The 116,622-nt window shown below is 42.9% G+C and overlaps 2 protein-coding genes and 1 non-coding gene across 6 annotated transcripts; 2 read left to right on the top strand and 1 right to left on the bottom strand.

Annotated features, from left to right (window-relative positions):
- Positions 1–18,248: 18,248 nt before the first annotated feature.
- On the bottom strand, positions 18,249–18,310 carry LOC134374215 (U7 small nuclear RNA). The gene has a single exon (XR_010023084.1). It is a non-coding gene; the product is annotated as a U7 small nuclear RNA (small nuclear RNA).
- An 18,695-nt stretch (positions 18,311–37,005) lies between these two features.
- ZNF329 (zinc finger protein 329) lies at positions 37,006–53,431 on the top strand. Its single transcript, XM_063092051.1, has 2 exons — positions 37,006–37,030; positions 50,769–53,431. The coding sequence occupies exon 2, from the start codon at positions 50,837–50,839 to the stop codon at positions 52,403–52,405; it is 1,569 nt and encodes a 522-aa protein (XP_062948121.1). The 5' UTR covers positions 37,006–37,030; positions 50,769–50,836; the 3' UTR covers positions 52,406–53,431.
- Positions 53,432–74,794: 21,363 nt separating this feature from the next.
- On the top strand, positions 74,795–110,872 carry ZSCAN18 (zinc finger and SCAN domain containing 18). 4 transcript variants are annotated; one of them, XM_063092049.1, is made up of 7 exons: positions 74,795–74,815; positions 104,436–104,842; positions 105,307–105,456; positions 106,539–106,630; positions 107,023–107,125; positions 107,808–107,900; positions 109,089–110,872. In XM_063092049.1, the coding sequence occupies exons 2-7, from the start codon at positions 104,446–104,448 to the stop codon at positions 109,829–109,831; spliced, it is 1,578 nt and encodes a 525-aa protein (XP_062948119.1). In that variant the 5' UTR covers positions 74,795–74,815; positions 104,436–104,445; the 3' UTR covers positions 109,832–110,872. The 4 variants fall into 4 exon arrangements, with proteins under 4 accessions (XP_062948119.1, XP_062948116.1, XP_062948117.1 ...); XM_063092046.1 differs by lacking the exon at positions 74,795–74,815 and adding an exon at positions 74,865–74,961 and having other exon boundaries at positions 104,324–104,842; XM_063092047.1 differs by lacking the exon at positions 74,795–74,815 and adding an exon at positions 97,829–97,918 and having other exon boundaries at positions 104,324–104,842.
- Positions 110,873–116,622: the final 5,750 nt, after the last annotated feature.

The raw sequence follows: 116,622 nt of genomic DNA, 5'->3' as shown, positions 1-116,622 counted from the left end.
CTACCAAACTGTATAAAAAGTGCTCATGTTAAGAGCTTGGGGCTGCTTCTGTCCTGAAGACGGAGCGACCCCAGTATGCTGGAATAAAAAAACCTCTTGCTTGATTGCAGCGATCTCTGTCTCCTGGTCTTTGCGAGATGAGCCTTCCCAACAAGTAAGATTCGCGCTTTCGGGCTAGTCTTACATTTTGGTGCATTGGCCAGGAGGCGGCTCTCTCTCTGGGACCAGAGACTAGAGAATGGAGGATTGCTCGAGCAGGTACCGCGGTTGTCTGTCTGTCTGCTGTCTCTGTCTTTGTATGTTTGTTGTCTACTGTAATCTGGTTTTGGCTTTTCAGTGGCTCTGGGACGGAGTCATCGGTCTGGTTTCAGCTTTTCAGTGGCTCCGGGACGGAGTCATCGGTCTGGTTTCGGCTTTTCGGTGGCTCCGGGACGGAGTCATCGGTCTGGTTTCGGCTTTTCGGTGGCTCCGAGACGGAGTCACCGGTCTGTAGTGGTCATAGCGGCGGGTAGACGTACCAGCATGCCACGGCCACAGGAATGCTGGAGGATGCTCCAGATTCCTCTGTTGGAGATGAACAGGTTCGGCTCCACGGGAGATCTCTACGAAGGAGCCCCCTCCCGAGTTCTCTGATAATCAGGTTGTGGCTCCCGTGGCAGGGGAGCATCAGTGTTTTGGCTTTTGTTTGTCTGGTTGCGTGTGTGTTGGGACTGACGACTTTCTGGGGCGACATGGGGCAGACTGTTTCAACCCCTTTAAATCTGACTCTGAAATACTGGACTGACGTGAAGGCCAGAGCTCATAATCTGTCTGTACAGGTTAAAAAGAATAAATGGGTAACACTCCGTTCTTCGGAGTGGCCGACTTTCCAACTCGGGTGGCCCGCTGAAGGCTCTTTCTCTCCGCCACTGATCACGGCAGTAAAGAGAAAAATTTTTGGTCTCAATTCTAAAAGTCACCCAGACCAGGTTCCTTATATCATTGTCTGGGAAGATCTGGTCACGGACCTTCCTCCGTGTGTCCGTCCTTTTGTTCCCCTTGCAGGTCCATCGGCTGTGTTTGCTCTTCACGGGATGGAAAAGAAGCCAGAAGTCCTACCCTCCTGATGAAGAGGGCAACCAGCCCTTACAGTACTGGCCTTTCTCCTCTTCTGATCTTTACAATTGGAAATCTCAGAATCCCCCTTTCTCTGAAAACCCCCAGGGTCTCACTAACCTTGTAGAATCCCTTCTCTTTACTCATCAGCCCACCTGGGATGACTGCCAGCAGCTCCTCCAGGTCCTGTTCACCACCAAGGAGAAACAATGGATCCTCCTGGAGGCTCGAAAGAACATTCCAGGAGCCGACGGGCGACCTACCCTCCTCCCTGATGTCACAGATGCAGGATTCCCATTGACCAGACATAACTGGGATTTTAACTCGGCAGAAGTAGGGAGCACCTGAAAGTCTATCACCAGGCTCTAATGGCAGGTCTCCGAGGGGCAGCAAAACGCCCCACCAATTTGACTAAGGTAAGAGAGGTAATCCAGAGGCACAATGAGTCTCCGTCAGCATTTTTGGAGAGACTCATAGAGGCATTCCGTCAGTTTACCCCGTATGATCCTAGTAGTGAGGAGCACAAGGCTACAGTGACAGTTGCTTTTATTGACCAGTCTAGTAGAGACATCAGGAAGAAACTGCAGAAGCTTGAAGGGTTGCAAGATAAGTCATTGAGGGAGTTAGTGCAGGTGGCTGAAAAGGTTTATCGTAATAGAGAGTCAGAAGAAGAAAAGGAAGAGAGAAAGCAGAAAGAGCAGGAGGCTAAAGAAATAAAGAGAGAAAAGCGCCAAGAAAGAAATCTTCACAAAATTCTGGCAACTGTAGTCAGGGAAACTAGGGAACCTAGTAAGACCGTACCGGGCAACAGGAAGGAACCCCTAGCAAAGGATCAGTGTGCGTACTGCAAGAAGAAAGGACACTGGGCTCAAGAATGCGCCAAGAAAAAGAAAAAGCCTCAGGACCCCAAGGTCTTGGCCCTGCAGGAAGACAGTGATTAGAGGGGACAGAGTTCGGACCCCCTCCTCGAACCCACAGTAACCCTAACAGTGGAGGGGAAGCCTACTCAGTTCATGGTAAATATTGGAGCCAAACATGCAGTGTTGCAACAGGCAGATGGACCCCCTTCTCAAAAAGAAATTGTGGGTACAAGGGGCTACAGGGAACAGATAGTACCCACGGACTACCCGAAGAACAGTGGACCTAGGCGTGGGCCGGGTATCCCACTCGTTCATGGTCATTCCTGAGTGCCCCTACCCACTATTGGGAAGAGACCTCCTCACCAAAATGGGTGCTCAAATTCATTTTGACCCTGAGGGACCTCGGGTGTTAAACCAACAAGGAAAGCCTCTCCAGGTACTAACTCTCAGGTTGGAAGATGAATACCAATTGTTTGAAAAACAAGGGCGGGAGACCGGACAGATGGACTGGTGGTTAAAAAACTACCCCCAGGCATGGGCAGAAACTGCAGGGATAGGGAAGGCTAAGAACCGGCCCGCTGTCTACGTAGAGCTGAAGGCTCAAGCCAGTCCTATAGCTGTCCGACAATACCCAATGTCCCGAGAGGCACATGAAGGCATCCGACCTCACACTGCCCATTTGCTCCAGCTGGGGATCCTACAGAAGTGCCAATCAGCCTGGAACACACCCTTGCTACCGGTCCGAAAACCTGGGACTAATGACTACTGACTGGTCCAAGACCTCCGAGAGGTAAACAAGCGGGTGGCCAACCTCCACTCCACAACTCCTAACCCCTATAATCTTTTAAGCTCTTTACCCCCAGACAGGACCTGGTACTTGGTACTGGATCTCAAAGATGCCTTCTTCTGTTTACCGTTGGCTGTAAAAAGACAAGATTACTTTGCCTTCGAATGGAAAGATCCAGAAACTGGCCTAGCAGGGCAACTCACATGGACCTGCCTGCCTCAAGGATTCAAAAACTCGCCCACCATCTTTGACGAGGCCCTCCACCAAGACTTGGTTATGTTCCGGGCCTCTAACCCCCAGGTAACTCTGTTGCAGTATGTAGATGACCTCCTCCTAGCAGCAGCCAACAAAGAACTGTGGAAGGAACAAAGCGTCTCCTCACAGAGTTGGGGGAGCTGGGCTATCGAGCCTTCACCAAAAAGGCTCTGATCTGCAAGCAACAGGTCAGTTACCTGGGGTACCTCCTTAAAGACGGGAAAAGATGGTTATCTGAGGACAGGAAAGAGACAGTGTTTCACATTCCACCACCCGCTAATCCAAGACAAGTTAGGGAATTTCTAGGTACTGCCGGGTTCTGCCGCCTATGGATACCTGCTTTTGCTGAGATGGCAGCCCCGTTATATCCCCTCACTAAAAACAGTCAGCCCTTCAAGTGGGGAAAAGAGGAGCAACAGGCTTTTGACAACATCAAGACGGCCTTGATGTCCGCTCCGGCCCTAGGGCTCCCCGATGTAACCAAGCCCTTCCACTTGTATGTGGCAGAAAATAGGGGGGTTTCAAAGGGGGTCCTAACTCAAAAACTGGGCCTCTGGAAAAGGCCTGTAGCATATCTGTCTAAAAAATTAGACCCTGTAGCCTCGGGGTGGCCAGTTTCTCTAAGGATCATAGCGGCAGTTGCAGTTCTGGTAAAAGATGCTGACAAGTTGACTATAGGACAAAGTTTGGTAATTTCGGCACCTCATGCCTTAGAGAGTATTGTCCACCAGTCTCCCGACCGCTGGCTCACAAATGCTCGCACATCTATCAGACTCTGTTACTGAACTCAGACCGGGTTACTTTTGCTCCCCCAGCGAGCTTAAATCCAGCCACTTTGCTCCCAGACCCTGACCTTGACCCTCCTATCCATGACTGCCAACAAGTGCTTGCTGAGGCACATGGATGGCGGATAGACTCGTCAGATCAGCCTCTGACGGATGCCGAAGACACCTGGTTCACTGACGGCAGCAGTTTCCTGGAGGAAGGAGTATGAAAGGCAGGAGCCGCTATAGTAGATGGCCAGAACCTGATATGGGCACAGGCCTTACCTGCAGGAACGTCCGCTCAGAAGGCAGAACTCATTGCCATCACAAAAGCCCTTGAAGTAGGAGAGGGCAAAAGAATCAACATCTACACAGACAGCAGGTATGCCTTTGCCACTGCCCATGTGCACAGTGCTATCTATCAACAGCGGGGTCTGCTAACCTCTGGAGGAAAAGAAATCAAAAACAAGGCATAGATCGTAGCCCTGCTAGAGGCCCTTCACCGACCGCTAAAAGTGAGTACTATACACTGCCCGGGCCACCAGAAAGGGGATTCCCCCATCGTCAGGGGAAACAACTTGGCCGATTCTGAAGCAAGGGCAGCAGCCAACAGGTCCACTCCTCTTCTGCTAGTTAACATCCCAAAGCTAGAGGAGCCCAAGTTTAAGGACTCTGCTGAAGATGTAGCAGAGATCTCAAGGGACTCTAATAACCACTTCAATCAGGAAAAAGGGTGCTGGCATGCAGTGTCAGGCAAGCCTATCTTGTCACAAGAACAAGCACATGCCATGATTAAACAAATGCACCAATTGACTCATCTGGGAGTAAACAAATTGGTCCAGACTGCCCTAAGGACAAAATATCACATCATAGGGCTAAAACAATTAGCAGAACAGATAGTTTATAAGTGTGTGCCATGTCAAAAGGTAAATGCTTGTAAGAATACCACGGGACCTGGCAAAAGACCCAGGGGAAACAGACCTGGGGTATATTGGGAAGTAGACTTTACAGAGATCAAGCCAGGTAAATAGGGTTACAAATATCTCCTAGTTTTTGTAGACACCTTCTCTGGATGGGTAGAAGCATTCCCAACGAAACAGGAGACTGCCACCATCGTGGTCAAGAAAATCCTGGAAGAAATCTTCCCACGCTTTGGGGTGCCCAAGGTAATAGGGTCTGACAATGGGCCTGCCTTCGTTGCCAGGGTAAGCCAGGGAGTGGCCAGATACCTGGGGGTCAATTGGAAATTACATTGTATCTACAGACCCCAGAGTTCAGGACAGGTAGAAAGGATGAACAGAACTCTAAAAGAGACCCTGACTAAATTAACCATGGAGACTGGCATGGACTGGGTGGTGCTCCTTCCCTTGGCCCTGTTTAGAGCTAGGAACCCCCCCTCCCAGTTCAACCTGACCCCCCGTTGAAATTCTCTATGGTACCCCTGCCCCCTTGACTTTACTGGGGGACGCCTTTGAACCCACTTGCCACAGTAACAGTGACTTATATGCCAGGTTAAAAGGACTGTAAGCGGTGCAGAAGGAAGTCTGGATGCAGCTGGCAGCCGCCTATGAGCCTGGGACCCCCGAAGTTTCTCACCAGTTCCAGGTTGGTGACACAGTCTACGTAAGGCGACATTGCTCTCAGACTCTGGAATCCCGCTGGAAGGGACCTTACCTGGTGCTCCTGACAACACCAACGGCTGTGAAGGTAGACAGGATCTCTGCTTGGATCCATGCCTCGCACATAAAGCCTGCACCACCAGAGGACCAAGGATCAAAAGACACCGCCTGGAGAGCCCAAAGTTCCAAGGAACACCCCTTGAAGCTCAAAATCGTTCGGACTGGGGATTCATACACCTTAAATATTGTAAGACGAAAATTTTATTTTTTTCCCCTTCTGTACCTGACAGTCTTTCCCAGGAGCCTGAGAGCTTCCAGCCCGCATATCCCCCAAAAGTTAACTTGGTATGTTCTAAATGGGGTGGGAGATGAAATCTGGAACCTATCCAAGGTCACCACAGGAAAATGGTGGCCTGACCTGTTTCCTGATGTGTGCAAATTAGCCATGGGAGCCCCAGCCAACTGGGATTTAGAAGGATACTTTGATGCTCACAAACCCCCTTCTAACCCCTCCCCACCGGGGCACTTTGGGCTCGAACCGTGGGGGGGATGCTCTACTAAAGATCAGAGAAGTATGCTGAGTGCCCTCACCTTCTATGTGTGCCCTGGGTTCCACCGTGACAGAGCACTAAACTATCAGTATGGAGGCAAAGCAGATTATTTCTGTAAAGGCTGGGGCTGTGAGACCACGGGAGACACATATTGGAATCCCTTGTCCTCCTGGGACTATATAAAGGTAACTGCTAATTATACCCACCTCTCTCCCCCTGCTGCAGGGTGGGCAGGCCGATTGGGAAGCAGCCACTCTAAGTGGAAAGATAACCCTGCCTGCACGGGATGGTGCCACCCCCTCCAAGTATCCTTCACGGATGCAGGAAAAAAGGCCACTGGGTGGGAAAAAGGATTTATGTGGGGGGTAAGATTTTATAAAGAGAGGTATGATGATGGGCTGTTTACCATTAAGCTCAAAATAGAAACCCAGTATACTGCCATAGGCCCAAATAAATACCTAGTTCCAAGGGTCAAACCAAAGACTACCCTAGCACCCCCAGGTTCCCGACCAGAGTCCTCAGTCTCTACTGTAGGGTCAGAGGCTGCAGCACCAAAGAAAATAACTCAGCCCCCCGAGCCTAGGCCTCAAAAACAACCTGGGTTAGTCCGCTTAGTCTCTGAAGCTTTCAAGGTCTTAAATAGTACCAACCCCAATGCTACCCGCTCCTGCTGGCTTTATTATAATGTTGCACCCCCATATTATGAAGGAATAGCCTTCAGAAGTGAAATTAATACTAATATGCAAAACCCAACAGACTTACTAACTGCAACAATTAAGATGAACAATGCATAGAGTGAGAGTGATCCTCTCCACAGTAGCCATAAAAATTAACAGCCTCTGGCACAAGTTTAGCAGTTAGTGGACAGGACGACCAGGAGGCGGCACGGGGCTGCTGAGATCTTCCAAGAAACCCCAAGAAAGAGGAGAGTACACCAGGAGAGTACCCTGGGCCCGAGGAGCATGGGAGATCAGTGGGCCCTGAGCCCTAAGGAGGAGAGAACATCAGATCCCCTGGGTCCCAAAGAAGACAAGACTACACCAGGCCCTGGGACCCAAAGAAGATGAGAGTGTAAGACTGGCCCGAAAGCGCGAATCTTACTTGTTGGGAAGGCTCATCTCGCAAAGACCAGGAGACAGAGATCGCTGCAATCAAGCAAGAGGTTTTTTTATTCCAGCATGCTGGGGTTGCTCCGTCCTCAGGACAGAAGCGGCCCCGAGCTCTTAACATGAGCACTTTTTATACAGTTTGGTAGGCAGACTTTGGCAACAGGATGGGTTGTATACAGCTTATTGGTCACCTGAGGTGACTTTTAGTATTTACTCAGAGACCATGCAGATGTCTTTTATTCTAATAGTATTTCCTTGGATTCTTCTTGGCTATTGTAGACAGAACAACACCTCCACTGAATAAGTAATCTGGTCTCTCCCTTTTCTGTATTTCAGCTTTTAAAAAAATAGATGTTGTATAGTTCTGGCTAGTGTGACAGCACCACGTTAAATAGTCATTAACATGACTATTAAACAGTCATACTTGTTTGTTTTGGATGTGACTGGGGATGATTCATCTTCAATTTTGATGGTGGCTTTTAACATCTCAAGGAAGTCAGCCCCCTTGGAATGCCTTTTAATTGTTTCTTTCTGTTTATATAGTATAAGCTAAAAACATGATTTTCAGTTAAAAAATTGTTTTATTTATCTTTTCTTTTATTGTTGCAGAGATTTGGAATAAAAGGTGGTTTTAAATAAGTATATTATTGAAGATTGATTTATGAAAGCCATTTTAGTGCAACTTTTCATAATTGCATTAAATTTTATAATTGCATACTTTTTCCCATTTAGCAAGTTAAGCGTTTTATTTAATTTACTGTAATTTACTTCGTTTAAAAAGATTATTTCTGAACAAGTGTTAATTATTATACAGGTAAAATGTCAAAAATATTATGCATCCTTTTTGGATTTAGAAACAGATTTGAGGGTACTTCAAAAAGTTCACAGAAAGATTTGTATTATCTTTTTCTTTTTTTTTTAAGATGGCCAGTAAGGGGATCTTAACCCTTGACTAGGTGTTGTCAGCACCATGCTCTCCCAAGTGAGCTAAACAGCCATCCCTATATAGGGATCTGAACCCGTGGCCTTGGTGTTATCAGCACCACACTCTCCCAAGTGAGCCATGGGCTGGCCCTGTATTATCTTTCAATTATTTTTCCATGAACTTTCTGAGGTACTTCATTCAGTATACAATCATGTATTCAAAACCTTCAGGGCCATTAGTATTTTGGAATTCACAATCATTTGGATTTTAGTAGGATAGTAAGATGCATATATCATATAATATATAACATCCCCAACAGGTGTGAGGTAGTGCCTGGCCATCAAACATTTGAGTATATCTGTAGCAATACATGAAGATTCACATTAGGTTGAAGACAGACAAAGCATAAATAGCTTTGTTAGTTCACATACATTTTGCAGATTCATAACAGAAATAAATCTTGGAATTTTAAATCTCATAGAAGGCATTATGGATCATATATGAAAATTGCTGGATTAGCAATACTAGTTTCATTCAATTGCAAAGTTTAATTTTTACTTTTCCTTTCTTAATATACTCCAGATAAATACATTTATTAGGATACTGAGTTATGGAAATATATTAATATTCTTTCATAGATTAATCAGTGGTCCACTATTGATTTATGTTAAACAATATATGACCAGGAATAAAATATATGAAACTATAAACTGGCCCAAACCACTATGGCAGCTGGTAGCTTTCATCTGAGTCCTAAACCAATCATGGGACTGAATCATGGACCCGTGATTTGATTTCCACTCACCATTCTCTTTAATCACACAGAGCATCTCAAATTGTTCCAGGTGAAGGGGGACACATGTTTTAAAATCATTTTTAAAAAGCGGGCTGGCTGGTTAGCACAGTTGGTTAGAGCACAGCCTTCTTGCACCAAGGTCAAGGGTTCTGATCCCCATACTGGCCAGCTACCCAAAAAAGAGAAGAAAAATCTTTTCATCATTAAAATGTGAGCCTCCAGGACACCTCTTTGAACTCCTCAGTGCTTGAGAACTTCAGGTTGGAGAAGGATGGATAAACTAATTAATGTTTTACCTGTAAATTATTAGTATCACAGCTATTTTCCAGCAAAGAGACTCTTTGGTCTATTTATTATTACTAGTCACTTATTCTTTGCCTGTTTTCCCCAACATGAAAGATAAGGTCAACATCAAGATAATCCACACTGGACATTGCACCTGGGAAAAGGTGAAGAATCTGAGCTCTGAGCAGAGGCTGACGACAAACAGCCTGCAGAAAACAATCTGCCACAAAGAGGAATTCAGGAAGTCCACAGAGTGTAGGTTTGGAATAATCCAGGTTATACCTTTGCAACCTGTATCTGCTAGGATGTGTCTGGTTGTAAATGACTAAAAACCCAAATAACAAACACTGTTTTCTTGCAGAACAGAAAATCCACAGGTAGGTGGTTCCTCATGCTGGTTAAGCTGCACACAGATGTCACCCAGGATTGGGCTCCTTCTTTCCCTCTTGCTGTCCTCAATGTATGGGCATCCTGTCCTTTGGCCACTAGGATGTTAACAATGAACAAGCCAGCCACACACCTCCTTCTGGTCATGAACACAACCCATCTCAATGTTTCTCTCTGTCTGAGGAAGTCAATCTTTCCTCTGTGATGAAAATCGACTCCTGTCTTTCTTCTTGAGTCTCTTGTTTATTCACTCCTCTGTTCAACAACCGTGGATGGATGTACAAATCTAAAACAATCTTGATTTTTAAATTTCTGGATGTTCTTTTTACTATAAATAAGATATAGTGCTATAACTATTGGAAAAGGGCATTTATTAACAAATAACTTTAACATACTTTATAAACCTGATAGAAAATTTTAAAAATCAATGAGGTCTCAATAAATCAGGGAGAATAAGAAATGAAGAGGGCTAGCTGGTTAGCTAGGTTAGAGCATGGTGTTCTAACACCAAGGTCGAAGGTTTGGATCCCCGTACTGGCCAGCCACCAAAAACAAAAACTGAAAAAACCCACAAATCAACACACATATGTATGTACAAAATCTCTAAAACTTTAACAGATTGAAAAGAAGATTGTTTTCGGAGTAGAATCATAAAAACATAAAGTTTCTGAGATTAATTTGTTGGGAAATGCAGGGGACCTATGCGAAAAGTTTCTGGAAAGAACTACGAGTAAACTTACATAAATGAAAATGCTTATCATGTTCTAGGATGGGAAGGCCAATGTGTAAAGTGTCAGTTCGTTCAAATTCATGAAAGAGCAATAAAAGAGCAAATAAGATCATAGCAGAGCCTTTTTGGCTTGGCCCTTGGACTTTGTTTTGTTATTTTCCTCTTCCTCAACATGTGCGGGAAGGAACTGGATGCTATTCTTCACAAGAACACATTGGATTCAAACTCATCTTAAGATTAAGAAATGCCTGCTGAAATTGCTATACAGTTATAACAACTTTTTTGGGGGGTGGTGATGGTGGGGGAATCATTTTGTGGTTCAGCAAGTTGGCACAATTTATTTTGAACTGAGGTGTGTGGTTTGTTTTGAGCACCTTTTTCTCACCCAGAAAGGACTCGTGCCATCTGCTATGAAGAACAGGGAATGAGTGGGAAACCGTACTCACCTCTGCATGTGTAACTTGATGAATCAGTCATGTCCCAAGCTTGCTTTCAGATCATACCCTTGGACCTCTGGAATGTCTCCTTGCCATTTCTGTGATTCTTTGGCTGTGCCTCTGAGGCTGCAGCTGAGGCTACTGGGCCATTACTGCTGATCAGGGTCTCTGTTCTTCAGGAAGTATTTACCTCCCAAGGAGTGACTGTGAGTCAGATCAACAAGGATTAACCTGAGCCTGCAGATCTTGGTTATCTGTGATGGCTGCTTCTAGGAGTCCCCAGATTGTGTGGCTCACCATGACTAAGCAAGAGACTTGAGAACAGAAGCTGTCGGGGAGCAAGAAATGTTATCATGCAAGAAGTATTTTATGCCACCATTCATTATCTTAAATTGCATTGACTCCAGAGGTAAGAGCTTCCAGGGCTGATTCCTAGGCTCAACTATGACCTGTAGCCAGGCACTGTCCATCTTTTGGCTCAGCGCTCCCCATTGTATTGTCTTGGTTATTCCTAAGGCTTGGGTCCTCATGATCTCAAGGTGGTCATCATAATTTCAAGTATCACATGTATCTATGCAACATTTGGCTGAAGAAGTTGGCATCAGGGAGTGTATTCGTTCTCAATTGCTACTATAACAAATTACCAAAGCTTTGTGTCTTAAAATGATACAGATTTATTATCTCACAGCTCTGGAGGTCAGAAGTCCAAAATGGGTCTTTTAATGAATAATGATGAATAGTAGCGAATTTTTATATCCACAGACACCTATGTATCCATCACACAGGTCAAAGGCTAAAATCAAGGTGTCAATAGGGCTGCATTCCTTCTGGAGTGTCTAGGAGAGAATCTATTTCTTTGCTTTTTCCATCTTCTAGAGACCACTTACATTCCTTGGCTCATGGCCTCTTCCTTCATCTTCAAAGACAGCAGTGTAGCAACTTCAAATCTCTCTGACGTCTACTTCCATCATCGCATTGCCTTCTCTGACTCTGACCCCTACTTCCTGTTATACAAGGACTCTTTAATTACATTGGGCCCATCACAAGTAATCCATGCAATCTCCCCATCTCAAGATCCTTAATTACATCTGCAAAATCCCTTTTGCTATGCACAGGTTCTGGGGATTAAGACGTGGACACCCTTGGTGGGGGGAGGGCATTATTCTGTCTACCATAGGGAAGAACTAAAACATGTTCAGAAGCCCTCTTTGTTGTAGACTTGCTCAGACCCCATTAGCCAGGATTGACACATGCATCTATGTCCTGGCTGTGAGGAAAGCCAGAAAAGAGAATGGCTGGCATTTGGCATCTGTAGAGGGAGCCAGACTGCTGCAGTGAAGGAGTGTGGCACAGCCACAGTAGCTGGCACATAAGTCTGCTTGGCTAAAGCTTATCTGCCCCAGAGGCCTCTCCTTAAGTTGACTTATAAGGCCACAAGCCAGGTCTGAGGGCAACTGATGCTGGAAGTTTCTGGACTTGCTGCAAGCAGAGGTCTGGAACTAAATGAAGACTCAGCATTCAGGGAGCAGTTTGATGGAAGTGCTGGAAAAGAAAGGCGGCATTCCACTGAGTATAAGGGAGCAGTGTGAACTCTCCCTCGGGTTTAGGATGGAAACCAGTGTTTCAAAGGATCTTCATGCAGGGAGAGAGAGGAAGGTCTTAGGGTTTATCTGGGAGACATTTCCACTCATTCCTTCCCCAGAATGCTCCAGATACCTTTCTGGGCAGCTATAGGTGATGTTGTCTCTCAATCTCAGCTCCAGGGGACAGGCCTTAGTGGGCTGAAGCCACATGGCCTCATTCTATTGCCAGTAACACAGTGATTAGTCCAGGGACATGTAAGCCCTCTGGTCCAGTCCAGTCAGTGCAAGGCATCCTCCTGTCTGTGGTGATTGGGTCAAAAGAATGAACATAAGCTGAGAATGAAGCCCAGGATTTTGACTAAAGATTAGAAGAGTGTATAGGCTGAAAAATGGCCCTCAAAGATTTCAGGACCTAGTCCCTGGAACCTGTAAATGTCACCTTCTATAGAAACAATGTCTTTGCAGATTATTTAAATTGGAGATTTTGAGATGGGGAGATTATTTTGGATTATGCAAGCAACCATGTGTCTTTATAAGAGGGAGGCAGAGAGAGAGTTGACCACCCATACACTGAAGAAGAGAAGGTGATGTGACCACAAACGTAGAGATTGGAGTTATGCAGCTGCAAGCCAAGAAATGCTAGCAACCACCAGAAGATGGAAGAGGTAAGGAATGAATTCTCTCTTAGAAACCCCTAAGGGGAATGGAACCCTGCCAAGTCTTTTGTTCTGGCCCAGTGATACTGATTTCATACTTCTGGCCTCAAGAACTGTGAGAAAATAAATTTTTCTTGTTTTAAGACTTCTCGTCTCTTATTTTAAGATACTACGTTTGTAGTAATTTATTGCAGCAGCTATAGGAAAGTGATACAGAGAGCAAAGCTCAGTCTTTTAAAAAAAGAAAAAGAAAAAAAAGCTGTCTCTTGAGGGAAGCTGAGGAAGCATATTCATTCTCTGTTGGCAGCCGTATTGTTGTCAATGGGAACCAATTTCAGAATAACCAACATTGCAGAGAGGCAGCGGAAAGACTGAAGGAAACTGAGATTTGGAGACATTGTTGAACTGCTGGGTCATCAATCCTGAAGCTGCACTGGCTGTCTAACTCACCAGGCACGTGAGTGAAAAATTCTCTGATGGCCTTAGTTCGTTTGAGGTGGGTTTGTTGTTGTTAGCAACAGAAAGCACCTTGACCTTACAACAGCAGTGGCGGATCCATTTGTTTTGTGTTTGTTCTTGTTTTGAGACTGTTTAAAACTGCAGCATGGGTTCACTGTGTCCCATCACTGGCACATAGCTTTAAAAGTTTTTTAAATGAAGTATGATATATATACAATGACAGGCATAAATCCTGAACTTTACAGCTTGATGAATTTTTATACAGACATCTATATATCCATCACACAAGTCAAGGGAAAATATATTTCCAAAACTCCATACCACTTCCTGGCCAATATCACCTCCCAGAGGTGACCACTATCTTGATTATCACCATCAACAAGTTTTTCCTGTTCTCAAACTTTATATAAATGGAATCATACAGTCAATAGTTTTCTGTCTCTGGCTTCTTTCACTCATCATAATGTTTTTGAGATTCATCCAAGTTGCTGTGTTTATCAGTAGTTCACTCTTTTTAAAATTGCTGAGTAGTACAGCATCTGGGAAATGCAAATCAAAACTACACTGAGATACCATCTCACCCCAGTTAGGATGGCTAAAATCCAAAAGACTCTGAACAATAAATGCTGGCGAGGTTGCGGAGAAAAAGGAACTCTCATACATTGTTGGTGGGACTGCAAAATGGTGCAGCCTCTATGGAAAATGGTATGGAGGTTCCTCAAACAATTTCAGATACATCTACCATATGACCCAGCTATCCCACTGCTGGGAATATACCCAGAGGAATGGAAATCATCAAGTCAAAGATATACCTGTTCCCCAATGTTCATCGCAGCACTCTTTACAATAGCCAAGAGTTGGAACCAGCCCAAATGTCCATCATTGAATGAGTGGATACAGAAAATGTGGTATATCTACACAATGGAATACTACTCAGCTATAAAAACGAATGAAATACTGCCATTTGCAACAACATGGATGGACCTTGAGAGAATTATATTAAGTGAACCAAGTCAGGCACAGAAAGAGAAATACTACATGTTCTCACTTATTGGTGGGAGCTAAAAATAAATAAATAAATTCACACACACACAAAAACCGGGGGGTGGGGGAAGAAGACATAACAACTACAATTCCTTGAAGTGGATACAACAAGCAAACAGAAAGGACATTGTTGGGTGGGAGGGGGGAGAGGGAGGAGGGAGGGAGGTTTCGGTGATGGGCCACAATAATCAACCACATTGTATATCGACAAAATAAAATTTAAAAAATTAAAAAAAAAATTGCTGAGTAGTATTCTACTCTGTGGACGTACCACATTTTGTCCATTTTATTGTTGATGGACTGCTGGGCTATGTCTAGTTTTCTGTTCTTATGACTAAAGCTTTTGCATGTCTTTTGGAGATATGGCTTATCCTTATGTTGTGAGTGATTACTATCATGTTCTCTTGGGGAATTTTTCTAGAAAGAGTACAGTTTTTGAATGCTTACAAGTCTGAAAATGCTTACTTTTCCTTCATGCCTGAGATATTTTTGTTGAGCATAAAATTATAAAATCAGAGTCCTTTTTTTTTCTGGAATCCTTATTTGTCTTCTAGCATCCAGAGTTTCAGAGGAAAAAGCCAGTACTGCTTAGACTCTGTTCTTGTAAGGGATTTTCATTAAAGCTTGTGAGATTTGCATCATCCTTGGGGTACAACACTTCACGAGGGTGTGGTATGTTTTTAATCCTGCCTGTACACTGGGTATACTCTTAGAAGTGTGAAGATGCACACAACTCTTTATGACAACCTCTTTTTAAGTTAATAGAATGTCTTTGGCAAAACATTGGTAAGTTAGTATTAACATCTCTAATTTGTTTGAAGTGACACTTGGATTATGCAGGGAAAACATGGATGGTATATCCTTCATTCCTCTTCTATAAATATCATAAAATTATACATATATTGATCCCCATGATGCTAAAAGATGTGTGATCTCTGCATGACTCTTCAAGGTTGGTGGTTCCCTGATTCATATATGATATAGAAAGACAGATATGCTGTTATCATTGATAACATTTACGTTTGGTTATCTATGATAATTGTTTCTATGAGACACTGTCCGTTAGACCTAGACCCTGAGTCCATAAAATGGTGTTTCTATGGCAAATTAAGGGCATATGTAGAGTAGAACTGCTTATATGTGCTCATCTGTGATGGCAGGGACCCACGAACACAGTCTTATTCAATACAGGTACTTGTTAATGGGTTAAAAATAACCTGTGGCTTTTGTCTCCTTTATGGTTTATCTCTGATGTCAAACAAAATGGAATTTCAACTTACAGCTTTTCTATTTTGATTATGTTCAATGAGCTTCTCTAATCCGTATAAATTTCCTGGTGTCAAATAAGGTAAAAATCATGGTTCAAAGCTTGGCAATGATGATTCCATTCACAGTGTTTTCTAGAATGAATCCTCTTATGTTGATTAAGGTGAGAACACCTCCTGAAGGTTCTTCCACAGTGATTACATGTAAAGGGTTCCCCTGCCTCCCCAGTATGAGTTCTCTGATGTTGCAACATAAGGGCTGAGCTATGTCTAAAGCCTTTCCCACAATGACTATATCTATCATTTTCCCCTCCAGTGTGCATTCTGTGATGTTGAGTAAGGGAGGAGCCAAGTGTGAAACTGTTCCCTGAATGATCACATTCACAGGGTTTCTCTCCTTCAGAGATTCTTAGATGTAGGGTAAAGTGGTCACTCCTTAAAAAGGATTTCCTAAATTCACTGCAAATATAGAGTTTTTCCAAGTATAAATGATCTTGTATTGAGTAAGGGATAATTTTTACCTATAGCCTTTTCCACAGTTTTGACATTATAGGATTTTTCTCTTGTATAAGTTCTGAAATGTGCTGAAAGGAATATTTCTTGGTAAAGACTGTCCCACTCTCAGTGCCTTTTAGATCTATCTCCTGAAAGAGTTTGCTCATAGTTCAAAAGGGGTGAGCTTTGTTCAAAGACTTCTCTACACTAGATTACATTTATATGATCGCTCTTCAGTATGACTTCTCTGATGTCAGAAGGCATATGCCACGAAGAGGGATTTCTCACATTCAGGACATCTGTAGGGTTTGTCACCTGTGTAAGTTCTCTTGGGCCAAAGATGAGAGGAGCTCTGAATAGACTTTCCTACATTCCTTACATTTAAATGCACTCTCTCCTACATGAATTCTCTTACCTCTACTGAGGTCTGTGCTACATTTAAAAGATTTACCACATACATTTAATTTATAAGGCTTTTCCACATTGAAATATTTGCAAGTCTAAGAAGTTGAGCGTTTTGACCAAAAACATTCTAACAATCATGATTTTTAGGGTTTTTTTTTCTCCTCTGCATTTATGGTAATTGATTAAATCTGAACATTGTTTTATGCTGCATCATGCATGTGGTGATGTTTGCTCATAGGAATATTATATCGTGGAAGCAGCCTTGAATTATAATTAACTTTCCTCCCAGATTCATTGTTCTTGCAGCCTCTGTCCTGATCAGTGTTTCCTCAAGTGTCATTTGTTCTACCCATCTCTCCTGGTCCATCTGCTGCTTCTCTAAGTGGACCTTACCGTCCTATGTCTTCCACATGTGGAGGGATAGAGTTCATTCCTTATGGATCTTTCCATTTTCAGGATAGCATATGGTTATAAGACAAATGCCTTGCTTTCTGTTTAACTCTTTGCTTTTGATTCTAGTTTCCCATCCTGAAAAAAACCGGATAATTTTAAATGTTTGGAGAGAAGATGCTGGAGAGAAAATAGTGAGATTAAAACTGAGAAGGATGTCTAAAGCATGTGGATTTGTTTTCAGATCTGCCTTGCAAGGAGTGATTGAGCTATGAAAAGAGAACACGAGCCTGATCTCTCGAAGTGGCTGACAGGAAGATAGATGAGTCTCTGCTACTTATCACTCCTCACTCTCCTTGTCAAGATAGTCTTCCAGACCCTAATTCTTTGGGGGCTGGTCCTGAGCCCTCTTCTCTCTCCTGCCAGTATGATCTCTTTCATTTCCCTGGATTCAAATACCATCTGAATGTTGATGAGTTGTGGTTTGTAGCTTCATCCCAGATTCTTTTCTGACCATGGATACATTCAACTGTCTACCTGGAATCTATATTCATTCTACAACAATATCCTGTCAAAATTGAATACTACCTGTTATTGTTTGGATATGGCTTGACCCCACCAAAGTTCATGTTGAAATTTGATTCCCAGTTTAGCAGCATTGGGAGGTGGAGCCTAGTGGGAGGTATTTGTGTAGTGGGGCAAATCCCTCATGAATAGATTAATGCCCTACCTCAGGGGTGAATGAGTTCTTGCTCTATTAGTTCCTGCAAGAGCTATGTTGAATAAGGTAAGAACATCTCCTGAAAGCTCAATGTTAATATGAGCCTGGTACTTCCTCTTCTCTCTCTTCCTCTCTTGCCATGTGATCTCCTTGCACATGCTGTCTCTCCTGCTTTCTACCAAGAGTAAAAGCAACCTGAGGCCCTTACCAGATGCAGTTGCCCAGTTATGGACTGTTCAGCCACCAGAATCTGAGCCAAGTAAACCTCTTTTTTTTTTTTTTTGGTGGCTGGCCGCATGGGGATCTGAACCCTTGACCTTGGTGTTATTTGCACCTCGATCTCCCAAGTGAACCACCGGCCATCCCCAAAACCTCTTTTCTTTATGAATTATTCAGTCTCAGGTATTCTGTTATAGCAGCACTAAATTGACTAAGACACCACTCCCACGCCCCCACCTGCTCTTCCCCTGCTTTTCCCTATCAGTGGATGGCATCACTATCACTATCGACCCAGTTGCTCCTGCCAGTAGCCAAGGACCCATCCACCTCCATTTTGAATCAATCACCAAATTCTGAGTCCACCTTAAATATACATACAGTTGGTCTTTTTTTTTTTTTCACCTTGCAGGGAAGGGAGTTCTGGTAAAGATCAGAAAACCTGCTACACTAATCCTAAAAGAGCTCTAACACTCTGGTCTCCTTTTCGTTTCCATTGTCCCATCCTAATCCAAGTCACTGCACTTTTCAGTTGAACTACTGCACTGGTGCTTTAACTACCATCCCCTCTTCTGTTCATACTCCTGTCCTGACACTCATCCAGAACAACCTTTCAAAAATGCAAACCACACCATGTCATTTTCCTGGTTAAATTCAACCAGTGGCTTCCCATTGCTCTTAAGTATTTATGCTTTTTTTGTAGAACATCCACATCCACTATGCTGATGGCTACATAAAGGCAGATACCATGTCTGTTTATCCCTTCACTCCCAGCACCTGGCATCGGATCACCATGAGATCACCATGACTATTTGTTGACCAATTGTCTGGGGTCACTTGAATCCTCACCACTTCTCTCTTGACTCATATAGATTACTTCCAAGTAATTTTCCAAAGCCTGGGACCAACTGCCTGCTGGAGATCTTTCCCATATAGCAGGCAGTGACCTTCTAATGATGCAAATCAGATCATGTTACTCCCCAGGCTAACCCCACCCCCAGTGGCTTCCCACTGTATTTAGAATGAAGCCCAAACTCTTAATCAGGGCCCATGAGGCCTGGAGTGTCTGAGCTACATTGCTCCTGACTCATACTCTTCTACTTTCTCCTCTTGCCCATCCATTGTGGCTTTACCACCTGCCATCAGTTCTTGATTGTACCAAATTCTTTCCACCTCCGAGCATTTGCTAATGCTCTCCTTCTGCCAAAATGTTCTTCCCCAGCTCACCATATGTTGGCTCCTTCTCCTACATGAGAGGTCAGATTAACGTTGACCTCCTCATAGAGGCCTTCTTGGACTGTGAAGTGGGCTCAAAAATAGCCCCTCAAAGATGTCCACATACTAATCCCTAGAACCTATGAATGTGTTACTTCACATGGCAAAAGGCATTTTACAGGTGCCATAAAATTAGGAATCTTGAGATAGAGAGATTATCCTGTATTATCTGGGTGGACTGAACATAATAACAAGTGTCCCTAAAAGTGGAAGAGGAAGGCAGAAGAGTCAGAATCAGAGGAATTTTGATGATGGAAGCAGAGGTCAGAGTGATTCGGGGCCATGAACCAAGCAACGTGAGGGGCCTTTAGAAGCTGGAAAATGCAAGGAGCGTATTCTCCCCTGGAGTCTCCAGAAGGAACATCAACCCATTTTAGACTTCTGACCTCCAAACCTATCAGATAATAAATTTGTGTTGTTTTATGTCACTAAATTCATGGTAATTTGTTACAGCTAGGGGTCAGCAAACTACAGCTGCCAGGCTAGTCCACTCTGCTGGTTTCTGTTGTTGTTTGGATGGTTCATGAACTAAGAATAGTTTTTACATTTTTAAGTGGTTGCAAAAACAAGAATTATATTTTGTGACATATGAAAATTATATGGAATTCAGATTTTGGTGTACATAAAGTTTAACTGGAACACAGCTATGCCATTCATTATGTATTGTCAGTGGCTGCTTTTGTGCTACAAAGGCAGGGTTGGGTTGTTGTAACAGAGACCATATGACCCCCCAAACCTAAAATACTTTCTATCTGGCTCTTTATAGAAAAAGTTGGTTTCCCCTGTTTTAAACTACTATGTTTTGAGGTAGTGGCTAGCTAATACAGAACATCTCCCTGTCTGTTGACTTGGGACTAAGACATGGGACTTTCTTTGGCAAACAGGATTTTAGCAATTGTGATGTAGGTAGATGCTTGGAATGTGCTAATGTGGCTGGACGTGCCCTTTTGCACTTCTGCCACTGCCATGACAAGAACATGACCTGGTTAACCCACTGGTCTGCGGAAGATGAGAAACAAGCAGAGCCAATCAGATCCCCACCTGAAGCCTGAAAGCCAGCCTACTAAGCCCAGCCATGACCAGCAGACCCCCAGCTGACCGGCAGACAAATGAACCAGAATAAATGACTATTTTTTTAAGCAACTGCATTTTGGGGTCAGTTTGTTGAACCGGCTCATTGTGGCAATAGATGACTGATACATATTCCCTGTATCAGTGTAAATAAGAACTTTTTCCTTTGGCTTATTGTCAGGACAGGGAATGGTGATTGTTTTCAATCTTTATATAATGTTATATGATAATAGAACAAGAAAAATTCTATACGGTCTGATCTTAATTAAGAGGAGAAACATGCACAAAGGGAGAAAAACTAGTAAAAGGAAATATGCTAAAATATGCAGAGAGATCATGGTCCAAATAAAGCTCTTTTAGTTGTCACTAATGATAAGTAGTTGAAGAAAAAATAGGATTTGTCCTGAAATCCAAGAAAACAGAAGAGCTTCACTACAGCAAAATCAGCTCCTGGCCTTCAACTGACAGAACTTACAGATGTTGGGAGGACGGCACTATCATTAATGAGTCCCAGTTTGTCTGCTAGTTTCCATGTTCCTAACTGCAGAGTCCTGGGGGAGGGCTTTCAATAGCCCAACTAAGGTCAGGTGCTCACATCTGCACTGTCAGCCAGAGCCAGAACACGGACTAGGCCATACTGTCATGGCAGCTTGTCAGACAGCCATGTAGGTGATGTGCTGGGGCTCAAGGTAGGAAAGGTAGGGCATTGCCCAACGAGGACAGTTAGTGTCCCTACAGGCCATTCTTAAGGAGTACCATGGGCCTCCTTTTCTCTTTTTACCAAATGTTTAAAAATGAGTTTTAATGAAGAGCATTAAGAAATTTAAACTGTATTTCTCATAGATAAGGTCTTTTAAAAGTTTAAATTCTGTAAGCCATTTATATGGTGCCAAAACAGTAAGACCATGTATACTCAGAGAAGTCTACCTTCCATCCTTGTCCTTTCCACCTTGGTCCCTCTACTACCTGTAGATAAATAATTTTTTATTAGTTTTTGGTGTATTCTTCCATTGTTCTTTAAATACATATTTATAAGTAAATATATAACTATATACACAAATGTAGACATATACTCGTATGTGCCTATGTATATGTATATCACACATATACACATACACACATATATGGGAGAGCCACAGGGAGGCCCTGCAAGTCACTAGCAATACATGGGGACATGTAATCCTCCTTCAGGGAGGGCAGTGAAAAATTGAGACCAACAATTCAAGTGACTGGTCTTCAGTCAATAACTATTCAGAAGTAGCTAGCATGTGCCAGGCACGGTTGCAGATGCCAGGTCAGCAGTGAACAAAACAGACACAAACCCCTGCCCTCCATTCTAATTGAGGAAAAGTAAAAACAAAACATATATATATATGTATGTATGTATGTATGTATGTATGTATGAGTAAAGACCTAAAGAAGTGAAGGAATGAGCTGGGCAGATATCTGGTGGAAGGATGTCTTGGGGAGGAGGAACAGCATATGCAAAGGCCCTGAGGTAGGAATATGTGTGCATGTAGGAAGACTAGAGAGAGGAATGGTGGGGCTGGAGCCAAGTGATGCCAGGGGAAAGGAGAGAAAGATGAGCTCAGAGAGGCAACAGGGTCTTGCAGGCTGTGGTGCAGATTTTGGCTTTTACATTTAGGAAAAAAGCCGGGAGCACTCGAAAATTTTGCACAAATGAGAGAGGTGCTGTGGGATCCATCTGGTTGTTGTGGGGAAATAGATTTGGAAACTAGGGTGAAAGCTTGGAGGCTGGTGACACAATCACTGCAAGAGATGCTGGCAGCTTAGTTGGGAGTGGTAGCCAGGCAGGCAGTGACAGCAGGCTGCATTCTGGGTAAGTTTGAGCATTATGCTGGCCAGACCTGCTGCCCAATCACATGTAGGATATGAATGAAGAAAGTTCAGACACTGGTGAAGTTTAGGCCCACACAAGAAGAAGAACAGAAATGCTGGTGACCAAGAAGGGCAAGGCTGTGAGAGGAGGAAGGATGGGAGGAGAGTGCACTGGACTTTGGTTTGGGGCATGTAAGACTCATTAAATCTTCAAGTGAAGTGTCAAGGAGGTCAGAAAAAAGTCTGGGCTGGGTTTAAACACTTGGGAGTCATCTGCAATAGAAAATCTGAGAAAAAGAGGTGCTGACCAGAAAAAGGGGTAGAGAGGAAAGTTCTACAAGCAGAGGAGTCCACTTATGGCAGAGAATCTAATGTAAGGTGAAGCACCACAGGGATAAAGTCTGACATTTTCCCTCAAGCCTGAGGTACTTTGCCCTTTGTGGGCTTCTTACTCTATCAAAAAACATTAAAAAATTATATTTTATGACTGCACTGGTATAAAGATAAATATAATCCAGGTTGGGTTGTATTTATTTTTCTCTTCTAACTTTAAAAGAAATGGTACCATTTTTGTGGACTCTTCAAAGTATTTTGGGCCCTCAGCACTGTTCCTTCTGTGCCTGTTGGAGAAGTCTAGGAATTGAGAGATCAGAGACCACACGCCAAAGAGCATGAACGTGATAGAGCTTAGGGGCAGGGGTCAGATTCAGCACGGCCTTGGAAACTGAGCAAACGATCTTATTTTTTAGTTAAGGATAATGCGTGTGCTCATAGAGGAGAAGCCTCGAAGGATAGATACTTGGTGTAGCTATTGCCCAAATCCCTCTTCAAGGAGGGACCTGCTTCCAGCTGTGGGCTCTTTTGGACAGCCAAGGTCACTCTCCTCTCCCAGTGGCCTCAGGCCACTAAGTGAGCAAAGAAGTGGTCAAAGGGCCTGGGTGTTTGCAACCAATGTGGGAGTACTCAATGGGCAGTCTTTGATCTGGAGTTTATTGCTCGGCAGCATTTTGGTACAACAGTGCTTCCTGTACAATCCTGCTTTCTCCCCCTTTTCATTCTTTTTCTTTCTTTTGCCAATGTTACTCCCCAATAAACCTTTTTACACTTCTAACTCTGTCTCAGTGTCTACTGACCCTGAACTGTGATACCTGGAAAAGCTAGACTAGAAAATCAGACGAAAAGGAGGCAAGGAAGCTGCTATACAAAAGTTCATGCAGTTGTGAGATAGACTCCAGCATAGAAACGGGCAAACAATACCAAGTGACCAGTCCCAAAAAAGATCGGGTAGCTAATGAATAGACAGACAGGAAATGTGAAAACTTGCTGGATATTAAAGATATGCAAGTTAAGTGAACAATAGATTTCAATTCCTGGATTGGATATTGTGGTAGACAGAATTCTAAGATGGCACCCATTCTAAGATGCCACCTTATAGTGCTTCCTTTGTTACACCATGATTAGGTTATATGGCAAAGCTGAGGGTTTTTGCAAATGTCCCGCATCAGTCAGTTGGAGGCCTTTAAAAGAGAGCTTAGTTAGAGACTTTCTCCTTCTGGTCTGGAAGAAGCAAGCTGCTGTGAGTTCTACAGCTGCAAGGAAATGGATTGAGCCCACAACCCGATTGAGCTCGGAAACAGATTCTTCCCCAGTCAAGTCTACAGATGACAACGTAACCCACCGACATGATGACTGCCACCCTTGGAGACCCTAAAACAGAGGATCCAGTTGAGCTATTCCCAATCTCTTGACCCACAAGAACTGTGAGATAATAAATGCATACTGTTTTAAGCTACTATAGCTTGTGGTAAGTTTTTCAACAGCAACAGAAAACAATAGAGACAGACAAAGCTTAAAGAATGTGAGTCCGTGCTGGTGAGTGTGGGTGGCAGTAGCCTTCTCCACTGTTGGTGGGAGGGATATAAAGGAAAATTTCATAATATATGACAAAAACTACTTAAAATGTTCATATCATTCTCTCTAGAATCTAGGAATTCCACTCTAGCAGTTCTTCCTAAACTTGCTTCAGTAGTAACAATAGCAAATTTGCACTGAGGGTTTACTGTGTGCAGAGCACAAAGGTATTAGACAATGCAGTCTTCACACAGCCCTCTATATTACATACTCCCCTCCGATTTTCAAATGACCGAGTTTTAGAGCGTTGAAGTCTTGATTCAGTTCATGGAAGTAGAAATCATTTGTGGTAATAGAAGCTGCGTGTGTTTGAATCCATAATCACTTTTAATCCGTTTGATTATCATCAAAATAAATCCAACAGTGGGCACATGGATAGTGATAAATCACATATTGTCAAATGTTAATTGTCTAATCTAGGGAATGGGGACATGGGGGTTCACACAATTCTTTTTTTTTTTAAAGATGACCAGTAAGGGGATCTTAACCTTTGACTTGGTGCTATCAGCACCACGCTCACCCAGTGAGCTAACCGGCCATCCCCATATGGGATCCGAACCCGGGGCCCTGGTGTTATCAGCACCGCACTCTACCGAGTGAGCCACGGGCTGGCCCATACACAATTCTTTTGGTGTTTGTATGTTTGAAAATGTTCTCAGTTGAATGTTGGGGAAAAGTAAATCCAGTAAATTTTTTTTGGAGTTCGTACCTCTTTGGCTGAGAAAATTACCTCTCAGTTATTTCTACACAAACTATCTCTAAGCCACTAGCTTTTCCCTGTATTTAAACAATACTCTGACAAGAATACCAAGGCGGCCGAAAATAAATTTTAACCACAGGATAAGTAGTTATCTATCGCCCCCTTGAGGCCGGGTTCGGTGCTCTGAGGGGTATTTTTGAATTGCAGGGAGAACTGCGATAGGTTTAAGGCTCTTTGTCTGCCTGTTTCCCGAATGTGAACACTGCGGGTGCTTTTTCCTTTCACCTGTGGGGTCACTTTAAAGCTGGTGGCCTCGGGATCCTCCCTGAGTACCTTGAAGATCTTGACATCCAGCATTCCAAGTCACCTCCCTTCGCTGCCGGTGGAGAACACCGCCGCCTCAGGTAATACGACCTGCGGAAGGAAGAGGCGGTGCACCGCTCCGCATGGCCTCCTGGAAGTTGTAGGCGATGGAAGCGCACGCTTGCGCAGCGAGGAGGAGGAGGAAAACACAGGGGTGGACGCACATGCGCAGTGGAGGGGAGGACGTCCGGTTTTGCCAGTGAGTGGCTGAGGAGAAGGCGGTGCAAATCGGTCTGTGGGTCAGCGGCGCAGCCAGGTGGTCCCCAGTCCTGGCTGACGGGCCCAGAATCGTGGCATCGGCTTCGCGGTGGGCGCTTGGGCGCCTCCTGTGACCGGACCCTCTCCGGCCTCGGTTCCTCATGTAGGGAACCCGGCTTGGGCTGCGGGCGGCTCGAATCGGGGTCAACGCCTACGGCTGGCAATTAGTGGGGTGTCGTTCCCAGATCCTGCTTTCGCTGCAGGGGCCTCCCTCGTTCCCGCTCTGACCCTGAGCCTGCAGTCCAAGGATCCTCCTCATCTTTTGCAACTTGCCGTGTCGGCCGCCCGAACCTGTCTGGTGGGCACCCTGGCTCCAGCCTCACTTCCGGGGCCGGGTCCCCCTTGGCAGTCGGCTTGACCCGCCCTCCGCCCCCGCTTGGGGGTCTACGAACCCTCTTCGCCTCCTGGAGCAGCTCCCGGGCTCAGGAGGCATGAAGGATAGGGACGGAGGCTCTTTCCGTTAGTCTGTCGGTGCTGTTGATTCAGGGGCTGTGGAATGTGAGCCCCGGGGAAATAAATGGAAGAGCAAGGACTGCGTGGCTCCGCTGGGACATCCGGGAATGCCACTTGGAAGAGGAGACCAAAAAGAAGGCAGGGCGTCGGATAGTTGGACAAGGGCCTAGAGGGCCTTTCTGGCAAAAGGATCGGGGTGAGCAAAAGTTGATGCGGCTCTTCATCTGTTGGCCTGATAGTGTTGAGCTGCTGCGAAAGGCCTTGAGTGCCCCATTAAGGAAACTACAGCTTAGTGTTCATAAAGGTGAAGAAGAATCACTGAGAGGCTTTAAGTATTTGATAGACCTGGTGATGAATTTATGTATTCCAAAATCAACATTCTCCCAGGGTATGCGGGATGGGTTAGAAAGGTAGGTGGCCACAGGCAAGGAGACCTGTGGAGAGTGAGCATGAACTGGGGCAGTAACTTCAAGTATGGAAGACACAGGTAATCTTTGTTAAAGAGAAAGAAGTGTCTTTATTGTCAGGTTGGATGTGTGGCCTGGGGTAAGGGTGTCCACTCTCAACAGCCTAGAGTACGACTTTCCATCCTTCCACTGTGCTCACATAATTATTAATTTGTACATAATCAAAATCTTTGGGTTTTGGTCATTTTTAAAAAAATCCCTTTCTCTGCAAATTACCAGTATATCATGGATGTATTTTCAGGCCAGGAGACATATCTATAACTCATTCTTTTAAATTGACTCTTGCATTCTTTTTATAGGTGTATCACAACATCCCATGTTTTTACAGTGTGTGGCTCCTAGTTTTTTGCCACTACAAACGGTACTGTAGTAAAGATCCTCGAGTGCACATCCTTTCACAGGATGGATTCTTACAGGTGGAGTGTCTGGGTCAGAGGATGTGTGTGTGTTTAGTTTTTAAAGATACTGCCAGATAACTTTCCAAGCCAACAAGTACCAATTCATCTTCCCATTAGTGGCCATGGCAGCTGTAGGTATTAGCTTTCCTTTTAATTTTGCCAGTCTGATAAGTAGGAAAATATTTCTTTTTATTACTTTAATTTGCATTTTCTTTATCACCAGTAGGCCTGATCAGCATTTCATATACTTAATAACTATTTGGATTTCTTTTTCCTTGAATTGCCCATTCAGAACCTTTGGATCCATTCTATTATCAATTTATAGAAGCTCCCTTTTTGTCTCTGTCATGTGTTAATGTGTTGCTGTTATGTGTTTATGTTTTCTTTATATTTTTTTCATGCAAGATTTTACAGTTATTAGACAAATATATCATTTCCTAAATGCCTGCTGGGACTCCTATCCTGATGTAGAAGGTCTCCTACTCCAAGATTAAACAGATAATACCTGAACAGGGATTGGCAAACAATGGCCTCTACGGACCTCCAATTTTTGTAAATAAAGTTTTATTGGAATACAGCCACACCCATTTGTTTAGTATTATCTATGGCTGTTCACTGGTAGAGTTGAGTAGTCATGACGGAGACCTTAGGGCCTGCAAAGTTGAAACTTTTTTATTGGCCTCTTTACAGAAAAAGTTTGCCAACCCCTGCCCTAGAAGAATATACCCTTGTGCCAGTACTACTTAGCACTAAGGGTATTCCTTTCCCACTGAACTGAAAAAAATACCCTTATTGTTAACTTTATGCTTTTTTTTTTTTTTTTTTTGACCGGTAAGGGGATCACGACTCTCGGCACAGTGTTGTCCGCACCACGCTCAGCCAGTGAGCGCACCAGCCATCCCTATATAGGATCCGAACCCGTGGCCTCGGCACTGCCAGCGCCACGCTCTGCTGAGTGAGCCACGGGGCCGGCCCAACTTTATGCTTTACTGTTAAATTTTTTACTAGAATATTAACTTTTACTCAACCCTTTTTTGATTTTCTTCTATTCCTTGGGTATTTTAATGTTGTATTGCCTATTTGAGACTGCTTTAAGTCCATCTGCTTAATATGGTACATTATAGTGTCTAATAAGGGGTCCCCCTACTGACCACCAGCCAAAAAAAAAAAAAGGTGGGGAGGGGCCTGACTATTCTTTTAACCACATATATTTAGACTTTTTTCCCCATATGATCTTTAAGGCATTTTATTCAGAGGTGGGGAGTGTCTTTGAATTGGAATTGCTATAAATTTATGTAGTAATTTTGTGTAGATTGATATTTTAATAAGATTTATATTTTAACTAAGACTTTTCATTCAAGAATAAGGATGCCTGTTAATAAGATTTTATATTTTCTTCATGAAGATCCTTTACTGCTTTTACTAATTCATTCCCAAGTTACTTCCACTATCACTATTTTGAATGATAGTTTTATCACTATTGTGATTAGAATATTTTTTCCAATTTCCATTTCAAAATTGTGAAGTATTTCAATCTGCAGAGAGGTTCAGAGGATAATATAATAATATATAAAAAATAAAGATGATACCCATTGTCTTACTCAGTTTTCTGCTACTTGTAACAATACCTGAAACTTGGTAATTTATAAAGAAATGAAATTTATTTCGTACAGATCTGGAGTTTTAGAAGCCCAAGGTCAAGGGGCCACATCTGGCGTGGGCCTTCTTAGTGCTGAGTCTCCCCAGAGTACCAAGGCAGTGCAGGGTATCAAATGGTGAGAGGGCAAGAGTGTGTTTATGTACTTCTTCCTTTCCTTATAAAACTACCAGTCTACTCCCATGATAATCCATTAATCCATTAATTAATGAGTGGATTAATTCATTCATGAGGGCATAGCCCTCATGATCCAATTACCTCTTAAAGCTCTACCTTTCAAATACCATAGTTGGATTTCCAACCCTCTTAATACTGTTACAAGGGGATTAAGTTTTAACATGAGCTTTAGAGGGGCCATTTAAACTATAGTACCCATGTATCATCACTGAGATTTTACCTGTGTTATTAACATGTAGTCAGATTTTCAGGTTTTGATTTTTTTTATATCAAGCATTACAGGTATAATTGGTGTCCCCTTTTTCCTTTTCCATATGTCTTTCCCTTCCTTCTCTTCAGGTGCCACTTTCTTGAGGTTGAAGGATACCTTTCTGGTCTGTGTTTCTGTTCTTTACTACCTATGTATCCATCTCTGTATAGCATATAGATTTTTTTTTTTTATTATTTCTCTGTAAATTGTATCATATTATGTGGCTAAGGATATAGTTTACTTTTTGCACTCAGTTTGCTGTTTGGAGAATTGTCCATCTTGTATGTAAGTTAGCCTTTTCATTTTAACTGCTTTATATTGCTCCTTTGTATAATATACCACAATTTCTTTCCTCCCCGTCACTAAATATTTAGGCTTCCTATTCTCCCATGCTAAAATTTAATAGTAACTACTGAAAAAACGAAAGTAGAATGTGTAATTTCCATTTTTAATTGGCTATTGCTATTATAGAGGAAATTTACTAGGCTTTGTTTACATTTCTCACAGCTAGTCATTTTAACAAACTCAGGCACCTCTCACTTAATGTGAGTAATCTGTTCCTGCTGTCATACATTCCAAGTGAAAATGCTAACCTAGAGTTTATTTCCCAACCAAACCCCACAGTCAGTTCCCTGCAACATATTAAGACACAATAAAATGCACCTAAAATACAGTAAAATCCCAATGTGTAAGGAATAAACTTTTTTTTTTTTTTTTTTTGGCAGCTGGGTTGCGTGGGGATCTGAACCCTTAACCTCGATGTTGTGACACCGTGCGTCCTCTAACCAACTGAGCTAACTGGCCAGTCCTGGAATAAACTTTGATATGAGTATATCAGACATATAAAGCATCACTTTGTTAACTGGTTTTTAACAAACAATTACAGTTGACACTTGAACAACATGGCTTTGAACTGCTCAGGTCCACTTATACTTGGATTTTTAAAAATAAATATATTGGAACAATTCCTTTTTTTCTTTTTCTTTTTGGCAGCTGCCTGGTTATTTTGGAAAATTTCATGTCATGAATGTATGACATACCTAACCAAACAGTTAAGAAGCTTACCTAAGGCTATTAGTAGGCTATAACTACTATTAAGTAAAGAAGTGGGGATTGGGGTGTACAGTGCTGCAGCCATGACCCCAGGGAAAACATGCAACATACTTAAATAGTAGTTAAGTAGTTAAGTTTTTTGGGAGTCAGAAGTTATACGTGGATTTTCAACTGCATGTGGGAGTGGGAATCGGGTTGGTGCCCCAACCCCGCATGTTGTTCAAGGGTCAGCTGTACTTTGAACGTTGTAACCTCTTCCATTGTAATTGCTTTTCTCACTTGCTTTGCTGCCTTCACAGTTTTCTTCAACTTTCTCAACTTTTTGGATACTCATTATTCAACATTAAGCAAAAGCAAGAACTAAACATAAAAAACACTGTGAAAATGTATTCAGACCAAGAATCTGTGGCACAGAATGGCTCATACTGAATATCATCCTGTCATCCAAGATACGTTTGTTGACACTTGCTCTACTCTTCAAAACACTTACACATCTTTTTTTTTTGGCAGATGGCCAGACATTTAAACTTCTGATGGTTCACTCAGTGCATCTGAAATGTAGCATAAGAGTTCCTGGCTTTCTTTTAAAAAGTGTTTGAATTTTAGAAACATGAATATAATATTTTTCTATACAAACATGGCAAAAATGCATCAAATTAAGAGAGACAGATGTTCGATAAAGTTAGTGTATTAAAAACCAAAGTGTATTGTAAGAGCTGAAAAAATAACTTTTTTGTTCATTGTTAACTTGTACATTTTTGCATTCATATTTTGCCTTTTTAATTCTTTAAGGAATAATCCTTTTTATTAATAGTCAAACATTCAATGTTTGGGTTTATTTCTCTTTTTTATTATGTTTATTCCAACTTGTTTATTTCAAGTTTGAATCTATATTAATTCGGTCATTGTTTTGTTCTGCTCTTTTACAAATGGCTTAGTACTTCATTTATTTTTAATCTTTCATCTTTACTAATAAAGATATTTAAAGCTGTGATTTTTTCCTTTGATAATTTCTTTTTAAAAATATTGTCAGGTAGTGTTGTCTTTTTAATACTTCTAGATAATTTCTGACTTTAGTTTTGAGTTCTTGTTTGATCCAGGGATTACTTAGGAAATGTTTGCTAATTTTCATGTAGTGTTTATTTCTATGTTGATTGGATTATGATCAGAATGAGGCCTGGAAAAGTTTACTTTTCTGAGATTAGGATTTTTGTGTGTGTGTGATTGAGGTTTTTTGGTGACTATTCCAAGGGCATTAAAAAACAATATATAGTCTCTATTTCTAGGCTGTAAGATTCTTTTTTCTTTTTTTTTTTTTAAAGATGACCGGTAAGGGGATCTAAACCCTTGATTTGGTGTTGTCACCGCCACGCTCTCCCAAGTGAGCCACGTGCTGGCCCTAGGCTATAAGATTCTTTATCAAAGTTGTCAATTGTCTCATTCAGATGCTCTCTGTCCTTGCTGCATGGGAAGGTACAGCATGCTGTAACAAGCCCTAAAAGTCCAGCTGCTGAGCACAATAGAAGTTTATGTAGGTGTTCCTTCCCGGGGCAACTTTTTTCCACACAGAAATTCAGAGATGAGCTCCTTTCATCTTACAACTCTGCTGTTCTCTAGGGTCTAATAGTTTCTGCATCCAGCTGGCAGAAGAAGAGACCTGGAACAGAGAAGGCACACGGCTTCCTAAAATCCCCAATCTGGAAAGGACCTACATCACTAACTCCCATTCCCTTTGTTCCTTGGTTGGTGAGAGCCAGTCACATGGCCATACCTAGGTATCAGGAGACCTGGGAACTATAGTCTCTGGCTGAGCAGCCACATCTCAGCAAGACCTTCACCTTCTGAAGAAGGAGCACCAGTGGCGGCAGACACCCTCTCGCCCCTGGGATATCTATACACATCTTTCTCTCCACACACACAGCACTCCCTTCCCCAAGGAACAACATAAGTCCCATCCATTGCGGTAGGCAAGGCAGCTCAGTTTCAGAAGATCCTCAGGATCTGCTAACCTCAAAGGCAAAGGACAAGTTATGAGTCCCACCTCCACTCCTAATATACAGCAGTGAGCAAAGACAGGATTCTCATAAGAAAGGGCAGACCTGAGTGTACAGCACTGATGAAATCCTGCTCTGACCTCAGGGGAGTTTCCTTGTTTAAACCCTGATTCTTCCCTCAGGAGAAGCTCCCTTGTCCAATGTCCTCTGGGATCCCTGACCTGGCTTCTGGGAGATTCTTTCTCCATTCTCCTGGTCCTGTTGGAAGTGGACATCATGATGTATGTTCTTCTTGGAAGTAATTGTACAGTTTTTGCAGCCTGGTGCATGTTTGGAGCCTGAAGGTTGTTTTACTTCAAGTCTTTGTAGGCCAGGCTCATGGTTTCTTTGAAAATACAGTTCCCTCAAAAATTGGTAGGTTTCTAGGCTTACCTGGTTAGCTCATTTGGTTAGAGCATGGTGCTGATTAACACCAAGGTCAAGGGGTTGGATCCCCATACTGGCCAGCTGCAAAAAAAAAAAAAAAAAAAAAAAGTTTCCTGCTCATTTTGTTTCCAGTAAGTTTTCTCACCAATAATCATACCCAAGTGTTTCTCAGAGACATAATGGTGCACTCTGCATTATTTGTTTACTTCCTCGCCTCTTTTCCCCATCCTCCCAGCTTAGTAGTGGCCACCTTGAAGCTATTTGGAACACTAAGCTTGGGTGGAAGTTTAAGACGCTTACACAGATCTTTGCCACAGTGTTCAGTCCCTTTTTTTAACTGTTAAGTTTTAATGGGCCTTGGTTGTTCAAAACCTTTTTCAGTTTCATCTCCTTCTGTTTGGGAATTGGTCACCATTCTCACCACTCACTCCCCTCAGAGCCCCAGCATGGAGTTGGCCTTCCAAGTTATTGCAGGCAGCAGTTTTGCTAAATATTTTGCTACCAGACAATGTGGATCTCTAGCTTTCTACTGCATGGTGTCTGTTTTCTCACTGCCTGCCCTTTAAGTCCATGCCATAGATTTTAGGTTTTTGTTGGAGCAATATTCTGCCTCACGGTGCCAAATTCCATTTTATCTGGAGTATTAGTTTTCTATTGCTGCTGTAACGAATTACCATAAACTTAGTGGCTTAACACAAATTTGTTATCTTATAGTTCTTAAGGTCAGATGTCCAACAAAGGTCTTACTGGGCTAAAATAATGATACAGGCAGGTCTGTATTCTTTTCTGAAGGCTCTAGATGAGAATTTGTTTCCTTGGTTGTTCAGGTTGTTGGCAGAGTTCAGTTCCTTGGGGTTATAAGATCCCCATTTTCTTGCTGGTTGTCATCTGAGAGCTTTTCCAAGATTCTGGAGGCTGCATGCATCACTTGGTTTTTGGCTTCACCCAGATGCAGTGGGGCTGGGAGATTGAGCCCTGGCTGAGCAGCTGCCTCCCAGTGGCAACTCCACACTAGGGAACTGGAGCAAGAATCCTGACAACCAGGTAGCCATCTTTGCCATACTTGTTTAACTTTTGTCTACAAATTACTGCATTCTGAAAACAGTGTATTGTAATCTGTCTCCATAATTGTGTTTTTTGAAGTCTTTCTAGCACTTCAAGTAGCATTTGCTTCTCTCATTAGCTGCTGTGTTACTTGGTACCTAAGTACCTATCATGTCAGTTAGGAGTTGGAACTTGACTACCAAGGCTCTGTCAAATGGAGGTTTTATTTTTCTCACCTGAGAAGGAGTCCAGAAGTAGACAATTCACAGCCAGTAATGCTGCTTGAGGAAGTCACCAAGGCTCAGGCTTCTTTTAATGTCCTCCCCTGCCATTCTCAGTGTGGGGCTTTGATCCCATGGTTCCTAAATGGCTTTGGCATCTCCAGCCAGGAAGAAAGGGAAGAGCAATGGGTAAGAGGTATATACCCACTTAGCTTTTCCAGACACTCCATCTGGTAGACCCCTGCTTATATCTTGTCATGCAGAACTGTGTGACATGGACACCCCCAAGCACAAGAGAAATCATGGCTTCTAGATGTTTAGCATATTATCATCTCTCATAAATTGGGGTTATTTTAGTAAGTAAAACAAGAAAATGGACTTTGGGTGGGCAGCTAGCAGTGTCTGCGTCACTTGAGTCCCATATTTAACTGTTATGTTACATGGAGCCTAAAGTTTCTTACTGTTGAGTTTTCTTCATGAAGTTTACACTATTTCTTAGTCCTTTGAATGCGTTAGCTATAAATTCCACTTCAAATTATTTTTACCATTGCAAACTCTTTCTAGATCAGTCAGTCAACCAATATTTATTATGCAACTGCTACATGCCAGTCCCCGTTCTATGCATTAGGGCAATAATGGTGAACAGGATTAATATCTTCTCAAGGGGGAGAGAGATTGTGGTTTGTTTGTGAAGAAAATAAAACAGTGTCATGGCATGGTGCTGTGGGTTAAATGTTTCCCTCAAAAGTTCATTGTAATAGTGTTAAGAAGGTGGGAAATCCTGTGATGGTAACTGAAAGGTAGGTCCATTGAGAGGTGATTAAATTGTAAGAACTGCATCCTCGTGAAACCATCCATTGATGGTTTACTGGGTGGTAATGGGTGTGGTTGTGATGGCTTTAAAAGGAGAGCAAATGAGGAGGTTAGCTTTCTCTTGCTCAGCCCATTCACCATGTGATGCCCTGCATCTCTGAAGAACTACCACAAAAAGGCAGGAAAGGACAAAGAGAGGAACAAAAGTAGAAGAAACAAACAGAAAACAAATAATAAAATAGTAAATCTAAATTCAACTGTATCAATAATTACATTAAATGTGAATGATCTACACATATCAATTAAAAAACAGAAATTGTCAGTTTAGGTAAAAAAACAAAAAAAAACAAGACCTAATGCTATCTATAAGAATTCTACTTGAAAGGTAAAGTGTGGAAAAATAGACATGGCAAACACTAATCCAAAGGAAGCTGGAATAACTATGTTATTATCAAAGAAAGTAGACTTCAGAGCAAGGAAAACTGCCAGGGATAAAAAAAGGATATTATGTAAGGATAAAAGGTCAAATTCATGAAGTATGTATAACAATTTTAAATTTTAAATTGTTATATCAATTTAAAATTGATAACAGAGCTCTCCCCCAATGAAGCAAAAATGGGTTGAAAAGAAATATATATATATATATAATATATATAAATGGATCCATGATTATAGTTGGATATTTTAACACTTTTTTCTTTTCTCTATAAATAATAGAACAAGTAGACAGAGAATCAGTAAGGCTATAGAAGACCCAAAAAACTATCAACCAAATTCACTAATTTGTGATTTGCTTCTATCATAAACCACATTTCTGTCCTTAGTTCTTTTCCTATACTCTTTTTATAAAAACTGAATCACAATAGTGTTTTTTAAAAATATTTTATTTATTTATTTTTAACATTCTATGATGTTGTTGGGGAGCAGTTGGGGGGAGGAGGAGAGGGGAAAGGGGCAGGAGATAGGGTGGGAGGAGGAAGGAGGGTGGGCCGGGTTGAAGCCTGTGGCATCCCCCTCATTCCTGTGGGAAACCAAGGTGCTTCAACCGGTGGTTTGGTCATTGCTGAGCTGGGTGCGAATGTCAGAGGGGTGTGGCTGAAGCCCTTGCCCCCTCACCGGCCCAGCTTGGGAGCCTGGGCGCTTCCTGAAGCGACTAAGTGGTTGTCACTGGGCTGGTTGTGGGTGGGGGTGTGTGTGGCCGAGGCATTGGCCCCCCACTGCCCTGGCTTGGTCACAATACTGTTTATAATATAATCCTTTGCTTAGCATATGGTTAACTTATTTTCATATGAATATAGGACTAAAGCTTTATTCTTGTACCGAGATCGGATCTTGGACCTTGGTGTTATCAGCACCACACTAATCAACTGAGCTAACTGGCCAGACTGTTTTAGAAATAATTTTAGTTTTACAGAAAAGTTGCAAAAATAGAGTTTCTACCTTTCACCCAGCTTCCCCTATTATTAACATCTTACATAACCATGATATTTGAGTACTTAGGAAATTAAATTTTGGTTTAATACTAAATGAACTAGGAAACTAGGAAATTAACATTAGCCACAGACTTTATTTGAATTTTACCAGTTTCTGTCCTAATGTCCTTTTTTTGTTCCAGGATCCCACATTGCATTTATTTGTCACATCTCCTTAGTCTCCTCCAATATGTGAGTTCCTCAAGTCTTTCCTTGTATTTCATGACCTTGACACTGTTGCAAAGTACTGGTCAGTTATTTTGTAAAATGTCTCCTTGTAAAATTGTAAAATTTGGGTTAGTCTGGTGTTTTTCATTAGATTGAGGTGATACATTTTCGGCAAGAATACCACAAAAGTGATGGCTAAGGTGGTACCTTCCATGTTTATCCACTGTGTAGTTACCGTTCTTCCTTTTATTAGGAAATATATTGGTGGAGTATCCGCCAGCCACCAAAAAAAGAAAGAAAATATATTGACGGAAGTTCTTTGAGAATTACCTCCTCATCCTTGACCCAGGCTGTATTAAGAGATGGCCATCCCACACCTTTGGTCTCATACCCTGTCTGGGATACTCTGGAGGTCCCACCTTCCAACCTCATGATTAATGCTGGATGGTGGGCACATGGGTATTTATTCATTATTTTTTGTATTTATCTGACTTTTTTTGTTATTGGAATTATTTTATTTTATATACACGCACACACACACACACACACACACATAAAATTGAGACTCTTTCTTTCCAAAGCACGTTTTCTAACTTGCCGATTGGATTATATATTGATTTTTCTATAACACATTTATTGATTTGTATGATTAATCTTATATCTAAAATTCTTACTTTCCTACTAATTCTAAACATGTGTACGTCTGTTTCGCTAAGTAAATAATTACATTGTCAATGAATAATGAGGTGTATTTATCGGAATTTTAAAATTTTTTCAAAAGAAAATAATAAATTATGGTATAGAAATATTTTAGCAAATTATGCAGTAAACAAAACTAAGACTATATAACAAAATAATGATGATAGCATCGATTAAAACCATAGGAGAAAATAAATACTCGTGAGTCCATACTGACATAAATAAATAATTGAATAAATAAATAAATGAATAGGGAGAAAGGACAGGTTTTCCTGGTAGCACTACCGTTGGTAGACTAGCGCACCCTGCGGCGTCAGGCTCCCGGGCTCAGCCGGGGTTGGGGTGAAATGTCGGAAACGCCCCCTCGGTCCCTCAAAACGCGCAGGGCGGGCGGGCGGCCGCGGAGCCGTTAGGGACGTGCGCATCCGGGTTCTGGTTCATGCGCATGCGCACTGGCCCTAAACATGGCTGCTGCCGGCCACCCGCGGTAAGTTATGCGGAGCCTCTTGGCCCTTCGGTATCTCAGTTTCCCCCCGAAGGGTGGCGTGTTCTAGTGGGGCGATGGGCAGCGCGTCCGCGGGCGAGTTTCGCGCGCGCAGTATGCGCGTCAGGTCCCCAGAGGCGGGAGTCTGGCCCGGGATGCTCCTGTCCTCGTTGAATGTGGACACCCACTGATGGGTGGGGTTGTTCCCTGGAGGGTGTGGATGCCCCCCTGTGGTACCACGCGTGGACGCCTCCCAAAGGTGAGATCAACCCCGAGCGGGAATGAAGCCCCGGCTTTTGCTTTCGTTTTACCCGTGGGTTTCGCCACCGTAGATCGAACCTGTTTTTCCATAGGGACCGTTTTGCCGGGTCCTGTTGGGTGTCCTGGCTTTGCCGGGCCGCTGGGGCAACGCCCGGGTCTACCGCTCTTCTGCTGCCGGGCGGGACGGGGCGGTGTCGGAGGCGTTGAGCCTATCGACTGTGCCCTTTCCCACTGAATACCGCAGGTGTCAGATGACCTGTTTTTTTGTTTTTGTTTTTTTCCCACTGGATATTTGTAAAAGCATATTTTACTGCGGTTCCCAGGGAAGCCCGCTTATTCCCGTTTTGTTGTCTTTTTCCTAGGTTTAGTGGTTTATTTCCTTAACCCCCCTACTGCAATATTTTACAATAAAAATTTTCATGCGTATAGAAAAGCTGAAAGACGTGCAATGAACAATCCATTAACATCTGTACTTGCTGTAACCCATATCTTTCTTTCCATCCTTTTAGCCATCCATTAATTCATCTTTTTTGGATACATTTCAAAGTAAGTTGAGGATATCGCTATATGTCCCTCTCAAACATCTCACTATGCTTAATATGAATTAAAGCTGAATATTGCTTTTTAAAAAATTTTTGAGGCAAAATTGACTTACAGTGAAATACACAGGTCTTCATTGTACCATTGGATGAGTTTTGACAAGTGCACCCTATATCTTTATCAAAATTACAGTCACCCAGGAAAGGTCCCTTATCCTTGGACAATTTAAAAAATTTGGTTGTTAGGGACTTAGGCTTGTAAAAATATGTTTCGAATAATAGGCTTTTGTCTGTTTTCTTTCCCCCCCGACAGTGAGTAATTTTTGTCCATTCTATTGCTTGTTTTCCTCTCCAAGCAGCTTTTTATTTCGAAAAGTTTCACACCTACAGAAAAGTTGCAGGAATAGTTTAGTGAAACCATCCAGATTCTCAAGTTAACACTTTGCTGCATTAGCTTTACTTTTCTCTTCTTCCAGCCTCAAGCACATGCACACAGACTCTCTTTTTATATTTCACACACACGTACCCACGGCAGGTGTTGCATAGGCAGATGTGATACAGACATACTTATGTATACTTATTTTTTTGGCTGAATTACGGAAAGTATGTTGCAGACATCATGACACTTTACCCTGTAATACTTCATCCTGGATCTCCTAAGAAAAAAAACATTTTTGAACAAAACTGTACTGTTATTACCACACTCAAGTACTTTATTATTGATACAGAACTATGCCTAATATACAGTGTATATGTAGCTTGGTTGTGTTTCTTTTGTTCCAGGTTCCATCCTAGGGTCACGTGTTACATTTAGTTATGTCTTTTTAGTCTTCTTTCAACCTTAAATGGGACTTTCCTTTCTTTTTCTTCCATGACACTGATGTTTTTTAAAAGACTTAGCTGGAGGCCGGCCCATGGCTCACTCGGTAGAGTGCGGTGCTGATAAAAGACTTAGCTGGTTATTTTGTAGATTGTCCCTCATTGTGCAGTTGATACTCTCATGATTAAATTCAGGTTCTACACCTTTGGCAGGAAGTTACCTAAGTGAGATCACGTCCTTCTTGGTTCATTATATCAGGAAGCACATGAAGTTGGTGGTGGTCAGACTTTGGTTGTGTGATTAAGGTGCTGTCTGCCAGGACCCTCCGCCTTTACCCCTTTGTAATTAGTAAGTCAGTCCTCCTTGGAGTGGTACTTTGAATTCCTTGTTATTTAAAACGTTTTTTTTTAAATCTTATATTCATGGTGTGTTATTTATTTTGGTATAATGAGAGGTTTCAAATTTTTTTCTTTGTGTTTTGTGTCTCTTGTATGTTAAACTCTTCTTTACCCTGATAGCTCAAAGATATTCTGTAGTTCTATATTTTATTCTAACAATTCTAAATTTTTTTTTTTTTTCACATGTAGGTCTTTGGTCCATCTGGAATTTTTAAGTGTGTGTGGGTGAGAGTGAATGTGAATTAGGATTTGTAATTTCTTCCCCATCTGAAAAGGCAGTAAAAGAAATGAGCTACTGCGGCTGATGGGTGATACCACCTTTACCACCTACCAAATTATCATATGCCTCCAAGTCTGTTTGGGACTCTTTGTTCTTCCCTTACCTTCACTGGGTTGCTTGGTTACTGGAACTTTAGGGAGAGCCTTGATTTTGACAGAACAACACCTATCCCCTCTTTCTCCCTTCCTTTTGTTTTTTAAGGAGTTATCTTGGATATTTCAGGAGCTGTCCTCTTCCATGTGAATTATAGGGACTGTTTGTCATCTTCTAGTAAAATTCCTCCAGAGAGTTGCAGTAGGAAGGCGTTACTTTTACAAATCAGTCTGGTGAAAGTTGTCATGGTTTTAGTATTAGGCACTCTCATCTGTGTCTAGTTCCCTACTTACTCAGGTGTTCTTTGAGGCCTTCAATAAACTTTTTCAAGTTCTCGCCAAAAAGACACTACATAATTTTTATTAGCTTTTGTTTTTTATTTTGTATGGTATTAAAACATTTCTTAATTCTAAAATTTTTTTGGTTGGTTGTTTTAGGAAAGTATTGATTTTGGGTGTTGATAGTTATTCATTCAGCTAATGATTATTGGCCATTTACTATGTGCCAAGTCTTGTGCTGGGCACCTGGGCTACACCTATAAATAGGCAGACCCAAACCCCTGCCCTGGAATTGCTTATGATCTAGGGCATCTGTTAACCTTGTTTTAAAAAATAAGTACCCATTTGCTTTAATGTGAAGTAAAAAATAAGTAATTAGGTGTTGTGGCCACTCTGGAGAGACAAGATGAACCCCCATCCAAAATTTGGTTCTGATGTTGAGACTGATGATACCACACACACCAAGTGGGTTTATTACTCACGTAATGAGGCTCTCTTTAGAGAACAGGGAAGGCTTCCTCCGCTACTTAAAAAATAGCTTAAGGGAGCAGGAAAAGGAGACTGACTGGGTTTTTGTTGTGTTTAGAGAGTGGGACTGGGGTGAGGGTGGCCTTGCATTTATTTGTTGGAGCTTGCATGGTTTGAACTTATGTCTGCACCAAAAAGGAAGCACCCAGGCTTTCTTGTTAGCTTGCGCAGATGTGGAGCAGAAAGAGAAGGGGGGTGGTGGGCGCGGTGTGCTTGAAGGCTGTCACAGTCAGTTATCAAAAATGGAGTCAGTCTAACACACTCAATAATCAGATGGATGATCTTGTTAGGCCAAAGTTAAAGTTAGTGGCAAACGATTTATTTTTGTTGAAGAGTGGATTGTTTGAACAAGTGAAGTAAACATTATCATGGGTAGTCCACAGAGATTGCAGGAACCATGTGGATGGGCAAGGATGGCTGAGATTTGGCAACTGTTGAGGTCAAGTATCCAGGCACCCTCTCCAGTGGATCCCTCTGCAGGCTCATAGTGACTGGAGATGAAGTCCTTCAGAGGTGAGTGCCTGGGAGTGGAGTTCTACACAAGCTTGGCTCATTCCTGCAAAATCGTTATTTCTCTCACGAACTCTTAAAGTAACAGAAACATTCCTGGTGGGGTCCAGACCAGTAATACTGATCCTGACAGACTTAACACACACTTATTTTTTCACACAGCTTTATTGAGACATAATCCACATAACATACAATCAATTCACCCTTTTAAAGTGTACAGTTCACTGGTTTTTATTTGCTAGCTTGTACATCTGTCACCATAATCAATTTTAGAATATTTTCATCACCCCCCAAAAAGGAAAACCCATACCTATTAGTAGTCACTCCCCATTTCCCCCATTCCTCCCAGCTCCAGGCAGTCACTGATCTACTTTCTGTCTCTATGCAAATCTCCTGGACATTTCATATAAATAGCCATAAAATATGTGGTCCTTTGTGTCTGGCTTTTTTGACTTAGCAAAATGTTTTGAAGATTCATTCATGTTATAGCATGTATCTGTACCTTGTTCATTTTTATGGATGTTTAATATTGTTAATATCTATTGTATGGATAGGCTACATTTTGTTTTTTCACTGATCAGTTGATGGGCATTTGAGTTGTTTCCACTTTTTTTTTGGCAGCTGGCTGGTATGAGGATCCAAACCCTTCATGTTGGTGTTATAACACCACACTCTAATCAACAGAGCTAACTAGCCAGCCTCACTTTTTGGACATTATTAATAATGCTTCTGTGAACATTCATATACAAGTTTTTTAATGCACATATGTTTTCATCTCTCTTGGGATAGAATCGATTATAGCCGTTCTAGTAGGTGTGAAGTGATCTCTCATTGTGGTTTAGTTTTTTATTTCTCTGATGGTTAATGATATTGAACATATTTTTATTAGCTTATTGACCATTTGTATATCTTCTTTGGAGAACTCTCCAAATTTTTGCTCGTTTATTAAATGGGTTATTGATTTTTTTTAAAAAATTTTTTAAAGTTTTAAATTTTTTATTTTGGGGGGGTTATTGATTTTTTATTATTGAATTGTATGGCTTACTTATTCTGGATACCAGTCTCTTATCATATATCTGATTTCCAAATATTTTCTCCCATTCTGTGGATTGTCTTTCACTTTCTTAGTGACACTCTTTGAAGCACAAAAGTTTTAAATTTTGATGTAGTCCAATTTGGTTTTTTTTTTTTTTTTTTTTGTCATCCTATTAGTGTTGTATCTAAGTTTCTGAACACTTATACCTATATATTTATTTTAAGATTTGTAGAGTTTTATCTTTTATCTTTAGGCCTGTGATCCATTTTGAGTTCCTTTTTTTCTTAAGCCCTGAGTTTATGTAAAGAATCAATTAAAGGAAAGATATTTGTATTAAAAATACATGTTTTTGTACTTAAGTGGCTGAGCATAGCAAAACATAGGAAGACAAAGACAACATAGGAAGCATTCAGATGCTGTAGACTATATGTTTGAATTAAGAGAAATAGGACACTGAAAATTCATTGTCTTCAGTGAAACTGGATGAGGCAAGGATGGGTAGATGCTGTTGGGACAGTGAATGTTGGGGAAATGGACACAGAACAGGTAGATTAAATAGGAAAGGAAGAGAGACAGTACCTTTGTGGAAGCAAGTTCTAAATAGTTAGAAAGTAAGGCAACCCAAGCTGCTTTGTCCAGAGGCAAAGGGTCAGTCACTCCTTTGGGACAGTTTATCACAGAAAACAGTTTTGCAATCCTGAAGTCTTAGCATGTGCTGGGACAACATTCAATGTGTAAGAAGCCTTGGAGACCTTCTCCAGTGGCAACGGGGAAGAGAAGAACAGGTTGAGGAGAGAATCACTAATACTGGGGGCTTCAGAGAAGTGTGTATGGTGGACATCTTAGGGTAGGTCAGAGGAAGAATGGGGGGAAAACAGGGAACCCTCAAAGTATATGAACATCAAGATGAATTTTTTACAACATAATTTTTGTGCCATTGTACTGCTAAAAATAATAATACATAAATATGTAGGAGGATAATAATATGAGATATTTTGGAAACAATCTTTTAGTGTGTGTGTGTGTGTGTGTGTGTGTGTGTGTGTGTGTGTGTGTGTGTGTGTGTGTGTGTGTGTGTGTGTGTGTGTGTGTGTGTGTGTGTGTGTGTGTGTGTGTGTGTGTGTGTGTGGCCAGTACCAGGATCTTGTGTGTGTGTGTGTGTGTCTTGCCAGTACCAGGATCTAAACCCATGACCTTGGTATTATAAGGTTGCACTCTAACCAGCTAAGAACTGAGTTAACTGGCCAGCCCTGAAAACAAAATTAATGAAATTCAGTAAGATTCTTGCATTAAATACCCTAAAATTTATTTCTCACAGGTTCTGGAGGCTGGGAAATACAAGATCAAGGCACCAGAAGATTTGGTGCCTGCTCAGGACCCTCTTTCTAGTTCACCGATAGTGCCTTCTAGCTGTGTCCTTATATGGTGGAAGGGGCAGGGGAGCTCTGTGGGGTCTCTTTTGTAAGGGCACTAATCTCAATCGTGAGAGCTCTACACCCATGATTTATCACTTCTCTAAAAGCCCCATCTCCTAATACGATCACCTTGGGCATTAGGATTTCAACATATGAATTTTAGGGAGGGACATAAACATTCAGGCCATAGGAGAGGGTGTAATTGGAATGACCAATTTTCGTTAAGGGGAAAGAATTCAGAATGGGGAATGAGCACTCAGGGCAGTATCTGGATGTACTATAAGCTTCTTTCTCCTAAATGAAGGCATCTTTTCCCTGATGTTTTATAACATATGTAGTATTGTTCTGTTCTAAAGTACCCCAGGTTGATACCTGCAGGCACTTCTATCTACAGGATGGTCAACATCATGTGGGGTGGCCCTGAGCATGGTAAGAAATCTGGTATCCCTGGCCCATGCTCATCAGGTGCTAGCAGTTCCCTCTCCCTGCCTCAGTCTTTGTGACAACCTAACATCTCTGAAGATATCTGGGTCTCCCCAGGGGAAGCACTGCTAAGGTGAGAGCTGCAGGTCAGGCTGAGAGAGACTTGTTCCTTTATAGGAGACATGCACTTAGCATCACTAGCACTGTTCTTAACACCATATGATTCACCCATTCAGAGAGCACAATTTAGTGGTTTTTAGTATATTCACAAAGTTGTGCAACCATTACCACTACCTAATTCTAGAATATTTTCATCGGTTTAGGAAGAAACCTGTACCCGTTAGCAGTTACTCCCTATCGCCCTCTCCTCTCCCCTAACCCCTGACAACCATTAATTGACTTTCTCTCTGTATGGATTTGCCTGTTCTGGACATTTCATCTAAATGAGATCATACAATATGTGGTCTTTTGTGTCTGGTTTCCTTCACTGAGTGTAATGTTTTCAAGATTTATCCATGTTGGAGCATTGTAGTAGATTGAATTATGTTCCCCCAAAACGCAATGAAGCTTGAATTGTGTCCCCACAAGTTCTATGTATTAGAAACTTGGCCCCCACTGTGACTGTTAAGAGGGTGGGAAATCCTATTATGGTATTGAAAGGTGGAGCCTTGAAGAGGTGATTGGATTGTAGGACCGTGCAGTAGTGAATGGATTAAGAGTGGTGGTCAGGGGTTTGGTTCTGAGGGCTTTAAAAGAGGAGAGTCTGTCTTTCTGCTCTGCTCTCTCTGCTTCCACCATCTTGCAGTGTGAAACCCCTGGGTCACTGCTGCCACCACCAAATGGGCTTTGGACTTCCCAGCCTCAGAGACTGTAAGCAGTAAATTTCATTTTCTTTATAAGTCACCCAGTTCCAAGTATTTTGTTATAAGCAACACAAAACGGACTAATACAAGCATGTATTAGTACTTCATTCCTTTTTATGGCTAAAAAATATTTCATTGAGTGGATATATCACATTTTATTTATCCACTCATCAGTTGAGAGACATTTGGGTTGTTTCCACTTTTTGTTTATCATGAATAATGTTGCTATGAACATTCGTGTACAAGTTTATGTGTGGATATATGTTTGTACTTTTCTTGAGTGGAACTGCTGGATCATGTGACTGAATGTTTTACTTTTTGAGAATTAGACTGTTTTCCAAAGCAGCTGCACCATTTTACATTTCCACCAGCAGTGAATGAGGGTTCCAGTTTCTCCACATCCTTTCCAATACTTGTTACTGTCTGCTCTTTTTTTTTTTTAAATTGGCCATTCTAGTGAATATGAAGTGTATTTCCTTAATGACTAATGATTGATGTTGATCATCTTTTTATGTGCTTATTCGCCATTTGTATGTCTTCTTTCTAGAAATGTCTATTAATATTTGCTATGGACTGAATGTTGTGTTCTCCCCCCAACCCCCCAATTTATCTGTTGAAGCCTAATCCCCAATGTGATGGTATTTGGAGGTGGGGCCTTTGGGAGTTAATTAGGTCATGAGGGTGGAGCCTTCATGAATGAGTTTAGTACTTATCTAAGAAGAGACATAAGAGAGCTTGCTTTCTGTCTGTCTGCCATGTGAGGGCACAGTGAGAAGATGGCCATCTGCAAAACAGGAAGTCCTCAGTAGAACCCAACCATGTTGGCACTCTGATTTTGGAATTCGCAGCCTCCAGAATTATGAGTAATAAATTTCTCTTGTTTTAAGCCACCTAGTTTTTGGTATATTTGTTACAGCAGCCCAAACTGAGACAAGATCCTTTGCCCATTTAAAAAAATTGAGTTATTTGTCTTATTGTTGTGAGAGTTTTACATATTCTAGATAAATGCATATAAATATTTTCTCCCATTTTGTGGGTTGTCCTTTCACTTTCTAGGTGATATTTAAGTCTTATTTCAATAAAGGAAGTATCTATTACTGATGAAATGGACATTCCCTTTGCTCCTCAATGTTGGTTCCTCTCCCTACCCCCACGACAGTCACAATCACAGCTTTGGTGGGTTTCTTACCCAGGGCATTATTATATTTTTACTTCCAAAATATTTTGTGCCTTAAATACTTCCCTAAGTAATTTTATCCTGTATATGTCTAATTTATCTCATTTCTTTTAACCTTACATGGTGCATCTTCTCCTCAACCCCAAACCTGCAGGGAGGTGCTCTCTAGTCTATCATTTTAACAGGATGACCACAGGCCATCCCAAGCCCCAGTCTACCCAGAAGATTCAGCACAGGAAACACTTGTTATAGTGGCAGGGAAGCCTCAGGAGGCTCTCAGGTGGGAGAAGTTTTTGTAGTGTCCAGGAGTGACAGCTGGGACCATCATCCTCCTGACCAGCTGGCCCCTTCAGGTCACTGTTGAATGCTGTGGACATAGCAAGTGTCTGAGGTCTTGGCCTTTACTTCAGAGTGAGTGACTCTCATGTTTCCTCATTAGGTGTGATGTTCACCTTAATTCCCTGTTTTCCTACTTGTTAAGAATTTTCATCAGGAGTCTGAGCTTTCCTTCATATACTTTCTGAATTTATTGAGATAGAGTAAAAGTGTTTGTTACTTTAATCTGAGAGTATTTTGATCACGAGTCCAGGTGAGATTTCCTCATAGCACTTTCAGAATGTATTGAAGTAGGGTGTAAGGGAGCTGTTTCTACTTTAATCTGATAATACGGGGAATTGCATCAATAGATGCTGTAATGTTCCATAGTCTTTGCATTCCTCAGATAAATCTAACTTTGCCATTTTGGTAACTTTCTACTGTTTCTCAGTTAAATCCCCATTTCACAATTAATATCACAATTTGTATCTCAATAATTGACAGGCCAAAGAGAAAACTTGACAGGGATTAGGATTTGCTCTTTTTTTATGGTCACTTTTGTCAAAGATATGACTATTTCATTAGTCTTTTCTTCATGTTCTCAGCTGTTTCCTTGTTTTCAGTTTTGATAATTTTTGCTCTCATTTTTATTATTGCATTCCACCAATAGGTTTAGTCTATGGTTCTTTCCCTTAAGTTTTAAGTTGATCAGTGAGCTCATTAACCTTCAATCTGCTTTTTTTTTTTTTTGATCAAACAATTTTAATCAAGTTAATGGTAAGCAGTAAAAATGCAATTACATAAAAAGCCACGTACTTTACATGTTTAAATTGTGTTTCATTGTCTTGTAAGGTGTTGAAGGTGAGGCCCACTCCTGAATCTTGTTTCTAGTGGTGGAGTAAGGTACATACTGTTCTGAAGTGCCACTCCTGAAACCAACAAGGCCATTCTGGGGAAGCTGTGCTTCATCCACATCCCAGAATGTGCTTTGCCATTTACTTCAATAGTACAACCCATTGGTGATGGCCTGAAGAAAATTCATAGATGGTGTTGGGAAAATAGGATCAGATCATTTAATCAGGACCCATTGCCTTAGGCCCAGTTGGGGGTGGTGCAGTGTGTTCTTTGTAAGTAAATTGGGGGGGGGGGTGGAGTTAGTGTGCATATGTGGCACCACTACCTTGGCTGGTGTTAACTGCTTTGGGCATCCACCTCGTGTGGCCATGCTCTCAGACCTATGGCTTCCAAGGACCTTTTTGCCGGTTACCTAGCTCATAGACCTGTGTGTGAGGGGTCTGGTGACCCAGCCTGGTGTGTGAGGGGTTTGGGGACCCAGCCTGGCATGTGAAGGGTTTGTGACCCAGTCTGTGAATGGGCTTGGGGTGTCTGTGAGCTCTAGACCCAGCCCTAGTTCGGCAGATGGCCTCAGAGGCCACCAGTGCTGTTGACTTGCCATAGTCTGTGTTTCAAGACCCTCAAGAAGTCTATTTGTACTCTTCTTTTTTAATGTAAGCATTAACGACTGTTTTCTGTCTAGGAACTATATTAGCTGCATGCTCATTTGCCATATGCTTTGAGGTGTATTGTTTTTATTGTTGTTCAGTTCTAGATATTTTCTAATTTCTGTCAAGTTTTCTCTTTGACCTGTCAATTATGAGAAACAGGTTTTCATTTTTCCAAATAAATAGGGGTTTGTTTTGCTCATTGTTTTATTGTATTTGATTTTCTTCCTGTTACTGGTTTCAGCTTGACCACATTGTAGTCAAGAGGCTGTGGTTTGTGTCATGTTGTAGTCTGGCCTTCATTGAACTTGTTCTTTGGCTTGGTTTAAGGTCATTGTTAGCAAATGTTACACTTTTGCTTAGAAACCTTTTGGCTCTAATCAGTCATTGGCTTTTCATCCAGCCATGTGATCGGGCTGATTAATTACATTCTTTCCTGCTTATCTCTATTCAGTTTTTCTGAATTTCCATTTCTGAAGGAGGTTCATTAAAATCTCCTGCTTTGGTTGGATTGGCTGGTTTCTTCTTGCAATCCTGGCTGACTTTACTCTGTGTTTTGAGACATGTTGTTACTGTTATATTGCCCTGTGGTTCTTACTTGAAGTTTATCTTTGATTAGTAAAGAGCCACAAAACCTTCCTTTGGTTAGCATCTTCCTGTTGCAACCTTTTGCTTTTATCTTCTGTGTCCTTTTACTTTAGGTGTTTCTGTTACAAACATATTTTTTAATACAGTTGACACAGTGTCTTTATCTGGCCCATCAAGGTCATTTGCATTTATCATTATTGATGATATCCTGCTTTATGCTATTTATTTATTAAGTGGCTGGCCTGTAAGGGGATCTGAACCCTTGTCCTTGATGTTACCAGCACCATGCTCTAACCAAGTCAGCTAACTGGCCAGCCCTATGCTCTCTATTTAACCTGTCCTTTTTGTGCTGTTTTCTCCCCCTTACCAGCTTCTTCTGGATTGATCTTGCTTTCTTTATTATTATTCCCTCTATCTGCAAAGTTTTTCTACCTCAGCACTATTGACATTTGGAGCTGGATCATTCTCTGTTGTGGGGGACCATTCTGTGTGTTTTAGGATGTCTAGCAGCATTCCTGGGCTCCACCCCCTAGGTACTAGTAGCACCTGCCCCCTAATCATGGCACCAAAAACGTCTCCAAAGATTGTCAAATGTCTTCTGGGGGTAAAACCATCCCTGGTTGAAAACCAGTGCTCTGTGGACTTGAAAGTTTTACATTGCATTTATTGTTTTGTTCCTGACTTGGCTAAGTCTCACATGAATCAGGAAAAACGTAAGGATTTCAGAACACTTAATTTTGTTAGCCCTTTCCCATCTCACAGGCACTCCTGTCCAGTATTTTAGTCTACCCCATTAATTCCCCGAGTCATGTTATTGCTGCATTTTATATGGTCAGCACTGGATTTGATTTAAATACATGTCCATCGATATCTTTCTTTTCCATTTCTTCCTTCTGAGGTTTTTCTTGAAGAACAAGTTTTTCTAATTCTTTTGGCTAGTGTCCTTGGAGATAAACTCAGCTCTGCTTTTCTGAAGCTGTCTTTGTCTTACCCTTACTCTTGAACAGTAGTGTATATGTGGTTTTTTTTTTTTTTTTTTTTTTTTTTTTTTTTTTTACCATTTTGGAAGTACCTTCCATTACCTTTAGGTTTCTATTTGTGCCGTTAACTGATCTATCGTGATAGTTTTTGTCCTTCACCAATGGTCTCTCTCCTCACTGCTGGCCTTAAAACCACCTCCATAATTATAGATTGATGTTCATTTATCCTGCCTGGGACTCATGCTCCCTGAATCTGAGATACCTACAAGTGGAATGTGCCTATTTTATGTTTAAACAGCTGCTACCAAATTACCCTGCGAAGCAGAATGACCACTTTACATGCCTGTCATCTCTTTTCCCTCTGTGACCTGCCTAAGCTTTATATTATCACACTTCATTTTATTTTTAAAACTCAAATAAAATGTGCAGATTTTGTATTCTTGAATTTGCAGTTTGTAATTGCCTGAATGATTGAGGGAATGAGCAGATATTCATGTTTCCAGAACATTTCTATTTTCTCTTCATAAGTGCTTTTTTGTATCTTTTGCCCATTCTTTTCGTTTTTGTGCTGTTCTGTAAGAATTCTTTATAGATCTTGTGCACTAATACTTTGTCCCTTTTATGTTTTATAATATTTTGTCTTCATCTGCCACTGGTATTTTGTTTTTTATGGTGTCTTTTATTGTATGGAAATTTTAAATGTTGATACCAAATTTGTTAACCCTTGTCTGTATGGTTTTTGCTTGTTTATCTTTGTTGATAGAGGTCTGCTGTACTCATGAAGGCATCCTACATAATTCAAACTTTACAGAGCGTTGGTGGTATAGTGGTGAGCATAGCTGCCTTCCATAATTCAAACTTTGATTTTATGTTGAGGGCCTTTATGTGTTTGAAATTTTAAATATATATATATATATATATATATATATTCTGAAGTAAGGGTCTAATTTCATTTTACTTTAAAAAATTTGGAGAACCAGTTGTCTTAATATTATGAAGTCAAAGAAGTGGGAGTGGGTGGTGAGATTGATAATGATGACAACACTAGCAGCCATTTATAGAATACTGTTCATTCCCTTGCCTTCGAGCCTACCTCAGACATGATCCAGTTTTCATAACAACTCTGCAGGGTGGTCATTGACAGATCTAGGACTTAGCCCCAGAGCTTTTGGGTCACTGAGCCTGTGCCATGTCTCATCCATGAAGAGAGAACTCTGACCACAGAGCTAGGGTGAGAACTGTTCATTCAGTGCTGTTATAAGCACATTGTGAAGTCAAGGCTTTGGAAATGTGCATTGATTGTTGGTATGGGCAGTGAGTGATGGGGACAAGAATGCAATAGCTAAGATGGTATTCCAGTGTGAGCAGTAACACCTGACTTCTAGTCTCCATATCTTAAGCTAATCCTTTTGGTGATTTTTCTTCTCCAATACTGCTTCTCCTGCCTGCTATCTAGGAGGATGACAATACTATGTGACTCTTTATGAACTTATTCTTTCTGAATCTGAGATACTACCTATAAGTGGAATATGCCTATTTTATGTTTAAACAGCTGCTACCAAATTACCCTTGGCTCTATCTCTTGGTTGTTATGTTACCTCTCCCTTGTACAAATGTGAATCTTAAAAAGAAAACAAGTAAAAGTAGACACTCACACACCTAGTTGATCATCATTTTCATTTCCTCTTCCGAATATACCTTGTGCACCTAAGCCTGCCTTTTCTTTTCTTTTCAGCCTGGGATATCAGACTGAAAATAACAGCTCTGAATATTCCTGAGGAAGAATTTTCCTGTGACATAGAAATGGAAGGATTCATAAGGGAGGGTGCCTGTTTCTCCATTCTAGGTGACAGTTGGGACTGTGAGAACCGGGAGGGACATTTGAGGCAATCAGCTTTAACTCAGGAGAAACCACAGGCTCAGGAAACAATTCGTGAGTATCCTGATATCAAGGGGCATTTGAGTACAAGCTCAGACCTTCCACCATCTCAGAGAGTTCCTACAACAAATGGTTTCCATATGCATGATTCAGATGTTGAAAGTTTGGTTTGTGATCCAGCCTTACACAGTTGTCCCAAAAGCTATGCAGCTAAGAGAACTGGTGACAGTGATGCCTGTGGAAAAACCTTCAACCATTCCATGGAAGTTATTCAACTTGGAAGAAATCAAATGAGAGAGAAACCCTGTAAGTACCCGGAAAGTGTTAAATCTTTCAGCCATTTTATTCCCCTTGGTGATCAAAAAATAATGAAAAGAGGCAAGAAACTGTATGAAGGTAAGGACTTTGGGGACATCTTTACCCTGAGCTCATCTCTTAATGAAAACGGGAGGAGTCACCTTGGAGAGAAACCATATAAATGTACTGAATGTGACAAATGCTTCAAACGGAACTCTTCTCTTGTTTTACATCACCGAACTCACACTGGAGAGAAACCTTATACCTGTAATGAGTGTGGAAAATCCTTCTCCAAAAACTACAACCTGATTGTGCATCAAAGGATCCATACAGGAGAGAAGCCCTATAAGTGCAGTAAATGTGGGAAAGCTTTCAGTGATGGGTCAGCTCTTACACAACACCAGAGAATTCACACAGGTGAAAAGCCTTATGAATGTCTAGAATGTGGAAAAACCTTCAACCGAAATTCATCCCTGATTTTGCATCAAAGAACTCATACAGGGGAAAAACCATATAGATGTAATGAGTGTGGGAAACCCTTCACTGACATCTCTCACCTCACTGTGCATCTCAGAATCCATACTGGTGAGAAGCCCTATGAGTGTAGCAAATGTGGAAAGGCTTTCCGAGACGGCTCGTACCTCACCCAGCATGAGAGGACTCACACTGGAGAGAAGCCCTTTGAATGTGCAGTGTGTGGGAAATCCTTCAACCGCAATTCTCACCTTATTGTGCATCAAAAAATCCATTCTGGGGAGAAACCCTATGAATGTAAAGAGTGTGGGAAAACTTTCATTGAGAGTGCATATCTCATCAGGCATCAGAGGATTCATACTGGTGAGAAGCCCTATGGCTGTGACCAATGTCAGAAACTTTTCAGGAATATTGCTGGCCTCATCCGCCACCAGAGGACTCATACTGGTGAGAAGCCCTATGAGTGTAATCAGTGTGGCAAAGCTTTCAGGGACAGCTCTTGTCTGACCAAGCACCAGAGAATTCACACTAAGGAGACCCCATACCAGTGTCCAGAATGTGGGAAGTCTTTTAAGCAGAACTCTCACTTAGCAGTACATCAGAGACTCCATAGCAGAGAGGGTCCCACCCAGTGTCCTCATTGTGGAAAAACATTCAGAAGGAGCTCATCCCTTGTCCGACATCAAAGAACACACTCTGGAGAGCAAACCATGGAAATATAATAAACGTGGGCCACACTCTTCTCCTAACTTGTTCTCGAAAACCTACATGAAGGAGGTGTGTCTTCAGTTGTGACTCTTCCCTGGTTGGTAGAAAAGAATTCTTTAAGCTATCCAGTTAATTGATGACTATGTGACATTCCTTAGCCATTTTGTTAAATCTGTTCATTAGGGAACTCCAGGAGAGAACATAGGATGGTAATAAATAGGAAAAGTCTTCGGGGATGATTCAGCCTATACCAAATATGTTAGCACATACACTGGAATGAAGCATGAGAATGTGAGGAAGATACTTTCCTGGAGATATCCACACACTTCTGCATCAGAATGCTTAAACTAGAAAGGACATGTGAATGTATTCGGTAAGTAACTGGTATGAGGAATCCTTTAATAGGGAGTATTCATCTTATTGTACATAAGCAAACTCTTGCTAGAACGAAATTTTGTAAGTATAATCAGGAAGAGAAGCTTTTGGCAGGAGCTCTTATTGCCTTCTGTATTAGTAAAGACATACTGGTGAGAGAGCCCACACAATGCTCAACTCCACAGCAACCACAGAATTATTGTTAGATTTTGCTGTTTGAATGTATTTCTGTGTTACAGTCCTGCCAGAACGTTGAGGATTTGTTTCAGAAGAGGAAACTTAATGAAGAAGTCACTTGTGACTGAACAGTGAAGTCATCCCTCTTAAGACTAAAACGGGCTTATGATAAGATGGAAAGGGCTGCTTCCAAGAAATGTGATTTGTTGCTTTAGTTCTTGAAATAAAAAAATATTGAGTTGTTATGTTTATGTTATCATCTCTCCCCGCAACCCCACGCCATTGTTGTTCATTTAGGACACTTCTAATTTGTTCCTTTCAGCTGCTCTGAACCACAGTTATAAAGGTTTTTTTGCCTTGTTGAAAATGCTTACAATATGGCAAAAAGAAGGCATAAAATAGATTTACTGTCATTACAGCCATGTAAAGATATGTGCACATGTGTGTGTAGATTGGAAGTGGATGATGGAGAAATAAACAAGTGATTTTCTTAGGGGACTGGGATTCTGTATAGTTTTTTTCTCTATTACAAATCATACATTGTTGGTACAATAATTTCATAATGAATAAAAAAGCCAAAGGAAGGTGAATTTGGGTTTTCTTTGGAGCTTCTTTGCCAGTAGGGTCTAGATCAGGGATACAGGGCAGCTGTAAGCATGGTTGGGGGGCCATCTAGGTAGAAACTTCTTTGGAATCAGAGCATCTCACAACCTAGGCCATGAGAATCATTTCCTGCTTTGGGGCTTGGATTATAAGGAGGTGTCATTATGGAGGAGAGGGTGGGTCTCAGAGAATGGGGAACAAGTGGCTGCAGATAAGTCTGAGATGATGCTGGAACATCCCTTCTGAGGCAGTGCAGTGCCAGCCAAGTGAAAGCCAGTCAGGCTGGTTGGTACAGCCTCAAAGTCCTGTGAATGGATCTCCTTGGAATTGGGCTTGCCCCATCTTCCATTCCCTGGTGTCTACAGAGGGAGAGTCAGAGTGAAGGCCACTCTGAGCTAATTAAGTCTGTGAGTTGCATTAGTTAGAAACAAAGTCAGGCATCCTGGGCCTTTATGTGTGGGTGTCCTTTGACAGGAAGAACCATCAAATGAGCTCCAAAGAGGAACGAGGGTGGCCTCGTCCCCCTCTGCCTTCACTGCAGCCTGTCCTGTCATCCTTGGATATGTGGGCAAACTTTTTGTGAAGATTGACTGGTCCATGTCTATAGGTGTTTTTCTTTCTCTGAATATGGTTCTTTTACTGGATTCTCAGAAGAGCACGCAAGAAATAATGACCCTTGAAGTTTTCTGGAGTTGAATTCTGAGCTGCCATCTCAAGACAGCATCTTTGGGAATGTGTCATGCCTAACCCAGAGCCTTTCAGTGCTTGGTATGTGGTGTCTCACCAGGTGACTGAAGGAAGGAAGATGAATTTGCCCACTCCATCGATTCATTCCTCTCCATATGTACCCCTTCTCTGTAAATGGCCTGATCTGTAGATATGCAAGCCAGAGAGAGGTGTAAGAGGATTGGGGAGGAGGGAGAGGAAAGAAAGAGAAGAGGGAAAGGAAGAGAAGAAATCTCCAAGGAAGCAAAAATACAAGGCGGCAGTGTTTAGAAATATCCTTGGCCTTAGACCTGCTTCTTGTTTTTGTGCAAACTCAGTGCAGTCTCATCCTTAACAACCCTGGTCTCGTTTTATTGTCTTGTTCCCAGATATTTTCACCATGTTAGTACCCTGATTAGTTCAGAATTTTGGTTGGGTTTTAGCTGAAGTTTCAGGGATTTAAAAGGATACTGCTGTGCTTTTTTATGCATGCAGTCATGCCACAGTGTCTAGACAAAGAATCCCCAAGGGATAAAGTACAGCAAACCAGATAGGGAAGATGTAATGGCCTGTTACAGGACAGGAATGAGTGAGGTTCCCTGGTGTTGGTGCTGTCAAGATTCTATGACTGTGACCTGGTGTCTCCATGGTGCTAGGATTCTGAGGTCCTGACCCTCAGGTTTCAGCTGGGAAGGGGCTTTAGGCAGACCTGCCTCTCTCTCAGGTGTGCCTCTCATGTCTGGTGTCTTAGCTGTGGTCTTCAAGGCACACACTACTTAAAATTTTTTTTCAATTTTAATTTTTATTGTAACAGTTGATTTTACATATCTGTGCACTTACTCCTTTTGAAATGAAGAAGATGTGACCTACCAGGACTGGGCCCATGTTAGCTATGTCACAGAGGAGGGTGGGTAGTCCTGAGAGAGAGAGAGGGGGGAGAGAGGAGGTGAGTAAAGAGGTTGGGGAAGGGGAGAAGGGAAGAGAATGGCCCTGGAAAAGCATTTGGAGAAATAAAAAAACTCCCCCACCCATTTGAAGGTGGTGATCTTGTGAGAAGTACGTGGGGGTGGAAGACTGGTGAGACCCTCTGTAAACCATCTCTGATTGGGAGATGGTGGTGCTATGTTTATGGACTCTGGATGTATGATGGTGTGACTGGGGCAAAGGAGATTTGTCTGGCACGTTCTCCAGAAGGTTGTCCAGAGATTTGTGTGTATGTTTTTTAGTATAACGCACATATAGAAAACTATACTGACTTTAATCTCTCCTTAACTTTAATCAGGCTCCTCTGAGCCCTCTGCTTGATGAGGCCTGAACTTGAGCTTCCCTCTTTGTCCTTGTAGGATCCAGTTTGAGCAAGAATCCTGCTAGTCAGTTTAGTAAAAATCCCTCTCCCCTCTTAGTATTGGATCATCTTTGATATCTGATCAAATTCCTTATCCCCAACTCTTGATATCTTATCACCCTGGCCTGCCTTCAGCAAGAATTCTGTTGAGTAGGTCTAACAAGAATTCTCTTGTATTAGTCAGTTTTGTGTTGCTATAACAGAACTACCTGAGACTGGGTAATTTATAAGGAAAAGAGGTTTATTTGCCCTACGATTCCAGGACAGCTGCATCTGCATGGGCCTCAAGCTGCTTCTACTCATGGTGGAAAAACAGCAGGCAGCTGGCAGGTACAAGCAGATCACATGGTGAGAGGAAGCAAGAGAGAAAGAGAGGAGGTGCCAGGATCCATTAAACGGTCAGCTATCATGGGAACTAATAGAGCGAGAACTCACTAACCCTCCTCCCCCAGGGAGAGCATTAATTCATTCATGAAGGATCCGCCCACATGACTCAATGAATTTCCAACACTGCCACATTGGAGATCAAATTTCCACATGAGTTTTGGAGGGACAACACATCCAAACTCCATCGTTCTGCCCTTGGCCCCCCAAAGCGCATGTTGCTCTCACATACAAAATACAATCATTCTATCCCAACAGTCCCAAAAGTCTTAGCTTGCTCCAGGACCAACTTAAAAGTCCAAAGTCTCATCTGAGACCAAAAGCAAAAGTTCTTTCAGCTGTGAACCTGTAAAAGTCAAAACCAAATTTACCTAGTGCCAAGAAACAATGGTGGAACAGACATTGGGTACATGTTCCCATTCCAAAAGGGAGGGATAGGCCAGAAGAAAGGAAAAACAGGCCCCAAACAAGTCCAAAACCCAGCAGTGCAGACCTTATGTCTTAAACCTGCAAAATAACCTTTGACTACGAGTCCTGCATCCTGGGCACAGTTGGGCATCTAGGCCCCCAAAGTTTCAGGCAGCCTCACTTCTACAGCTCTGCCAGGCACAGCCCAGTGAGCTGTGCTGTTGCCTGCAGCTTTTCCAGGCCTGTGTTGCATGTTGCCAGTGGCCCTGCGGTTCTGGGGTCCTGGTGGCAGCCCTGCTGCCTTGGCTCTACTTGATATTTCCCTGGTGGGGGCTCCCTGTGGGGGCTCTAACCCCATATTCTTACTTGGCATTGCTCTAGTAGATGACCTCTGCAGTGGCTCCACCCCTGTGGCAGGTCTCTGCCTGGGCCCCCAGGCTTTTCCATACATCCTCTGAAATCTGGATGGAGGCTGCCACACCTCCACTGCTCTCATGTCCTGCTGGCCTGCAGACTTAACACAACGTGGATGCCACTGAGGTTTTGGGCCTCTACTCTCCAGGGCTGCTACACAAACCACACTTGGGGCCGCTCCAGCTGGAGCAGCTGGAATGCAGGGAGCAGGATCCCAAGAGCAGCTGTGCCCCAGGCCTGTCCTCCAGGATAACTCAGTCCTTCTAGGCCTCAGGGTCTGTGATGGGTGGGGTACCCTTCCAGACTTCTGAAATGCCTGCAGGGCATTTTTTCCATTGTCCTGGTTCTTAGCATCTTGCTGCCTCACTGCCAAGGTAATGTCTTTAGCAACCAGTTTATCTGCTTCACCCTTGTGTTTTTCTCCTGCTCTCCACTTCTCTACCTCAGGGCCAGGCTGCAAATTTTCCAAATCTTTACACTCTGCTTCCCTTTTAAATTCTGGCTTTATGTCATGCCTTTGCCACCATAACTCAGCATAGACTGTTAGAAGTAACCATGCAGCTTCCTTAACGCTTTGCTGCTTGGAAATTTCTTCGGCCAAATGCTCTCGTTCACAACTCTTAAGTTCCAACGTCCACAGAGTCCAAGGGTCATGGACACAATGCAGCCAGGTTCCTTGCTATGGTATAGCAGGGGTTATCTTTTGTCCAATTTGCAATAAGTTCCTCATTTCTATCTGAGACCTCATCATCCGCATGGCCTTTACTGTCCACATTTCTATCAGCATTCTGCTCACTACCACATAAGTCTCTAAGATATTTCAAACTTTCCTTTGTCTTTTTCTCTTCTAAGTCCTCCAAACTCCTCCAACCTTTGACCATTACCCAGTACCAAAGTTGCATCCACATTTTCAGGTATCTGTTTAGCAACACCCCACTCCTCAGTACCAATTTTCTGTTTTAGTCTGTTTTGTGTTGCTATAACAGAAATACCTGAGACTGGGTAATTTATAAAGGAAAGAGGTTTATTTGGCTTTCAATTCTGGGACAGCTGCATCTGGCATGGGCCTCAGGCTGCTTCTACTCATGGCAGAAAAACAGCAGGCAGCTGGCGGGTACAAGCAGATCACATGGCAAGAGGAAGCAAGAGAGAGAGAGAGGAGGTGCCTCTCTAGGAGGAAAGGAGGTGCCCTTTAAACAGTCAGCTCCCATGGGAAATAGAGCGAGAACTCACTAATCCTCCTCCCCTAGGGAGAGCATTAATCCATTCATGAGGGATCCACCCCTATGACTCAGTTTCCAACACTGCCACATTGGAGATCACATTTCCACATGAGTTTTGGAGGGGACAACACATCCAAACTCCCTCACCTCTCTTATCCCTGATGTTACTTCTTTGTAATTTTCTATCCACTAAGCCCCCACCCTGCTCCTTGGTTTTAAATCCCCACTTGTCTTTGTTGGAGTTGGTGTTGAGTCCAGTCTCTTGGAACCCTACTCCCCATGATGATAGCCCCCCACCCTCCTTGAATAAAGTCTGTATTACTGTCTCTAACAAGTGTCATGAATAATTTTTTCTTTAACAATACAAATTGCATGTGTACAGGTGGGTGTTCTAGTACTCAGGCATGAAGCAGAACAGTCCCCACCCCCTGATGGTAACCACCAGCCTGACTTGTAGTTTTGCTTATTTTTGTATTTTGTATAAATAGAACCACAGAGCATGTACTGCTGCTCAACATTATGCCTATCAGAATCACCCATGTTCCAGGCCGGCCTGTGGCTCACTCGGGAGAGTGTGGTGCTGATAACACCAAGGCCCCGGGTTCGGATCCCATATAAGGATGGCCGGTTCGCTCACTGGCTGAGCGTGGTGCTGACAACACCAAGTCAAGGGTTAAGATCCCCTTACCGGTCATCTTTAAAAAAAATATATATATCACCCATGTTGCTGCATGTAATTGTAGTTTATTCTCACTGCTATATAATATTCCACAGTATGAATACACCTTAATGAATTTATCCATTCTACCATAGATTGATCCTCATCTGGGAGCCATTTTGCCTCCCAGGGAACATGTGGAGACATTTGGGTGGTCATGACGGAGGGGGACGGGGAATCTACTGGCTTTTAGTGGGTAGAAGCCAGGGGTTTTGCTAAACATCCTACAAGGCTCAGGCCCCCCACAGCAGTTATATGCCCCAGAATGTGAACAGTGCAAAGCAGAGGTGTATACATTTCTTGTCTATACTTCTAAAAGAAAGATCCTCATCTTTTAAAAAAAAAAATCATCTGTGTTAGTCCATTTCTGTTGCTTTAAAAAAAATACATGGAACTGGGTGATTTATAAAGAAAAACAACATTTATTGCTTACAGTTTCTGAGCCTGGGAAGTCCAAAGTCCATCTGATGGTGGTTACAGTGACCCAGTGGCCTCACATTGCAAGATGGTAGAAGCAGAGAGAGCAGAGAAAGACAGACTCTCCTTTTCTTTTAAAGCCCTCAGAACCATACCCTTGACCACCATTTTTAATCCATTCACTACTACACAGTCCTACAAACCAATCCCCTCTTTCAATTACCATAATAGGATTTCCCAGCCTCTTAACAGTCACAGCGGAGGCTAAGTTTCTAATACATAAAACTTGGGGGACACAATTCAAAGTTCAATGAGTTTTGGGGGGACATAATTCAATCCACTACAGTCTGATTTTCCTGGGATGTGTACAGTCATTTAAAAATTACAGATTTGTGTCTCTGTAGCAATATGTATCATAAGACATAGACAAATCCTTAATGGACTGTCCAGAATACCCAGGGACCCGGCTGAGTACTCACCTTTGACTTCCAATTCTTTCAAGTAAAATATGCATGTGTTGTAGTGTTAATGCTGACAGTGTCCCTGCCTTTTAGTTCCACATTTCAGATTCTGGGATTGGGCTCATCTCTAGACCAGCTGTAGCCAGAGGTTAAGTTCTCTGAAGGAGAGGTGTCCTTTACCAAATTGGGGTGAGTCCACATGGTTTCGTGTGAATTGTTTTCCCCTTGCTCTTTTTTTTTTTTTTTAACTGTTTTCTCTAATGAGCAAGAATTACTGCTGTAATGAAAATAATTATATTACAGAGAATGGAAACTTCTGACCAAAGAGGAGACTGTGAGATGTGGACTGGATTAATTCTAGGTGGATTCCATGCTTGGGAAGTTGGGAGTATGAGGCCTTGAGATGATTGGGACACAAGATAGAGAGGAGATTATTCCAGATTATTGGGATGGGCCCCATCTAATCACACAAGCCCTTAAAAGTAGAGAACTTTGGCTGGAGTCAGATGTGGAAGAAGGGGAAGGTAGATTTGAAGTGTGAGAAGTGTGGGGTACTGAATAAGCAAGCTGACAAAGTCCTTGCTATTCTAGGCAAGCCAGCAAGGCTGGCATCCCTTTTGCCTACTTCCCCTTTCTCCCTCCCTTTGAGGTCTGACCTTTGATTGAACCCAGGACCCTGGAAGCTTTGTAAATGAGAAACTTACGTTCTTATTTTGTTGATAAATAGTTAGCTATGAATCTTCAAGTACTGTGGCAGCTGAAGATGTTCTATAAATAGCTTGCTAGCAGATATAATTGATTTAATCAGTACGATTTGTTATTTTCACTGGCTTATAAAAAGGAACCAAAAATAAACTAGGATGCCTTGCAGGTCAGCAGCCTGCAAGATACTCCTGATCCCATAAAATAAATCATCTTTCTTCATTTCCCACCGTCTCCCTTCAAGGTACTGGTCAACAACAGAGAAGGACTCGGTTTACTCTTCCTGTCTTTAAAGATGGAGGGGGCCATGAGCCAGGGAATGTGGGTGAGTTCTAGAAGACAAACAGGTGGTCATCAGTTGGCAAGAAAATGGGAACCTCATTCCTACAACCTCACTGATTTGCCAACAACCTGAATGAGCCTGGAAGCAGATTTTCCCATCCAGAGCCTTTAAATAAGAGCCCAGGCCAGCTGACACTTCGATTTCAGTAAAACCCACCTGGACTTCTACTGTGAGATAATAAATTTGTGTTGTTTTAAGCTGCTAAATGTGTAATAATTTGTTGCAGCAGCAAAAGAGAACTGACACAACATTAGAGAAAATCCTTTCTTCCTATGTGGCTTTCACTCTTGTGGCCTACTCCTTGCTGAGATTCTGGTACGACCACAAACAGTCATCACCTTGCTTCCATATATATTAGAAAAACAGCTCCCCTGGGGCAGTGCAAAAGGAAAATTCTCCATTTGCAGCAGCCTTTGCTTTAGAGACACCAAAACTGGGTGCTGGGTTTCACCTGCATCAGGTCTAACAGCCAAAGCTGTGAAAGGCTGATGGCCTGTGAGAGACAGACACAGTGAATCGCCCCTTACAGGTGGTGCCTGGCCAATAGGGCTAGTTTTAACTATTTGTGTCCAGACCCAGGCCCTCTTCTGTTCTTCTGCAGGCTGGATTGCAATCCTTCATTAACACAACCATCAGAAGTTCCCTGTATTAGGCTGAATAATGGCCTCTCAAGTATGTCTATATCCTAATCCCTGGGACACCTGAATGTTAGTTTATACGGAAAAAGGACTTTGAAGATGTGATTAAGTTAAGGATTTAAGATGGGAAAGATTATCCAGGATTATCCAGGTAGGCCTTAAGTGAAATCACAAGTTTCCTTATAAGAGGGAGGCAGGAGGGTCAGAGTCAGAGGAGATTTGACAAGGGAAGCAAAGGTTGGAGTAATGCACTTTGAAGATGGAAGAAGGAGCCACGAGCCAAGGAATACAGGCAGCTTCTAGAAGGTGGAAAAAGCAAGGAAACAGATTCTTCCCCAGGTCCTCCAGAAGGAACCAGCCCTATTGACACCTTGACTGTTAGCCAAGTGAAAGAGATTTAGGCCTCCAGAGCTGTAAGAGAATAAATACATGGGTTTTAGACATGAAGTTTGTGGTCATTTGTCATAGCAGTCATAGGTAATTAATATACTCACTTTCCTAGTTCTTTTAGACTTCTAACCTTCCCAAGTTGGTGAAGTATTCAGTGTGTGTTCCCTTGCCCAGCAAGTTAATAAACCCAGCCTAAAAACAAACATACAAGCAGAAAACCTCTGTTGGTCTCTGTTTGCTTCTTTGAGAATAGACATGGCCTGCTCAGCCTGGTGCCCTTTGGGCATTCACATTGCCCTGAATTCCAGAACTAGTCTAGAAAATTAAATCCTGTTAATGAGCATCCATTAGTGAAAAATCTCAGAAAAGTTAAGGAAAAGATGCCCTTTCCCTCTATTCCTACTTACCTCCTATTTGGTTGGTCAAGGAGAAGGCGACTTTCAGCATCATAAAACATGCCCAGAGCCTAAGAATGTGTATGGAAGTTTTGGACAGACTCTCCCATCCAGTATGGAGATGTGAGACACTTAGAACTGTGGCCACCATGTTCCTAGTTTCTATCAATCCACATCCTTTGGTTAAAGTGTAACATTTCAAAAGAAAGGAAGGAGGTCTGGAGTTTTATAAAGGCTGATAAATGAAGGACTCATCTGTGAGTTTTATAGAAAACATGAGGAAGGATGGAGTAAATGAGGGAGGGGGGCCCCTCCCTACTAGGGTCTTATCTCGGAATATGTGAGAACAGGGTGGTCCTTCGTGTGGTTAGCTGTTTCTCCTAGCACAAAAGGGGGAATTTGTCCAGGAGCACAGGTCTCTGATGAAGTTCAATATTGTCTGATAATAAGTTTTTATTTCTCTTGGGTAAGAACCTGGGAATGTGATTGTGGGGCTGTATAGTCAGACTATGTTTAGCTTGGTAAGAAAGCAAAGCAGCTATATCCCTTTTGCTTTTCCACCAGCAACACATGAGAGTTGTCATTGATCTTCATCCTCACCAGCACTTGATATGTCAATATGATTTTAATTTTGTTTCTTCTGATAGGGATATAGAGGCTATGAAAATAATTTTAACCTCTAAAAAGGCAGTAATTCTAGTGGTTTATTATATCAGTCAGCTTACGCTAAGTTATGCTGTGGTAACAAATGGCAGTAAAAGTCTTTGAGGCTAATAATACCAAGGTTACTTGTCTATTGTGGTTTTGCTGCTGCTCTACTCCATGTTGCCTTTAGTCCAGGGCCAGGCAGCCTCCCTCTACCTGGGGCATCCTTTGCCTTTCGGTGGAGGGAAAGGAGAACACATTGATCCACACAGAGGCTCAAAAAGCTTCCACTCAGAAGTAGCACACCACACTTCACTCACCTTTCATTGCAAAAGCAAGTCCATGACCAAGCCTGAAATCACTCTGAAACTATCTCCTCCCATTTTTCCCTTGGTCACTCTGTTCCAGTCATAGCGGCCTCCCTGCTATTCTCCAAACATGCCAGACATGTTATCTCCTGGCCTCTCCAGTCACTGTTCCCTCCGTGGGGATCTTCTTGTCCCCCAATACCTGCAGGCTCACTCCTTCACCTCCTGTAGATCATTACTCATGCATCACCTTCTCAGTGAGGCCTTCCCTGTCCTATTTAAAATTGCAACTGCCCCTCCCAGAACACACACTCCCTGTTCTCTTTCCCTGCTTTATTTCTCTCCAAGGCATTGACTGCCATCTGATACATGATGCATTGTACTTGTTTATCTTCCCCCCTGTACTGTAAACACCTTGTTCTGTTTTCTGCTGTATCCCCAGCCCTTATAATACTGCAGTAGGTACTCAGTATGTGTTTGTTGAACTAAAAGAGGGATATGAAGGTGAATCAGCACAGTGAACAAAGGCAGCTATACCTTTGGTGCATAGTTTTGTTATTTTCTGATTCTAAAATTATCCTTGCTCTCTGGGAAAAAAGACTTGGAATGTACAGAAAAGTACAAATGTTAAACATAGCATCCAGAATCTCACCTGTTACCAGCAATCATTAATGTCCTGAAAAATCTCTTCCAGTTCATTTATTCAATCAACAAACATTTGATGAGCATCTCAGATATGAGCTAATAGTGAGCACTGCAGACAGTGTGTTTGGCCTTGTGTAGCTATCCATGGCAAGGTAGGTGTTTATCAAACGTAAAAATACCAATGTGTGAACCATAATAGGGAAAAGAATCAAAATAACAGAATGGAGGGCTTCGAGAGGAGGAGGAACTAACCAAGTGGTGGGGAGGGAAGACTGCTCCACACAGAGGACACAGGGGCATCAGGGAGGAGGTGTTACCCGACTCAGGTCCGGCTGCCCGCCCCTTTGAAAATGAAAGAAAAATACTCAGAAGTCAAATGGTTGGTGTTAGGAAAGCAGATGTATTCAGCTGAAGGAGGTGGTAGGCTATCCCATCTCAAAGATTTACATTTACTGAGGGGTTTTTAAAGGAAGGGTTGAGGGAATGGAACGGGGGAGGAGAAAGCAGGAGAGTAGGAGATGTGAGCTATGAGGGGTCCTGTCTGAGTCAGGTACAAGGTCTTGCCAAGGCCTCATCTGGTTTCTGTTCTCATCTTTGCTGTTATCTCAGGACCCTGCAAGATTCTGATTTGTGCCAGTGTACTTGCCCAAGGTCAGCTTCCAGTCATTTGGCCTTGATCATTTCTCAAAACTCTACAAGTCTCAAAGAAAGAACTGTTAGCTTTGCAAAGTACTAATTAGCTTCTCGGCCTTGTTTTCCTACTTAGCGAGCGAGATAAGAAAGTCAGGGGATGGGAAGTAAGAGTAGAGAGAAAAAAAACTGTCCTTTTAAAAATCCTCCCCCCCTCTGCAGCCCAGGCAGCTTTAGCTCCCAACATGGCTTCAGTCCTGCTCACTCCAACAATTCCCCACTGTCAATAGTTCCTTCCATTTCTATGGAATGGGCCGCCGACTCATCTGACTGCTTCAAGCTGTTTTCAGGGCACAGTAGGGGTTAATGTGGAGTGGAACTATTTGACATGATGGAGGACATAGCTTTTGGTGTCCAGCTGGAGTGGTGGAGGGACCAAGGGCATTTGCTTATTTATCATCTTAACAGTTGATTGACAGCAGGTAGCTTAATCACAGTTAGCAAGCTATACATTAATTAGTACATCAAGAATTTTAAGAACTTACATGAATCCTTTGTTTAGGAACAGTTTGTCTCATCCAAGTCATGAGCACCCCCTTCAAGGCTGTGAAACTTCAGAGAACTGTTTTTGTAGACAAGATATTATTTCCTCCTTTTTAGTCAAAGCATTCCTCATAAAAGCATTCATGATCAATTTCCTGATTGAAAAGGTTTCACTTTTCTTTGTATAGATGCCTCAGTGCTGGGAAGACTCATTCCCAGGTATGAGGCACGACATGCCCCATGTCGGGGGAAGATGAAACAGCAGTTAGGCCAAATTAGGGCAACACAAAGTGGGGTCAGGAACTTAGAAGAGACATGCTATTTTATAATCAACCTTTCCAATTGTATCCTATTATAGAGAGAGCAAATTCTTATTGTACTTATGCAAACAACCGTATTGCCATAAAAATCAGAAGGATACTCACAAACAGTTTTCAAATTTTGGAGCAATCAAATAGGGAGAAAGCAAATACTTCTTCCATCTTTGTTCAAAAAAGCACATTTTACCAAATTGCTGTAAGTTACACAAAGTATAAGAAAGAAGTTCTCCTTAAATCTGGAAAACAACTTACTTAGGTTTAAGTAAAGAACCAACAGTGACAGTTACAAAACATTATCTTTATCAGATATTTAACTTCATTGTAATTAATTTTTGCTTTGTTTTATTTTAATTAGCAGTTTTATAAACCTATCAGATTTCTTATTAGAGTTCTGGAAAAGCTTTGTTCCGTCCATTGATCTTAAAGTTATTTGAGACCTGTGTTTAAGAGTACTTGTTAGAGTCTTTTCCATGAATTTGATTGCAGATGCCTTTAAAAATCAAAACTTTTGCAATTTTACTAAGAATCTGGTCAACATTTCAAGAAAATCTTGTTCTAATATAGGGGAAATTTAGTTCTATATCAGTGTGACTGGTAAGGGGATCACAACCCTTGGCTTGGTGTCGTCCGCACCGCACTCAGCCAGTGAGCACACTGGCCATCCCTATATAGGATCCGAACCAGCGGCGGGAGTGCCGCTGCGGTCCCGAGTGCCGCTGCACTCTCCCGAGTGCGCCACGGGGCCAGCCCTCAGTGTCTTTTTAATATTAAAGTTCAGTCTTTAGAAAAACTTAGCTAATTCCCTTTTAATTATAGTCATCTTAATCATACACAAAATTTTTGCATAAATTTGCTGTTCACAAACCATCACTACAACTTACTCGGACCTCCAACGATATGCGTTAGACTTTTTTATTTTGTCCTATATTTTCTCTTTTTTAAACAACCAGTCATTTTGCTCTAGGACAAAAATTCATTACATAAGATGCTTTTTTGTATAAAAGTATTTCTTTTCTTTTTAACCTTCTTAACCACAACTACATCTCCATATCCATAGCTTTCTTCACATCTTTTCTACATTCTGATTCCTTTTTCATCAACAATACCAAATTAGCCCCATTTATCTAAAAATTTCATAATCAAGGATCATTCTGTTATAGGCTGGATTCATAACTTTAACTTAAAAAATCTCTAGCAGAGACAAATATAATCCTATTTGACCAGTAAGCCCAGGCAGATCATTCTGAAAACATTTCTCATAGTGGTCTGATTATTAAAAAAAAAAAAACTTTTTACCTTTTTTTTCCCCTTCAGTCTTAGTTTTAAATGAGTTTTGGGTTAAATTCTCAAATATTTACATTTACTTAAGACTGGCTGAATTGTATAATAAAAAACAAAATCTCCAAGTGACCTTGCTTTTCTTCCTAACAGGTTTTTTTAGTTTTAACATTTGCAGAACTCTGTGCATAGATAAATTTTGTTCCGAGACTTAGCCAATTATAACTGTTCTGGCTCCCAGTTTTCTGTTTCTCAAGCTTACCAGGAGAAACTCAGAAGAAAAATTTATTTTCTTTTTAGTCATCAGGTGTTTAATGACCAAAAGGCACAAACTTACTCAAACACAAACAGACAGACAAATTTTGTTTAACTGGTTCATAAGCCCACTGGTTGATAGACTTGGGCACATTGTTTTTTTCTTCAGGAGCCAGCCTTACTTGGGAATGATGTCAGTGGTTTAACTCCTGCAGGCTTTAAAGCAGTGTAAGTTGTTAGTAAGACATCAAAAGGCCCGTGCCATTTTCCTGTTGGCTGGTGTTCTGGACCTTGTTCTTTCCAGATTTTTAAAAAGACTTTGTCTCCCAGCTGGAAAGAGTGCAAAGGCTCATCAGGTGGAAGAGGGGACCTGGAGAGAGCAAACTCATGAAGAGTGCTTAGTACCTGACATAATTGTTGTACACACTGTTAGATATGATTGTCATGTTCTATCCCTGGGTCTAATAATCCTAACCGTCCTGGAAGGGTCTCCCATGTACAATCTTGAAAGGACTCAATTTAAGTCCACTTCTAGATGCAACCTGGACCCTAAGCAAGGCAATTGGCAACACCTCCTCCCAGATTAAATGATTCTCTTGACAAAGTTTTGTTATAGTCTTTTCAGAGCATGGTTCATATTCTCAGGCTTACCTGTTGACTGAGGTGTCCATGATGAGTGTAGTATCCATTTAATCTGTAAGGCCTTGCTTACCTTCTGTGTGACTTCTGAAACAAAGGCTGGTCTGCTGTCACTCTGAATTGTGTTTGGAAAGCCAAACCTAGGTATTATTTCCTTTAATAAAATTTTGGCAACATTTGAATCCTTGTCTGTCCTTGTTGGATGGGGTTCAACCCACCCTGAAAAGGTATCCATCATATAACAAGCATATATTTAAAGTTTCCTGTTGTCTTAGGCATCTGAATGAAATCTATTTTCCAGTCCTCAAAAGGATGGATTCCCTTATATTGTACTCCTTGTCCTGTGTAAGTGTAGCTGGCTCTGCTTTCTGAGCTGAGGTACCAGTTGGAAGGGCATGGGCCTCTATTGCCTCAGTTAAAATCACCACTCCATATCCAGCATGATGTTGTCTGTGTTTCATGATACTGCTGCCATTGGTGAACAATTCCCAGTTTTGGTTAGGCAATAGTTGGTCCAACAGATCCAGCCCATGGCAATAAACTGCATCCTTAACTTCAAGGCAGTCCTGCATTAATTAGGCCATCCTCTATGCCATCGGTGGGCAGCAGGGTGGCTGGATTCAGGTGGGTTATTGTCTGTAAGACTACATTAGAGTTATCCAAAAGAATTGCCTGATATTTGCTCATATGCCCAGCAGTAAGCCAGCAACTTCCCTTTTGTTCCAAAAGAGTCAGCACCTGGTTGGACACACACACTGCAACAGGTTGTCACAAAGTAAATTTTTTCTGCTTCTTGTAACATATTGCAGGTGGCAGCTATAGGCCTTAAACAAAGTGGCCATCCCTTGGTAATTTGTCCCAGCTGTTTAAAGAAGTGTGCTACAGGTTGGGGCACAGTTTCAAGTAACTGTATTAAAACCCCCAGTCCAAATCCTTGTTTTTCATATACATACAGGCTGAAAGGCTTTTAAGGCTTGGGAAGGCCTAAAGCAGGAGCCATCATCAATTTTTCCTTTATGGTTTCAAATGGCTGCTGGCATTCCTTAGTCTGATATAGAGGCTCGGTGTCTGGCCCTTTAATATCTCATATAAGGGTTACACTATTAGCCTATAAGTTGGAATCCAGATGTGATAATGATGTTCTCTAAGCATTTGTCATAGGTAGGGCTAGCAACAAGCAGATCATCCACATATTGCAATAAGATTCCTTCATCAAGCTGAAGGGGTATTAAGTCTCTAGCTAGCATCTCGCCAAATATTGCCAGATAGTTTCCAAATCCCTTAGGTAACACAGTCCAGCAACACTGGAAAAGAGTTTTTGGTTTTTTTCTTTCTAGAAACTCCTGCTCCTGTCTTCAGTTCTATAGATACAGGAATTATATTTTTGGCTCAGCCAGGGACCCTATTAGCCCAAACTGTTTTACTGACTTGATCACAGACTTTGGTTGGAAACACTTCACATTTTGGAGGTCCGATTCCAGCAAGGAGAATCTGAAACTGTAAGGCTTGCTTGGGAAGCACTCATATCTGCATATATTGTTTCTCAGGAGAAAAAGTCACTTTGCATAGTAAATTTCTTCCCATCAAATGGATGGGACACTGAAGCATATACAAAAAGCTGTGTCTCAATGTCGTGTCCCCCAGATGGCACTCCAGAGGTCTAAGAAAAGGCTTTTGTTGGGGTCAACTTGTGACTTGTATTATGGGAACTGTCTTCCCAGCACTTTTAGCTAATTTAGTGTTAGAGACTGCCAGTCTCCAATAGAAAATCAATTGATTTGTTCCCCACTGTCAATTGTACCTGGGGCTCCTGTGGGGAAAGAATAAGTAGGTCTGAAAGGTTTAGTGGAGTGCCCTGCCCCCCTCACTCATCATCAGAGATGTCTTCCTGTTCCATCATCTTTTGGGTCCTAATTAGGCTCAACCAGGGGCACAGCCCCTGGAGAATCTGGGGTTCCATTAGATACTCTTGATGGAGGTGGTGAGCCTTATCTTTTGCCTTTTCAATAACAAGTTGCCATTCATCACCTGTTAATAAAGTGTTCATTAAGGCCTGCACATCTGCCCACATGGGTCGATGAATATTAAAAACACTGGTAAAGAGCTAAGTTATTTTCTGAGGATCATCTCTGTATGGAGAATTTGAATGTTTCCAATTTAACAAGTCCAAGGTACAGAAAGGCATATACTCCCAGTAAAATCCTGCAGGTTGGCCATGCACATTCAGACCACCAACTGGGAATTGGTGGAGTGGAAATTGCCCCCCTATGGTCGGGTATGCACCTGGGCTGAAATGGGTGCCTTGCTGGGTCTTAGAAGGAGAGACTGTTCCAGGGCCCTGATCATATTGGAGTGGGGCTAATGCCCCACTTAACTCATCATCAGAAAGCTCTGGGGCCACCATTTGAAGTTGAGGTGCCTCAGACAGTGGCTCAGGAAGAAGTGCCACTGCAGGTCCCATAGGACTCAAAGCCTCTAACAAATATTGATTTTCCATTTCATTATCCTCTTTTATTCTCACTGTCTGGCAAAGGAGAATAACAAGGTGGCTTATCAGATAGTTTGGAGGAGCCACTTTATTTTACCATTAATTTGGACCCTGATCCTCCTCTTGAAGAGTCCTAATTATGTAAAAGCATAAAGGACTGAACATAAGGTTTTTCATCCCATTTGCCTTGTCTTTGGCAAAAAACAATTCCAATTGTACCAAAGTATGATAATTAACAGATCCATTTAGTGGTGACCTTTCTCCAGAGTCTAACACACACAAAGGCTACACATTATTGCGGTAGAGCATCATTCTTTTCTTAGTCATGGGTGCATAACTAAAAGCTGGCCAGTCTTCCAGAATATAGCCCAAAGGACTTTGAGCCGGAAAGAGCAGAAATTATCCATGGTATTAGTTTCACTTTCACATTCATACACAGAAAAGTCAAACACACAGACGAAGTGCTTCAAAACAAACAGGCAAAATGCTGGGTTCTATGTCCTACAGCTGTCTCCAAACACCAAGCTAGCTCATAAACAAATGGTGCAGGCAAACAGCTTCCGATGTGCACACCGAAACAGCCACATACCAAACAGAGCACTCTTCCAGATGAATGGTTGGTCTGAGTTTCAGCAAATCATATTCCACACTAATGGTACCTTTTCCTAACAGTGTGCATAGAGGACTTCAAGCATGCATGCTGGAGCAACTTACCCAATCCTAGAGTCCGTCAACACCCACAAAAGATCCCATCGGCTCCTCAAGAGAGCCCATGGGCTCCCACAAAAAGAGCCCATCAGCTCCTCACTAACATTACTTTTCTTCACCAACCAAAAGGCAGGGAATCAGTTGTCGATGCCGTTGCTGGAATTCAGAGAGTCCTCCCCAGAATAAACAAGGTCTGGCAGCTGCTGGGAGGGATCCCTAGATGCCCAGCCTCAGGGTCGACCCACCACAGGCAGCTGTCACCACAGGTGGACCGCAGCCTCTCTCCCACCGAAGTGGGGGGGGGGTAGGCCTCCCAAGGCACTCAGCTCCTGGCTCGGCTCACCAAAATCTGTTACCGGACTCAGGTCTGGCTGCCTGCCCCTTTGAAAAGGAAAGAAAACCTCAAAAGTCAAATGGTTGGTGTTAGGAAAGCAGATGTATTCAGCTGAAGGAGATGGTAGGCTATCCCATCTCAAAGATTTACATTTACTGAGGGGGTTTTTAAAGGAAGGGTTGAGGGAATGGAACGGGGGAGGAGAAAGCAGGAGAGTAGGAGATGTGAGCTATGAGGGGTCCGTGTCTGTGAGTCAGGTACAAGGTCTTGCCAAGGCCTCATCTAGTTTCTGTTCTCATCTTCGCTGTTATCTCAGGACCCTGCAAGATTTTGATTTGTGCCAGTGTACTTGGCTAGTGCCCAAGGTCAGCTTCCAGTCATTTGGCCTTGATCATTTTCTCAAAACCCTGCAAGTCTCAAAGAAAGAACTGTTAGCTTTGCAAAGTACTAATTAGCTTCTCGGCCTTGTTTTCCTACTTAGCGAGCGAGATAAGAAAGTCAGGGGATGGGAAGCAAGAGTGGAGAGAAAAAATCTGTCCTTTTAAAAATCCTCCCCCCCTCTGCAGCCCAGGCAGCTTTAGGTCCCAACATGGCTTCAGTCCTGTTCACTCCAACAGAGGTGGGGAGGGGATCTGTGTCACCAAAGTTACCACCAAAGAAGGCCCTCACCATAAGTGTTCCCTGGACTTTGGACTTCCTACCCTCTGAAACTGTAAGCAATAAATTTCTTTTTTGTATAAATTACCCAGTTCCAGGTATTTTGTTATAAGCAACAGAAATGGACTAATACAGTGGGCGATGACATGGACCGAGAGAGGGTGGGATTTAGGGAGGAGAGAGACCCCCTTCCTCCACTGTGTCAAATACCAGGGAGGAACAATAAGGCCATAGGTAGAATCCCTTCACGGGCAACAGTTGGAGTGGCAGGTGTGGAGAGCAAGGCTGCCTTTGCCAAATAAAATATTCATATTTACAAGGGCAACACCTAAGACCCCCCAAGATAAATGGGTTGAGAATATGAGTAGTCAGCAGAAGAAAATAGCAAATACAAGGGGACTTCAAAAAGTTCCTGGAAAAATAGGATTAAAATATATGAATCTTTCCATGAACTTTTTGAAGAATCCTTGTACATAAGTATATAGATGTGTCTAAGCTTGGAGTAACCAAAGGAATTCAACTGAATCAATGGTCATTTCTGGTAAAATGGATGAAACAATTTTTTGTGTGTGTGTGTACCATTCAGTGGTTTTTAGTATTTTTATAAGGTAGTGCAACCATCACCACTCTAAATCCAGAACATTTTCATCACCCTTAAAAGAAACCCTATACCCATTAGTAGTCCCTCCCATTACCACTTTCCTCTGGCTCCTGGCAACCACTAATTTACTTTCTGTCTCTATGGATTTGCCTATTCTGGACATTTCATATCAACAAAATCATACAACATGTGGTCCCTTGTAACTAGCTTCTTTCACTTAGCATGTTTTCAAGGTTCATCCATGTTGTAGCATGTATCAGTACTTCATTCCTTTTTATGGCTGAGTGATATTTCATCATATGATTATACCACATTTTGTTTATCCACTCATTAGTTGGACATTAGATGGACATTTGGGCTGTTACCACTTTTTGGCTGCTATGAGTATTTGTGCAAATTTTTGTGTAGATATGTGTTTTCAGTATTCTTGGGTATATACGTAGGAGTGGAATTGCTGGGTCATTGGTAACTCTGTTAACCTTTTGAAGAACTGCCAGACTTGTCCACAGCAGCTGCACCATTTTACATTCCCATCAGCAGTGTATGAGTATTCTGATTTCTCCACATCCTTATGACCATTTGTTATTTTTTGTCTTTTTGCTTATAGCCATCCTTTTTGATTATAGCATAGTGAATATGAAATGATATCTCATGACTTTGTAAACATTTTAAAAGACTTAAAATCCATTGGTCATACCTTACATTATACCAGGACTCAGAAAACGTTTTTGCAAAGGAAAAGATAATAAATAGTTTAGACTGTACACTGTAGTAGTGTGAAAGCAGCTGTAGACAATTTGTAAGCAAATGGGTGTGGCTGTGTCCCCAAAAAATTTTATTTGTGGACTCATATTTGAATTTCATATAATTTTCATGTGTCATGAAATACTATTCTTTTTTTTTTTAACCATTCAAAAATGTAAAAATCACATTTTGCTCTTAGGCCACACAAAAACAGATGTCTACCAAATTTGACCAATGGGTCACACTTTGATGACCCCTGCTATACATAAAAATCAGTTCCTGAGGACTGCAGCTCTAAGTGGTAAAGGCAAAATGATAAAACTTACAGGGGAAAATACAGAACATTTCTGTGATCTTGGCACAGGCAAACATTTCTTAACCAAACCAAGGAAGACCGATAAAACTGTTGTATTAGTCTGCTTCTGTTGCTTATAATAAAATAAATGGAACTGGGTGATTTAAAACGAAAACGAAATTTATTGCTTACAGTTTCAGATAGGAAGGCCATAGTCCAAGGAACACATCTGGTGAGGGTCTTGGTGGTGGCAACAATGACGCAGGGTATCAAATTGTGAAATGGCAAACCAGAGAGGGAGACTCAGTTCCTCATTCACTCTCCTTTTAAAGCACTTAGAACCACGCTCCTGACCACCATTTTTAATCCATTCTCTACAGCATGGTCCTACAATCTAATCACCCCTTCAAGGCTCCACCTTTCAATTACCATGATGGGATTTCTCACCCTCTTAACAGTCACAGTGGGGGTCAAGTTTCTAATACATAAAACTTGTGGGACACAATTCGAGCGTTGGTGAGTTTGGGGGGGACATAATTCAATCCACTACAACTGTACATTAAAATTAATAACGTGTTAATCAGAAAGTAGTATTAATATTAAGTGAAAAGGCAAACAACAGTATCTCATAGATCCCACAAAGGACTGGTATTCAGAATATGTAAAGAATTCAGCATCTCAATAAGAAAGAGAACAACAGAAAAGTTGGCAAATGACTTGAAGGGCCCCCTCAAGAGCAAAGAAATCCAAATGGCCAATAAATGCAAAGTGTGACCAATTACATTACTCATCAGAGAAACCACAATGAGATACCACTTCCCGCCACTCCAATAGCTGAAATGAAAACAACAGACAATACCAAGTGTTGAGAAGAACGGAGAGCTGCTGGGAATCATATGCACCACTGCGGGCCGTAAACAGGTTTCATCTCGGAACCTAAACATATGCACCCATGAACAGATAACTAATGTCTTAGGCATTAACCCAACAGAAATTCAAACGTGCTCACGAAAAGACACATACATGGATGTTCATAGCAGGTTCTTTTGTTGTAATTACAAACTGGAAACAGCCCAAATGTCCATCGACAGGAAGGAGGAAGAGCAAATTATGGCATATTCACGCAGTGGAGTAATACACAACCATGTAAAAGAGTAAACCACGGCCAACCTCTGGATGACACTAGAGGAAGAAGGCAGACACAAAAGAGCACATGAGTGTGACTGCGCAGATGAAGTTCACGGGGAGACCACGCGCGTCCCTGGTGGTATAGGCAGAGCAGTGGGTGCCGGGGCACGAGGGAAATTTAGGAGTGGGCAATCTGGGGGAACGCAGGGTGCTCGTCTGCGACGGCTAGCCAGGCAGCCCACGTGTGCTTCCGGCGTTTTTCTGTCTGCTAACCCTCAGCCGGGAGTGAAAAGCAATAGCAAGCGGAATTGCACGATCCCATTCCCAGAGCCGGGGCTGACGATGCTGCGGCGGGCTCGGCCCCGCCTTCGACGCCCCGGGCCCCGCCCCCGACGCCCCGGACCCAGTCACCGAAATCCCGCGTCTCCCGGGGAAACCTCATCCGGGAATTCAGCATGCGCGCATGCGCAGAATCGGTGCGGGGACGTGGACGTTGCAGTGGCGGGAGGTGAGTCCGCCCTCTCGCGGCCTTTCGGGCCTCGGTTTCCTCCGGACTCAGGGAACCGACTCCTATACTTGGGTACTGGAGGCGTCAGGGGTCAAGAGCAGCTGGTTCTCGGCGGTGGCCGTTTGACTGCACTTCCTGTGTGTAAGGTGCGGTGGCCCTGACTCGGGCGGGGTTCGGGGTCGGGGGGGCTCGGCTGGGGGGGTTCCAGGGTGGCTAGGGTTAGGAGACCCCCTGTTCTCCCCGCGGGGCGCGGACACCCTATTTTCGTCTCCCCACGGGGCGAGGATCCTTCTTTCTATCTTTACCTCCTGCGGGGTCGAATCTCCCTTCTTTCTCTCTTCCCTCAGGCTTGGACTCTCCAACCTTACCCCGTCTCAGTGACGCGAATCACTTTCTCCTCCCCAGGATGGGACGCCCCTGCCTCCAACTTCCCTTCTCCCTCCTTACAGCGTTGGGGTTCGAACTACCTATTCTCTTTATCTGTGGCCCACTCCCAAGGGCGCTCTCCCCTCTTTTTGTCCTCCTCCCCCAACAACCCTATTCCTGGCTCCTCTTCCCTCCCCTTTCCTTGCAAAGATCTCTTCCCCTCCTTGCGCTTTTGGGGGCGTGTGTGTAAATGCTTCCTTCCCCTTCCTACCCACTGTGAACTCTCACAACCAGGCTTCCTCCACTCCTTGCTGACTCCTTCCTCTCCCCTGCCCATCCCTGCGGTTGTGGACTAGGTTGCCCGTCCCCACAGGCCCCTGATGCCCAGAAGCTCACCCCCAGGGACAGGCATCTCAGACTCTGGGGTCCTCAGCTAAGCATCTAGTCTCCTGCAAACCCAGTCTTTCTAGTCTCTGTAAATGATGACTCCTTCCACCCGCAATCCTCAATGTCCACCTTGATGTTTCTTTATTATTATTATTATTTACATTTTAAGATATTGCTGTGCAGTTGGGGGGGAGGAGGAGAAGAGAAAGGGGAGAGAAGAGAGTTGGGGGAGGAGGATGGTGGGGCGTGGTCGAGGCCCATGGGACCCTCCTCATTCCGGCAGGGGAGCCCAGGGAGCTTCTGATGGCAGCCTGGTGGTCGTCGCGGGGCTGGATGCCGATACTGGGGAGCGTGGCTGAGGCCCTCGGACCCTGACTGCTCCAGCTTGGGAGCCTGTGGGGCTTCCAGTCCTTCTAGGTTTTATAGATGTTCTTTGGTGATGTTAGACCTTTACGGGTTAATATCAGAACTTTGTCTCAGATCTGTAGGTTTTTAGTTTTTTCTTTCAGTTCTGTATTGGATTATTAGCTACACCTACTACTTAAACTCTGCACTGGAACTAATTTGTTATCCTTCGCTTACTTCTAAAATGGGAAACTTCTTGTGGGGGCCAGCACTTGATCCTGTGGTTGAGCTAAATTGCTGCTTTGCTGCTGATTCCCTAGGGAAGGCTTTTTGTGCAGCTCAGGTTTTAATTGTTGATGTAAGTACTTCTGGGTCTTGTGAGGTCTGGTACACCTGGGTTGTGTGGAAACTCTGGTCTGGGCCTGAGTCTTTTCAGCAAACTGTTCCCCCTGCAGTTCTACATTCCTGACCAGTCTCCACTGAGTGGGCCTGTGCTGATTGGAAGGCAGATCAGCTGTCCTTGCTGTGCCACAGTGTTCCCCTGGTGGGCCTGTCTCCCCCACCCTCTGCACTCCAAACACTTCCCATGGGGCGGGCTATTCACCAGTCCCTTGAGATGACTCACTGGCCTTTGAGCGGCTCCTTTTTTCGTTTGTTTATGGTCCCTCACTCCTATATGGGTTCCCTGTTAGTAGTCTTACTGGCCTGGGGGCCACCAAGGCTGTCTTCTCCCCTGCAGCCTTCAAGCAACTTCATACGAAGGGCACAGCAGTGGCTTTTTTCAGCTCTTGCTCTGTGTGCTTACCAGAGCCAGCCTTGAAGTGGTCGGGGCTCAAAATGGTCAGAGTGTCCTTTCTCTCATTGAGGCGTTTTCTGACTTCATGAACTCACTCTGCAAGTCTCTCTTCCTCTTCCCCTGAGCTCTGTTGGCCCCAGCTTGGCATTCGTTGCTTTTTAATAGTTGTAAATTGGTTGAGTGTAGGAGAGAGTGACGCTAGGTACTGTCTATTCTACCAACTTGATCGGAAGTCTACCTTGATGTTTCTCTTTTTTCCAGACCCCACATGATCTGTTTAAAATCTCATGCCTCTATCTCTAAGACGTTTCCAGAATTCAGCCACTTTGCCACACCTCTTCTTCCCTGGAATAGGCACCTGCTCCCCTGCCGCTGCCTTCCCCAGGAGCCAGTGGGATCCTGTCAGATAATGTCCCTCCTGTTTTAAGGCCCCCATAGCTCCCCTCATTCAGTAATAGCCAGAATCCTTGCAAGCCCTAGGACTAAGGCTGCTGGCTCAGAAACTACTGCTGGATTGTGGTGATAAGGAGCTTGCAGCCAGAGTGAAAATGAGATCTCTTCCATCTTCCTTGGGCAGAACATTCTCTGAGGCTTCTTGGTTTTTTGAGTTGTGGGCAGTGGGTAGAGATTGTGACAGTCAGGGATACCAGCCCTAACTCAGAAAACTGATCCAGGTCTGTTTGCTTCCTGAGTTGCAGAGTGAGCATTTGGTAATGACAGATTCTGTATTTTGTTCTTTGCCTATATCTCCTCCGCTAGAATGCCCACTCCACAAGGTGGGCTCTTTATCTTTCTGATACACTGCTGAATTATCCGTGCCTAGGTCAGGGCCTGGCACATAGTAAGTGTTCAGTAAATGTTTGCTGAGTGAATGGAAAGGGGCCATTCCTGTGTGACCACAGGGAGCTGGCCCTTGTTCTAGACAGAGATTTGAGATCACAGAGGGGATGTGTTATGCCTCCAGCAAACATTTATCTAGTGTACCCAGGCCTTTGTTAGAGCTTTTCCCTTTGTTATAATATCTGCTGCCTTGAGCGTTATGAAGTATGGTTTGAGTGTGTGTGTTTTTGGAATCTGCATGCTTGACATATGAACCTTTGCAACTTGCTTCTCTCACCAACTTTGTGATACTAGATGGCAATTTTATCACAGTTTTCTACCTTGTGAAAATGCCACAGTTTATTTGTCTTGTCCTCCCTGTTGATGGACACCTTGGAAGTTTTTAGTTTTTAGCATTTCTACCAATACTTTAGGGGTCATCTTGAACAGGTGTCCTTGTAAAATGGGTTAGGGTTTCTCTAGCCCGTTGGTTCTCAAGCTTTTTTGACCCAGGCTTTAAAGAAACACATTTACATGATGCCTTATGTACATAAGTATCTGGAATGAAAGTTTTTTGAGTTTTTTTGGCAGCTGGCCAGTAAGGGGATCTGAACCCTTGATCTTGGTGTTACCAGCGCTATGCTCTAACCAAGTGAGCTAACTGGCCAGCCCTGCAATGATATTTTTTCATAGTAAAACATTTAAATGGAATTTGAAGTTTTATTTAAATCATAAACTCACCTGTTGAATCAAAAATAGAATTCTGTTTGCCCTGTTTTCATTTACTTGCATCTTTTCAGAAACATATTTAGCTCATAAAGAGATTAAATAGCTTTGAACTTGGATCACTTACCAGCTACTGGGAACAACTAGAAGGCCGAGTGATTCCAGAGTTTGCCAGAGGAATCTGTGAGTGGTTTGGACAGCTCTGCCCTGTCTCAATCCCATTTCTTAGAGGTAGACACTCCTGGCCTTCCTGTCCTCTCCTGCATCAAAACTTACTGTCTGGAGAGGACTTTACAGGATAGCTTTTTACCAGAATGGTAACTCGGGTTTTTTTTTTTTTTTTCCTTTTTAAATTGCTTGCAGTGAGCATCTTCTTTAGATCCTCCCAGCTGGAATCCCCTTTAGAGCACTTAATAACCACTTCTTGAACACCTTTTGAGAAAGCTGTTATAAATTCATTCTCACCAAAGGTATTAATGAATGCTGGTCCTTTATGTAGTACCTCTCCAGGAAGCATTTATATTATGTGTGTGTATAGGTACATATGTATATTTATGTGTAGGATGTATGTCTGTATATGTGTATTTATGTATGTATATGTATGCATATATGTGTATATTGTATGTATGAGTATATGCATATGTATATTCATGTGTACATATATGTATTTTTGTATTTATGTATACATATTTATGTGTGTATGTGTATATTTATATGTATTGTGTATATATTTTTGTGTATCTCCTTATTGTGTATATATGTACATATATTTCTTTATGTGTTTGTGTGTAACCATTTGAAAGTAAGTACAAATATAACACTTCACCCCTGAATATTTCAGGACATGTATTCTAAGAATAAGGACATTCTTCTGTTCACCGTAATACCATTATCATACCTAAGAAAACTAGCAATAATTTCATATTATCATCTGATAACCCATCCCTTTTCAAATTTTCCCAGTTGTCCCTAATACTGTGCTATTATTTTTGAGCCAAATGTTATCAAGGCTCTTGCTCATTTTTTAAAAAAACTTTTTATTTTGAAATAATTATAGATTCACAGGAAGGTACAAAGAAATGTACAGAGTGGTACTGTGCATCTTTCACCTAGCATCTTCCATGTTAACATATTGCATAAATGATATAATACCTTGTATCAAAACCCAGGAGAAAAAGTGCAGGAAATTGACACTGGTATAACTTACAGAGCTTATTCACATTTTGCTAATTTTACACGCACTCCTGTGTGTTGTAGCTCTATACATTTTATGACATGTAGCTTTGTGTAGCCACCACAATCAAGATATTTGGCTGTACGGTCGGCCCTCTGAATCTGTATGTTCCACGTCCAAGGATTCAACCAACCACAGATCAAAACCCATGGATATGGTGGGCCATGTGTACTACACCATTTTATATAAGGGACTTGAGGATATGAAGATTTTGGTATATGAGGCTATCCTGAACCAGTCCCACACTGATAGAGAGGGCCCACTGTGTCTCACTACCAGACTCTCTTGTGCTTCTCCTTTATAGCTCCTCCCTATCCCCCATCCCTAACCTCAGGCAACTGCTAATCTGTTTCCCATCTCTGTAATTATGTTATTTAAGAAATGTTATATAATTGGAGACATGAAGTATGAATTCTTTTGAGATTGGCTTTTTTTTACTCAGTGTAATTTCCTTGAGGTTCATCCAAGTTGTGTGTATCAGTAGTTTCTTCCTTTTTACTGAGAGTGGTATAGTCCATAGAGTCCTAGTCTGTTTTGTGCTGCTGTAACAGATTATCTAAAACTAAGTAATTTATAAAGAACAGAAATTTATTTCTCATTGTTTTGGAGGCTGGAATTTTAAAGCTCAGGGTACTGGCATTTGGTCTGGGGAGGGCCTTCTTGCTGCATCCTCACATGGCAGAAGAGCAAAAAAGAGTGAACCCACTCCTGGAAGCCCTTCTTATAACAGTATTAATCCACTCAAGCCCTCATGAGCTAAGTGCCTCCCCAAAGGTCCTACTTCCCAACACTGTTGCATTGGGGTTAAATTTCCAACACGTGAATTTTGGAATTCAAAGCATAGCACACATTCAAACCATAGCACATAGTATGGATGTATCACAGTTTAACTATCCATTGAAAGACATTAGGGTAGTTTCTAGTTTTTGACTATTATGAATAAAGCAACCATAGCATTCATTTACAGGTTTTTGTATGAACTTTCATAAAGCCTTAATTTCTCTGGGATATATGCCCAAGAGTGCAATTGCTGGGTTATATGGTAGGTTCATTTTTAGTTTTATAAGAAACTGCCAAACTATTTTCCAGAATGGCTATACTATTTTATGTTCCCATCACGAATGTATGAGTGGTGAAATTTCTCTGAATCTGTACTCGCATTTGGTGTTATCACTGTTTTTTATTTTAGCCATTCTGATAGGTTTGTAATGTTATTGTGGTTTTAATATGCATTTCCCTGGTGATTAATGATGTTAAACATCTTTTCATGTGCTTATTTGCCATCTTACAGTCCTCTTCCGTGGAATGACTGTGCATGCCTTTGCCCATTTTCTAATTGGGTTTTTTGTTTTATAAATGTTGAGTTTTGAGAGTTCTTTACATAGTCTAGATAACAACTCCTTTGTCAGGTATGTGATTTGCAAATATTTTCTCCTAGTCTGTCATTTGTTTTTCATTTTGTGAAAACAAAATATCTCCCATAATATCTTTATTAAAAGTCATTTTCACATGGGAGTAATTGGGATCACCAGGAGACAAAGAAGGCATTAAAGCAGTATCCTAGGGATAGGAGAGAGGTGGGTATGGTTATAAATTGGTAACACATAGAATAGGTACTATTCATGTTAGAACTGTTCCTTTTATTATTGACTATTGTGGTACAAGAACCTACGTAGGTGATAAAATTGTATAGAGTTTAATTTATACACACACACAAATGAGTACATGTAAAATTGGGGAAATCCGAATAAGATCAGTGGCTTGTATGAAAGTTGATATCCTGGTTGTGATATTCAGCTATAATTTTGCAAGATGTCACCATTGTGGGGAACTAGACAGAGTGTACAAGGGATCACATTGTATTCTTTCTTACAAATGCATGAGAATCTACAATTATCTCAATAAAGATTGTAAGTTTTAAAAAAATGGTTTCAGTACCTCTTCTAGAGTTCTGACTGCACAGACTAGATGCATACCACCTGTTGGGCTTCCTTGGCCTCAGGGGAAGACTCAGGTGTAAGGAAGAAGTCCAGAGGTCATAGTGAACTTGGGTTCGTGGATATGAGACTTTGGTGTAATATGAAAAAAGAACATTGATTTGTGGGCAGATGTGGAGAGATTGTGCTTCCTGATGAAGGCCATGAATGTGAGGAAATCATGAGGGTCTGGGGCCAAGGAGGCTCTCTTTTGTGCTGTATGTGGATCCAGTATGGCCAGGAGTCCTGAGAGAGAACTGAGAGAAAGGGGACTAATGTTCCCCAGAAGCTGTGAGTCCTTTCATCTGTTTTGAGAGTTCTGTAACAGCTGTGGTTGTAGAATACCTTTGGGTGCATTTCAGGGTTCCCTCCAGTATGTGGTACAAGATTGTGTAGCCAGGGTCCATCTGAAACTGTGAGGCCACCAGCCTGCTCTGTGTTCCTCACCTGATGCAGCCCCTCAGAGAAGCTGGTGGTGGCTGATGTCTGTTCATGGATTTGGGCGTGTGAGGGAGCTGCATGTTTACTCCATGAACTGTGAGATATAGATGCGGTTGTCGGATGCCAGTGGGTGGTCCAGATGGGAAGATAAGCATGTGGCAGCTGGTTGGACCAGAATAAATGGCCTGTGTTCCAGATGTGTGGTCGGCAGGGCAGGGATTCTGCTAGTCAGTGCTGGGGGTCTTATTAAAATTTACCCACTTCCCTTCTGGGAGGCCAGCCCTCTTTGGTGGTTATTTTCACCTTCTGTTAAGATTAATCTCTAGGGCTGTCCGGTTAGCCCAGTTGTTTACAGTGCAGTGTTATAACACTAAGGTCAACGGTTTGGATCCCCATGCCAGTCAGCTGGCCACCCCCCTACCCCCCTAAAAAAGAGAAAATTTCAAAACTATTTTTATTCTCTACAGATGGTTCCATCCTTCATCTTCATATTTTCTCCTCACCTTGCAGGTCTATACCTGAAAATAATCTATGTATGTTTGTATAATTTGTTATTTTTGGGTGGTGGATAGTATGTGTATATATGATTTTTAAAAACTTTCCATGGAAATATGATATACATGCTGAAAAACATAAAAAGGTGTATGACTCAAAATTTTGACAAAGTAAATATACTGTGCACTTGGGGTCTGCCTCTTTCATGCAATATTATACTTGAGGGATTTACCCATATTGTTTTGTATACTTGCAGTTTATTCAGTTTTGTCGATGTATAGCATTTGTCATGTAAATAAACCACAACTTATTCATCCACTCCCCAGTTGGTGGACATTTGGATAGTATTCAGTCTTATTCTGTTATGAACTGTGTTGCTGTGAACATATGTACACATTTCTCTTGGTTGTACAACTATGAGTAGAACTGCTGTGCCACAGGATGGGCAGTGGGTTAGATTTAGTAGATATTGACTTTAATATTTACATGCCACCATTCTAACTTTAGCAATTTTTTCCTCCAAGGATTCAAATATTTTCTCCCCTTTTCCCCCAGCCTGGGAAACAAAAATCAAAATGGAAGCATCAACTCAGGGTGTTGCTGGGGAAGGACTATCCAATGTTGTGAAAGTTGATTCATTAGGGATGTTTTCTGTTTATCTGCATTAGGAGAAACCTGGGAATGTGAGGCCCAGGTAGAAATGCTCCATAAAAACCCAGAGGAGCATTTGAGGTGAATGGCATCCATCCAAGAGGATGTAGATGGTCTGGTGAGAGGCTTTGGTCATCAAAAATTGGGGGCCGAGCCTGTGGTGCACTCAGGAGAGTGCGGTGCTGGGAGTGCAGCGACCCTCCTGCCGCGGGTTCGGATCCTATATGGGAGTGGCCGGTGCACTCACTGGCTGATTGCCGGTCACGAAAAAGACAAAAAAAAAAAAAAAAAAATTGGGGGGAAAGTCAGTCCCTGCCCAGTCCTTGCTCCATGTCAAAGAGGTCCTGCAACAAAAAGTTTTCTCTGAACATGACTCAGATGTTAAACATTTCAGTTACATATGTAATTGCTGGAAAAGCTCTAAAGGTCACATGCTTGACAAAAATGATGATTGTAGAACAGCCATCAGCCAAGTTGGTCAACCTGGTCACCTTCATGGAGATCTAACAGGAGATAAGCCTTCACAGTGCAATGAAAGTGGTAACTCCTTCAACCATTTCCACACCTTAGTGAACAGATATAATTGTTAGGGAAAGGGAACCATACAAAGGAGAGGGATGTGAGATGGTGTTTGATCAGGGCACATGCCCTGATGAGCAAAAGGGCATGTAGATGAAAAGAGTTCTGACTCTTTCTCAGAACATGAAAATTCATCTACATCCATCTGTAGATGAATGCTACAACTGCAGTGAATGTGGACGATCCTTCAGAGGGAAATCTCACTTCATCTTGCACCAGAGGACTCATACTGGAGAGAGACCTTAATGTCTGTAATGACTGTGGAAAATCCTTCTCCAAGAATTACAACCTGATTGTGCATCAAAGAATCCACACAGGAGAGAAACCCTATAAAAGCAATAAATGTGGGAAAGCCTTCAATGCTGGCTCTGCCTTTATAAAGCATGAGAGGACCGACATGGGAGAGAAGCCCTATGAATGTGGCCCATGTGAGAAGTCCTTCAGCCACCTCTCTTCCCTTGTTTTGCATCACAGAACTCATACTGGAGAAAAATCATTCAGACGTAAAGAGTGTGAAAAGTCCTTCCCAGATGTCTTTCACTTTATTGTTCATATGAGAATTCACACAAGAGAGAAACCCTGTTTATATACTGAGTGTGGAACGGCCTTTATTGATGGCTCATACCTTATTAAACATGGGAGGATTCACACTGGAGGAAAACTGTATAAATGTATGGAGTGTGGGAAATCCTTCAACTGCAATGGTCACCTCATTGTGCATCAAAAAATCCATTCTGGGGTGAAATACTTGAGTGTAAAAAATGTGGGGAAACTTTCATTGAGAGTTGTTACCTCATCAGGCATTAGAGTATTCATACTGGTGAGAAGCACTGTGGCTGTAACCAGTGTCAGAAGCCGTTCAGGAATATTACTGGCCTGATCTGGCACCAGAGGACTCATACTGATGAGAAGCCCGTTGAGTGTAATCAGTGTGACAAAACTTTCAGGGATAGTACCTGTCTGACCAAGCACCAAAAGATACATGAGACCTCTTGTCAGTGTTTTCAGTGTGGGAAAGGTTTCCACAGCAACTATGCTCCTATTAGACAGCAGTTTTAGCCCATTGGAGTGACACCTGTGGGGATTCAGTGAATGTGGATGACAGAGATTGTATGGTTCTCTTTACTAACTTGGTGTCAGAGACTTCATATTGAAGAGCACCTGTTAGAAAATAATGCAATTAATCCCTTACTCCTTGGAACAGAAACTGTTGAGACATTGTCTATGACAAGTCAGAAAAGTTCTTCTGTCACATTTCTGAACTTATTGGAGAGAAACCCTAGAAATATAACAAATATGTTAAAAGCTTCAGGGATTGTTTAATCTTTACTAAACATGAGGCTGTTACACATCACAATGAAACCTTTTGTATGTTGCTGACATGGTTGAGAGAGGGGACCAGGGGCTGAGGGAGACTTTTCACTGTGTTTCCTTCTGATGTAATATTATGTGCAGATGTTCATTCAAAACTTAAAAAAAAAAAAATCAAAATATATGAATGGAATGAATGTAGAAAGCATTTAAACTGAAACTCTTTCCATTCTTTGCATTAGAAGATTTGGTTAACATTAAATTTGAGGTCTCAGTAAGAAGGCTTATCAAAACTCTAGTGTAAAAAGTATGCATTTTGGAGTTAACCAATAAGAGTAACAATATGGAAAAACTCCTTAAGACTATGCTTACATTTGTGTGGTAAGAAAACTCATACTAGAAGCAGATGACAAATATATACTCCATGTATGAAAGCTTCCAGTCAGAGATCTTCCAGAGTAATTCTGTCTAAAAGAAATATGTGAGCCACATATGTAATTTCAAATTTTCTAACGGCCACATTTAAAAAAAAGTAAAAAGAAACAGTTGAAATTAATATTAATATTTTTTTTACCCCCATCCCCTAAATATCATTTAAACCTGTGGCATGTCAGATTCTCTGTGGCTGCATGTTTTTAGTGGCTACACATTGGACAACACAACTCTAGTGCATCAAAGAATGAGTTCTGGAGAAAGCCCCTTTTTAGGACATTTGTCCCATTACAAATCCAGCTATGTTTTTAGGACATTTCTAGATTGGGTATCTGAAAGTTAGTCCTGACACAGAACCCTGAGGACTTACTGAATTTTTTTCACATTTCAACATATCTGAGATCAGGTTAATGAGTGACATGTTTTGATTTAATTTCCAGCCTTTTCTCTTAGTAACACATAAAATATGCATCTTATCATCAGTTGCCTTGGATTTAATGAAATAACAATAATATCAGAAGGAGGAATTGAAAGAATAGTGGGATTAGTTCATTTGAGGTAAGACTAGAACTCCCAAGGAAAAGATGTTGCTGAGCTGATAACAATTGACATAACTGTTGAAGCAAAAGATGGTAAATTTTTGTGCCACTATTTGATGTAGTCCCTGCCACACTTTTGGGTATTAAGTGTTATCTGATTTCTTTCTTGTAGCCTGTATCAGCTGTACTTGTTATGATTTTATTGCAAGATTGAAAGTGCTCATAATTAGGAGAGAAGCAAAAGAGCGCAGAAGAGTGCATAGCGTCTTTTAGCAAGTTGCTTCAATGGAAAAATCCCTCTCCTCCTGGGGCTTCTATTCTAGCTTCTATTGAAATATATTTATGATCAATATTTTGTGTGTGTGTGTGTATGCATGTGTACATTTTGGGCCTTTTATTTATAAAAGAAAACATATGTGCCTGACAGCTAATAGGTGCTTGTTTAAATGGTAGATCTCTGGCTGCTCAAAAGGCCAATACAGGAAGCCCAATCTCAGTTTTAAAAATTGCATGAAATTGCATGAAAGCGTTGGAACAGGATCATGCAAGTATTAGTACCATAGTTGAGAGTACATCTTTTGACATCAGTCAGACTTGGGTTTTACTCATAGGTCTACCTCTTAGTAGCTGTGATCTTAGGTGAATTACTTAACCTCTCTGTGCCTTAGTTCCTCACTTATAAAATGTGGATAAGTCCTACCTCATAGGATTAACCTGAGGTATGTAGAGTGGGATATGGCAGGGTTCATAGCAGATTAGCTGCTCCTGCTCCCCTGCCTACTGTTGTTAATGATGATGTTTTCATTACTGATGATGATGTTGACTTTTTTGTTAATAATGATGTTGATGTTACTCTTCTCTGACTCAGGAGGCTGAAAGAAAAAGTAAGTAAGTGGCCTTCCCAGATGTTTTTTGACTGTCAGAACCTATCACTGGTAGGTCATGGATGGCATTGCTTTCCAAGCTTTTGGTGTACATAGTTGGATTAAGAGAAAACAGAGGCCAGTGGACTGGAGGCCTCTTGAGGTGGGCAGACTTGGAGGACTGGAGGTGAAGAGGACTAGAAGCTCCAGGTGGTGCTTTAGGAGGGTGATGACAGCTGGGATGTGGGACGATGCCTACCAAGTGGAGGTGGAGTCCCAGGCACTGAGAAGATAAGGTCTTGGTGGGTTGGCCATTCGGTGTTAAGTGTCTTAGAGTAATGACGTGTCTTGGAGTGGGAAGGAAGATGATACCCAGTATTCATTCCATTGTGGTATATGTCCATCCCCCAGTGTTTGGAAAAGGCCTGTGTGGGACCCAAGCTCCTAGACTCAAGCTGGTAAGGACTTCTGTCCCATGCCACAGCTCCTTCCACTCACCAACGACTTATTGAAGGCGCTGTCCCAGCAACCAGTCCAGTCAAGCTAGCCCTCCCTTGAGATGTTGCCTCCATGGGGGGTCACATGAAGGGTGAGATGTTCCACTTGGTTGAAATTGGCCTCGTGTGCCCTTTGGTTCACATGGCCAGGAATCAGTTCTACAATGTTTCACAGACTGCCTAGCCTCTTGGAAGCCTGCAAGCCCTTTTTTTTCCTACAGGCTTTCCCCAATCTCACCGCATCACTGAGTGACTGCCAGTGGCTTTGTCTGCCCAGTCCACCAGTCTTTGGAACATTTCTCTCTTCTACGACCCATCAAGTACCAGTGGGGGCTGCCTTGTTCATTTTGATGGTAGGAGAGTCACTATCAGGGACTCAGTTGGATTCTTGCACTGAGGGAGCAGCCAGTTCTGTGTCTTTATGTCCTTAGCCTCAACTGGTGGAACTGGAGGCCCTTGATGCAGGCTCCTCCCTTAGGATGTATAATTGGATTCAAGGACTCTGAGCAGTTGTGGCTGCTGGTGAGAACCGCTCAACTTGGTGGCTGAGGCTGCCATTCTTTGTTTCCACATTTTACTATGGGCAAAGAGAAGAATGAAACAGATGGGCAGAGATAGGAGTCATGTGGCCTTATAGAGAGAAGGAATGGCTGAGACAGAAGTGGGGTGGAGAGTTGGCATTTCTCAGCCTCTCAGAAGTTAGGATGCACTTAAACTGTGAAATGCACTGATAGACAGCCAGTGGATTCTCCTGTTTCAGTAAGGCCCATTCAGATTTGTTCTTGTCAGTTGTCAACTGAGAGAGCCTTTAAATCTGTCCCTATGTCTGGGTTCTGTAATTCTTTTTTTGAACCAAATATTTTTACTTTAGTTAAAAAAGTAATTCATGCATGTGGTAAAGAATTAAAAAGTAGGAATGGAAAATGAATGTCTTTTTCACCTGAAGCCCCCTCCTCAGAGACTGCAGTTATTGATGCTTTCTTGTTTATTCTTCTAGAGACATTTAAATAGGGGGTGAGGGGAATACTGTTTTGGGACACATAGGGTATAATGTTTTGTATTCTTCCTTGACCTCTTTACAATGTGTTCTGGAATCCATTTCATGCATACACATGTGAGTATACCTCATTTTTTTTTTTAGTGGCCTCATAACATTCAATTATGTGGATCTGTCAACAGACATATAGGTTGATATTATAAACAAGAATTTGAGACTGTAAATGCTGCAGTGTAACATTTTTGTGACTTTTTTCACACATGCAGGCATACTTGGATGTACTCGGATCAATTCATGGGAGTGCAATTGCTGGGTCAAAAGGTATATGCATTGGAACGTTTGAGAGATATTGCCAAATTATAATCTAAAAAGGTCGAACAGATGAATATTCTAATAGCAATACCTATTTTTTTTACCTTTTTGCCAATGTTCGGGACTGTTAAACTTTCCCAATCTAGCACATAAAATCTGGCATCTTGCCTTACTTTCTGTTCTGTTTACTTATAGAGGAAGTTGAGCATCTTTTTATAGAATTATAAGCCATTTGTATTGCTTTTTCTGGAAGTTGATTGACTATTATTTGTGTACTTAGCCCGTTACTTTTTCTTGGTTTGGTAGTATTTTTCTTGTTGATTTGTAAGAGCTTTTTGTGTATTAAGGACATTCAGCCATTGCCAGTCATATATCTGCAGATATTTTACCAACAGTTTGTTTCTTTATTTTGGTTATGGTATTTTTTTTTTTTGCCATGAAAGTTTTTAATGTAGCCAAATTTACCACTTTTTTCCCATTGTGGTTTCTGGATTTTATTTATTTTTTGTTTTAAATTAATTTAATCTTTTTACTTATTATATGTCTGTCCATATACTCTATCTCTTCATGAGTTTACTTTGATAATTTTTGCCTATCAAGGTATTTATTTCTAATTTGTAGTATTCCATGTTTCTAGATTTTTCTAGGCCATTGACATGGAATGTTCAGAAAGTATAATGTAGGAGACTGAAGCTTTGATATAGTCAGTGAATGATCCAAAGTTTTCTCTGTTGTAGAGTGGAAAATATGACTATAACTACTATACTTTTTTATTATTTTATTTTTTGGTGGCTGGCTGGTGTTGACCAGCTTGCACCCTTGACCAACACCCTTCACCTTGGTGTTACAAGGCCACACTCTAACCAACTGAGCTAATTGGCCAGCCTACAACTGCTGTATTTAATATTCATATTTATTGTATGAGCCAAATGAGTTATTTAACCTAAAAGAAATTAGTGAAGCATGCCATTTGACAGTATACTGAGCCTACCTTTTCTTTTTTTATCAATATTTAGATAGGACAGAAAAATACATTTCAATAAGAACAAATACTAAACATAGTGAATAATGAGTAATTGAGTAAATGGAAATTTAATAGATCAGAGTGGTAAGTACTTATTTAGTTCATACAATGCATTAGTCACTGTTCTAAGTTATTTATACATGTAGACTTAGTACCTAAGAGTTTAAAATGTATAACACAAAGATTCATGGACAATGACAGATTGGCACATTTATAATCATATTAGGTGACGTGAAAATCATTGTAGAAATAGAATGTTTTGGTATGCATCACATAAATGAGCATGAAGAATATTAAATAACTTTAATAGAAAGTTTAACTAACTAGACATACAGACAGATGGATGGCATTTTTCACTAGTAAACACAGGATACACATTATTTTCCAATAATTATTGGAAAATTATTTTAAATAATTAATCCAAAAATTATTTTAAATGGCAAGGTTTTAGGGCTGAAAATATCATTAACGTCATGAAAGCAGGTACCAAACAGGCCATGTTTTCTAAGTGCTGTGAAATAACTGTAGAAACTATGAATTAATATGTAACCAACTAGTAATATCTAACCACATACAAATTTCATTTAAGGCCCTTTTAATTAACTTTTAAATAAAATGGAAAATTGAAGATCAGATTATTTTTTACAGAGTCAGGTACATGCTAAGAGGGAATCACAGCAGTTGGAGCCAAGAGACCTGAATTCAGGTAAATAAGTCTGTATTAGCTTAGTGTTATATAAGAATAGTAATTCTGGCCATGTGCAGGTATGCAACTGCTATGCAATATATCTTTTTAAAAATTTACATAAAATGTCGCATACTAAAAAAATAGTCACCCTCTACAAGTTATTGTTACCGTATAGTATATTTGGGGTGAGAAATGTTCCAAGTGAAGAAGTTTGCATTTTGTCATGAGGTTATGCTGTCTGCCACAAAATATCTATGTGAAATACTCTACTCATGCACACTGTGGATGTTTTTGCTTATGGGAAAAACACTATACATTTCAAAACTTATAATGCAGACCACTACAAGCCCTTAAAAATTTACAAGAATCATTGAATTCTGAATAAAGGTGAAAGGAAGATAGTAGTTCCCAGAAACAAAGTTAAATAAAGGAAACAATTCAGAGTAGTGATCAAACTCTGAAGCAAGGGCACCTTTCACATACTGGCTGATCACAATGACATCAAATCCAAATCCATGTGGGTTTTGTCCAACTTCCTGCAGGACAACTGGAATAAATAGAAATAAACTGACTGTACACACCTCAAATGTGATATCTCCCAAGCGTGAGAACCAAACTATAAACTATGGAGTACAAACAGAGATAAGCTACCAGGATACGAAGTCAGAAGAAATTAGTCACATGAACATCAGATATTGAAATTATGCTTAAAATGTTTAAATACATACAGTGGGAACAATAGGAAATCAAAATGTGGAAGGAGTAGGAAACTATAATCATGAAAAGCCATATTTGGAAAAGAACCAAGTAAAGAAGAAACGACTGAGTATATAAAAAGCCAACTTAATATGCACTGTATGAGCTAAACATTAAATTACCTTGAGCCAATGAGAAGATTAATGAACTGGAATATTGAGCGCAATGTACTACCAAATATAGAAAAGAGAAAAAGTGAATGTCAGGGGAGGATGGAGAAACACATGGACCTGAAAAGTCCTTCATGACAGGGCAGACCTGCTCCTGCACCTCCGACATATCTTTGGAGCCACCCTTTGTGCTGCTGTCACTCTGTGCTTCTCATCTCCTTATTCTGGGATTTGGGGAGGGTGCTCTGGACACTGTTTGGGAAATAGCAGAGCCCAGCAGGGAAGAATAGAGAAGCTAGCCTCAAAAAAGAAAAATCTGGATTGTATGTCTTATTTAGGTCTGTGTAAAACTTATATAAGACCATAGACACTATCTTGGCAGGAAATACCATTTATATTGCTCTGACAGGTTCTGCCAACATGGAAGTAGGGATTAATTTACTCATTTAGACTGGAGCTGGAATCCTTTGAACCTCACTGGACACAAGGTGACACCCACAGACCAAATTCTCAACCAACTAGGCTTAGCCAACTCTTTGGTACTTTTGTCTAAAGGGATCTGCTGTGGATTGATTGAACTGTGTCCCCAAAGTTCATTTATCAGAAGCTTAATTCCCACTGTAAATGTTGAGGGTGGGAAATCCCAATATGGTAATTGAAAGATGGGGCCTTGAAGAGGTTATTAGATTGTAGGACCATGTCTAGTGAATGGATTAATAGTGTTGGTCAGGGGTGTGGTTCTGAGGGCTTTAAAAGGAGAGTGCATGAGGAACTATCCCTTTCTATGCTCTGCCATTTCCTGCCATGTGAGACCCGTGGTTCACTGTTGCCACCACCAAGACCCTTACCAGATGTGTTCCCTAGACTTTGGACTTCCCATCTTCCAAAACTGTAAGCAATAAATTTCATTTGCTTACAGATTACCCAGTACTGAGTATTTTGTTATAAGCAACAGAAAAGGACAAATACAGGATCCTTCAAAAATGGCAAATGTCAGTGTTTAAATTAAAATATCTCCTGGATGGGGCCGAGCCCGTGGTGCACTCGGGAGAGTGCGGCACTGGGAGCACAGCGACGCTCCTGCCTCGGGTTCGGATTCTATATAGGAATGGCTGGTGCACTCACTGGCTGAGTGCCGGTCACGAAAAAGACAAAAAAAAAAAAAAAAAAAATATATATATATATATATATATATATATCTCCTGGATGAAAACAAAAACAAAAATCCATACAAGGACTTTTAAAGTGTCCCTGTTTTCTTTAAATCTTAATTATGGTTTCATTTTGTACATTTAAATCTAGGTCCATCTGGAGTTTATTTTGATATAAGTAGTGAGGGCACTGGGATCTAACCTTTTTTTTTACCATATGGATAGAGTCATTTGTCCCAAAACAATTTATTGAACAATTATTATTTTTCCTAATGGGCCAAAGTTCCATCCTTATCAGAATTCACATTCCAGTATGTATTTTAATGTTTCTGGAATTTGTTCCATATATTTCTTTGTTTCTGTGTCAGATATCATACTTTACTTGTAACAGTGGCTTTATAGTATGTATAAGGTCCCTCCATAGTACAAGTCACATAAAAATTTTAACTATACAGAAGTATATAGAATAAAAAGATTATATTCTGCCTTTACCCTGATGTGTTTGCCAAAGCTAAACTGTGCTAATAGCTTTCTGTGGACCTTTTGTAATTTCCTCTATGCACTTACATAGTTATATACCTTCATATATACTTTCATGCAGAGGCAGTGCAGCCTAGAGGTTAGGAACAGGACTCTGGGGCCAGACCACCTGGACTGATATCCCCCCTGCCATTTTATATTTGTAGGGCCGTGGACAAGTTACCAAACTTGTGCCTCAGTTTTCTCAACTTATAAATAAGGGATGATACTACCTTATAAAGGTGCTGTTTAAGAATTAAAATGTTATAGATTAAATGTTATAGATGTAAAGTCCTTAAAACAGTGCCTGGCACTGCTATAAAGTTCTATACAAGCATTATAGAATTGCTGCTATTATTATTTCTGTACAAATATATACATATAAGTTTTGAGGGTTTGTATTAATTGTTAAATAAAATAATTTTTGTACTCTACCTTACAATATAATGTGTTTTTAATTTTTGTCAAAGTGTAACTAACATGTATGTAGTATAAATAGTCAAATGATGTCAAAAGTTTATAAGGAAAAATGGCAGCTCCACTTCCCTTCTCCCTATCACCTGCCGCTACTTCTCACCAGAGGCAACCGCTTCCTATTTTTCCAATTGACTTTCCTGGCATTTTCTTCCATATTTCTACATGCTTGTACATTTCATTTCATACAATGAAAAAAACACAAAGCAATGAATGAAACCTAAAGCTGTTTCTTTGGAAAGATCAATAAAATTGATAAACTAGCCAGTGTGATCAAGAAAAAAGAGAAAAGACACAAATTACAAACATCAGGAATGAAAAAGATATTACTACAGATCTCACAGACATTAAAAGGGTAAGGGATTAGTTCATTCAGGTTGCTATAACAAAAATGCCATAGATTGAATACTTTATGAACAATAGAAATTTATTGCTCACAGTTCTGGAGGTTGGGAAGTCCAAGATTGAGGCACTGGCATTCAGTGTCTGATAGTGCCTTCTTGCATCCTCATGTGGTGGAAGGGGCCAACAAGTTCCCTCAGAACTCTTAAAAGAGCACTAATTCCATTCATGAGGGTGGAGCCCTCATGACTAAAGTACCTCCTAAAGGTCCCACTTCTTAATACTATAGCATTGGGGATTAAACTTTCAAGGTATGAATTTTGGAGAACACCAACATTCAGATCATAACACGTTACTTTAAGTTTTTGTACATAAATTCACTAAGTTAGATAACGTGGCCCAATTCTTGGGAAGATGTAAATTATCAAAACTCACCCTTCAAGAAGTTTACTGAATTGACTTGTATATATTGAAGAAATTTGGTTTTTTCCCCCAAAACAAACTCCAGACCCAAGACATTTTTGTTGGCAAATTCTGCCCAACACTTAAGAAAGAAATTATGTCAATTCCACACTTCCAGAAAATCGAAGAGGAAGAAATGCCTCCCAACTCATTTTATGAAGCCCACAGTACCTGTTTACTAGAATCGGACAAAGATAGTGCATGAAAACTATAAACTGATATCCCTCATGAATGTAAACACAAATATTCTCAAAAATATCAGCAAATCAAATCCTGCAGTATATAAACATAGTGCAACATGATGAAGGGGTTTACCCTGGGAATGCAAGGCTGGGTCAATATTTGAAAGCCGGTGTAATCCACCATTATTAACAGAATAAGGAACAAAAATACATGTTTTTATCAGTAGACGCAACAGAGCATTTGAAAAAAATTCAATACCAGCAAACTTGGAATAAAAGTGAACTTCCTTAATCTGAAAAGGGCATTGTGCTAATAACCTATAGCTAACATCATAATGGTGAAAGCCCAATTTTCCCCCTTGGGTGGAAAAAGACAAGAATGCCTACTCTTCCCACTGCTATTGAAGATCATATCGGAAGTCCCAGCCTACGCAATTAGCCAGGAAAGAGACACAAAAAAGTTGCATAATGCATCTAACTCCTGGTGAGGTTTTTTTTGTAGACATAAGGAAATTTATTCTAAAGTTTATATGGGAAAGCACAAAACTTAAAATAGCTAAAACAATTTTGAAAAAGAAAAGTGGAAGGAATAACTTTACCCGATGTTAAGCCTTACTATATAGCTAAGCAATCAAGAGAATGTGGTATTGGCAGACACATAGGTCAATGGAACAGAATAGAGAACCCAGAAGTAGATTCACAAAGATATTCCCAACTGATTTTTGATGGCATAAAAGCTGTTCAATGGAGGAAGCATAGTGGTATGGTTTGAATATGTCCCCCACATTTTATGTGTTAGAAACTTAATGCTCCAATTCATATGTTGATTGGAAGTGGGGCATTTGAAAGGTCATTATGATTAGGTAAGGTTGTCAGCGTGGGGACCCCATGATGGAAATGGTGGCTTTATAAGAAGAGGAGAGACCTGAGTTGACACACGTGCTCTTGCCCTCCCGCCATGTGATGCCCTCGCTGTGTTATGATGCAGCAAGAGGGTCCTCACCAGAAGTCGAACTGAATTTGTAGTTGGCCTAGCAGAAGTGTGGGTAACCTGTGGCTGGTGTCTGAAATGGGGACAGTCTTGTGGGACTGAACCTTTGACCTGTGGTGTCTGTGCTAATTCTGGCTAGTTAGTATCTGAATTGGATTGAATTGTTGGACACCCAGTTCGCGTTGGAGAATTGGTTGGTGTTGGAAAAAAACATATATGTGGTGTCAGAAGTGGTATGAGAAAAAAGACACCCAAACATCCATAGGGGAAAATGAACCTCAATATAAACCACATGTCTTATACAAAAATTGACTCAAAATTGGTGATTGACTTAAATGTAAAAAGTAAAGTTATAAAACTTTTAGAAAAATAGGAGAAAACCCTCAGGAGTTAGGACTAGGCAGAGTTGTTAAAGTTCACACCAAAAGCATGGTCCATAAAAGGAAAGACTGATAAATTGGCCATTATCTAAATTAAAATCCTTCATCTGCTGAATGCCCTATTAAAGAAATAAAAAGATAAACTTCAAGAGTGGGAGAAAATTTTTGCAAACCATGTATCTGACAAAGAATGTATATGTAGAATATGTAAAGATCTTTCAAAACTCAACAGTTTTTTAAAAAGAAAATGGGCAAAGACATTTCACTGAAGAGGATATACAGATGGCAAATAAACATGTAAGTATGCTCAACATCATTAGCCATTAGGGAAATGCAAATTAAAACCACAATGTGCTATCACTACACCTATCAGAATGGCTAAAATAAAAAATATTGATAACACCAAGTGCTGGTAAGAATGTGGGGAAATTGATTCACACGTTGGTGGTGAGAATGTAAAATGGTACAGCTGCTCTGGAAAAGAGTACAGCAGTTTCTTACAACACTAAGCATGTGCCTACTATGGGCATCTATCCTAGAAAAGTGAAAACTAATGTTCACATAAAAATCTGTACACAAATGGGGCCGGCCCGTGGCTCACTTGGGAGAGTGTAGTGCTGATAACACCAAGACCATGGGTTTGGATCCCAATATAGGGATGACCGGTTTGCTCACTTGGGAGAGCGTGGTGCTGACAACACCAAGTCAAGGGTTAAGATCCCCTTACCTGTCATCTTAAAAAAAAAAAAAAAAAATTCTGTACACAAATGTTTATAGCAGCTTTATTTGTAATAGCAAAATACTGGAAATAACCCTCATGTCCTTCAACGGGTGAATGTTTAAACAAACTATTGTATATCATCAAAATACTACTTGGCAATGAAAAGGAGTGAACTACTGATACACATTACTTCAGTGGATATCAAGGGAATTATGTTCAGTGAAAAAAGCCAATCTCAAAAGGCCATTTACTGTATGATTCCACTTATCTGACATTCTGTAAAGGCAAAACGGTGGCCACAAACTACTGATCAGTGGTTGCCAGGGGTTATGGGTTGGGGAGGATGTACTACAAAGGAGCAGCAGGAGGAAGTTTTTGTGCAATGGAACTGTTCTTTGTCCTGATTGTGTTGGTGGTATATGAGTTAAAATTTATAGAACTGAATACCAGAAGTATGTGTTGTTGTATGTAAATAAAAAATAAATTATATAAACTGTTCAAGTATACATTTAAAATATCAGTTCACACAAAATGACCAAAATGACATTCTCATAAGCTCTGCTGTCTAGAAAACTCTGGAATAGGAAGCAACTTTCTAGCCCTTGTCTACTGGAGTGGCCACATCTATTTTGGACTTAGGCGCACAGCCCTCACCCCAGCTGCCTCTCTCTTACATTTTCGTCCACTTTAGCAGCTCCTGAAGACCCACGGCATGGATAGTTTTCGAATTCTATTAGTTCCCTGGAACAGCAGAATCAGCGGAATCCTTTTATCCTTTTTTTTTTTTTTTTTTTTAAGCGAGTCAGTGTCTCTGAGTCTCAGTGCCTCGACATCTGTCTTTGGGTCTCTTCATCTCTGTCTCCCTATTTCTGATTCTCACTGTCTGTCATCTCTGGGTTTCCTTATTTCAGAGTTTCTCTCCGTCTTTGGGTCTGTCTCCCCAGTACTGTGTCCACCCATTTCTGTCTCTATTTCTGAGTCTCTGGATTTCACCTTCTTTAGGTCTTTCTCCCTTTTCTCTGTGTCTGTTGGTTCCTCCTGTCTCTTTTCCTTTCCTTTTCTGTCTCTGTGTATCTCGCCAGAGTGTTGTCTGTGTCTGTGTTGTCTGTCTCTTTCTCTGCGCGTGTACGTCTCTGGGTTTTCACGTTTCTGTCACTCCCAGACTGCGTCTTTTTGCCTCTATGTCTCTGTCTACTCCCGTCTCTGTCCCTCTCCCCGTCTTTGTCTCTCCGGGTACGTGGTCTCTCTGGTTGTCAAGGGCGTATTTTTAATCCGTTTGTTTGCCGCGTTGCTATGGCGTCGAAAATGACGCAAGAGCAAGAGTGGGTGAGGCGTCCGGAGGCTACCCTGCCTTTGATTGGCTGTCCGCCCTGTCATAGCAGCCTCGCCCCGCCCCACCCCACCGGGACAGGACCGCAGCATTCTGGGAAGAGTAGTTCGTGGCGCGGCCCCATCGCGCACGCGCAGTCCGGGCGGCCGCCATCGCGCAGCTTTGGGCTCCGGGCTACCGGGACGGCCTGGGGTAACTGCGCAGCAGGTGGGTCGGGCCCGGAGGGATACGTTGTGAAAGGGGCGAGGAGAAGGGGGCAGGGAGGGACACTGGGCGTGGGATGAGGGCGCCTCTGGTGGGAGTGCAGTGGGGGGTGGGCGATGGGCCGTGTAGTCCCAGGGTTTTGGTCTCGGGGAAGGGAGGGTCTGGGATCCCCTCGGGTTGGAGTGTGGTGTGGGATGGGCCGGGGGCCACTTAGGTGGGAGTGTAGTGGGGGATGGGCCAACGTGCCCCAGGGTTTCGATCCCCTTGGGTTGGGGTCTGGAAGGGGGAGGGTCTAGGAGCCCTTCGGGTGGGTGTGTGGTGGGGGAAGGGGCAAAGCTGAGAGACCCTGGGTGGGTGAGGGGCCAGAGCTCCTTTGGGGTGTCCGGGTTGGGGTAAGGTAGAGGGGACCCCTACTGCCGGCTGGAGGGGCGGGAATTAGGAGAGAACGAGTGCGGGTTTCTGAGTGTAGGTCCTGATAGGGAAGAGGCTAATGTGGGGGTTGGGATGTGGAGGGCAAGGGCTGAGATAACTCCTGAGTAAGGAGGGAAAGAGGGGAGGAAGGTCGGGGTCGAGGAGGTCCCCTTTTTGGCCGTCCGCGAGAGGGAGGGCTGAGGTTGCCCCTGTTGGAGAAGGCCTGGGTGCAGGGAAGTGGTGGGGGCTGGGTAGCAAGGGGCGGAGCTGAGCCGCCTGGTGGCAGCCCTGTAGTGATTCTCTGCCCCTCCTCCGGGATGCCCCGCCTCTCCCCAGTTGCCTGGATGTGGGTTCGGTTTGAAAGAGGTACCTGCCCCTGCCCCAGGGACCCCTTTCATGGGAGAGAGGCAAGAGTGGAGGGGTCCTGGCCTCTTTCTTGACAGGGGAGGGGGCGGGATGGGGAGGATGGAGAAGATCATCTGATGCTGCCCTTCCCTGATGCTTCTGATGGTGCTGGTGGATGGGGCAGGTGAGGAGGAGTAGGGACCACTGAGGTTTGTGGGGTTTTTTCTTTTAACGTCGTTTATTAACATTTTAAAACTTTTTTTGGCTGCCGGCCGGGTACAGGATCAAACCCTGGACCTTGGTATTATCAGTACCGCTTTCTAACCAACTGAGCCAATCGCCCAGCCCTATTTTAACATTTTTTTTAAGTTTTCAAATTTATAAAAAAAGTTCTTAGAACTCCTGCACACACTTTGCCCAGATTACCTGTTAGTATTTTGTATTGTGTCAAATTTTAACGGTCCTCTCCACTCCCCCGTGAGTGTGTGGGGGGAGGTGTCTATCTCCCACCCCCCACTCCTCTCCCTTCTCTCCCCCTTCTCCCCCTCTTTTCTTCACCTAATCCTCCCTTCTTTCTCTTTCCCTCCCCCCACTGTCTCCTCTCTTCTTTCTTTCTTCTCATCTCTCTCCTCTGCCTTTTCTTCTCCCTCCTCCCCCCTTCTCTCCTTGTCTCCCTCTTCCCTCTCTCCCCCACGACCCCACTTTCTGATATATATACCCATATCTTAGCTGGCTCCTTAGAGGCTAAGTTGGACAGTTACACCATCCTCCGTTCCACACCACGATCTGGTCCCTTGTCTATCTTCACCCCCACTGTGCACACCCCCCCCCCACCATTACAAGGATGTCCTGTACAAGTTTTCTTTTCCTGCTCTGGAGCCAGAACAGGACTACATGTTGCATTAAGTTCCTGTTTCTGTGCATGATCTTTGGGTCTGTGAATTCCTTGTTATTTCTGACCTTGAAGCATTGTCCTGTGAGTGGATTGGGAGTGTGTTCTTGGAAGGGACCATGGAAAGCCACTGAGATGTTAACGATGACTTCTGTTCCACATTTTTTCATTCTTTTAAATGCACCTTTTACCCTTTTATAATGAATAATCTGTAGATGAGGCCATGGGAGACCATGTGAATATCCTGTGACCCATCAACCTCCCACCCCAGACCCAGTGTTTGTCCATGGTTGGATCCTCGGGCCTGTGACTGTGATGTTTGGAAAAAGTTGTCAGGTGGCATTTTGTTTACAAGGCCCTGAGGAGTTTGGGGTCATTGGCATGGCCGGGCAGGTGGAGGTGGGGGGCAGATGGAGAGCTGGTAGTAAAAGTCCCTTAGGAGGTTAGGTGTCCTGGAGCAGGCAGGAGGGGCTGGAGCAGATACGAGGGATCACCTGAGGTCAGGGCTGGGATAGTGGGGGGCCAGAGTAGTCTCTGCTTAGCACAGGATGAAGGGGATCTTCTCCAGTGCTCCAGAGGCCCACAAGACTTGGGACCCCTCAACACAGCCAACAGCCAGCCAGCCAGCCACCCACTGTGGCTTCTTTGCCTAAACTCCTGCATCCCAGGCCCCAAAAGGGCGAAGTTCACAGGAACAACTCAGGATGCCTTCACACTGCTCTATCTGCTGAGGCCAGGGTGGGGAGGCTGGGTGCCAGGAAAATGCCATCCAAAACAAATCCTGGACAACACTGAGGTGGAGGTGGGCCTGCCTGGTTCCTCTGCCTAATGGAAAAGTCCTTGGAGCAGTGTGACAAGGGATGGGACCGAGGGAGGCAAGCAAGGCACACTCAGGACTGGAGGTTTCTGGAGACTCTTGGATGGCTTCCTCCTCCTCCTGGTTCTTACCACCAAGGTTGCCTTAGGAAGGGAGACAGTAAATCTCAGACATCGAGAGCAACAAGGAAGAAAGACGCTTTGATTGTAAGGAAGGCATTTTTCTCAGGAGACCCCACCCCCATGGAAGCCTCTGCTATTCTCTGCAATTGAATGGAGGGAGGGGAAGCTGAGGCAGCTTTCCCAAGAGGCTCACCTTACAATGCCAAGGGCAAGGGGCATAGAGAGGCAGACGTCCCATGCCTGTCCTGGGGTCTGACACGTGTCTTCCACTGTGCTGGCCATTGACCCTGCTGGATGGTGTCCCATGCACCCTGGCCAATGGCCAAGAGCCCATTCTCATTCTACCCAGATCCCTACACCTCTACCATGCTCAGAGCTGGGAGGTTGGAGGAGGAGGAGAGGGGCTTTGAGGGCTCTCTGAGGGCCATGAAGGAAGCAGAGGTGGCCCTGACATTTAGATGTGATGGCCACAGTGAGGGGGAGGGGGATAGGGAGGGCCAGTGAGAGGCTGTGAGAAGGGAGGGCTTAAGAGCAGCCTAGAGTGGGGAGGGTGGGTGGCTATATTGCTCTGCAGGTGCACCTGCACCTGTGGCTGCTCCTGGTCCCTACTGCTTGGGGGTCACATGAGGCTCTGATGAGGGAAGACATGAGGCAGGGCCTGGTAGGGTGAGCCCTGTGTGTGTCCATGTTAGTGAGTTCACAGTTGCCTTTGTGGAGATGGGTTCTGTGTAGGATGAACATGTACATGATATCCTCAGAAAACCAAGGTCACACGCTTGAGTCTGTCCAAATGCCTCATAAAGCTCCATGAATCCTGTGCCTAGCAAGATAAATGCAGCTGGGCCAGCGGGCTGGAGCTAGAGTTGCTCCTCACATCAGGAGAGGCTCCAGATGAGTCTACGTAAAGTCTGGAACAGGCGTTGGCAAACCAGCCTGTGGGCCAGTGGCGGCCTTTTTTTGGTAAATGAAGTTGTATGGGAACATGCCAGGCTCATTGCTGTACACAGGGCCCCCACTGCTTTGTCACTACAAAGACCATCTGACCGAGACCATCTCACCTCAAGAGCCTAGAATATTTTCTATCTGTCTTTTTCTGTTTGCTACCCTCTGCCTTGGGAGAATGAATGAAAGGATGCATTTCTAATTCTGAGGTAGGGAAGAAAACTCATTTTTAGCAGGCTTCTGAACTCAGAAATCCATTTTTAAACTGGTTGAATCTGACAAGAAGCATTAGAGCATTATGTATGACCAAAAGACGGCATGAAGTGAGAAGATGAACCACAGACAAGGACATTGGCAAGATGGAGCCAGACAGATCTGTAAGGAAAATGCCACAGAGATGAAGAAATCATGAGAAAGTGCTCAGACATGCAGTGGGCAGATGTTGTGGTCTAAGGGTCCTCGGTGCTGGGGGGGCAGGGGGGAGGGGCGTGAGGAAGGGGGTGCCCTGTGTTCCAGGTATCCTTCCTCTCTATTTGTATTTCATATACAAATATCACAAATTTGAAGCCAAAATAAATATCTTTTATTTAAAAAAAAAAAAATCACAAATTTGACCCCAGATAGATGGACGTGAGGGTCCATAATAACCAAAAAAAAAAAAAAAAGAAAAATAGGCGCAGACAGAATGCCTTTCAGCAGAGAACTACACTGTTAAAAACAACTTATGCAGTGGGGAGGTGAGGGGGTGGAGAGGAATGGGTAAAGGGGCACAAAAATCAAGTCCAATGTATTTTAAGAAGTAAAATTAAAAAAAAAAAAAAGCTTATGCAATCAACACATACTGAGCCAGGCATTGCCCAGGCCCGAGGACCTGCCTGGAGAAACCTGCTGTCCTAGGGCTCACATTCCAGAGGGGGAGGCAGTCAGTAAGCAGGTAAAAGACAGATATTCAAAAGGTGTGTGTGTGTGGTGACATACAGGGAGTATGGGGGAAATTTCTCCCGAGGAGACACTGCAGAGCTAAGACCTGTAGAAGGTAATAGAAGAGGAAGGGTGAATGGGGGAAATGGTGATGATGGAGGTGGTGATGTTTGAGATTGGAGGTGATAGTGGTGGTGGTGGTGGTAGTAGTGATAAAGGTGGTGGTGGTGGTGGTTGTGATGGAGGTGGTGGTGGCAGTGTTGGCAGTGGCATGACATAAATCTTTATTCCTTGAGGAAAATGGAGCCCTGATAGAATGTCTTTTGACAGCATTTAGAGTTCCACAGTTACTTCTAAACCCTACTGTAGTAGCAACAGAGGGAGAGGAGAAATTGACAGCTGAGCCTCTGACAACCTTTTTCTTCTTTTTTTTTTGAACAGCTTAATTAAGATGCAATTTATATACTATAAAGTTTGCCTGTTTAATGTGGACAATTTATTGATTTTTAGTTGTGCAACCATTACTACAGATAATCTTAGAACATTTTCATCACCCCAAAAAGAAATCCTGTGCCCATTAGCAGTCATTCTCTGTAACCCCCCACCCCCAGTCCTCAGCAGTCACTGATTTTTCTGTCTCTATGGATTTGCCTGTTCTGGACATTTCGTATCAGCGGAATCAAACACTCCCACCCAACAGCCACAAATTCCTTGTGCCTCATGTCCTGGTGGAGAAATGTCAGAGCAGGTGCTGCCTTTACCCAGGAAGAGGTCAGGAATGCTGGTCCCATATCATTTTGCACTTTGCTCTGTAGAAGTGGGATTGCAGAAGAAAAGTTCTCACTGCAGCTGTGGTCACATACAGATTTTCTTGAATTCCTCAAACGGGGTTTGTTTCTGTGCTTGCATTGGGTTTGTGTGTGGCTTTCTGTCTGTTTCTTGTGGTGTTGTCTGGGAAGTTGCCCCCCTCTGCCCCTCTGATAAATCTTCAAACCCAGGGGGGTCCTGGGAGGAGCTGGTCACAGCTGTGTGTTCATAGCTAGTGAGAACATTGTAGGCTCAAGACCAGCTGGAGGCCCAGTCAGCTGTGCCTTGCTGGGTTCTGTTGTGTACCTAGCTCATTGTTTGCCAGCAGTTCCAATCAAGAGATTTCACCTAAGCTCCCTGAATTCTGGCTTCTCTTGAATGATGCAGCTTCCCTCCTGTACATGGGGATTTAACTGGGGTGGGGGGAGGGTTGACCAGGACCTGAACTCTGATTTGCTGCAGTCTCCTTCACCCTCTATTGTCCTGCACTCCTGGCTGACTTCTTATGCCTCCTACCTGGTTCTGTAGATGGGTCAGTCCAGGTCTGCAGGTCTATGCCATTTCCACCAATCTCCAGAGTGGGCTACGTACTTCCTACATTTTTTTGCAAATATACATATATTTTTTATTTCAGATTTTTAGTTGTTTTCATGAGAGGAGCAATCCTGACACCTAGCCCCCCTCCATATTATTAGGAATTAAAGTCTCTGTAATATGTTTTTAAATGATTAACAGACCTTGCATTTCTGGGATAAACCCAAATCTGGTGTGGTATTACCTACATCATGTACATAATCATGCATGGTTGTAATGAGTTTGCTGATTTTAAGGTTTTCACATCTGGATTTATAACTGAGATTGTCCTGTAATTTTGCTTTTTCATCCTATCAATGGCTGATCTTTTTTAATTCTGGTAATACCAGTCTGATAAAATGAGTAGCCCCTTCCACTTTTATGTTAATTTTTATCTATACAACTACAAAATTGGCGTTCTATTGATATTTAATAAGCAATTATTTGGAAATAATTCTGCATGAGCTCTGGATGTGGTGGGTGCACAGTTGAGTTCAGAGACCCTGGCTTTGGTCTCCTGGTGTCCCCATGGTCTACATCTCACCCTATGGGCATCTCTGTTTCCATGTCCTTTGCAGATCCTTGGGTCCTGACACTAGCCGAGCTCCTCTGGGCATCCTGTCATCCTTGGCGTCTCTCCCTCGGAGCCACTTTATCCCTGGCTTGACACAGTCACATTTTTGGGTGTAGGTTTGGAAAGATGCTGCCTTTGGAGAAGGCGTTTGCCTCCCCCAGGAGCTCCCTGGTCCCTCAAGAACTGCCTATTCCAGCCACCAGAGTCCAGCAGGAGGAACCTGAGACCACGCCTAGGAGATCCCCCGCTGACCTTGAGTTCTCCCGCTTGCGCTTCCGGGAATTTGTCTACCAGGAGACTGCTGGACCCCACCAGACCCTGGCCCGGCTCCATGAGCTGTGTCGCCAGTGGCTGAGGCCTGAGGCACGTTCCAAGGAACAGATGCTGGAGCTGCTGGTGCTGGAGCAGTTCCTGGGCATCTTGCCTGACAAGGTCCGGCCGTGGGTGGTGGCACAGTATCCCGAGAGCTGCAAGAAGGCGGCCTCCCTGGTGGAGGGCCTTGCTGAGGTCCTGGAGGAGCCAGGTGAGGCTGCTGTCCTAGAAGAAAGCATGCCTTAGAGGAAACAGGGGAGAGGGTGGTCCTGGAAGGACTGGAATCCTTAGCATAGAGCCCAACCTCAGCCTTGGTTTACCTGAGAGCACTTAGTTCTCCCATGTGTGACAGGCACAAAGATGAGCAGCCCCAAGTTGCTTGGGCACAGGGTTGTCTTATGGGCCAGGACAGCTGCTTGGGCTCCTGCTCTCACATCTATCTTCCAGATGTAAGGAAGCAGGAGGAATGAGGTAGGGCAGTCAAGGGCAGGGACCAGTCTCTTAAAGACTGGTGAAATATTCTGGGTATGTTGAGGGATGGGTAGTGATGGGGCCCAGGAGTCCACAGGCTCAGGGTCAGAACTTGGGTCCGTGCTCATACCCCTGTGGTTTACTGTGTGATTGTTAGCACATGCCCCAAACTCTTGAGGTCACTATTCCCTCGGTTGTACACAGGGATGCTGTTGAGTTCCCCTGCTGGGTCATCTTCAGCTTTCAGCGAGGGAGTGTGGGAGAGACACGCAGAGCCTCCACTGTTACAAGGTGGGCCAGCGAGTCCCAGCAGAGACCCTGGACCTGGGGAGGCCCTCGCACCCCCCGAGACTCGTGAGTGACCAGCCAGCCCACCAGCCTCTCAGGCTGGGCCTTAGGTGGGGTGGTGGGCAGGGGTCTGTGATTGGGAGAGGGCAGGAGGATGACGCTTTGGAGGTAGCAGGCGAGCCAAAGGGAGACTGTGTAGTGGAGGCCTTGAAGTCCAGTCTGTAATTGGGACTTAACTCCTGTAGGTTCTCGTGAATTTTAGAAGTATTATTTTTTATTAAATTCCTTTTCAGAGATGGTGCAACAAATCATACATGCTTATCACAAATAGTGGAAAAGCATTGATATATAAAGAAAAAATAATCTCCTCACCCCTCGTACCCTCTAAAAATAAAATTGAGTGTCCCATTGCATGTCTCTTCATGTCTTTGTGCACATCACACACCACGTGCAGAGGGTCTGTGGTTGTTTCCCCAGGAACATGATGTGCTTGGCCTGAGCACCTGCTGCTCAGAAGGGGCAGACCCTCCAGGCCACGGTCTTAGTGGCTTGGAGTTCCACATGCTCAGCCCTGGCTTGTCCTCGAGTTGGAATTTATTGCCATCCGGTTTCTGCCCCCTTTGAACAAGGCTACAGTAATATGTCCTTACACCTGTGCCTGTCAGGGCCTCTAGTGTGTGTAAGTGGGTTCCTCAGGACCTCTGGAAAATGGGCACATGAGTTTTACATTTCATGTACAGTAGAAACTTCCACATGGTTTCCCTAAAGTTTTGTGGCATATAAGTGCCAACATAGGAGGGCATCCATTTGCCCACATCAGTGCCAGCACTGTGTGTTGTTGCTTTTTAAGATTTCCACAAATCTAGTGGGTAAAAAAAGTAATATCTTCTTTGTGGCTTGAATTGGCATTTCTGGGACCACCACTGAGCTTGAGCGCCTTTTTGTTCTCTTCTTGGCTGCTCTGCTCTGTAACTTGAAAATAGATGTCATGTGAATTGAGCCTTGCGACCTGCCATGATATGAGCACACTGGGGCCTCTCCGCTTTTCCTGGGGCCTGTGTGGAGAGCAGGGGCATCTCCATGACTGTTTTGAGTGTGCCCAGCCTCGGAGAACTTGTCTTCTCAGCTCTGCCTTTCCTTCTTCCCAGCCTGGCCTGCTCCAAACCCTGTGCTTCCAGAACAGGGGAACGTTGGGGAAGAAAGGACTGAAGAGGCCAGCCCTGCCAAAGTTGAGCCGAAGGTGAGTAAAGGCTACTTGGGTATTCTGGGGGGTGAGGGGACCACTGTTGGCCCTTGGGGGCTGACTTTGTCCAGTAGCTCACAGGGCCTGTCCCCGAGGAGGAGGGTCTGTCCCCCTGTGGCTTATGGGCATCTCTCCCTCCCCCATTGTGAATACTCTGCCGTGGAGTGGGATAATCGGCCCCAGATGTCCATAGTGCTGAGGCTGAGATACCTGCCCTGGTGGTAACCCAAGGATGGAACCCATGAGAGGGTTTCATCCATGCAAGGTGTGGTGGGTTGGAGCCCCTGGGCTGGTACTGGCGCCCAGTGTGCCTACTGTGGTTACAGGGCTGTGGGTTCATCCTCCTGCATGGGCAGGAGGCCTCAGCTGGGGCTACACTGCCATTTCAGAAGCTAAGGTCGTTTCCAGAGGAGCCTCGACCCATGGGGGAGTGGGGCCACCTGGACCCTGCCGAGGAGAACTTGAAGAGCTACAGGAAGCTGCTCCTGTTGGGTGAGACCCGCCTTCCAGGGGCTCGCACTCCACCCTCCATCCTTTTCTAAAACTGTTGTCATGGGGGATTCTGACCCTTCCCCTCCAGGCTTTGGTTGGGACACAGTGGTAAATGAATTTGAACTTGAGTGTGTTTTGAATTTGAACTCGTTTGCTGAGGTCCCCACCCTTCCTGGTCTACACATTTGAGTCCTGCCCTGGGGCTTTGAGTTTACAGCTCCTGCCTGTAGGACCTGAAGCCTCCGAATTTGGAAAAGCCTTGTGGCCCCAAGGCACCAACATTCCCCTCCTTGGTGCAGGGATGGGGCCTCTTGGCCCCATGGCCTGGAGAGCAGTCTTACTTCTTTTGTAGATGTTCTTGCCCCAGAAATGCTCCTTTGTAGGAAGGCCCAAACACAGACTCCTGAGCCCTTTGTAGTTTTAATTTTATGTTCCTGCATCTTTAACTTTGCCTGTTCTCTGCCCCACCGGCCTGTTCAGCCTCGCCCAGATAGACCCTCTTCTTTCAGGGGCTCAGCTTTCCATGGGCTCTGACAGGGAGGCTGCTTTGGTGGGGATGCTGGTGCAGAGAAAAAGATAGGCTACAGCCCTGGCCCTGGCCAGCCCACAGGACATGAGGCCTGTCAGCTGCTTTCTGTTTCAACGCCTCTTTTAGATTTTTTGGTTTTTTAACCTCACTCAGGGTATCAGCTTTCCCAGCCTGATTTTGCCTCCAGGCTGGACACAGAGGAACTTCGGTTGGTGGAAAGAGACTCGCCAGGAGGCAGCCTCTCAGGTGAGGTCGGGTTAGAGAGAGGTGATCAGGGGCTGGGGTGGGCAGGGTGCCTTTCTCTCAGAAGCTGACAGGGCCTCCTCACAGCTCCACTGGCTTCAGCCAAGACTTCATTGACTTTACTCATTTTCCCACCCACCATGTCAGAGCAGGAGGCAGGAATCCAGTTATTTTAATAATCTCTGGCTTTGTAACAAACCATCCCAAAACTCGGTCACCTAAAATTACAGTGTTGTCAATGACTATGATCATGTGGGTTGATTGGGTTCAGCTGGGTGGCCATTCTGCTCCATTTGGTGGCTGCTAGGGATGTGCACATAGTGCAGTCACTTAGAGGCTTGACCAAGGCTGGCTGGTCCCAGATGACCTCCCTCCCATGGCTTGCAGTGGGTGCTCCTGACAGGGGGCTTAGCTGGGGCTGTTGACCTGGGTTCTCCTTCGTGTTACTTCCTCAAGTTGGTTGGGCTTCCTCACGGTATGGCATCAGTGTTCTGAGAGAAAGTGTTCTAGGAGGGTGAGCATTACCAAGCCTCTGCTTGCATCATGCAAGCTAATGCAGGTCACGTGGCCAAGCCAGTGTGTGTGTGGGAGGGGAGACCACCCAAGGGTAGGATTCCTGAGGGATGTAGTTTACTCGGGGCCACCCAAGAGCTCTTGGTCCTTCCTGGTGGCAGCCTGGGCTCCCTTCCTCTCTCAACCCTGTCTGTGTGGCCTCTATTACCAGAGTCACCTCAGTCCATGATGGCTGTTCCAGGTCTCACTCCCACAGCAGCAGGGAGGAGGCCTCTCCCCAGTCTTATGCTTCTGCTGATGCCCACTGGTGAGAATGTAGGCCCGTGGCCACTTCAGCTGAGGGGCAGGCTGGGAGTAACAGGCTTTCTCCAGGCAGCCACGAGTTCAGCTGACGTTCAGGGGCTGTGAAGAAGGGAAGGCAGACTGGGGGACAGGAGGCAAGCTTGTGAGACCAGCAAGGCATGACACTGCCTTGGGCAGCTGTGTGGTCTTGCTCATCAAGTCCACTGTCCTGAGGTTGTCAGAAGGCTGACTGAGGCTGTGCATGCCAAGTGCTTTTTCCTTTGCTGGGCTTCGGGGGCCTCACATACTTTTTTTTATAGGCCCTCCCACCCGTTTGGCAGTTTACGTCTCTGAACCCTGGGAGTTGGGACTGCTCACATTCTGGCCTTGTTTCAGGTGGCGGGAGGTGGCAGGAAAGCACAGGGAGCATGGGTGAGGAAGCGTCCATGCGTGAGACGCTGATGGAGAGTCTCACAGGGGGCACTCCTATCAACCCCTCGTCGGGCACCACCCAGGAGGAGGAAGAGCAGCCTTGGGAGGTTCTGGATCCTCAAGACAGGGAGTTGAGCCCTGTCACCATGGCTCAGAGACAGTCAGTCATCCGGAAGCCAGCCCAGACCACCCCGCTGCAAGGCCTTGGAACCAAGAGGCCCTACCCAGAGGATGGAGGTGGACAGGGCCTTGAGTGTGTCTCTAGCCGGAGCAGCTGCCAGCCCCGCTACGTGAGGAAGGAGCCTGGTGCAGCGGGCCATGGTGCAGGGTTCCTGGCTGGGCAGGACCCGGGTACCTCTGCTGCCGGCTGCCCTGTGGCTGCTGTGCCAGGAGCATCCCGAGGGAAGCCCTACACCTGCAGTGAGTGTGGGGAGGCCTTTGCATGGCTCTCACACCTCATGGAACATCACAGAGGCCACAGCGGCAGGAAGCGCTATGCGTGCCAGGGCTGCTGGAAAACCTTCAACTTCAGCCTGGCTCTGGCTGAGCACCAGAAGACCCATGAGAAGGAGAAAGGCTATGTTTTGGGGGGGGCCTTGGGCCCCCACCCTGCCACACGTGACACCCACATTAGTGGGAGGATGGGTGGGCTCCCAGAGTGTGTGGAAAGTGATGTGTTTCCTGTGCAGCCTGAGGCACAGGGATGAACCACTGTGCTATAAGTGTTTCATGAGAGGGACCGCCTTGTCTGGCTGGGAGTCCCAAGCAATATGTCAGACTCCCTAAAAACCCTTGCGTGGTGGCTTCCTGTTGGTTTCTGTGTGGACACAGGTCTGCTTAGGTTCTAAATGAGCTAATGTGGCTAAAGCACTTAGAGCCCGGACAGGCCCACAGGAAGCCCTCACCTCCTTGTGTACACACCCTGAGTGTAAGCCGCTGGATGTAAAAGACTCCGCTTGCTTCTGCAGCCATCTTAGCACCACCCACATGCTAGATTGTTTGACATTGTGCAAAGTGTAGAGTTGCCTTAAGGTGTGTGATCTTTCTTGAAGTCATCCTTGCTTCAATTCCTCCTGTTTGAGCTCCCCAGGGTTGTTCAAGCAGAAATCTTGCTAGCTGTTTTGGTCTTTTTGTAAATGTGTGATGTCAAGTTCACTTCTGAATCCCAAAAAGCGGAAACTGTTTCCTTGTGTAACTCACATGTCTTTACTTGTATGGAGTGGCTTACATAAAGATGGCAAAATCACCTGGAGCCTAATAATGCAGGCTTTTCAGACTGTGGGTCCCAGCCCATTAGTGAATTGTGAAATCAAATTAGTGGGTATTACAAAGCAATGAAGTAGAATAAAATAGGTCAAATGCATCATGTAGTAAAGGCAAATATTGTTTTGTGAAACTTTTTAGTCATATATCTAAATATGAGAACTGCTTGCAATGTAAAATGTATTTCTTACTGGGGGGTTGTGATCAAAATAGGTTGAAAACACTAATAAAGGCTGACAAGGAGATCAGTTTGTCTGCCAGAGCAAAGAGAACTAAACTCCTTGGGCTACATAGGGTGATCTTTTGCTTTTTGCATTTAATCTCAGATTATAGCATTGTTTCCATTGCCTGAGCTTAAATTTAATTGCTCCCTGTAGATACAGAAGCTGGTGCCTCTTTCTGTCACTGTGTTTGAGCAGGCAATCTGTCATAATGGCCCCCAAATCACAGAAGCTTAACATAATAAAGATTTATTTCTTCACTCACATGATAGTCCATTGTCTTGTGGTGGTTGTTACAGCTGCTTTTTTGTGTGTGGGTGGGAGGGGCACTCTGCTCCATGCAGTGATTTGGGGATCCTGTCTCCATCCCTATTGTAGCTCCACTCTCCACTGGACCCTTTGGAACTCTTGGGGAAGACACATCATTCACTTGGGAGATGATATACATCACTGCGACTCACATATCACTGGAGAGAAATGATCCTGTGGCCCCAGTCACTTGCAAGGGGCTGGGAATTGTCTATCTGGGTGCCTGTCTCTGCCATGGTCACTGAACTCAGTTCCCCTCTTAGCCTGACTACCCCCCCCCCCCCAGTCTAATTGTGTCCTTTCAACTCTCATTCCTGGCCTAACCCATGAGTTCACCTTCTCCTGCTGCCACAGGGAGATTTCCCCCTATGACACATCCCACTCTTAGCTCTTGGGCCATGGATGAGTTGTTTATTATGAAGCCTGGCATCTCGTCTCTTCAGTTTCTCATCTCATGTCTCAGTGCACAGCTAGATGCCTGTGCCTTTTTTTGTTTATATTACTTTAAAAACTTTATTTGGAAATAATTTCAAACTCATACAAAAAGCACAGAAATAATAAAAATAGTACAAAGAACATTTGTGCACATCTCACCAAGACCTACCTATTATCAACATTTTACCCCACTTGCCCAGGATTTCTGTATACACTCCTGCATCTGGGCTGTGTGAACTCCACAGTCCTGTTGGTGATGCTTCCTTTGCTCACTGGGTCAAAGTGTTCAATTTCTCCACTTTATTTTTTTCCTTTTTATCTAATAAGCAATCTGTGGGAAGATGCTTTAAGATCATGCAAATACCCTGCTTCTTATCAAAATCCTGCCCTCCCTCATATTTAGCCTTCATTGATGATTCTTGCCTAAATCAGTCTTTACCATGGTGGTTACAAAGTGATGACTTTCCAGCAGTAGCCCTCTTTCCACATTTATGGGCTGGCCCTCCATTCCACTGCCAACTGGCACCCTCTTCTCATTTATTTATCTTTATAATTGGAATGGACTCATGGATTTCTGGTTTTTTCAGTGGTTAATGATTTATAGTTTATTGCTATTATTATAACTGTTGCTTAGTTATTTTGGTGCTCAAGTTGTCCCAGATGTGGCCAGTGGGAGTCTGTTCAGAGTGGTCCCTGTGTCCTTTTGACATGCCTCCATTTTTTGAGCACTTCCTTGCCTTTTGGTATAATGAGATGTTTGAAACTCATCGTGTTTCTACCCTTCCTCAGGACTGAAATCAGCTGTTTCTCCAAAGAGCTGGTTACTTTTAGTGGGCGATGGTATTAGAGACCAAGACTTGGGAACTAGCTGTGTACATTGCTAATAGGGTGTCTTCTGCTGAGCTTTGAAACATACTTATGTATATAATATTTCATATGTGAAATATATGTACATATATAAATGTGTATGGGAGCATGCACAAGATGTATGTGTGCATATACACATACGTACGCAGCAAAACCTCCATTTCCAATCTGACTCCCTGCATTCCACGTTTTTATGTCCCTTCAACACGGAATGCCAGTACCCCCAAAATCAACATTTACCAATTTAATGAATCCTAAAATGCCTTTAAAATAGTTTCAGAATTTCTTTTCCCAAACTACAACAAAAAAATGAACATAGAAGATTTCAGGAATTTTTGCTATTCTCCTACCACCACCACTCTTGGATGATTTATTTTAGGAGCACTCATGGATGATTTATTTTAGAGGGAAACAGAGCCAGATATTCCCGCTTGTTAACCCCAGGGGAGGCTGGGCTGGTTCAGGCATTGGGGGCAGTAGGTCTGAACCAAGCATGTCAACTTCTACACAAAGGTGCAGCAACAAGAGGCCATTGAGAAAGAGGAAGCCGATGGGAGGCACAAGAAGGTGGTCCCAGTTTCTCCAGGAAGAGTGTACAGACCACGAACACTGACATGGGACTCAAAAGTATATAGGATATCTGGGGAAACCCTGGGTGGGCACTGAGAATGAGTGGAGTTTGTGGCTGGTTCATACAGAGTGTGAGAAATTGGCTGTGTTCAAAGGGAAAGGTAAATCACATAAACCTGGCATGATGGGAATATGTTTTAATGGGAAGTTGCTTATATGCCCTCTTTATGGACTGAATTGTGTTCCCTCAAAGTTCTGTGTTGAAGTCCTAGTTTCCAATGTGATGATATTTGGACATAGGAGATAATTATGGTTAAATGTCATAGGGGTGGGGCCTTAATCCAGTAGGACTGGTGTCCTTAGGAAGAGACAGCGGAGACTGCTCTCTCCGTGCATGCACAGGGAAGAGGACACAGCAGATGGCAGCCATCTCTAGCCAGGAAGAGAGGCTCACCAGAAACCAACCCCAATGGCACCTTGATCATGTTCAGCCTCCAGAACACAGAGAGAAATGAATTTCTGTTGTTTAAGCCACCCAGCCTGTGGTATTTTGTTATGGCAGCTTGAGCAGACTCATACACGCCTGCCATTATCTGGGTTGAGGAGAATTTTGTGAATCAGTGTCAACTAGTGCAATGGTTTTGAAAAGCAAACAACCCAATTGTATTAAGAACCACTATGGCATTTGTGTTCCTTGAGCCTTCAATTTCATGCATGATGATTTTTCGTAAGGAATTAATAAAAGCAGAAAGCTACAACAAAGTCTCAAATCCTTTGTGGACCTAGGTGTGATACTAAAAATAAAATATACACAAGTGACTAGGATGCCAATTTACATGAAGTTATAACCAGTTCTAGAGGAACTATGACTTAAGTTTTGGTAGAGCCATTCAAAGGAATAGTAAGAAGGCATTAATGATAATTGAGAAGACTAGCAACATGGTAGAATAAGTCTAGTTCAAGTAAAACACAAATATTCTACTGTAACTGTAAAACATGGTGGATGTGGTCAAATTCTAGCAGAGAAAGTGTAAACAGGAAAATAGTAGTTGTGGCAGGAACATGGGATTATGGGGACACTTATTTTTGCTTTTTGAATTCCCTTGAGAATTCCTTATTTACAGGGTTTTTATATTAAAGTTTATTTTTCACCATTTTGAAAAGAATTCTCAATTACGGAAAAGGTAAAAAACACGGACCTGAGGGGAAGGAATTTTTCCCATGTTCCTTCTTCATAGGAACTATTACTCTTGACATCTCAGTATACGTACATGTTATCCAGTCATCTTTCTGTGTATGAGATTTTAGTATGTATGTGTTTGGGAGATAGATATCTATATCTGTATGTAGTCTGTGAGCATTCTCATTATAATTGTGTCTTGGGTATCTTAAGTGAACAAATGAGTGAGTGGTCTGGTGGGCTGCAGGGAGACACCGTGGACTCTCTTCACTCAGGCAGATGGCATAACAAGATGGACTGGTATGTTTCTGATGTGGAGAAAGGCAGATGCTCCATTCTGCCCACCCTGATTCCAAGGAATAGTCAGGGACTGAGCTTTTTCCTCACCCCTGAGAGGCTCCTCGGACAGGGCCAAACTTGTGGGCTTCTACAGAGGAACCACTTTGGGAGGCTTGGGCATGATTTTCATGTAATGCATCCAGGTCCCTGTTTTAGAATCACCCAGTGCCTTGATGTGCAGCTTACTGAACACACCTCAGATGGACCAAAGCAGGGTCTCAGGTTTAACACCCTTACCTTCAGTTGTTTTTCATTCACACCAAAGTTGGAAATGCACTGCCCTTGCAAGTGCTGGGCTCTGTCTTCCCCATATCCATGCAGAAATCTCTGGGAATGTGGTTGGTGGAACCGGGGGTCAGTCCAGATTTGATGGGCATGAAGCTCACACAACTGAGGGCGCTCTCTTCAGGAAGAATTCAGAATGACAAAATTAGGAGCTTGATCTTGGAAGGGGTCCATGAGAGTGAGGGACCTTAGAGTTCCAGCTTCATTAACTTTGTGACAGAAAGTTAACCATGAAGCCAGAGCCTCAAAACATGGCCCAGCACAGTCTTCTCTCATCCCAAGAGAATTTGAGTTTGTAGAAAGGACAGTTCCCAGAAGTCTCAATGAAACGATTGGCTTTCCAGCTCCAGCCTCTGGCTGATAAAAAGATCTCTTGAGAGTCGGGCTCCTGAGGGACTGGTCACACACAATGGGGCAGCTGCCAGGGACACCCTCCCAGCGAGAGTGGCTTCCGGGAAGTGTAGACTCTAGGACAAGTAAATCTCCCCAGCTCCACACCAAGGCCCTTAGGACTGGGGAGTTCTCTCGGACCTTTCCATGCTGTGGTTCTGTCAGACTTTTCAGGGAGGTTTGCCCTCCTCTCCTCATCCACCACATACAATAATGCTCGAGTTATTATCCCTGGCCAATCTTCACTTTGTTGCAGTATCTCTGCTCTGATTTACCTTGTTTATTTTCTGGTAAACTAATTGTCTGTCCTGCCCACTACCTTGCAACCCAGTGAGGCCAGGGGCATTTTCTGTGCAGTTCAAACTTGTTTACTCTCGGCTCAAAGGGAAGAATAAATAAATTAATCCTTTTTTTGACAGGAAAGCCTAGGGCCTTCCTTTAAAGCCCTCACTCTCCTGAAACAAAAATGGCATGGGGTCAGCAGAAATGCCTAGAGCCACCTTGGAAGGCAGGAAGGCCTCCCAGCAGAAATCTGATTCACTGAGTTCAGATGTGGGCTAGAGGGAACAATGTTTGGTTTCATGGCCTCACTATTGGCCTCTCCTATAGGCAGCTAAAAGCTTTAACCTCTTTCTCTATATGTGAATATGTAAGATATAGAAATATATATTTCTATGTGCTGATACATAAAGTACTTGTGTATTAGAATGCATAGGCTGTCTTAAGAAAGTCTCTTTTTAGGAACCTAATGGGGATGATGGTTTTATAGAGTGATGCAAATAAATGGGTGTTTTACATTCACTTTATACTTTGCAGCATGCTTTGGGAATCCGTGAGCTCATTTAATCATCACTGCACGCTGAGGAGCAAGTAATTAATTTATCAGCTATGTTTTTTTAATTGGGTTGAATTTTCTGTTACTGTACTTGCAGTGGAGCTAAGCCAAAAAAGGGATTTGTTGGCTCACGTAGCTGAAAAGTCTAGGGACTTGGAATTTCCCTTCCTTGATCTTTTTTTTTTTTCTTTTAACACTTCTTGTGTAATGTACCTATAACATACTCATTTATTTTATTTTCCATCTCTTCCACCAAAATATAAGCTCCTGAGGCCAGAAGTTTTGTCCATTTGATTGCCTGGTGTATCCCAGAGTGTGGAATTGTTCCTGACCTATAGTTGGTGCTCAATAAATAGTTGCTGGGTAAAAGGATCTCCCTTTTATACAATGTAACCTTGAGCTCAGGAGGGAAAGTGACCTCTACACATTGTCAGTCCCGCCAATGGTGTTTCCATGAAACTTCCAAAGGCCCCAGCTTTCCTATTTTGTCAGAAACACAGTGGGAAGCCAAAGATTGGTTAATTCTCATGATTCTTCTACCCAACATGCATGTTTTTGGCTGCCACTCACCAGAAATCCAACTCAAAACTACAGATGCCCCCAGGATATTTTAAAATATTTCCCATGACAGTAGGACCAGAAGGATTGAGGTCCGGGGTTGGGGCCACTGCTTGAATTCTAGCAAACTCTGGGCATTGCTGTCTTTTCTCAGTTGACTTTCTCCTCAGGATGGTTCCCCTCATACTTGCAAGATGGCAGGCAGTGTGTTTCCTCCTTCACATCCAGAGGGAGACAGATCTCCTT

The sequence above is a fragment of the Cynocephalus volans genome, chromosome 3, assembly GCF_027409185.1.
Source record: "Cynocephalus volans isolate mCynVol1 chromosome 3, mCynVol1.pri, whole genome shotgun sequence".
Classification (NCBI taxonomy): domain Eukaryota; kingdom Metazoa; phylum Chordata; class Mammalia; order Dermoptera; family Cynocephalidae; genus Cynocephalus; species Cynocephalus volans.
This window is presented reverse-complemented; position numbering and strand designations above follow the sequence as displayed.

Excerpts from the sequence above, each read along its gene's own strand:
- ZNF329 (XM_063092051.1), top strand. The coding sequence starts at position 50,837 with ATGGAAGGATTCATAAGGGAGGGTGCCTGTTTCTCCATTCTAGGTGAC.
- ZSCAN18 (XM_063092049.1), top strand. The coding sequence starts at position 104,446 with ATGCTGCCTTTGGAGAAGGCGTTTGCCTCCCCCAGGAGCTCCCTGGTC. Across the intron at positions 107,126-107,807 it reads CAGGAAGCTGCTCCTGTTGG|GGTATCAGCTTTCCCAGCCT; the intron begins GTGAGACCCGCC and ends AACCTCACTCAG. Across the intron at positions 107,901-109,088 it reads GCCAGGAGGCAGCCTCTCAG|GTGGCGGGAGGTGGCAGGAA; the intron begins GTGAGGTCGGGT and ends GCCTTGTTTCAG.